The sequence below is a fragment of the Crinia signifera genome, chromosome 4, assembly GCF_055691185.1.
Source record: "Crinia signifera chromosome 4, ASM5569118v1, whole genome shotgun sequence".
Lineage (NCBI taxonomy): Eukaryota > Metazoa > Chordata > Amphibia > Anura > Myobatrachidae > Crinia > Crinia signifera.
The window spans coordinates 332645597-332775125 of NC_139220.1; the positions used below are offsets into that span (position 1 = coordinate 332645597).

At 47.7% G+C, this 129529-nt stretch overlaps 2 pseudogenes across 2 annotated transcripts; both read right to left on the minus strand.

The window, feature by feature from the left end:
* Positions 1–10300: 10300 nt before the first annotated feature.
* LOC146076007 (uncharacterized) lies at positions 10301–43179 on the minus strand (annotated as a pseudogene). The gene is made up of 3 exons (XR_014473677.1): positions 43037–43179; positions 31700–31816; positions 10301–17788 (listed from the first exon to the last, which is right to left on the minus strand). The product of XR_014473677.1 is annotated as an uncharacterized LOC146076007 (transcript).
* Positions 43180–62297: 19118 nt separating this feature from the next.
* LOC146076005 (uncharacterized) lies at positions 62298–121300 on the minus strand (annotated as a pseudogene). Its single transcript, XR_014473676.1, has 3 exons — positions 117171–121300; positions 85129–85244; positions 62298–69454 (listed from the first exon to the last, which is right to left on the minus strand). The product of XR_014473676.1 is annotated as an uncharacterized LOC146076005 (transcript).
* Positions 121301–129529: the final 8229 nt, after the last annotated feature.

Sequence of the window (129529 nt, forward strand, 5' to 3'; positions counted from 1 at the left end):
TTTCTATTCCTAGAGAGGTGTGTATACGGCGATGCTCCGGTGGCCATTTTAACTAAGGGCAAATCTAACCTGGTTATATATTTTTTTTCCCACAGTTCAGTCATACTACGGACGGAAATGACAGTATGCAGGTTAATATTTAACTCATTATGTACTACAAATAAACGCACAAAGGGCACATTACATAATATATTGCTAGGTCTTAGTTATATGCATTTATTTTACAGATTAATCAATTGTCCGCAGGCTAATATATTTATTTTTATTTTCTCCCACTATATCCTTGATAATAAAGGAATACATGTGTAATAAATTTCGTTTTCATATTGAGAAATGTGGGTTTAGATCTAATAAAAATATAGATCAGCTTTAGGCTGAAGGTATCACAGTGTTGCCTACTTTTGAAAAATCATTTCACTTCAGGGAGAAATATAAAAGCCAAGGGGCGAGCCTTGCATCACCAGGGGGCGGGCCTTGCATCACCAGGGGGCGGATCTTGCGTCGCCAGGGGGCCCCTACAGTATTTTGATAAGCATGGAGCAAGATTGGTAGTTGGGACAGTGCTGGGAAACCAGACAGAGGGGATGCAGTTAAAATCCCGGCGGCCGGAATCCAGACACTTTCTCCCTCCGTGGGTGTCCACGACACCCCTGGAGGGAGAATAAATTATCGTGCCGAGCGTAGCGAGGCACCGGGCCCGCTGCGTGGCGAGCGCAGCGAGCCCGCAAGGGGGGGGGGGCATCCACGCCCCCCCCCCCCCCTTGTCGGGATTTCGGCGGTCGGGATTCCGGCGTCGCGATTTTGAACGCCTGGATCCCGACCGCCGAGATTTCATACTGAATCCAGACAGAGGGGAGGGCAAGGAATGGGTAGTCTAGTGGGGACAATGCTGGGAGACCAGGGCAGAGGGGAGTCAGGGGAGAGGGAAAGGAAGAAGTAGTGCAGTGGGGACAGTGCTGGGAGAACAGATAGAGGGGGAGTCAGGTGGAATGCAAGAGATGAGTAGTGTAGAGGGGACAGTGCTGGGAGACCAGGCAGGGGGGAGTCAGGTGGCCGGATCCGCTATAAATAACATGAGGACAGATACAGGGTCACTGCATATGTACATACTGAGTGAGCAGTCTGATTGTCACACTCTGGACACCAGGGCATGTGGCATGTCAGATGGATGCTGAGCTGGCAGAATGTGCACTATCAGGTGACACAACAGGGAGGGCAAACACTGCAATGACTGGAGACTGACCATGGAGACCCTATTCCCTCCCTATACATACACACACATACCTGCACCGACACCGACTGCCAGCCATACTCAACATGCAGGCACCTACCTCCTCAGTGGCCGTGGGGCAGTAGTAGATGAGGATGAGGGTGGTGATCACGTTCATGACCAATCCCACCATGGTGAAAGTGTTGGGGCCATCCATTGTGGCACCTTCCTCACCAGCCAGTTCCAGTAGATCTCCATGTAGGGTTCCACCAGGGAGCAGCTGGACACGCTGTACTTGTGCTCGTCCAGCCGCCGCAGCTGCAGAGCCGTCAGGGGCTCTGGCAGACACAGGAGACCGGCCATCCTCTCCTCCTGCTGCCGCCACTGCTGCTCACCTCCCACCGCCGCCTGCGCTCAGCGCTGCTCCTATCCTGAGTCCTTATCCTTCCTGTTTGGGGACAGGCGCCGTAACGGCCCAGTCGGCAGCAGCAGGGACAGGGGGCTGGACCCAGAAAGCGTCTGTAGCAGCAGGATCCCGGAAGAGCTGGCCCAACTGCTGTTGCCGCCACAGTCATCTAGCGCATGGGCAGTTAATATCACGCAAGCGAGGAAGTTGCTGCGAGAGAAAGGGGCCCTCTTCCGTGAGTCCGCGAGATGTCCCATAAATTCGGGAGTCTCAACCCTGAATGTCCTAAAGAGGGACAGTGCGCTGGCCGATAATTTGGGAGCGTGGCCTAGCAGAAAAGGGGCGTGGCCTGTACTTGCAGTGCTGCTGTGAGGCCACACCCTGTTTTCGCCACTGTGGGGGCATGCTTGGCAGCTCCATGAGCTGCTGGCTATGCCCCCAGCCCCTCCGGCTGCAGGAATAGATGCGTCTATTCATGTGTGCCGGGGTGGAGGGGAGGGGGGGACTCAAATCTTAAGATCCCTGACATCCAAACTAGAGATGGGTTGCTCACTTATGAGCTTATCGAGCCATGTGAGCAGTGAGCCACTTGAGGTGAGCATAGTTGTCTACACTCCTGCATTCTGCAGGAGACTCCCTGACATAGCAGCAATCTCCCTCTCTCCCTCATTAGTCTAGCAATCTCCCTCATATCACCTAGCCCACATTACACTGTTACATCATAGTTACATCCCCTCCTGCATTCTGCAGGAGACTCCCTGACATAGCAGCAATCTCCCTCTCTCCCTCATTAGTCTAGCAATCTCCCTCATATCACCTAGCCCACATTACACTGTTACATCATAGTTACATCCCCTCCTGCATTCTACAAGAGACTCCCTGACATAGCAGCAATCTTCCTCTCTCCCTCATTAGTCTAGCAATCTCCCTCATGTCACCTAGCACACATTACACTGTTACATCATAGTTCCCTCCCCTCCTGCATTCTGCAGGAGACTCCCTGACATAGCAGCAATCTCCCTCTCTCAATCATTAGTCTAGCAATCTCCCTCATGTCACCTAGCCCACATTACACTGTTACACCATAGTTGCCTACACTCCTGCATTCTGTAGGAGACTCCCTGACATAGTAGCAATCTCCCTCTCCCCCCTTATTATTCTAGCAATCTCCCTCATGTCACCTAGCCCACATTACACTGTTACACCATAGTTGCCTAAACTCCTGCATTCTGCAGGAGACTCCCTGACATAGCAGTAATCTCCCTCTCTCCCTCATTAGTCTAGCAATCTCCCTCATTTCACCTAGCCCACATTACACTGTTACATTTTGGGTGGAAAAACGAAATGAGAGACAGATACAGTTACATTGAATCATCAGCACCATTCCCAGCACTTTACCAAGTATAGTATCTCCTTAATAACTGCTTTGGGGCTCATCTACATTTGGATATACAGTAAGTCATTTCAAAAAATTCCTCTCAGATGTAGCAGTACTCACCCAGGGGATTATTCTGGTTCACTCACAAAGTAAAATTCTCTAACACTCTCTACTGATGGACAAAACCATATGCACTGCAGGTGGGCAGATGTAACATGTGCAGAGAGAGTTACATTTAGGTGGGGTTTGTACATCATACTGATATCTATATTGCAGTGTAAAAATAAAGCAGCCATATTTACCCTGCAGTGCAAATGGTTTTGTCCATTAGAGAGTGAATTTGCCTTTGCATGTGAACCAGAATACCCCCCCCCCCCAACACACACACACACACACACACACACACCCCACACTTCTAGGTGCCATATTCACAATCTCTTTTTGCAGTGTCTCCATATATGGAACTAGACACGCCCTTTGGGTGGAGCATGACACACCCCCTCAATGGGGTGCTGTGCAAAATTCTGCTATCAACTATAATATCCCTGAAACTAGTTTTCAAAAGTAGGCATGTATGGGTGAGTGGAAGTTCTTCTCATAGACAAGTGTTGATGAGAACAACTGACTCACTCGCTCCAGGAACCGTCGCTGGTGTTCACTGACTCACTGGCTGACTCCTGGAGTGTGCCGATTCTCTGTTAGACCTGTCTGTAGGTGATTGGCTGCTCTGAACCACCATGTTGAGCCGCTAACTGTAGCAGCTCACTACACTCACACTGCTCACTGACCATACCTCCCAACTGTACCGCCTATCGCGGGAAGGTCCCAGTATTTTGGGACATTCCTGCGTCATTCCCGCGGTCAGCAGTGTCCCGCTGGGGGGGGGGGGCAGTTGGGAGTCTCCCTGTCGTCTGTGAATAGACGCTGTGTGCATGCCACGCCCATTTTCCTGGAACTGTGTATATATGGCACAGCGTTTATTCAGAGAGGCTGGGGGCATGGCCAGCAGCTCTCAGAATGCTGGCCATGCCCCATAGCAGAAAAAAATGGGGGATGTGGCCTCGCAGGAGTGCCCCAATAGTAGGTCCTGCCCCCTAATTTTGGCAAGCACAGCTGTCCCTTCTTCTCTGTTGGGTGGTATGTATGTGGCATATTGGGTCTGGGGCATTGCGGTATGTGGCATAATGTGTCAGGGGCATTACAGTGTGTGGCATAATGTGTCAGGGGCATTACAGTGTGTGGCATAATGTGTCTGGGGCATTGCTGTATGTGGCATAATGTGTCAGGGGCATTACAGTGTGTGGCATAATGTGTCTGGGGCATTGCGGTATGTGGCATAATGTGTCAGGGGCATTGCTGTATGTGGCATAATGTGTCAGGGGCATTACAGTGTGTGGCATAATGTGTCTGGGGCATTATAGTGTGTGGCATAATGTGCCAGGGGCATTACAGTGTGTGGCATAATGTGTCTGGGGCATTGCTGTATGTGGCATAATGTGTCAGGGGCATTACAGTGTGTGGCATAAACTGCAAGACCAAGTATATTATATACATCCTGACATGCGGATGCGGCCTACAATATGTGGGTCGCACCATTCGGAATCTGCATGTTCGCTACATGGAGCACAGACGAAACATTGTAAAACTGAGTAAAAATAACAGCTTATATAGACACATAGCTGGATGCCAAAGAGGCGACCTAAAAGGCATCAAGATGATCGCAATAGAACACATCCAGAGTACCCCTCGAGGTGGAGACAGATATGTCCAGTTGTGCAGACGCGAGGCATACTGGATATTCTGTTTAAGAACTCTCAGCCCTCTGGGCTTAAATGATAGTATTGAATTAAATAATATCTAAAATAAGACATCTTTAGCCTATATGTGTGTGTTCGATATGCCTGTGTTCAGTTTGGTCCCAGTAATGTGTTCTCATGATATATGGGAAGTTGCTTGGGATGGGTGAAGTGGTAGGGCCCACTGGCGCCCCACTTCTCCCATCCACAGCCACTTGGGTACCATTGTACTTTTGATTCGATATTGATGTGGGGGTGATTATATTATTGAATATTGCTACCCAATGTTTCTCGTTATAATCTGTGTAGTGTACAAATCCTATTTCCTCTCTTTCCTCTTCTTTCTCATTTCCCCTCTATGTATAAGTATAATAATAGAGATGCCTTATTTTATAGGCTACTATAAAAATATCTACATGGCAAGGGCCATATTCTCTCATATTCTCTTACTTGCTCATTATTATTATTATTATTATTGTCTTCTTTTTCCTTTTTTTATATATAAAAAATAAAATAAAAAATATAAAAAATAAAAAATTAATTAATCATATTATGTACGTAATATATAGAAAAAAAGGGAAAAATTATATATGTATATGCATAATTATGATTAAATATGAAGATTGAACTACACCTATATTAGATATGTAGAAAATCTCTCTATATGTATGAATTTTAGTTATTTGATGTATTGATATGTGTATTTTTAATTATCATTGTGTATATGTTGTTTGTCTGTCAATTGATGGCTGGAAGAGGTTAAATAATAGGAGAATAAATAAAAGAGGCTAGAATAAAAATCTAAATATGGCAGTATCAGCGAACATCTGGACTATATTATTATCATAATAATGGCTGTATTCAAAAAACGAGGCTTGGATTACAATATAAACATGGTTCTGTTCCGAAAATGAGGCTTGGTGTATCACACGCAAAAAGGAAGTAAAGAACTGTGCAAAATTCCGCGAAAACGAGGCTTGGAGTATACTATATCAATATGGCTGCCGCTATCCACATACTCCTGATGGAAAAATGAAAATGAGGCTTGGTTTATATCAATAAAGATGGCCGCGGCTCCCATAAAAATAAATAGAAACGAGGCTTGGAACACAAATCACAAAATGGCCGCTGCTGTCTATATATATCACTAGAGCCAAATCGAGGCTTGGAACTCAAACCCGGAAGTGCGGGGGCGCTAGACGCGCGAACTAACATACTATATAAAATGCCACTTGTGTATCTGACAGCTCAAACTGAGGAAGCCGCTGATAAGCACACGAGGCGGAGAAACGCGTTTTTGAGCTGATCTAGACACCAGATCCTTCAGACAAAGTACCAGCTGGGTTCTTATTGCAGTGGACACTATCATATCCAGGTACAATACTGGTAAAGGAGGAGGAAAAAGTGCCACCCACAGAGGTTCACCTATACAAGGAGGCACATCCACCTGCATCCACCTATAATCCATGTCGAAGGACTGGTAACTATAAAAAGGATTACAAAATGCCATTTGAGAATTCATAATAAGCCTGATAATTATCAAGCCTGCTTAAAAATCTGCCTCAAAACGATACAGCCAGCCATTCATGTTACATGTTGTTTGTCTTTACTTTGTGTTTGTATTTTTATACTCTGTATTTATATGGTGAAGTGCACTTCACTCATATAGTTTATGCATCACTTTGTATAATTAATAAATTTATCAAAGTATTTTACTATAAAATTGTGTCAAAATTTATTCAGGTCAGACTGCGCTTCTTAAGGTGACAGCATCTCATATATTTGGGATAAAATCACCTTCCCCCTTATTTTCTTGTGGCATAATGTGTCTGGGGCATTGCGGTACAGTATGTGGCATAATGTGTCAGGGGCATTGCTGTATGTGGCATAATGTGTCAGGGGCATTACAGTGTGTGGCATAATGTGTCTGGGGCATTATAGTGTGTGTCATAATGTGCCAGGGGCATTACAGTGTGTGGCATAATGTGTCAGGGACATTACAGTGTGTGGCATAATGTGTCTGGGGCATTGCGGTATGTGGCATAATGTGTCAGGGGCATTACAGTGTGTGGCATAATGTGTCTGGGGCATTTCTGTATGTGGCATAATGTGTCTGGGGCATTGCTGTGTGGCATAATGTGTCTGGGGCATTGCGGTATGTGGCATAATGTGTCAGGGGCATTACAGTGTGTGGCATAATGTGTCAGGGGCATTACAGTGTGTGGCATAATGTGTAAACAACATTTTTCGATTATTATGCAGATTTCTTTTTATTATTTTAGTAGCTCTTCAGGCGGTTTATTTTGTCTCGAATAGCTCACGCCCCAAAAAAGGTTGGAGACCATTGGTTCATGGCATTGATCCCCCACCTCCTCCACTGCTCCAGGGTTGGGATCATTTGGTCTACAGCATGATGGTCGACAGTCATTAGGTTGACACCATTAGGTTGACATGTGAATAAGTCGACATGGGACAAGGTCGACATGGTTATAGGTCTAAAGGTCATTAGTTCGACAGGTCATTAGTTTGACAATGTCTAGGTTGACAGTCAAAAGGTCGACTTGGAGTTTTCACCTTTTATACCTAAATGTCAACACAGTCAACATGGACACAGTTTCAAATGCAGCGCATCCCCTCGCATCGCTTGCTGCTCTCGCAATGCATCGGGCACACCAATTTATTCTCCCACCACGCCCTAGTGGTTGTTAGGGCATGAAATACCACCTGTCGGCACATGTCGGCTCAAGAAACCAGTAAAAAACACCATGTCAACCTTTTGACTGTCGACTTAGACATTGTCGAACTAATGACCTGTCGAACTAACAACCTTTCAACCTAGAACCATGTCTACCTTTACCCATGTCATCCTAGACCCATGTCGACCTTTTCCCATGTTGACCTAATGGTGTCGACCATCATGCTGTAGACCAAATTATCACAACCCCTGCTCCATGTGGTAGATGGGGAGTCCCTGGATGCCAGTACATCAGCATAGTGGCACATAACTGCCTATGTGCCACTATTGTTACAGTGAGCCGTGCGCCGTTCAAAAGACCTAGTTCTTTTCTGTGAACTGAACCGTTCAGAGCCACTCACAGGAAAGAGCCAAGTTACCCATCTAGTCCTAACTACCAGGCACCCCTTGTCAACCCCTCCTCCCATTAGTCTTGATTCAAGGGAGGCAAAGGGCGAGCGTTCTGAGGAGAATACTTGGGGAAAACGCCAGATAAGAGGTTTGCTTTGCCTAAAATGTTTGATAAGCTGTACCCCATGCTGGAGGATCACATTAAACCAGTGCTGGGCAACACCGGCCCTCTAGATGTTGATGAACTACACATCCCAGCATGCTTCGCATCAGTTTCAGCATGGCCACATAGCAAAACGAATGCAAAGCATCCTGGGATGTGTAGTTCATTAACATCTGGAGGGCCGGTGTTGCCCAGCCCTGCATTAAACTGTGGGAAAAGGTTCTCTTGGTGGATGCGCCTGTGGCCCGCCTATCAATGACCACAGCATTGCCGGTTCAAGGGGGTGCGGCATCTAAAGACCCTGTTGATAAAAAGATTGAAGGTTGCCTTAAAGCCGCCTTTGAAGGGGTGGGGTTTACATTGTGCCCAGTTATTGCGTCTGCTTGGGTCTCAAAGGCCATGATGGCACCTGTACTGCTCTCATGTTTCCTGGGCATTGATGATTCCATTATATGCATTGGGTCCTTGTATGGCTCGCCCCCTACAGTGTAACCTTCGTAGTGCGCCCACCATGGCCGCCTCATCTGGTGCACTTGTGGATGGGATGAAAAATACATGGACATGAGTATACATTGAACTTATACAACAGACTTAGCAGCACCCCTAGGCTAACATACCCGCCAACATCTGAAGGGCCAAAATCGGTACACACGCAGAAAGGGTGTGTGGCCACAAGTACAGTGGGCGTGGTCACCCACTTTCCGGGCATTTTAAATAAAAAGGGAGGGCTTATAATATAAAGATAAATATTACATCTCCACACTTCTCCATCTGCAGGCTGCAGCTCCTGCCCCTGGTGGTCTCTGACAGTGCTGGTAAGTGCAGCAGTGAGAGTGACGGACTCACTCCTGCCTGCCTGGCTGTGATTTATTTTCTTGCCCAGCGCCCTGCCCAGTGCCAGCCCAATGGCTTTTATTTAGATAAAAGCCACTGCTGGGCACGGCCCCTGCCCAGTGCCAGCCCAGCTCAGCAATGGCTTTTATTTAAAAAAAAAATGGCTGTAATCTTTCCCAGTGCCCTGCCCAGTGCCCTACAGGCCCTGTACTACAGGGCCTGTAGGGCTCTCGGAAAGATTACAGCATTTAAAAAAAAAAAAAAAAAGCCATTGCTGAGCTGGCCTGGCACGTGGGTCACCGCCCTAGTTTGCCATTTGGAAGGGGTAAGTGTCCTGATCAATCACAGGAGATGTTCTCCCCCCTTCACTGCAGATCTCATATCAGACTTGGCTTCCTGGCTGTTGCATTCCACTGTGTAAGGAGTTTGTACAAGTCACTTAAAAGCAGTGGACTCATCCTTCATGTAGATCAATTATTTAGGGACAGCCATTAGTGTCCAGCAGGGAAATGGTCAAAATCCCAAAGGTGGGGGGCGGAATCTGCAGGTATAATTACTTTGCTCTCCCTATAGCTTGTGTTCATTTTTGGGGACTTTGGCTATATGCTGGGAATGACCATACCTCCAACTCTGTGAAGGTCTCCCACAGACAGAAATACCTGAGTGTCTGCATAAGTGTATTAGGATTTCTGGATCTTTTCCAGTTTATTTTCTAGAAATTGTATTACACTGTGTGTACTTTTACAATCATTGTAATCATCTTCGTAACCATCTTTATAACTAAGCTCTGAAGTATTCTTGGAATAAATAATTCATATTTCCAGTTCTGACTTTGTGTTCTTAGGATTTCTGCTGAGGGCGGGTTTTTGCTACAAGCCTTTTATATAATGTATTGTGTATCTGGGCGTATGCAAGTGCTCTTTCCAAACTTGCAGCCCCTGGCTGCGGGAATAGACGCTGTGCGCATGTGCACAGCAGAAAGTCGGCTCCTGATTGGCCGCTAGGCGGCCAATAGAATCATCTGGCGGAAAGGCGCGGAAGATGAAACATCTCTGCGCCTCTCCAGTCCGTGAGCGGGTACCAGCCGGGAGCAGCGAGTCTGCCGGAGAAGATACCGGGGTCGTCGCCGGGGACCAGGTGAGTAGGATTTCCTTCCTCAGGTACCCCTTTTGGATTACTTCAGATCCTGGACCCCGGAGACATCAGCCCTGGAGCCCAGGACCCCGGACCAGCCCCGGAACCAGAACCAGGACTTTTCATCAGCCCGATGCCCACCGCCCAGGGGCATCGGGGACAGCCCCGGACTTTCAGCATGGGCTGGTAAATTCTGGAGGGGGGGACCACTTCATTGGGGGGGTCCCCACTTCCCCAGGACCCCTGCCCATGCTGACCAGCCACGGGGATAATGCTTTGGCCGCGGGACCTTATATAATAAGTGTCCCCCGCCTGTGGCATTACCCTGCTGGCTGGTTGGGTCTGGTGCTGGTTCTTAAAATACGGGGGACCCCTAGTCATTTTGTCCCCTGTATTTTGGGAACCAGCGCTGGACCTTGTGCCTGGTGCTGGTTTCATTAAATCAAGGGAACCCCTATTTGTTTGTCCCTCGGATTTCATGATACCAGCACTGGCTTTTTGAGCCCGGGGCTGGTTATGCTTAGGAGGGGGACCGCACGTTGTTTTTTTTCTTTTTTTTTGTTTCAACACACCGCACAGTACTGAAAATGTGCCGATTTTCATGACTGAAAATCGCACATTTTCAGGACTTAAAAATCACCCAAAATCGCACCATATAGCACTTTTTTGCCGCAAATTCGCATCTCATTACATATGCGAATTCGCGGCAATTTTTTTTTTTAAAGGTGCGATTTGGTGCGATTCTTTTCTTACGAAAAAAATCGCACCCTATTACATTTCGCCCCTATAATCCATTTTCTGAAGGATCATTAGTTTATTTAGGGTGTTATTATAGGTTACCAGATGGTCATCATTACAGGACCACCTAACTATCTGTAACATGTAGAAGAATGTACAAAGTATTATAGAGAAACAAAGTCTATAGTTATACAATCGGTAACAGAATCCCATTTATCCAGATCAGCTTTTATTCCCCTGTTCTGGGGACAGCTACTAGTAATATACATGGTTATTACAGATATTGTTAGAACTAGGGATGTGAACCTTCTGACCACAGGTGATGACCAGCCGAGGAGCAGTGGGTGATTGGTGCAGCAATGCAATAGCTGCAAAGGGGTTGAATCTTCTGACCACAGGTGATGACCAGCCGAGGAGAAGTGGGCAAAGTGTTACAGTATTTAGTTCATCTGTGAGGGTGCTGTGTGGTGTATCTGTTTTTATTAGTTTAATATCCAATAAGACCACTATCTGGCTTGATGGTGTTTACCACCAGCCAAGGAGCAGTGGGCGATTCGGCAGCCTTCTGCAGGCAGTGGCAGAAACGCTCCTGTCACCTAGGCCATCTTCCGACGGCGTCTGGTTGTGTGATGCAGTGTGAGAGTGGCAGCGGTGGACTCCCAGAATAATATAGGGAATATCATCATCTGCATTACAGAGTCTGTGAATGTGACAGTCATGTACGTGTTATCTGTGCTTAAGGTACAGTGCTTCCCAGAGACACCTCTAACACCCTATCTAAGGCAGTAGATGCACCAGCAGAGGGATATTATACTGTATGTACGGCAATAGAATGGAATGGAACCTACTGACCAGACATAACCAGGTGACGACCAGCCGAGGAGCAGTGGCCGATTCGTGCAGCACCAGAGAGATATTATATATATATGGCAGTAAATCAAATAGACCCCACCAGAGAGATATTATATATATGGCAGCAAATTAAATAGACCACACCAGGGAGATATTATATATATGGCAGTAAATTAATTATGCACCACCAGAGAGATATTATATATACGGCAGTAAATTAATTAGACCCCACCAGAGAGATATTATATATATGCCAGTAAATTAATATGCATCACAAGAGAGATATTATATATACGGCAGTAAATTAATTAGACCCCACCAGAGAGATATTATATATACGGCAGTAAATTAAATAGACCCCACCAGAGAGATATTATATATACGGCAGTAAATTAATTATGCCCTACCAGAGAGATATTATATATACGGCAGTAAATTAATTATGCCCCAACAGAGAGATATTATATATACGGCAGTAAATTAATTAGACCCCACCAGAGAGATATTATATATATGGCAGTAAATTAATATGCATCACCAGAGAGATATTATATATACGGCAGTAAATTAAATAGACCCCACCAGAGAGATATTATATATACGGCAGTGAATTAAATAGACCCCACCAGAGAGATATTATATATACGGCAGTGAATTAAATAGACCCCACCAGAGAGATATTATATATATGGCAGTAAATTAATATGCATCACCAGAGAGATATTATATATACGGCAGTAAATTAAATAGACCCCACCAGAGAGATATTATATATACGGCAGTGAATTAAATAGACCCCACCAGAGAGATATTATATATATGGCAGTAAATTAATTATGCCCCACCGGAGAGATATTATATATATGGCAGTAAATTAATTATGCCCCACCGGAGAGATATTATATATATGGCAGTAAATTAATTATGCCCCACCGGAGAGATATTATATATATGGCAGTAAATTAATTATGCACCACCAGGGAGATATTATATATACGGCAGTAAATTAATTATGCCCCAACAGAGAGATATTATATATACGGCAGTAAATTAATTAGGCCCCACCAGAGAGATATTATATATATGGCAGTAAATTAAATAGACCCCACCAGAGAGACATTATATATATGGCAGTAAATTAATTATGCACCACCAGAGAGATATTATATATACGGCAGTAAATTAATTATGCACCAACAGAGAGATATTATATATACGGCAGTAAATTAATTAGACCCCACCAGAGACATATTATATATACGGCAGTAAATTAATTAGACCCCACCAGAGACATATTATATATATGGCAGTAAATTAATATGCATCAGCAGAGAGATACTGTTACTGTGCTGCTATTTATTATGGAGGATGTTAGTATTCGCCTATTACACAATGTGCTCTCCATCAGACCTGGATAATATCATGTGAAAAGCAAGGATTTACTGTAACCCATAGCAACTAGAAATCCACTCTTAGCAGTCTAGCGTCATCAACTAATTATCAAAGTAATTCCACTGCACTCTGTAAAAATAAATACTTGTTAACATACACAGGGAGAGAGGGAGGCAGAGCCAAGCAGTACACATACACAGATAGAGGGAGGCAGAGCCAAGCAGTACACATACACAGATAGAGGGAGGCAGAGCCAAGCAGTACACATACACAGATAGAGGGAGGCAGAGCCAAGCAGTACACATACACAGATAGAGGGAGGCAGAGCCAAGCAGTACACATACACAGATAGAGGGAGGCAGAGCCAAGCAGTACACATACACAGATAGAGGGAGGCAGTGCCAAGAAGTACACATACACAGATAGAGGGAGGCAGAGCCAAACAGTACACATACACAGATAGAGGGAGGCAGAGCCAAGCAGTACACATACACAGATAGAGGGAGGCAGAGCCAAGCAGTACACATACACAGATAGAGGGAGGCAGAGCCAAGCAGTACACATACACAGATAGAGGGAGGCAGAGCCAAGCAGTACACATACACAGATAGAGGGAGGCAGAGCCCAAAAGAGCATGTACAACGGGAGGGAGGAAGGGCCCAGCAGTGTACGTACACAGGGAGAGAGGGAGGCAGAGCCCAGCAGTGCACATACAAAGGGAGGGCCGCAGGGCCCGGCAGTGTATGTACAGGGAGAGAGGCGGAGCCCAGCAGGGCACGCACACAGGGAGGGAGGCAAAGCCCAGCAGTGCACGTACACAGGGAGGGAGGCAGAGCCCAGCAGTGTATGCACACAGCGAGGGAGGTGGAGCCCAGCAGTGCATATACACAAGGAGGGAGGCGGAGCCCAGAAGTGCCCATACAAAGAGAGGGTGGGAGGAAGTTACCAGCAGTGTACACAGAGAGGGATTTAGGCAGAGCCCAGCAGTGTACTTACACAGGGAGGGAGGCAGACCCCAGCAGTGCATGTACACAAGGAGGGAGTCATAGCCAAGCAGTGTATGTACAGGGAGGGTGGCAGAGAACAGGAGTGCACATACAAAGAGAGAGAGGGAGGCAGAGCCCTGCAGAGCATGTACACAGGGAGGGAGGGAGGCAGAGCCCAAGCAGTGTATGCACACAGCGAGGAAGGTGGAGCCCAGCAGTGCATATACACTAGGAGGGAGGCAGAGCCCAGAAGTGCACATACAAAGAGAGTGTGGGAGAAAGTTACCAGCAGTGTACACAGAGAGGGAGGGAGGAAGAGCGCAGCAGTGTACATACACAGGGAGGGAACCAGAGCACAGCAGTGTACGTACACAGGGAGGTAGAAGGCAGAGCCCAGCAGTGCACCTACACAGAGAGGGAGGGAGGCAGAGCCCAGCAGTGCACATACACAGGGAGGGGGAGAGCCCAGCAGTGCACCTACATGGGGAGGGAAGCAGAACCCAGCAGTGCACATACAAAGGGAGGGAGGAAGGAAGAGCCCATCAGTGCACATACACAGAGAGGGATGGAGGCAGAGCCAAGCATGTACACAGCGAGTGTGGCAGAGCCCAGCAGTGCACATACACAGGGAGGTAGAGAGAGGTAGAGCCCAGTAGTGTACATACACAGGGAGAGTGGCAGAGCCCAGCAGTGCATATACACATATACACAGAGAGGGAGGGAGGCAGAGCCCAGCAGGGCATATATACAGAGAGGAAGGGAGGCAGAGCCTATCAGAGCACGTACACAGGGAGGTAAGCAAGTGCAAGTACTGAGGGAGGGAGGGAGGGAGGCAGGGCCCAGCATTGTATGTACAGGGAGGGAGGCAGAAACCAGCATTGTGCATACACAGGGAGGGAGGCAGAGCTCAGCAGTGTATGTACAGGGAGGGAGGCAGAAACCAGCATTGTGCATACACAGGGAGGGAGGCAGAGCTCAGCATTGTATGTACAGGGAGGGAGGCAGAAACCAGCATTGTGCATACACAGGGAGGGAGGCAGAACCCAGTAGTGCACATACATAGGGAGGGAGGCAGAGCCCAGCAGTGTATGTACACAGGGATGCAGGCATAGCCCAGCAGTGCATGTACACAGGGATGCAGGCATAGCCCAGCAGTGCATGTACAAAGAGAGGGAGGGAGGGAGGCAGAGACCAGCAGTGTATGTAGAGGGAGTGAGGCAGAGCCCAGCAGTGTAGGTACACAGGGAGAGAGGGAGGCAGAGCCAAGAATTGCACAAACACAGAGAGGAAGGGAAGCAGGGCCCAGAAGTGTATGTACAGGGAGCAGGAGCCCAGCAATGCACATACACAGGGGCGGAGGTGGAGCCCAGCAGTGCACGTATACAGGGAAGGAGGCAGAGCCCAGCAGTGAACATACACAGGGTGGGAGGCAGAGCACAGCAGTGCATGTACACAGGGAGAGAGGCAAAGCACAGCAGTGTATGTACAGGGAGGAAAGTAGAGCACAACAGTGCACGTACACAGAGAGGGAGGGAGGCAGAGCCAAGCAGTGCACGTACAAAGGGAGGGAGGGAGGGAGGAAGAGCCCAGCAGAGTATGTACATAGGGAGGGAGGCAGAGCCCAGCAGTGCACAAACACAGGGAGGGAGGCGGAGCCCAGCAGTGTATTAACACAGGGAGGGAGTCAGAGACCAGCAGTGTATGTACAGAGGGGGAGGCAAAGCCCAGCAGTGTATTTACACAGGGAGAGAGGCAGAGCCCAGCAGTGTATGTACAGGAAGAAAGCAGAGCACAGCAGTGTACATACACAGGGAGGGAGACAGAGCACAGCAGCTTACTTACACAGGGAAAGAGGGAGGCAGAGCTCAGCAGTGTATGTACACAGGGATGGAGGTAGAGCCTAGCAGTGTACGCACAGGGAGGGAGGCATAGCCCAGTAGTGTATGTACACAGGGAGGGAGGCAGAGCCCAGCAGTGTATGTACACAGGGTGGGAGGCAGAGCCCAGCAGTGTACGTGCACAGGGAGGGAGGCAGAGCCCAGCAGTGTACATGCACAGGAAGGGAGGCAGAGAACAGAGAATGTTTGTATGCCCTCTCCTGGCAAGCTATTCCCCCATATGGTGCTCTGTCTGTCCTAGTCACCTACTGTATCCATCCGTCAAAACCCCCTTATGGTATTCTATGCATACATTTGTCTGTGTATACCACCTCCAATCTGCTCTATATGGCGCTGTCTGTATATACCCCATATAGTGCTGTCTGTCCATCTGTTTATCAATACTGCCAACACACTCCTCTGATGTTGGACAAGATGTGACTCTTGGGTAAAACATTTGTTGCATTCGGAGCATTTCTATGGCTTCTCTCCTGTGTGACTCCTCTGATGTAGGACAAGATCTGACTTCTGGGAAAAGCATTTGCTGCATTCAGAACATTTATATGGTTTCTCTCCTGTGTGACTCCTCTGATGTTGGACAAGATGTGACTCTTGCTTAAAACATTTGTTGCATTCGGAGCATTTCTATGGCTTCTCTCCTGTGTGACTCCTCTGATGTAGGACAAGATCTGACTTCTGGGAAAAGCATTTGCTGCATTCAGAACATTTATATGGCTTCTCTCCTGTGTGACTCCTCTGATGTGTGACAAGATGTGACTTCTGAGTAAAACATTTGCTGCATTCAGAACATTTATATGGCTTCTCTCCTGTGTGACTCCTCTGATGTAGGACAAGATGTGACTTCTGGGAAAAACATTTGCTGCATTCAGAACATTTATATGGTTTCTCTCCTTTGTGACTCCTCTGATGTCGGACAAGAAGTGACTTCTGGGAAAAACATTTGCTGCATTCAGAACATTTATATGGCTTCTCTCCTGTGTGACTCCTCTGATGTAGGACAAGATCTGACTTCAGGGAAAAGCATTTGCTGCATTCAGAACATTTATATGGCTTCTCTCCTGTGTGACTCCTCTGATGTGTGACAAGATGTGACTTCTGAGTAAAACATTTGCTGCATTCAAAACATTTATATGGCTTCTCTCCTGTGTGACTCCTCTGATGTTTTACAAGATCTGCCTTCTGAGAAAAACATTTGCTGCATTCAGAACAATGATATGGTTTATCTCCTGTGTGAATCCTCTGATGTAGGACAAGATGTGACTTCTGAGTAAAACATTTGCTGCATTCAGAACATTTATTCGGTGTCTCTCCTGTGTGAATCATCTGATGTAGGACAAGATGTGTCTTCCGGGAAAAACATTTGCTGCATTCAGAACATTTATATGGCTTCTCTCCTGTGTGACTCCTCTGATGTATGACAAGCTTTGACTTCTGGGAAAAACATTTTCTGCATTCAGAACATTTATATGGCTTCTCTCCTGTGTGACTCCTCTGATGTATGACAAGCTTTGACTTCTGGGAAAAACATTTTCTGCATTCAGAACATTTATATGGCTTCTCTCCAGTGTGACTCCTCTGATGTATGAGAAGCCGTGATTTACATGTAAAGCCTTTTTCACACTCAGAACACACATGTGGTTTCTCTCCTGTGAGACTCATCTGATGTATGAGAAGCTGTGATATATATGTAAAGCCTTTGTCACACTCAGAACACACATGTGGTTTCTCTCCTGTGAGACTCATCATGTATGAGGTGAGAACAAATTAGTTGCTGAAGGTTTCTTCTATCCAGAAAATAAAATAGTGTTTGTTCCTCCTCCTGAGGTGTAAGGAGATATGATGTATTTAGTTGGCTTGATCGGAGAACAATTTCCCTTTCCACGTCCTCTTAATTTGAATCCTGTTCCTTATATGTCCTGTAAGAAAGTTAATATGTAAAAGTATAATGGTTACCAGGATAACGCTACTTATATTGTATAAGATGTATATTTATACACAATAGCAAATATCACAGACACTGACCATGATGTTATATTTGTGTACAGATGTGACCACATACATCCAGCCTCCTTGTGTGTTAAACAGTCCTTGTAGTTGCTCCATTCCATAGTGGGACTGTAGCACTGAGCATTTTTTCTATTAACAAACCTGGAAAAGCTCTTACATTTTCTAACCTTGGACGTCCAAAGCTTATTCTCCAATATTCCACATCACTTAGGAGTCCAAGCTATAGCCGAAAGGCTAGGTAAGGATAATGGCCTGAGAGTGGAACACCAACACCTTCTTCGGGATGCTATTCTTTTTATTTTACAACACAATTATTTTCTTTTTTTGGACAAGCACTATTTACAAGTCATGGATACCGCAATGGGAACCAGGTTTGCACCAAGCTACGCTAATTTATATATGGGGCAATTTGAGGACCAACTGATTTGGGGGAGAGAGTTTGGCGCAAGCCTGGTTTTCTATGGGCGGTACACCGATGACCTTTTTATTATTTGGGATGGGGGTGCACTTTCAGAACAATCTTTTGTAGACTATTTAAAATCACAATGATAATAATTTCAAGTTCACCCATTACTTTCACCCCACCAATATTTAATTTTTGGGTATCTCATTGGAGATCATGGGAAATCAGATAGCCACAAAGAACCATAACAAAGAAGTAGGGATAAATGCCTATTTACACTTTCAAAGTGAGCACGACCTCCCCTGGAAATGAGCAATACCTAAAGGTCAGTTTACATGTCTGAGAAGGAAATGCTCCAACACTCAAAATGTCATGTTCCAGTCCAAAAAAATGACTTCCGCCTTTTTACAAAGAGACTATCCTCCAGACCTAAGAGAGAAAGCATACATGGAATCACAAAACTGCGAAAGAGAACAACTCCTTAAAGGGAAGAATAGAAGATAGGATGAAGGCCCTCAGAGACCTCTGACTAGAAAACTGGCGTACATTGCCACTTATAACAGTGCAAGCAGTAAGATCAAAAATCATAAAAAAAGAACTACAACATCCTCAAAACTCAATACTGAACCAATCCCTTCTAGTTGAACCCCCATTCATCTTCAAGAAGAACACCACTCTCAAAAAACTGGCTCCCTGCTTTTTGAAAAATATAGATCAGATTCCGGATTCTATGAACACATGGCTTCCAACCAAACCAAAGGGCTGCTATAAATGAAACACGTGCACACATATGATGAACACAAAGACTTATCAAGTTTCACAAAAAGAAAAACTTTATGTCCTAACACAATTCATAAACTGTAACTCCACTTATATCATATATGTTCTGAGGTGTAACCGTAACCTTCACTATGTAGGTCGCATGACCAGATAACTAAAAATTAGGTTCCTTGAGCACCGACAAAATATTATGAAAGGGATTCTAACGCATAGTGTATCAAAACACTTCTTCCTTCACCATAGAATTGAAAATTGTCGGGATAGAACACATTGCCCCAACACCAAGATGGGGAGACCTCTTTAGAAGCCTTGCCCGTCAGGAGGTCTTCTGGATGCATCAACTAGGTTCAATTCATCCAGGAGGCCGAAAGGAGTCTGTTGAACTAAATATTCTATTATGAGTTTGCCTAACTAAGCTATCTGTTAATAATTAAACCTATTTTCGATATAGCCCCACTCCCCCCACTTTTTCTCCCTTCCTCCCCCCTCCCCTTCCCTGCTTTCTCAAAGGAGAAAATGACTTTGAGATAAAAAAAGTGAAAAAGGAACCTTTACAATAAATAAATAAATAATGCATAGAATTTATAATATAAATATTAATAAAAAATAAACAACTGATTAGGAAAATATTTTTTCTGTCATAAATCACTATTTACTAAGATTATGCAAAATAAATCCATATTGCAACAGTTTGAGCTGTTAGAATACTAATCATTCACCACCACCCCCCCCCCCTCTCTCTCTCTCTCTCTCTCCCCATTCTTTCCCTTCTGTATATTTTGATAGGAAATGTGTCAGTTAAAGGACTTGAATGTAAATAATTGTTCACCAATAACACAATCTCACATCAAAAATATTTCATACAAATATTGTATATTTGTATTATAAGAATCTGCCACTGTATACATAAAATTAAAATCTCTTCTTTTTCACTTTCAGCAATAATTCTTTGCAAAGACCCTTTTTTTGTACATGTATCCTTATATATCCAAAATGGGACGCATATATGCCCCACTTCTGTCATCCTATAGTCCCATTAAAGCCCCACTTCCAGCAGCCAAACCATAGTGTTATGCAGGGCACTATTCCTGGGATCACCCGCACTTCGAATGACGCACTTCCGTCCTTGGCGTGTGCGCTGTATACACTTCCGGTCACCGGGTGCATGCTCCTTCACGTCTCTGGAGGGAGAATGAAGTGCGGCATTCCTGCTAACACTTCCACCCCACTTGGTCAACTAACCTATAGAAAGAGTAAATAAACGCCACACTTTTTGGTGGCGTTTTTTTCGGGAATCCCCAGACGTGAATGTATAACAGCCAATACAGGCTAACAATACTAACAACACCTGTAAGAACACAGATTATTGCAAGACTAGCCGGGACACATGACCTCTGTCCACCAATGAATCACCACCATAATATTAGAAATATCCTTAAACAACTCCCATTCTAGAAAGTTTATAAAAAAAAAAAAAAAAAAACATTATGTATGTTGTTGATATGAATGTACTTTGCCTCCTTTTCATTCTTATGTACCATGTGATCAATTACTACTTCCTGAAGCAGTATAAATACCCCCCTGTGAACAAACACACCCTATCCTTTGGTAAAGCTGTGGAATACAGCGAAACGCGTCAGTTATGCCACCCAGACCCTATTGAAGGAGTACTACCCAGATTCCTGGCATTTGTTTTCCTGTCACTCTTGATTGGGACCTATCCGAACCAGCCCTTTATTGAAAACCTCCACTAGTTCCAGAACAGTAGCCGTATCTCCATTTACTGCCAGCGCCTTGCACCTTTCAAGTTAATTTGGACATCCACTTGGACAGCATAACATCTGCTGAGGAGGTTGCTGACAGCACAGGACGACTACCCACCAGTGGACGGTAATACACTCAATCATTTGGGTATGATGTAAAAAGGGCATAATATGAACAGACTGATCCCACAAATATTGCCACATATCCCCCCTACTACACCAGGAATCATGGGACATTAGTCTAGTGCACTAGCATTTTTTTTATAATTTTTATATATTTTTTTATTTTTTATTATCTTACAGCAATTGCTTAGTAATACAAATACTGCTCATTTCTTAATCATTTGACTACATTGTGTATAATAAATTGTATGCTTCTATTGTGAAACCATTCCAATTGATCACACATTTTTTTTTCCAACCAGCGCTGCTTAAACACCGGTCTTTTCCATTAAAATGCATCTTCTTCGCAGAGCGATGTGACAAGGACGCACAAGCAGCTTCTGATAATTAAACTATGTGGAATCCCTGCATTGTGTCTACATAAGAAATGCTACTTTAGTGTTTTCCAGTTTTTCATATGCAGATACAGCAGTGGTCACACACAATATATAGGAATGCCACATATTTTAATAAGCAGAAGCTGCTTGTGTGTCCTATCGCATCGATATGCGTATACATGATATGTGGTGAGATTCATACCAGCACACCACAACAAACACAATAACAGTTAACAGAACTGTTAAAAACTTATTGAAACATAATAAACATAATAAACATAAAGTCACTCAAGTGACAACATAAACAACAGGCAAGAACGTCACAACTATAATAGTGACAACCAGATGCAGAAGAAATCCGCACTGAGGCGGGCGCCCAGTATCCCATATGGACTATGAGAACAGGATTTACTGGTAGGTAATAAAATCCTATTTTCTCTATCATCCATATGGGGTCTCAATAAGAACGGACGGGAATGTGTGGAGACTGCTGTAACATCACCTGCCCAAACTGGCTATCCTCTCTGGCCAGAGTATCAAACTTTAAAAAATGTGTATGGTATGTTGACTTGACCACGTAGCAGCTTTGCTGAGCTGCAGGGCTGAAACCCCATGGGCAGCCACCCAGGATGATCCCACTGCCTTTATAGAATGAACCTTCAATGAGGTTGGTGTAGGCAATTTTGCTGCCCCATAAGCCTGTTGTATAGTAGAACAAATCCAACGGGCAATCATCTGCTTTAAAGCAGGACAACCTTTCTTGTGTGCACCATAAAACACAAAAAGCCATTCTGTCTTACGCACTCGAGCAGATCATTTAACATACGCCTTAAGCATTCGAACCACATCCAAGAATTCTGGAATTCCAGGATGATTGGAACTAAAAGGAACCACAATGGGTTGGTTTAGATGTAATGTCGAAACCACCTTAGGCCGGAACTGCGGACAAGTCCAAAGCTCTGCCCTATCTTCATGAAAGACAAGATACAGGCTCTTGCATAACAAGGCTCCCAATTCCAACACACATGGACAGGGGCATAACTAGAACTTTATGGGCCCCATAGCAACATTTTGAAATTGCCACTACAATGCACATTAGGGGGAGAGAACAAAGCATGAGGGAACTGAGTGGCAAAGGCCATGATGCATTAAAGTACAAATGCATTAAAAACCCTGCTCCGCTGCTGAGGGTAGTGCCAGCTGTAACTGACATTACCCATAGAAACCTATGGCTTCTCTCTGCAGTGCTGGGTGAGGAATCTGACATGGATCCCTCCTAACATGCCCTGCAGTCACAGGCGTCTCTGCCCATGTGCAGGCGGAGTCGTGTGTCACAAACCCTAAAGTCCAGACAGCTTCAGGGATCACAAAGGGCAGCTCTTACCAGGAGTGCTGCCCTTTGCATTTTTCATCGCAAAGGGGAAGAGAGAAGGGGAGAGAAAAAAAGGGGAGAGAGAAGGGGATGGGTAGAGAGTAAAAACGATGTGGGAGAAAAAGAGAGGGGAGATAGATGAGATAGAGAGGGTGAGTGAGACAGGGGAAAGAGGGAGAGAGAGGGTGTGAGACAGGGAAAGGGGGGAGGGGAAGGTAGTGAGATAGAGGAGCTGAGACAAGGCAAGAGGGTACGTGGAGACAAGGGAAGAAGAGGAGAGAGGAGGGGAGGGGCGAGGAGAGTAGAATGGGAAAAGAGGAGCAGAGGGGAAGGGGGGACAGAAGAGGAGGAAGAGCGGGATACATGGGGGGAGGGGATAGAGCAGACAGAGGGGTGTGCAATGATTTGAAACTTGGAACAGTGGCCAGGCATCACTTTAATTCCCCTCACCTCCCTCCCTCCAAGACTGGTCTATTTCTCACCTGCGTTGGAAGTAGTGGAGGAATCTCCTCTACTCAAGCAGGCTCCGGCAGTGGTGGTGTGGGCGGTACTGTGTCCAGGCGTCAGCGGGTCAAAGCCCCGGCTCCAGCACTTGCAGTAGTGTGTAACTGCGTCCCAATGCCGGCAGTTTGTACACCAGCTGCAGCAGTTGGGGTGACCGGTGCAGTGTCCTGTTCCCTGGTGCCAGCTCCAGCAATCATGGAGGTGGTGGGTTTGGTGTACTGTGCGCCGGTGGGTCTATTGTGCACCAGCTGTAGCAGTCCGGTGACGAGTGTCTTCCCCAGCGCCGGCTCCAGCAATTGCAGTGGTGGCGAGTGTGGTGTTCTGCACCCCGGCAGGTCTCCTGTGTGCTGGCTGCTTGTCATCTGCGCTAATAGCCACTGAAGGGGGGGGTGGGCACGGACGGCAATGCGGCAATATAGAAAATAATTAAAAGGGAGCAGGAGATAGCATGCTAGGTCCTTGGGCCCCCCAAGCCCTCGGGCCCCATAGCAATTGCATCCCCTGCACCCCTTGTAGTTACGTCACTGCACATGGAGCAGAAGCCAGTGCCAAAAGCACCACCATCTTCTACGTGACGTGCTTCATTTCTGATGTTTCCAAAGGCTTGAACCAGGATGACTTCAGGAATGATAACAGCGCATCCAACTCCCCCTTTGTGCCGCAGATGGCACAAAGGGGGGGTTGGATTTTCAGAACCCCTTGGAGAAAGGTCTGAATCTCAGGCAAGACCACCAACTTCTTTTGAAAGAAAATGGACATAGCCGAGATTTGAGCCTTTAAAGATTTCAAACGAAGGCCCAATTCCAAACCTGCCTGCAGAAACTGCAAGAAGCAGTCTAGTTTAAAGTCTGCCAATGGAAAGCTCTCTTTTTCCCACCAGGCAATATACAGTATTTTCTCCAAATATAATGGTAGTGGGATGCAGTTACCAGTTTTCTAGCCTGGGTCATGGTACAGATTACAGAGGCAGGAAGGCCCTTGTGGGCCAAAATCTGCTGCTCAACCTCCAGGCTGCCAAATAAAGCCGCCCTAAGTCCTGGTAGACAAACGGGCCTTGGAGGAATAGGTCATCTCTGAAAGGTAGATGCCAAGGATCTTCTACTAACATGGCCTGAAGATCCACGTACAAGGCCCTTCAAGGCCAGTCTGGTGCTCCAGTATTGCCTTTAATCTTAGACTTCGCATTCTCTTTAGGACCCTTGCGAGCAAGGGGATTGGAGGAAAGATATACACTACATCGTATGACCAACTTGTTGTCAGAGCATCGTCCACTTCACAGTTGTCCACTCCTAGAGCAAAGATTGCTGAGATAGCCCTCACATGATGTTCTGCACATGAATCGTGGTGCTTCTCTCTTGCACGCTACGCTCTGTGTACCTCCCTGGCAGTTGATATATGCAACCGTTGTTGCGTTTTCCGACTGGACATGTATTGCTTGGCCTCTCAGCAGAGAGCCAGCCTGCAGAAGAGTACACTGCTCTTAATTCCAAGTTGTTTACATGCAACTTGTATTCCCGCAGAGTCTACTTGCCCTAGAAGTATACCCCTTATGTCACTTCCCCCCAACCTAGCAGACTGGTGTCTGTCATGAGTAGAATCCAGTCCTGGAGACCAAAAATCGGTCCCACCAACAGGTTGGAGGACTGCAACCACCACTGCAGAGATAGCTTGGCTTGAGACGACAGACTTATCCTCTTGTGCATGTGGAGGTGTGAGCCGGACCACTTGCTCAGCACATCCAATTGGAAAATACTGGAGTGGAATCTCCCATATTGGATTGCCTAGAAGGATGCCACCATCTTGCCCAGTAACCTGATACACTGATGGACTGAAATGAGGTCCTGAGCAAGAGCTTCTGCTATCAGTTACTGAAGTGCTATCACCTTGTCCTCAAGGAGGCATACCTTCTGGTCCACTGTTTCCAAGATCATCCCCAGAAATTGGATACATTGGCTCGGGACCAAGGAGGAGTTTGGTAGATTCAAGAGCCACCTGTATGGTATGATTGATTGCGAGAATATATTCACCCTCCGACATTGCTTTTAGCAGTAGGTCATCCAGGTAGGGAATCACATTTATCCATTGTGACCTGAGCAGGAGCATCATTTCTGCCATCACCTTCGTGAAGATGCACCGAGCTGTTGACAGTACGAAAGTTGAGACTTGGAATTGATAATCCCGTAGGGCGAACCTTATGTATGCCTGGTTTGTTGGCCAAAGTGGAATATGAAGATATGCATCTAAGGAAGCAAGGAATTTTTCTTCTTCCTAACTGGCGATTACCACCCGCAATGACTCCATCCTGAGTTTGAACACCTTTAGATAGGGGTTCAAGGATTTCAGATTCAGGATTGGCCTGACCGAACCATCCAGCTTTGGTACCACAAAGAAGTTGGAGTAATGCCCCAGACCCCGTTCCTGCAATGGGACAGGTACTATGACCCAGGATTGCATCAGCTTTGTGATTGCTTGCTGCTGGATCACCTTGTCCTTCACAGCTGCTGGAAGTCCTGACCTGAAATATCTTCAGGGAGTCGATCTGTTGAACTCCAGTCTGTAGCCCTGTGAAATAAGATCCAGGAACCTAGGCACGAGGCATCCCACATGTGACTGAAGTGCAACAGCCAAGCTCCCACCATGAGCATTTCTCTGGGTGGGTGAACACCGTAATGCAGAGGGCTTAGACGCAGCTGCACTTGAGCTATGGTCTTGGGGCCCCAACATCAGAGCCTTTCTGAATTTTTCTCATGGAACTCTATTGGCATTGTTACATTGTTACATAGTAGGTGAGGCTTATAAAGGCTTGCGTCCATCTAGTTCAACCTATGTTTATAATAGTTTCTCCTTTGTTGTATAGTATGTTCCGATATTTTAAAGACAGATTATGTTACTTATTCGTACCCATGGAAGTTTTTAACCAATAAATGTTTATCCAACCTTATTTTAAATGTATTTATAGTGTCTGCTGACACCACTTCTCCAGGAAGAGAGTTCCAAAGTTTGACTGTTCTGACTGTAAATAATTTTTTTCTTCTAGACAAAAGTAAATCTTTTTTCTTCTAATCTAAACTCATGCCCTCGCGTCCTAGATTCCTGTCTAGCAGAAAAAAGGGTGTTTGACAGTTCCTTATATTGACCCCTAATGTATTTATACATATTGAGTATGTCTCCCCTAAACGTCTCTTCTCTAGTGTAAATAGTTCCAGATTGCTTAATCTTTACTCATAGTTTATATTCTCCATTCCCCTAATAAGCTTTGTGGCTCTTCTTTGGATTTTTTCTAATTCTATGATGTCCTTTTTATAGTGCGGGGCCCAGAATTGTACTCCGTATTCGAGGTGCGGTCTAACCAATGATTTGTACAGAGGTATAATTACTTTTGAGTCCCTAGTTTCCATGCCCCTTTTGATACATGCTAGAGTTTTGTTGGCCTTTTTTGTTGCTATATTACATTGAGCAATATATTACATTGAGCACTACACCCTAGTTTGTTGACATTGGAGGCACCTCTGACCTTTGGGCACAACCTGGAAGCCCAAAAGGACTGCTGGCTAGGTCCTGAGAAGGGACGGCAGACCTGCTTGGATGCCATAGGGAGAAATGTACATTTCCTGGCAGTAGCCTTAGAAATCCAGTCATCTAATTCGCTCCCAAACAACCTTTCCCCCATAAAGAGTAGACACTCCACACTGCATTTTGAGTCAGTATCCGTGACCCATTGACGTAATCACAAGGCCCTCCATGCCAGTGCTCAGTATGCACTTGTTTGGCAGAGTATGTGAGTGCTTGTATCAGTCTGAGTGTGGAAGATAGAAAGAAAAAGACCCTTTTTGTTGGTGCACTCTTGCCAGACAATATGATTGTTATAATAGCGTTCAGTCAATTAGAGGGTTGTACAAGTTCTAGGAATCTAAGTGGTAATTTAGTGTTTATTGGGGTGTAGTAGGGGGAATTCCCCTATGGATTTTTTTTTTCATAAAACTTCGCTTTTATTAATTCTTTATAAGATAAGTCTATACATCACACACACACATACATAAGGACACACAAAACATATAATATTTACACTTCTTAGAAGAACACCTTTCAGGTTATGAATTTATGTCCCCTTGCTTGGGTAGGATAAATTGTATAATCTTATTCGTCAGAATAGAGTTCAGTAGAAAAATCTACTGCAAATATTTGTGACACTTAGAGCAACAAAAAATATTGGTTAAATATTTGCCCCTCCACTCCTCTCCTGCACCTCACTCTCCAATCACACACACACACAGTTTAGTTTCACTTCAGGACTGTCTGACCTGGCTACACGACCTGCTCTATCACTTTCAGTTCAGGACTGCCTGGCTTGGCTACACAACCTGCTCTATCACTTTCAGTTCAGGACTGCCTGGCTTGGCTACACGACCTGCTCTATCACTTTCAGTTCAGGACTGCCTGGCTTGGATACACAATCTGCTCTATCACTTTCAGTTCAGGACTGCCTGGCTTGGCTACAGAACCTGCTCTGTTACTTTCAGTTCAGGACTGCCTGGCATGGCTACACAATCTGCTCTATCACTTTCAGTTCAGGACTGCCTGGCTTGGCTACCTGACCTGCTCAGTCACTTTCAGTTCAGGACTGCCTGACTTGGCTACACGATCTGCTCTGTCACTTTCAGTTCAGGACTGCCTGGCTTGGCTACCTGACCTGCTCAATCACTTTCAGTTCAGGACTGCCTGCCTTGGCTAGACGACCTGCTCTATCACTTTCAGTTCAGGACTGCCTGACTTGGCTACACAACCTGCTCTGTCACTTTCAGTTCAAGACTACCTGGCTTGGCTAGACGATCTGCTCTGTCACTTTCAGTTCAGGACTGCCTGACTTGGCTAGACGACCTGCTCTATCACTTTCAGTTCAGGACTGCCTGACTTGGCTACACAACCTGCTCTGTCACTTTCAGTTCACAACTGCCTGGCTTGGCTACAGAACCTGCTCTGTTACTTTCAGTTCAGGACTGCGTGGCTTGGCTACACGACCTGCTCTATCACGTTTAGTTCAGGACTGCCTGGCTTGGCTTCACAACCTGCTCTGTTACTTTCAGTTCAGGACTGCCTGGCTTGGCTACATGACCTGCTATGTCACTTTCAGTTCAGGACTGCCTGGCTTGGCTACACAATTTGCTCTATCAGTTCAGGACTGCCTGGCTTGGCTACCTGACCTGCTCAATCACTTTCAGTTCAGGACTGCCTGGCTTGGCTACACGACCTGCTCTGTCACTTTCAGTTCAGGACTGCCTGGCTTGGCTACACAACCTGCTCTGTCACTTTCAGTTCAGGACTGCCTGTCTTGGCTACACGACCTGCTCTTTCACTTTCAGTTCAGGACTGCCTGGCTTGGCTACACAACCTGCTCTGTCACTTTCAGTTCAGGACTGCCTGGCTTGGTTAGACAACCTGCTCTGTCACTTTCAGTTCAGGAGTGCCTGGCTTGGCTACACGACCTGCTCTGTCACTTTCAGTTCAGGTGTGCCTGGCTTGGCTATATGACCTGCTGTCACTTTCAGTTCAGGACTGCCTGGCTTGGCTACACAACCTGCTCTGTCACTTTCAGTTCAGGACTGCCTGGCTTGGCTACATGACCTGCTGTCACTTTCAGTTCAGGACTGCCTGGCTTGGCTACCTGACCTGCTCTGTCACTTTCAGTTCAGGACTGCCTGGCTTGGATACACAACCTGCTCTATCACTTTCAGTTCAGGACTGCCTGGCTTGGCTACACGGCCTGCTCTGTCACTTTCAGTTCAGGACTGCCTGGCTTGGCTACACAATCTGCTTTGTCACTTTCAGTTCAGGACTGCCTGTCTTGGCTACACGACCTGCTCTGTCACTTTCAGTTCAGGACTGCCTGGCTTGGCTACACGACCTGCTCTGTCACTTTCAGTTCAGGACTGCCTGGCTTGGCTACACGACCTGCTCTATCACTTTCCCTTCAGGACTGCCTGGCTTGGCTACACAACCTGCTCTGTCACTTTCAGTTCACAACTGCCTGGCTTGGCTACAGAACCTGCTCTGTCACTTTCAGTTCAGGACTGCCTGTCTTGGCTACACGACCTGCTCTGTCACTTTCAGTTCAGGACTGCCTGGCTTGGCTACACAACCTGCTCTATCACTTTCAGTTCAAGACTGCCTGTCTTGGCTACATGACCTGCTATATCACGTTTAGTTCAGGACTGCCTGGCTTGGCTACACAACCTGCTCTATCACTTTCAGTTCAGGACTGCCTGTCTTGGCTACACGACCTGCTCTATCACGTTTAGTTCAGGACTGCCTGGCTTGGCTACACAACCTGCTCTGTTACTTTCAGTTCAGGACTGCCTGGCTTGGCTACACGACCTGCTATGTCACTTTCAGTTCAGGACTGCCTGGCTTGGCTACACGACCTGCTCTGTCACTTTTAGTTCAGGACTGCCTGGCTTGGCTACACGACCTGCTCTGTCACTTTCAGTTCAGGACTGCCTGGCTTGGCTACACAACCTGCTCTGTCACTTTCAGTTCAGGACTGCCTGGCTTGGCTACACGACCTGCTCTATCACTTTCCCTTCAGGACTGCCTGGCTTGGCTACACGACCTGCTCTGTCACTTTCAGTTCAGGACTGCCTGGCTTGGCTACACAACCTGCTCTGTCACTTTCAGTTCAGGTGTGCCTGGCTTGGCTACACGACCTGCTCATTCACTTTCAGTTCAGGACTGCTTGGCTTGGCTACACGGCCTGCTCTGTCACTTTCAGTTCAGGACTGCCTGGCTTGGCTACACAACCTGCTCTGTCACTTTCAGTTCAGGACTGCCTGGCTTGGCTACACGACCTGCTGTCACTTTCAGTTCAGGACTGCCTGGCTTGGCTACACGACCTGCTCTGTCACTTTCAGTTCAGGACTGCCTGGCTTGGCTACACGGCCTGCTCTGTCACTTTCAGTTCAGGACTGCCTGGCATGGCTACAAGACCTGCTCTGTCACTTTCAGTTCAGGACTGCCTGTCTTGGCTACACGACCTGCTCTGTCACTTTCAGTTCAGGACTGCCTGGCTTGGCTACACGACCTGCTCTGTCACTTTCAGTTCAGGACTGCCTGGCTTGGCTACACGGCCTGCTCTGTCACTTTCAGTTCAGGACTGCCTGGCTTGGCTACACAACCTGCTCTGTCACTTTCAGTTCAGGACTGCCTGTCTTGGCTACACGACCTGCTCTGTCACTTTCAGTTCAGGACTGCCTGGCTTGGCTACACGACCTGCTCTGTCACTTTCAGTTCAGGACTGCCTGGCTTGGCTACACGACCTGCTCATTCACTTTCAGTTCAGGACTGCCTGGCTTGGCTACACAACCTGCTCTGTCACTTTCAGTTCAGGACTGCCTGACTTGGCTACACGACCTGCTCTGTCACTTTCAGTTCAGGACTGCCTGGCTTGGCTACCTGACCTGCTCAGTCACTTTCAGTTCAGGACTGCCTGGCTTGGCTACACAACCTGCTCTATCACTTTCAGTTCAGGACTGCCTGGCTTGGCTACCTGACCTGCTCAGTCACTTTCAGTTCAGGACTGCCTGGCTTGGCTACACAACCTGCTCTATCACTTTCAGTTCAGGACTGCCTGGCTTGGCTACACGGCCTGCTCTGTCACTTTCAGTTCAAGACTGCCTGGCTTGGCTACACAACCTGCTCTGTCACTTTCAGTTCAGGACTGCCTGTCTTGGCTACACGACCTGCTCTGTCACTTTCAGTTCAGGACTGCCTGGCTTGGCTACACGACCTGCTCTGTCACTTTCAGTTCAGGACTGCCTGGCTTGGCTACGCAACCTGCTCTGTCACTTTCAGTTCAGGACTGCCTGACTTGGTTACACGGCCTGCTCTGTCACTTTCAGTTCAGGACTGCCTGGCTTGGTTACACGGCCTGCTCTGTCACTTTCAGTTCAGGACTGCCTGGCTTGGCTACACAACCTGCTCTGTCACTTTCAGTTCAGGACTGCCTGGCTTGGCTACACAACCTGCTCTATCACTTTCAGTTCAGGACTGCCTGGCTTGGCTACACAACCTGCTCTATCACTTTCAGTTCAGGACTGCCTGGCTTGGCTACACGGCCTGCTCTGTCACTTTCAGTTCAAGACTGCCTGGCTTGGCTACGCAACCTGCTCTGTCACTTTCAGTTCAGGACTGCCTGGCTTGGTTACACGGCCTGCTCTGTCACTTTCAGTTCAGGACTGCCTGGCTTGGTTACACGACCTGCTCTGTCACTTTCAGTTCAGGACTGCCTGGCTTGGCTACACAACCTGCTCTATCACTTTCAGTTCAGGACTGCCTGGCTTGGCTACACAACCTGCTCTGTCACTTTCAGTTCAGGACTGCCTGGCTTGGCTACACAACCTGCTCTGTCACTTTCAGTTCAGGACTGCCTGGCTTGGCTACACAACCTGCTCTGTCACTTTCAGTTCAGGACTGCCTGGCTTGGCATAAAAAGCTGCTCTGCTCACCTTACTCTCCCGTATCGCAGTGTCCCACATACACCGGAGGGGAGAGGAGGATCCGGTTATGTTTCTGCCTCCAGTTACAGAGATCATACAGCAGTCACGGCAATACGGATTCTGCACCTGAGTATAAGGAGACAATGGTTATAGGAATAACTCACATATACTGGTGTAAATTGGCGGCACTCACAGACTGGTCTCAGTAAGTCACATAGTCCGTCACCTCATATAATGTTTCACTTTATTCCAACCGTCGTCAGACACAACGGTATAAATGTTACCTTCCGGTGTAGGTTCAAAGAGCGTGAATCTGCCCTGAATTTCCATTCTTCTCTTAATTAACAGAGTGTATCCATCACCATGGTAACTGTAAATAATAAATACTGATCTAAGAGCACATCGTTTAGCTTATATTATACGGGTAGAGATACAAAGCTCGGAGAAGTTTTACAGTGATTTGGGCCAATTTCATCCATCTCCGATGGATCGGGCTGAGAAATTGGCCCAAACTAGATGTGTACAGATGGGGCCACTCTCATTAGAGTTGCTCCCATCGTGCTGTCCGACAGAACGGGGTGCCCACACATCCTAACCCACCAGCTACTGAGATATGGTGAGCTGGTGGCACGGTGGAGAATGGCCCCATCTGTATGACATGCCATCGGATCCGATGCGATGCCCTGTGCATATCAGGCCTGAGTCGAAGGTCGGACCTGCATGCGGGGAACAGGGGTCACATGTGATACATCACTTGTGAAAGGGCTGCATACAATGTATCATATGTGTTCCTGCCACATAGGAAGCTCCCGGCTTTTCCTTACCCTCTTATCCTTTGAACTATGCTCTAGATATACTGATATACTGTAATATTTCTCAGCAACATTGAAATTGGCATTTTGAGTGTATTAATTTGACAATTAGAGGTCCTGAATAAACAGAACAGTACCTCCACATATAAATTACTTTGAATTCCTTCATATGTGATAAAAAAAGCTACTTTGCAGAAACAATTGTTTCAATTTGCCTTTATATTGGATACTGCTTAGATAGTTTAAAACAAACTGCTTAAAACTCCTGTTTGATACATTCCAAGTGGCTCTATACATAGATCTCGCATTTTGGGTGTATTCATTTGATAAATAGAGATTCTGAATAAACAGAAACAAGTACCTCTGCATATCAATTGTTTTAAATTGCTTCATGTGTGCTGAGAAAGCTACTTTTTATAAACGATTGTATCAAATTGCCTTCATGTGTAATACTGTTTAGATAGTTTAAACAAACTGCTTAAAAATCCGATCTGACGCATTCTAAGCGGCTCTATACATAGATCTCTATACTACAACGGTTCTCTCATTCTGACAGCTAGAAACGCTGCCAGAGAATCAGAAAATAGTGATTACAGCCAGTTCAGGACAGCAGAAACCGCTACCTGTCTCTATGGGCCTTATTCTGGTCGGTGCGGACGGAGCCGAATATGCGCCCAGGACCGTGCGTCCTAAACCCCGCCTTTCGTACGGATCGCTCACTCCGTCCGAATGCGGTAAGCTGCTGACCGCACGGTGCACGAGTGGATTTCTCATGAATACACCTCCTTCATCTCTGGGAACCTCCCCCATCATTCGATGGTCGCAGACCATCGAATGCAGGACCGAGTGGTCAGGCAGCTCCCGCAACCTCAGACCACACGGGCATTTTTCCATGCAAAAGCAGGGATCTGGGCGGCCAGCTGACATCCGGCAATGTCATATGTCCGCCCTCCACACGTGCGTCACGGCCGCATTACCATAGGTACGCCCAGCGTTTGCATGGGAACGCCCATGAAACGCGGGGTGTACACATATGGTAATGAGCCCAAACAGCCCTTCACGCCCCTCTCCTCCCCCTGTTCGTAGTGTACACATTTCATGCGGAATTTGGACGTGCGTCGCGGTCGCACATGCGCAGACACAAAACATCGGAGGACCGACCGCACGCGGACATTACCGCACCAACTAGAATAAGGGCCTATAATTTATATATCTGCTTATATAGCAGATGTCAGACAGCCGAACAGATACTGTCTAATTTCCCAGACTCTCTCTATCTATAGGGGACATATACAGTGATATAAATCCCTACCCTACATTTATCAGACAGCCGAGCGGACACTCTGCACTGCAATAAATGCAACAGAGATGCTCTGAGCAGTCATATGTGACAAGCAGAAGCTAATACTATCAGTGCCTTGGACATGGTGGAATCTCTCATCCAGTACTTGATGACTAGCATATGATACTGGAAAGCAGAAATACTAATGCTATTCATTTTCCACAACTTTCCACCTCCCTGCAACAACAGCTCTCTCTAATGTTTGTGCTGTAAATAATAATAATAATAATAATAATAATAATAATAATAATAATAATGTGTTATTTGCAGTATACAGCATTTTCTCCCAATAGGAATCAAAGGGGGAAATTTACGAAGATGTTTATTCTACTTCACATGTGATCTTGCTACGGGCAACCAATCAGATCCTGTCTACTATCTTCTAGAGGGTGCAAAATAAATAAGAAGTGGATTCTGATTGGTTGCCCCTAGCAACATCACATGTGAAGTAGAATACACATCTTAGTAAATTTCCCCCATTCAGTCTTTCTGCCCTCTAGCTTTGCATCTCTACCTGTATAGTATAAGCCAATCAATATGCTCTTAGTGTTGCTTAGTTACAGTCACCATGGTGATGGATACGCTCACCGGACACTGCTGTCTCTGCACACAGATGGGTCTAACCATTAAGAGAACAGTGGAAATCCGGAGTGGATTCACGCTCTGTGGGGGAAGGTCACTAAGATGGGAGTTTCTATTTCACATGAGATGTATTACTGGACTGCAGCCATTGTGAACCCTTTTAAGTTGGTCATACTAAGATCTAAACTTCATTTCATTTAGTTGTATCACCAAAAGTTCCTCTGGGGAGTTTGTTCGTAAAACCCGTAAAAATTGTGAAATCAGTAAATTTTACTTTAGTTGTACCAGATGCTGGCTGGTGGCTTGTAGCAAAGTGTCCCTATCAGTTGTTCACAATGGCTGCAGGCCAATAAACCTGGATGTGTGTGATAAAAAGGATGCACTACTTGTAGTGCAATGCTGATTGGAGGGACATTGGCACATCCACTAACTGGAAAGCGGATAAAGATCCGATATCGATTAACACGTACTTTGGCATTTGTTATATACATGCTGAGATGTCCCTGTGGGTCATATTATGTTGGGATGACTACAAGACCATTCCGAGATCGCATGGCCAACCACAGGTATACTATCAGACTGGCTTTAGAGACTGGTAAAATGGATAAAACCAGTGGCAAAACATTGTCTGGAATATGGACACCAAGAGGCCTGCATTAAATCAATGTTGAGTGACCATGTATCCAAACCAATTCATGGTGGTGACCAAACGAGAACTTTACGGCAACGCAAAGTGAAATCAATCTACACACTGGACACTGTAGCCCCGCAAGGCCTAAATGAAAATAGTCCATTAAATTGCTTCTGGTGATGGAGATGGACCTGGAACACATCCAGTTTCTATTTTCTATTTTTTGAATATGTTTGTTGGTACTAATGGTGTGGGGGACCAAATAGCACTAGACTAATAACATCCCTGTAAGAAAGTATATCTATATATACAAATAAAGATCCAAATCAACCGTCACTCTCTAGTAGCTCAAATGACAATAGGCCCCAATGCCCGAAGAAAAATTATGCAAATGTCCAAAAGAACAGCACTCAGGAGGCAGTTATTAAACAAAACAACAAGTCTGTAATAAAGAACGAGCCTTCGGGGTGTGACCCCCTTCATCAGGTACAGACCTGATGAAGGGGGTCACACCCCGAAAGCTTGTTCTTTAATACAGACTTGTTTTTTTGTTTAATTACTGCCTCCTGAGTGCTGTTCTTTTGGACATTTATATATACAAATATATATATTTTTTTGCATCTGGTGGGGCCAAGGATGGCCACACACATGCGAGCTCCCATCCACCGGAGCTTTCCTCCCCGGCCACCGGAGATGGGGAGCCTTGCAGAAGGGAGAGGACGAGCACGAGGGAGGCAGAGTGTTAGGTTTCGGGTGTGACCCCACAGCCGGGACTGCTGTTTAGGACAGCCACGGCAAAAACCCTACACTACCTCTGTTGTACCCCCCAGGCTGGGTGACCGACTCCTGCAGATATTCTAGGCTTCGCCTGTAGCCGCCACGTTTGAATGGGCGAGTTACGCCCGCCCAAGCTCCGGTGCAGCCAGGAGTTACGGAAGGACAAGGAGCCGGGGACCCCCCTAGGGTACGGCCAAGAGGAAAGCTGGCTAAGGGTCCTAACTAAAATTAACAAACGGCGACTTGCCGAACCCTGGCTAACGCAGCTAAGCGCCAGCGACCTGGTCGCCACAACCCGCGACAACAGTCGCCCAGGGAACAAAAAGAATACAAAGCAAAATACAAAAGCACAATAGAACTAGAGGGACTGAGATTCCCAGGTGGACTGGGAAGCAAGGGGAGGAAAAGGATGGGAGCTGAAATAGATGCCCCAACGAAAAGGACCTGCCAAACCGGCAGACAGAAAGAAGATATACAAGGCAAGGAACAATAATGAAAAAAGGCAAAAGGAAACTACCCCAAGTGGGGCAACTCACGACGCTGGGAGAACCCTGAAGATGGGATGTCCACGAGGATACCACTGGGAACAGCTGGGAAGCAGACCGGACAGGAGCTGGCAGATAGGACCAAACAGGAGCTATCACCGGCGAGGACTGCTGGGCTGGCTCCCTAGATAAAGAAGACAGGAGCCAATGGAACTGGGGCCTGAGCCCCGCCTGCCCTGATAAACACCCTCAGACACCTGTGGTCTGCTTTATTTTAACCTACAGTATTAGAGGCTATCCTGCCTCTCTGCCCGGCAGCGTCTGCCGTTGCTAGGCAACGGCGCTGCCGTGGGCAGGAAGTCCCCCCGGCGTCCTCCGGCGTCCCTGGTTGCTTAGCAACCGGACGTCAGAGCCGGAAGGACAGGCAGCTGAACGAACATGCCGCTCTGTCCTTCCTGGAGCGCTCCTGCGGCGCTTAACACAGAGACAGAGGAAGAGGTGGAAGGGAGGTGGAGAAGGAACAGAGGGCGCCAGAGTGTGGCAGCATCCACGGCCCCACCAGAGGAGTCCACCGCAGCCTCCAGCAGGATCCCCTGGCCCTTATTATTATTATTATTATTATTAATTTGATTTTTATATTTATTTTTATTTTACTTATTTTGTGGGGCATGCACATTAGCAATATTCACAACACAAGCGCTTGATTTTGTTACATAAAAGTATCCAGGATCCCCTGGCCGCTTCACCCGGCTGTGACGCGCAGGCATCAGCTCAGCCCCCCGCAATGAGGAAAGAGGAGGCTGGACCAGAAGGACCCCCCGGCCGTGGCACACATGGTCTTCTGGCCTGCAGGCACCCACCAGTCTGCAGGATCCTGTCTGCCCCCACCGAGGCTTCAGTTCCAGGCAAACCCTTTACCAGGAAGGCGTTTGGGTATCAAAATGACAGAGTATCAACAGTCTTATTATCCCAGTTATTTAGCCAATGAGAGGAAGTGATGTCATCCCCTAGCCCTATTTAACCCTCATCAGAGAATAGAGCAGTCTCATTCAGACAGAGCCTGTGACCAGAGCACACTCACTGAAGGGTAAGCAACCTAAATTGACTATTGCAGATAGTATGTAGAACTTTGCATAACTGATATATGCTTGTAATGAATTGATCTGTAGTTTGTTATGTATTCCTACCAGATGTTACATTTATGGGGATTTAATTATGTCAGATTCCATCCCAATAGTACTGAGAATAAGTCACCCAAATCTAATTCTCCCTGCACAAGTTGCATCTGCCCCCCTGCAGTGCACATGGGGCCTTATTCTGATCGGTGCGGCCCGATCAGAATATGCGGCCGCGACCGTGCAGGCGAATCCCCGCCTTCCATACGGATCACCACCTGCCGTCCGTACGCGGATATGTGGCGATCCGCATGAAATTGGACGGGGATACGCCTCCTCCGTCTTGGGAGCAGCCCCTGCATTCGATGGTCGCCGAACATCGAATGCAGGGCCGCATGCTCCACCAGGTCCTGCAACACAAGACCACACGGACACTTGTCCGTGTGAAATCATGTATGGGGGCAGGCAGCTGACATCCGGCGATGTCAGATGCCCGCCCCGTACCCACGCGTCACGGCCTCATTACCATGCATACGCCCCGCGTTTGCATGGGAACGCCCATGAAACGCGGGGTGTATGCATAGGGTAATGAGGCTAAGTAGCCCCTCACGCCCCTCTACGCCCCCTGTGCGGCGTATAAAGAATCCGTGCGGCGAAATCGCCTGCACATGCGCAGAGTGACCTCTGCACATGCGCAGACGATCAACATCGGCGGTCCGTCCGCATGCGGGAATATCCGCACTGATCAGAATAAGGACCAAGGTTTTGTCCATCTAAGAAGGAATTTGTCAGAAAGAGTGAACCAAAATAACCCTCTTAGTCCCAGTAAGTGGTTTCACACTAAATGGAACATTTGTACATAGGTACTGCCATTAAAGAGAGACCTTATCCACTAACGTAACATCAGACTGCAAATATATTAGCAGCATATCCAGGAGAAAGGTCTTCCGCCACCCAGCCGGTTGGTTTATCCACAGAAAACACACTAATTGGTACTTCTTTCATTTGTCTACTCAACCAATGGAGTGGGGCACTCCTCTCAAATTGTACAGATGGCTTAACAAATAATCTCCATTTGAATGGGAGAAACCTATTTCTGATAAGGAATAAACCTATTTATGATAAGGAATTCTCATTATCCCTTACTAGGTGTTATACTGTTTCAAGGACTCACTTACCACCTAATAGGAATTAATTCCTCTTGGGAAAGACTGCCTTATTAAATCCTTACGATCCGGTATGTAATTAACCACATTATCTTGTACCATAAATGGTATATCTGTTTTGCTGTTCCATGTCGGTTCACCTGTCTCCATTTTCTCCCTTGATGTTTTTATCCCTTTCATGTAAAGAAATCATGACATATGTAGCCAGAAAATGTACTGTACCAGTATGTAGTCCATTTTTGTTTTTTACAATTTTTAAACAAATTTACATTCTAAATGTTATCAATTAATTTTGTAGTTAACCCCTAATGAAGTCCCTTTAAGGGCGAAACGCGTTGGGTTTCTTCTGCTGTTATCAAGCGTTTGAATTGTCTCAATGAAAACCATTAAGATCTGGATGACTTGTTGCCACTGTGTGGATTAAGAGACGTTTTTAATACATTTTTTAATTATTTGGACTCATTCTATATACTAGAGTGAATTCTATTAAGGATGGACTGATGAAATTGTGAAGATCATCATTAGTGGCGCCAACTCACAACTGTGCTCCCATATTCCCCCTCCAACCGGGGATCTTGTGAGATAGGCAGCCCCAACATACAAAAAATGACATCAATTCTCTGGGCGCGACACAAGAGTCTGCTTTCCATATATAGGACTCATGACAAAGGTCCTAGAGGTGGATCGAAATGTTGACCGGACAATTGTCTGCCATGCTGCCTGATTAAAAACACTTATGTAACCTGCAAGACTGGTGAGTGACTATATATATATAATTAGTGGTTTCCTTATAGAGGGCAGTCAGTGTGGTTAGTGCGATCACTAGTACGGGATGCGGATGCGGTCATTTGGTCTACAGAATGATGGTCGACAGTCATTAGGTCGACATAGGTCTAGATCGACATGGGTAAAGGTGAACATGATTCTAGGTCAAAAGGTCATTAGTTCGACAGGTCATTCGTTCGACCGTGTCTAGGACGACATTCAAAAGGTCGACATGGGGTTTGACAGTTTTTTAACTGCCCTGTGCCGACAGGCGGTATTTCATACCCTACCATCCACTAGGGCACAGGTCTTCAACCTGTAGCCCTCCAGATGTTGTGGAACTACATTTCCCAGCATGCCCTGACAGTTTTGGCATGCTCTTATAGGAAAAAATGTGGCAATGCATGCTGGGACATGTAGTTTCACAACATCTGGAGGGCCACAGGTTGAAGACCCATGCTTAGGGCGTGGTGGGAGAATAAAATAGTGAGCCGAGTGTAGCGAGGGGATGTGGTGCACTTTAAACTGTGTCCATGTCGAATGTGTTGACATTCGGGTAAAAAAAACAGTGAAAAAACCCCATGTCAACCTTTTGAATGTTGCTCGAATCCCAGGAAGGGGGGTCCGCAAATTGCGGGAGGGGGGGTCGCGGGGGTCCGCAAATCGCAGAGGGGGGGGGGGTGCCGTGAATCGCGGGACGGGGGGTTGTGGGGGTCCGCAAATCGCGGGAGGGGGGCGGCACGGGGGGGACGTGAATCATGGGAAGGGGGGTCCGCAAATTGCGGGAAGGGGGGGCGCGAATTGCAGGAGGGGGTTGAGGGGGTCCGCGAATTGCGGGAGGGGGGGGCGCAGGGGGAGTGTCATGAATCACAGGGGCGTGAATCATGGGAGGGGGTAGTGGTGGTCTGCAAATTGCGGGAGGGGGGTTGTGGTGGTCCGTGAATTGCGGGAGTGGGGCCGCAAATCGCGAGAGTGTGGTCGACATGAATCGCGGGAAAGGGGGGGCGCGGGGGTCCTTGAAACGCAGGAGGGTGGCTGCGAATCGCGGTAGGGGGGTCATGGGGGTCCGCGAATTGTGGGAGGGGGGTCACAGGGGGTGCTGTGAATCGCAGGGGGCGTGAATCGCGGGAAGGGGGGGGTCACAGGGGTCAGCAAATCGCGAGGGGGGGTCGCGGGGGTGCGGGCAGACCTGCCGCTCACCTGGTGGCTGTGGAGTAATGGTGGATGGTGGCCGTGTACTGTAGCCCTGGCTGGGTGGGGGAAGGTGATGTGAAGGGGGTGGTGGTGTGTATAACACTGGTCTTTTCCCTGGGGGGCGGGTTTGTGTATAACGCTTGGTGGGAACTTTGTGTGTATAACGCTGTCAATCACTCTTCTAATACCACCCAGCATTATACACAGTGGGGATGAGTGACAGATAAATATAATGAATGGCTAAATATTTAAGCAGTACTATTTTTCTGGAAAAATAGGTCCAGGAACTCCAGGTCTGGAGGTGGATCAATTAAATAAAAAATAATATATATATAATAAAGAGAGGGAGAGTGAGATAGATGTATATATTGTATTTAGAAACAAAGGCAATCACAGGTGACTTTAAAATCAAACTTATGGAAAATCTTATGGAAAGTACATTTTTAGTTCCTGATGATGTCATATTTAATTAGAGGTTCAGGAACTGAGTTCCTGCTGGTTCCTGCTGAAAAATAGCACTGTATATGAGATATTCGGCATGGTCAGAATAATCACATACCTTGCTGGGTATTACAGACCCCTCAGGACCACAGTAATCTGTGTAAAGGTGCACACACTAGAACATTTTTTGGCCGATTAGCCGATTTCTGATAAATCAGCCGATATATCATCCGATGTTTACTGATAATCGGTCGAACATTGGCCAGACAAAAGATTTGAAGGCTAATTTATGCGCACATCTTATGATTGCAGATCTTACTAGAGTGCGGGCACCTTTAGTACAGGAGGAGTGCTGCTTCTGTCCCCAATCCTCCCCCTCCCTGCTGCACCTCTGATAAGTCTGTGTTCTCAGCCCGAGTACAGGGTGAGATTAGTGCAGCGTCCCCGTCCTCCCCTCCCTGCTGCTGCTGCACCTCTGATAAGTCTGTGTTCTCAGCCCGAGTACAGGGTGAGATTAGTGCAGCAGTCCCCGTCCTCCCCCTCCCTGCTGCTGCTGCACCTCTGATAAGTCTGTGTTCTCAGCCCGAGTACAGGGTGAGATTAGTGCAGCAGTCCCCGTCCTCCCCCTCCCTGCTGCTGCTGCACCTCTGATAAGTCTGTGTTCTCAGCCCGAGTACAGGGTGAGATTAGTGCAGCAGTCCCCGTCCTCCCCCTCCCTCTGCTGCACCTCTGATAAGTCTGTGTTCTCAGCCCGAGTACAGGGTGAGATTAGGGCAGCAGTCCCCGTCCTCCCCCTCCCTGCTGCTGCACCTCTGATAAGTCTGTGTTCTGAGCCCAAATACAGGGTGAGATTAGTGCAGCAGTCCCCGTCCTCCCCCTCCCTGCTGCTGCTGCACCTCTGATAAGTTTGTGTTCTCAGCCAGAGTACAGGGTGAGATTAGTGCAGCAGTCCCCGTCCTCCCCCTCCCTGCTGCTGCTGCACCTCTGATAAGTTTGTGTTCTCAGCCAGAGTACAGGGTGAGATTAGTGCAGCAGTCCCCCGTCCTCCACCTCCCTGCTGCTGCACCTCTGATAAGTCTGTGTTCTCAGCCTGAGTACAGGGTGAGATTAGTGCAGCGTCCCCGTCCTCCCCTCCCTGCTGCTGCTGCACCTCTGATAAGTCTGTGTTCTCAGCCCGAGTACAGGGTGAGATTAGTGCAGCAGTCCCCGTCCTCCCCCTCCCTGCTGCTGCTGCACCTCTGATAAGTCTGTGTTCTCAGCCCGAGTACAGGGTGAGATTAGTGCAGCAGTCCCCGTCCTCCCCCTCCCTGCTGCACCTCTGATAAGTCTGTGTTCTCAGCCCGAGTACAGGGTGAGATTAGTGCAGCAGTCCCCGTCCTCCCCCTCCCTGCTGCACCTCTGATAAGTCTGTGTTCTCAGCCCCAGTACAGGGTGAGATTAGTGCAGCAGTCCCCGTCCTCCCCTCCCTGCTGCACCTCTGATAAGTCTGTGTCCTCAGCCCGAGTACAGGGTGAGATTAGTGCAGCAGTCCCCGTCCTCCCTCCCTGCTGCTGCTGCTGCACCTCTGATAAGTCTGTGTTCTCAGCCCGAGTACAGGGTGAGATTAGTGCAGCAGTCCCCGTCCTCCCCTCCCTGCTGCACCTCTGATAAGTCTGTGTTCTCAGCCCGAGTACAGGGTAAGATTAGTGCAGCAGTCCCCTGTCCTCCCCCTCCCTGCTGCTGCTGCTGCACCTCTGATAAGTCTGTGTTCGCAGCCCGAGTACAGGGTGAGATTAGTGCAGCAGTCCCCCGTCCTCCCCCTCCCTGCTGCTGCTGCACCTCTGATAAGTCTGTGTTCTCAGCCCAGTACAGGGTGAGATTAGTGCAGCAGTCCCCGTCCTCCCCCTCCCTGCTGCTGAGGAATGTACAGCAGCACATAGAGCACGGCCAGAGCAGTCCCGGCTTCCGTGTGAGCTAAGTAACTATAAGGAAGCCCAGGGAATGTGGAGGCTGAGTGGCTGCTGATGTACAGGCTGCTGCAGCACACATACACATACCTGCTTCTATCCGTCACCTGGATCCTTGCAGATAACAGGCAGCACACCATACAGCAGCTACAGGAAGCCGTGATCACTACCCTGCTGCTTGCAGACCCGCCCACCTGATCCCTGCACAGCAAATCATGAGCCAGCTTTTTTCTGCAGTGTCCAATCCACGACTGGCCCTGAGAACAAGGCAACAACCTCACAAACAAGCTACCCACAACTAGCAGGAAAACAAGCTAATTGGGAAAAACAAGCAGAATTATAAGCGGAATTGGCCACACTGGTGCACTCTTATGCAGGTCCCAGCTATCATTGCACTTCCTGTTTGTGTCAGTCCCCACCCCCTTTTTATTCTAGAGAGGTGTATATATGGTGATGCTACAGTGGCCATTTTAACTAAGGGCAAATCCAAGATGGCTATATTTGGATTCAGTATTGAATCCCGGCGGTCGGGATCCCGGGGTTCAGAATCCCGACGCCGGAATCCCGACAGCCGAAATGCCGACAAGGGTGGACGTGGATCGCCCCCCCTTGCGGGCTCGCTGCGCTCGCCACGCAGCGGGCCCGGTGCCTCGCTGCGCTCGGCACACTAATTTATTGTCCCTCCAGGGGTGTCGTGGACACCCCAGGAGGGAGAAAGTATCGGCATTTCGGCGGTCAGGATTCCGGCGTCGGGATTCTGAACGCCGGGATCCCGACCGCCGGGATCGTAACTGCATCCCCTATATTTACAGTTCTTATATAGCACAGCATATTACGTTGCGCTTTACAATTGCAAACTACAGTGATTAAACAAACTGGGTAGATACATGGAGGTAGGAGGGCCCTGCTTGCAATCTTACAAGCTATAGGGATGATAGGAGGGATACATAAGGATAGAATTCCATAGCATGGCAGTCCCACCAGATTACTGGACAGTCCTGATGGGATGCAATTAGATATACTGTAAATCAATGTTCCCTCTAAGTTGACCAAGGCTGTGTGCGGCTAAAGATTTTGGCTGCGCAACTTTGGAAGGAAATTTAAATTTTTGTGCGTCACTTATATATAATTGGAAAATGACATTCAGCATTTGTGTTAACTTTACTTCAAAATGATATTAAACATTTAAACATTCAAAACACAGCACACAATGTAGCTAATGGGTGAAACACACATTAACCCCTTCCCGACATTTGACGTATATATACGTCATGGCCGGGATGTACTTCCCGACACATGACGTATATATACGTCATGACTTTAAACTGTCCCCGCGTCTATAGACGCGGTGACAGTTTAAACATGTCTGCTGTCCCTGACAGCAGACATGTCCCTGCATGCCCAGGGGGGGTGGCGATGCCTCCCCCCCATCGGCGATCGCTGTGATTGGCTGTTCAATGTGAACAGCCAGTCGCAGCGTTTTCCTGTGTTACCGGCGAATCAGACGCTCGGTAACACAGGTGTCAATCACCGCCGGGTGTGAGGGGGCATGAGGGGGTCACCGGTGATGACCACACCTCACCCCACCTCACCCCACCTGCCCCCAAGGCTGTGATTGGTCCGTCGGACGGACGGACCAATCACAGCCAAGGCGCGTCATTTAAACTAACGGTGACTGCGCTGCAGACGCCATTCCGGTCTGGAATTGCGTGCAGAGCGGTCACCGGCCACTCTGTCGTGATATACATACCTGAACCTTGCCTGATACTTACCTGATCACCGCTGATCACCGCTGGTAGCATGCTGCCAGCAGCTGGATACTTCCTGGATCTTGTGACTTCCTGTGTCCTGCTGCTACAGTGTCATAGAGTCACAGATCGTGAGAGATAGTGACAGAGAGTGACAGAGAGTGATAGAGAGTGATAGAGAGTGATAGAGAGTGCTATATTTTGTGTCTGCTGCACCCCTTTTGTGCTGATCAGTATATCTGTGCTGATCAGCAACTTTTTGGGGTTTTTTTTGGTACTTATGTAGTATCTGGGCTGCCGATTTCTAAATCGGGTACATCGCATCGCATCGCATCGCATGCGACCATCGGATGCGATGCGATGCGATGACCCGATTTTTCCATAGGAATCAATGTTAAAATGGACTGAGTCCATTTTAACATGGAATTCAATGGGAAAAAGGGGTCCTTTTCATACCCCTACTATCCAAGTGGGCATGGAGTTGGATATAAACCTGTGGCGAGCGTAGCGAGCCACCGAGCCCGAAGCGTGGCGAGCGTAGCGAGCCCCGCGAGGGGACACAGAATACCGTCCCCTCGCGGGGCTCGGTGGCTCGCTACGCTCGCCACAGGTTTATATCCAACTCCATGCCCACTTGGATAGTAGGGGTATGAAAAGGACCCCTTTTTCCCATTGAATTCCATGTTAAAATGGACTCAGTCCATTTTAACATTGATTCCTATGGAAAAATCGTGTCGTCGCATGCGATGCGATGCGATGCGATATCGCATCGCATCTGATTGTATGCCTTAACTTAAGGCATACAATCAAAAAATCGGCAGCCCAGATACTACATAAGTACCTTTTTTTTTTTATATATTTATACCTGTCAGTTGCACCAAAGGTTGTGCTGCCTGTGCAACTGACTGCTGCCCCCCCTTTTGTGCTGATCAGTTTAAATTAATTAACTGATCAGCAACTTTTTGGGGGTCCAGGGTTTTTTTTTTATATATACTCTGTCAGGTTGCACCCACAGTTGTCTGCCTGCTGCCCCTCACTGCTAATCAGTGTCGCATCACTGCATCACTGATCTGCAGGTTTTTTTTGGGGGGGGGGGGGATTGCAGTGGGGTTTTGTTTTTACACCCACGTTGCTTTTGTGGGTGCTTTTGTGGGTGTCCTGTGGCCGCTGATCAGTGACGTACATCACTGAACAGCATTTTTGGCACAGGGTTGATATCATTTTTTTTCTGCAGTTTTTTTAAATTGTTTTTTTTTTTGAAGAGTGCTGTGGTTTTTTTATTTTTTTTAATTGTTTTTACACCCACGTTGCTTTTGTGGGTGTCCTGTTGCCTTTGAGCGCTGTTCAGTGACGGATGTTACTGACCAACATCTGTGCTCAATTTTTGGCGCAGGACCTTTTTTTTTTTTTTTTAACCCCTTCAATTTTTTTTTTTTTTATTGGGATCAAATTCCTGTATAAAGTATTTTTTTTTCTGCACTACATACACACTACACACTACATACCCCCGTGTTGAAATAAAGTTTGTACCCCCCCTACACTATACACGTGTTGAAACATTACACTTACAGAAACACAAAAATAAAAATGGCATCCCAAATGTCATCCCAAATGTCATCCCAGTCATCCAGAAGAATGTATTCAGCGGAGGAGGCATATGCCATGCTTGCCTCTGACTCTGACACAGCCAGTGATGCAAGCGGGGAATTTGAAGGATTCGCCTTAAGCTCCTCTTCCTCCTCTGGTGATGAGGGACCCCCTCAAAGACGCCCCCGTAGAGCAGCTGAGACCCCCCCCCCAATAATTGATCTCGTATGGACCCCACCACCAGACAATTTTGAGCCCCAGGTTCCTGAGTTTTTGGCCATGCCAGGAATCCAATTTGATTCCACAGGTCTCAGAGAAATTGACTTTTTCAAATTATTTTTCTCTGATGATTTTATAAATTTAATGGTGGACCAAACTAATTTATATGCCCAGCAGTTTATTGCTCAAAACCCCACGTCATCATTTGCTAGGTGGACCCCTGTAGATGCAGTAGAGATGATGACGTTTTGGGGTCTGGTGTTTCATATGGGCATAGTAAAAAAGCCAGAAATTAGGCAATATTGGAGTACAGATGTTCTGTACAGTACTCCATTTTACCGTATGGCCATGCCCCGGACTCGATTTGAGACAATTCTTAAATTTATACATTACACCGATAATGCACAGTGCCCACCCAGAGATGATCCCACCTTTGACCGGCTATTCAAAGTCAGGCCGGTCATTGATCATTTCAGTGCCAAATTTGCAGAGATGTACATCCCTGAAAAATTTATTTGTATCGACGAGTCCCTTATACATTTTAAAGGAAGGGTTAAATTCCGCCAGTACCTTCCCAGTAAGAGGGCAAGGTATGGCATAAAAATGTATAAACTGTGTGAAAGCACCTCAGGGTACACCCACAGGTTTAGGGTATATGAAGGGAAGGATTCAAGAATTGAACCGCCAGAATGCCCCCCCTCCCTCGTAGGTGTTAGTGGAAAAATTGTCTGGGATTTAGTGCACCCCTTCCTGGATAAAGGTTATCACCTCTATGTGGATAACTTTTACACTAGCATCCCCCTGTTTAAGGCCCTTGGTTCAAGAGGTACAGCAGCTTGCGGTACTGTGCGCAAGAACCAAAGAGGCCTCCCAAAAACGCACATTGCCCAAGTACTGAGAAGGGGTGAAAGCAGGGCACAATCCACCGAAAATATGTTGTTGGTCAAATATAAGGACAAGAGGGATGTCCTTATACTGACAACAATTCATGGAGACAGTACCACCTCCATCCCTGTACGAGGTACCAGTGCCCACACCTCAAAACCTAATTGTATCCTAGATTACAATAAGTACATGGGCGGAGTGGATCTTTCAGATCAGGTACTGAAGCCGTACAGTCCCCTGCGGAAAACAAAAATCTGGTACAAGAAGCTGGCCGTGTATATCATCCAGATGGCACTGTATAACGCTTACGTGCTATTCCGTTCTACCAGCCAGAGGGGGACATTTATGCACTTTCAAGAGGAAGTCATAAAGGGCCTAATATTTGGGAACCAGCAGGCAGAGGGCCCCAGTACTTCTAGTACTGGCCCCCGTATTGTACCAGGGCAGCATTTTCCTAACGAAATCCCCTCCACTGCAAGAAAGGGCAGGACACAAAAAAGGTGCAAAGTTTGCTATAAAAAGGGAATAAGAAAGGATACTATTTTCCACTGTGAAACTTGCCCCGACAAACCCGGCCTATGTATAAAGGAGTGTTTTAAAATATACCACACATCTATGGATTATTAGGTTCATCATTTCACCGTGCTTCGGGGGTCTTGCTAATGCCACATAGCACCCACCATTCATTCCACCAGAATCTGAGCTGCAAAATCCAAAAATCACTCCTGCCATGCACCCAACTGGTATTTTTTGGTCACATATGAGGCATTGCCATACTCGGGAGAAATTGGGGCACAGATTTTGGGGTGCTTTGTCTCCTTCATTCCTTGTGAAAATGAAAAATTTTGAGCCAGAACTGCATTTTTGTGTAAAAAATGTAATTTTTCATTTGCACAGCTCAGTTGTATCAAAATTGGTGAAACCCCTGGGGGTTTGAAATGTACACTATACCCCTAGATGAATTCCCTGAGGGGTGTAGTTTGCAAAATGGGGTCACTTGTGGGGGGGTTCCACTGTATTGGTGCTTCGGGGGTCTTGCTAATGCGACATAGCACCCACCAACATTCCACCAGAATCTGTGCTGCAAAATCCAAATATCACTCCTTCCCTTCTGAGTCCTGCCATTTTTTGGTCACACATGAGGCATTGTCGTACTCGGGAGAAATTGGGGCACAGATTTTGGGGTGCTTTGTCTCCTTCATTCCTTGTGAAAATGAAAAATTTGGAGCCAGAACTGCATTTTTGTGTAAAAAATGTAATTTTTCATTTGCACAGCCCAGTTGTATCAAAATTGGTGAAACCCCTGGGGGTTTGAAATGTACACTATACCCCTAGATGAATTCCCTGAGGGGTGTAGTTTGCAAAATGGGGTCACTTGTGGGGGGGTTCCACTGTATTGGTGCTTCGGGGGTCTTGCTAATGCGACATAGCACCCACCAACATTCCACCAGAATCTGTGCTGCAAAATCCAAATATCACTCCTTCCCTTCTGAGTCCTGCCATTTTTTGGTCACACATGAGGCATTGTCGTACTCGGGAGAAATTGGGGCACAGATTTTGGGGTGCTTTGTCTCCTTCATTCCTTGTGAAAATGAAAAATTTTGAGCCAGAACTGCAATTTTGTGTAAAAAATGTAATTTTTCATTTGCACAGCCCAGTTGTATCAAAATTGGTGAAACCCCTGGGGGTTTGAAATGTACACTATACCCCTAGATGAATTCCCTGAGGGGTGTAGTTTGCAAAATGGGGTCACTTGTGGGGGGTTCCACTGTATTGGTGCTTCGGGGGTCTTGCTAATGCGACATAGCACCCACCAACATTCCACCAGAATCTGAGCTGCAAAATCCAAAAATCACTCCTTCCATTCTGAGTCCTGCCATGCACCCAAATGGTATTTTTTGGTCACATGTGAGGCATTGCCGTACTCGGGAGAAATTGGGGCACAGATTTTGGGGTGCTTTGTCTCCTTCATTCCTTGTGAAAATGAAAAATTTGGAGCCAGAACTGCATTTTTGTGTAAAAAATGTAATTTTTCATTTGCACAGCCCAGTTGTATCAAAATTGGTGAAACCCCTGGGGGTTTGAAATGTACACTATACCCCTAGATGAATTCCCTGAGGGGTGTAGTTTGCAAAATGGGGTCACTTGTGGGGGGGTTCCACTGTATTGGTGCTTCGGGGGTCTTGCTAATGCGACATAGCACCCACCAACATTCCACCAGAATCTGTGCTGCAAAATCCAAATATCACTCCTTCCCTTCTGAGTCCTGCCATTTTTTGGTCACACATGAGGCATTGTCGTACTCGGGAGAAATTGGGGCACAGATTTTGGGGTGCTTTGTCTCCTTCATTCCTTGTGAAAATGAAAAATTTTGAGCCAGAACTGCAATTTTGTGTAAAAAATGTAATTTTTCATTTGCACAGCCCAGTTGTATCAAAATTGGTGAAACCCCTGGGGGTTTGAAATGTACACTATACCCCTAGATGAATTCCCTGAGGGGTGTAGTTTGCAAAATGGGGTCACTTGTGGGGGGTTCCACTGTATTGGTGCTTCGGGGGTCTTGCTAATGCGACATAGCACCCACCAACATTCCACCAGAATCTGAGCTGCAAAATCCAAAAATCACTCCTTCCATTCTGAGTCCTGCCATGCACCCAAATGGTATTTTTTGGTCACATGTGAGGCATTGCCGTACTCGGGAGAAATTGGGGCACAGATTTTGGGGTGCTTTGTCTCCTTCATTCCTTGTGAAAATGAAAAATTTGGAGCCAGAACTGCATTTTTGTGTAAAAAATGTAATTTTTCATTTGCACAGCCCAGTTGTATCAAAATTGGTGAAACCCCTGGGGGTTTGAAATGTACACTATACCCCTAGATGAATTCCCTGAGGGGTGTAGTTTGCAAAATGGGGTCACTTGTGGGGGGGTTCCACTGTATTGGTGCTTCGGGGGTCTTGCTAATGCGACATAGCACCCACCAACATTCCACCAGAATCTGAGCTGCAAAATCCAAAAATCACTCCTTCCCTTCTGAGTCCTGCCATGCACCCAAATGGTATTTTTTGGTCACATGTGAGGCATTGCCGTACTCGGGAGAAATTGGGGCACAGATTTTGCGGTGCTTTGTCTCCTTCATTCCTTGTGAAAATGAAAAATTTGGAGCCAGAACTGCATTTTTGTGTAAAAAATGTAATTTTTCATTTGCACAGCCCAGTTGTATCAAAATTGGTGAAACCCCTGGGGGTTTGAAATGTACACTATACCCCTAGATGAATTCCCTGAGGGGTGTAGTTTGCAAAATGGGGTCACTTGTGGGGGGGTTCCACTGTATTGGTGCTTCGGGGGTCTTGCTAATGCGACATAGCACCCACCAACATTCCACCAGAATCTGAGCTGCAAAATCCAAAAATCACTCCTTCCCTTCTGAGTCCTGCCATGCACCCAAATGGTATTTTTTGGTCACATGTGAGGCATTGCCGTACTCAGGAGAAATTGGGGCACAGATTTTGGGGTGCTTTGTCTCCTTCATTCCTTGTGAAAATGAAAAATTTTGAGCCAGAACTGCATTTTTGTGTAAAAAAATGTAATTTTTCATTTGCACAGCCCAGTTGTATCAAAATTGGTGAAACCCCTGGGGGTTTGAAATGTACACTATACCCCTAGATGAATTCCCTGAGGGGTGTAGTTTGCAAAATGGGGTCACTTGTGGGGGGTTCCACTGTATTGGTGCTTCGGGGGTCTTGCTAATGCGACATAGCACCCACCAACATTCCACCAGAATCTGAGCTGCAAAATCCAAATATCACTCCTTCCATTCTGAGTCCTGCCATGCACCCAAATGGTATTTTTTGGTCACATGTGAGGCATTGCCGTACTCGGGAGAAATTGGGGCACAGATTTTGGGGTGCTTTGTCTCCTTCATTCCTTGTGAAAATGAAAAATTTGGAGCCAGAACTGCATTTTTGTGTAAAAAATGTAATTTTTCATTTGCACAGCCCAGTTGTATCAAAATTGGTGAAACCCCTGGGGGTTTGAAATGTACACTATACCCCTAGATGAATTCCCTGAGGGGTGTAGTTTGCAAAATGGGGTCACTTGTGGGGGGGTTCCACTGTATTGGTGCTTCGGGGGTCTTGCTAATGCGACATAGCACCCACCAACATTCCACCAGAATCTGAGCTGCAAAATCCAAAAATCACTCCTTCCCTTCTGAGTCCTGCCATGCACCCAAATGGTATTTTTTGGTCACTTGTGAGGCATTGCCATACTCGGGAGAAATTGTAGCACAGATTTTGGGGTGCTTTGTCTCCTTCATTCCTTGTGAAAATGAAAAATTTGGAGCCAGAACTGCATTTTTGTGTAAAAAATGTAATTTTTCATTTGCACAGCCCAGTTGTATCAAAATTGGTGAAACCCCTGGGGGTTTGAAATGTACACTATACCCCTAGATGAATTCCCTGAGGGGTGTAGTTTGCAAAATGGGGTCACTTGTGGGGGGGTTCCACTGTATTGGTGCTTCGGGGTCTTGCTAATGCGACATAGCACCCACCAACATTCCACCAGAATCTGAGCTGCAAAATCCAAAAATCACTCCTTCCCTTCTGAGTCCTGCCATGCACCCAAATGGTATTTTTTGGTCACATGTGAGGCATTGCCGTACTCGGGAGAAATTGGGGCACAGATTTTGGGGTGCTTTGTCTCCTTCATTCCTTGTGAAAATGAAAAATTTGGAGCCAGAACTGCATTTTTGTGTAAAAAAATTAATTTTTCATTTTCACTGCCCAGTTGTACCACAATTGGTGAAACCCCTGGGGGTTTGAAATGTACACTATACCCCTAGATGAATTCCCTGAGGGGTGTAGTTTGCAAAATGGGGTCACTTGTGGGGGGGTTCCTAACTTTTAGCATCTTATGGTGCCTAGAAACCTACATGGTGCCTAAAAAATAATCTCATAAAAAGGAGGCTCCAAGTAGGTGCTCCTTCTATTATGAAGCCTGTGGTTTGGTCAACGTGCACACTAGGGCCACATATAGGATATTTATGAAAACAAAAGAATTGGGGGAATCAATTTTTAGTCACATTTCTCTAGTAAAATCTACTGTGTTCCTTAGAAAAATGTATTAAAATTGCAAATCTGCAAAAAAAATGAAATTTTGAAATTTCACCTACACTTTGTTTTAATTCCTGTGAAACACCTAAAGGGTTAACAAACTTCCAAAATGCTGTTTTGAATACTGTGAGGGGTGCAGTTTTTGAAATGGCATCATTTATGGGGGTGTCTCACATACAAGTCCCTCAAAGTCACATCAGAACTGAACTGGTCCCTAAAAAAATCAGTGTTTGAAATTTTCTTGAAAATTTGAGAATTTGCTATTCATATTTTAAGCCTCCTAGTGTCCAAAAAAATTAAAAGGATGTTGAAATAATAGTGGAAACATAAAGTAGACATATGGTCTATGTTAGTTATTAACTATTTTGAGTGGTATGATTATTTGTCTCACAAGCAGAAAATTTAACATTTTGAAAATTGCTAAATTTTCCATTTTTTTACGACATTTTGGTATTTTTCACAAAAAAACACAGACTGTATCGACCCAAATTTACCACTAACTTGAAGTACAATGTGTCACGAGAAAACAATCTCAAAATCACTGGGATAAGTAAAAGCAAAAAAAAGTTATCCCCACTTAAGTGATCCCTGTCAGATTTGAAAAAAAGGGCTCTGTCAGGAAGGCAAAAACAGGCTGCGGCGGGAAGGGGTTAATTGAGTCCACAACTGCAAAAAGGGACCACTGCTGCTTTGTGCGCTCTATTGTAATGTCTGTGCGCATGCTCGTCGAGTGCGCTCTGTTGTAATGTCTTTCTAGAGTGTGGGCACCTTTAGTACAGGAGGAGTGCTGCTTCTGTCCCCCATCCTCCCCCACCCTCTGCTGCACCTCTGATAAGTCTGTGTTCTCAGCCCGAGTATAGGGTGAGATTAGTGCAGCAGTCCCCCGTCCTCCCCCTCCCTGCTGCTGCACCTCTGATAAGTCTGTGTTCTCAGCCTGAGTACAGGGTGAGATTAGTGCAGCAGTCCCCGTCCTCCCCCTCCCTGCTGCTGCTGCACCTCTGATAAATCTGTGTTCTCAGCACGAGTACAGGGTGAGATTAGTGCAGCAGTCCCCCGTCCTCCCCCTCCCTGCTGCTGCACCTCTGATAAGTCTGTGTTTTCAGCCCGAATACAGGGTGAGATTAGTGCAGCAGTACCCCGTCCTCCCCCTCCCTCTGCTGCACCTCTGATAAATATGTGTTCTCAGCCCGAGTACAGGGTGAGATTAGTGCAGCAGTCCCCGTGCTCCCCCTCCCTGCTGCTGCACCTCTGATAAGTCTGTGTTCTCAGCCCGAGTACATGGTGATATTAGTGCAGCAATCCCCCGTCCTCCCCCTCCCTGCTGCTGCACCTCTGATAAGTCTGTGTTCTCAGCCCGAGTACAGGGTGAGATTAGTGCAGCAGTCCCCGTCCTCCCTCCCTGCTGCTGCTGCACCTCTGATAAGTCTGTGTTCTCAGCCCGAGTACAGGGTGAGATTAGTGCAGCAGTCCCCCGTCCTCCCCCTCCCTGCTGCTGCTGCACCTCTGATAAGTCTCTGTTCTCAGCCCGAATACAGGGTGAGATTAGTGCAGCAGTCCCCCGTCCTCCCCCTCCCTGCTGCTGCTGCTGCACCTCTGATAAGTCTGTGTTCTCAGCCCGAGTACAGGGTGAGATTAGTGCAGCAGTCCCCCGTCCTCCCCCTCCCTGCTGCTGCTGCACCTCTGATAAGTCTGTGTTCTTAGCCCGAGTAGAGGGTGAGATTAGTGCAGCAATCCCCCGTCCTCCCCCTCCCTGCTGCACCTCTGATAAGTCTGTGTTCTCAGCCCGAGTAGAGGGTGAGATTAGTGCAGCAGTCCCCCGTCCTCCGCCTCCCTGCTGCTGCTGCACCTCTGAATGATTATATTGGCCGCCTAGCGGCCAATCAGGAGCCGACTTTCTCAGCTCCTGATTGGCCGCTAGGCAGCCAATATAATCATCTGGAGGAAAGGCGCAGAAGATGAAACATCTCTGCGCCTCTCCAGTCCATGAGCGGGTACCAGCCGGGAGCAGCGCGTCTGCCGGAGAAGATGCCGGGGTCGTCGCCGGGGACCAGGTGAGTAGGATTTCCTTCCTTAGGTACCCCTTTTGGATTACTTCGGATCCTGGACCCCGGAGACATCAGCCCTGGAGCCCAGGACCCCGGACCAGCCCCGGAACCAGGACCAAGGCCCCGGAACCGGACTCTTCAGCCCTGGAGCCCCGAACCAACCCCGGAACCAGGACCAAGGCCCCGGAACCGGACTCTTCAGCCCTGGAGCCCCGGACCCAGGATCCAGGGACCGACCTAGGGGCTCAAGGTAGGTAAGTATCAGTATTTGTGGGCTGTGGATGTATTAAACTTTTATTTTTCAGGGTGTCAGTGTGTTTTATTTAACTATTTTTTGTACTGTGGAACTACAAGTGCCAGCGGGCCCTTTAATGCCCCGCATGCTGGGACTTGTGGTTCTCCAAGTCCCAGCATGCGGGGTAGGATTGCTGGGACTCATAGTTCTACAGTATAAAACAATAGTTTTTATTCTTTTTTTTACACTTTTCATCAGCCCGATGCCCACCGCCAAGGGGCATCGGGGACAGCCCCGGACTTTCAGCATGGGCTGGTAAGTCCTGGAGGGGGGGACCCCTTCATTGGGGGGGTCCCCACTTCCCCAGGACCCCTGCCCATGCTGACCAGCCACGGGGATAATGCTTTGGCCGCGGGACCTTATATAATAAGTGTCCCCCGGCTGTGGCATTACCCTGCTGGCTGGTTGGGTCTGGTGCTGATTCTTAAAATACGGGGGACCCATAGTCATTTTGTCCCCCGTATTTTGGGAACCAGCGATGGACCTTGAGCCTGGTGCTGGTTTCATTAAATCAAGGGAACCCCTATTTGTTTGTCCCTCTGATTTTATTATACCAGCACCGGCTTTTTTTTTTTTTTTATCAACACACCGCACAGTACTGAAAATATGCCGATTTTCATAACTGAAAATCGCACATTTTTAGGACTTAAAAATCGCCCGAAATCGCACCATATCGCACATTTTTGCCGCAAATTCGCATCTCATTACATATGCGAATTCGCTGCAAAAAACACGATTTTTAAAGGTGAGAATTTTTTCTTACGAAAAAAATCGCACCCTATTACATTTCGCCCCTATAATCCATTTGCTGAAGGATCATTAGTTTATTTAGGTTGTTATTATAGGTTACCAGATGGTCATCATTACAGGACCACCTAACTATCTGTAACATGTAGAAGAATGTACAAAGTATTATAGAGAAACAAAGTCTATAGTTATACAATCGGTAACAGAATCCCATTTATCCAGATCAGCTTTTATTCCCCTGTTCTGGGGACAGCTACTAGTAATATACATGGTTATTACAGATATTGTTAGAACTAGGGATGTGCACCGACCACTTTTCATGTTTTGGGTTCTGATCACCCTCAGGTTTTGGGTTCGAATGGGTTTTGCCAAAACACCCCCTAAACGTTTTGGGTTCTGGGTTTTATACAAAAAAAGTTTTTTTTTGCTCCTATGCTATAAAAAAAAGCATTAAAAAAAGTTGTTTGTTTTTTTTTTGCTCCTATGCTATATTAACCTCAATAACACTCATTTCCAGTCTATTCTGAACACCTCACAATATTGTTTTTAGGGCAAAAGGTTGCGCCGAGGTAGCTGTATAACTATGCTAAGCCACACAAGTGTGCAGCACAAACACGTGGTGCATGTAAGAGTGTCACTGCAGCTGCAGACAGAATAACAGTTTGAAAAACTAGGCCCCAAAAAGACAATGCAATAGCTGCAAAGGGGTGGGACCTTCTCACCACAGGTGACGACCAGCCGAGGAGCAGTGGGTGATTGGTGCAGCAATGCAATAGCTGCAAAGGGGTGGAACCTTCTGACCACAGGCGATGACCAGCCGAGGAGCAGTGGGTGATTGGTGCAGCAATGCAATAGCTGCAAAGGGGTTGAATCTTCTGACCACAGGCGATGACCAGCCGAGGAGAAGTGGGCAAATTGTTACAGTATTTAGTTCATCTGTGAGGGTGCTGTGCTGTGTATCTGTTTTTATTAGTTTAATATCCAATAAGACCACTATCTGGCTTGATGGTGTTTACCACCAGCCAAGGAGCAGTGGGCGATTCAGCAGCCTTCTGCAGGCAGTGGCAGAAACGCTCCTGTCACCTAGGCCATCTTCCGACGGCGTCTGGTTGTGTGATGCAGTGTGAGAGTGGCAGCGGTGGACTCCCAGAATAATATAGGGAATATCATCATCTGCATTACAGAGTCTGTCAATGTGACAGTCATGTACGTGTTATCTGTGCTTAAGGTACAGTGCTTCCCAGAGACACCTCTAACACCCTATCTAAGGCAGTAGATGCACCAGCAGATGGATATTATACTGTATGTACGACAATAGAATGGAATGGAACCTACTGACCAGACATAACCAGGTGACGACCAGCTGAGGAGCAGTGGCCGATTCGTGCAGCAATCAATGACTCCCTGCAGTTGTATGTGATTAAAGACAAGTCCACTTATCTCACATATCAATGACTCTAAAGGCCCCCATACACTAGCCGATTTTGGTCAGATTTCAGCCAGATCAGTCGGATCTGGCCGAAATCGGACCAAAGTCGGCTAGTTTTGATGTCCCCTCAGATCTGATGCGCGGTCCCGTGCGCATCGGATCTGCGTCGGGTGGTCGGACCTGCTGCACGTCCGACCACCCGACTTGGGACCTAGTGGGGCGGTGGAGGGAGCAGGGGGGGCTGGGGACGCTGCGGGGGACACGTCTGTGTCCCCCGCTGCTGGGGACGCTGCGGGGGACAGCGTCTGTGCGGCGAGAAGGTAGAGGGAGCAGGGGGGGCTGGAGACGCTGCGGGGGACACAGGCTGCATAGAGCCGGGCAGGGGAAGCCGGCCGAGAGCTGTCAGTAATGAATAAAAAAAAAAGCCCATACAATGAATGGGCGGCCTGTGATTGGCTGAGCGCTCTCTCAGCCAGTCAGCAATTGGCTGAGAGAGCGCTCAGCAGCCAATCACAGGCTGCCCATTCATTGTATGGGCTTTTTTTTTTTATTCATTACTGACAGCTCCCGGCCGGCTCCCCCTGCCCGGCTCTATGTAGCCTGTGTCCCCCGCAGCGTCTCCAGCCCCCCCTGCTCCCTCTACCTTCTCGCCGCACAGACGCTGTCCCCCGCAGCGTCCCCAGCAGCGGGGGACACAGACGTGTCCCCCGCAGCGTCCCCAGCCCCCCTGCTCCAACCTCTTAGCCCCCCCCCTGCTCCCCGGGTTTTTTAACATGTGATAAATCGAGACGATTTATCACATGTAAAAAATGGCACATCAAGTGCCAATCTAATCAAGCTCCCCCGGGGAGCAGCCGGGGAAGCTCAGGGGGAAGTCGGCGGCGACTTGTCCTAAGGACAAGTCGCCCTAGTGTATGGGGGCCTTTAAGCTGCGTACCCACGGTAAGATATAGTGCACAATCTAGCACACTATCTAGCCAGTTTTGAATAGCATGCTAGATAGTGCACTATATCTTACCGTGTGTATGCACTATCCGACGTACGATGCGCGCTCCCGCAGGTCGTATGGGAGGGAGCTGATCGGGTGAACATGCAACCCAATTCTGTCTAGAAAGCATAAGATAGTATAGTGTAGTATAGCTGTGACGTCAGATCGTTTGCTATATCTTATGCACATCACACCTTATTTTAAGCACAAATCTTATGCTTTTTAACCACCAGGACTTTTCTGGGGAATTGTATATGATATCTTACGGAACATAAATCGTACCGTGGGTACGCACCTTCAGCATTGGGATTAATGAATGGTGATGCAAGATAGAATTGTCCTTGGGCCCTCCCACCCACCCTTATGTTGTGGAAATAGGACATGCACACTTTAACAAACCAAACATTTCAGCGACGGGGCCTACAAAACTGTGGCTGAAATTATTGGTTTGTTTGGGCCCCCACACATATCTCCCTGTATAAACTGGCTGTAAAGAGACAAGATTTAATAGTCACTTGTCATCTGTTATGAGTGTCACTGACAAACACTGGGGACAAATGGGGAACAAACAGACACACAGATAAAGTGAACCAGCAAGATGTAATGTGCTTTCACTTGGAGCAACAATACTCAGGAAGGAGTTAATAATAACAAAACCATGAACTTCCTTACCAGGAAGAATTCCCTCTGCGTTCAAGTGTAAAAGTGAGACGAAACTGACCCACTTGAACCACGGGCAGGCTGGAAGTAAATCACAGGATGGAGTCTGGATTGGAAGCACTTACTCTGCAGGAGGGAACAGCAGAGCCCAGTGCCCAAGACCAATCCAGACACCTGCTCTCAGATGGTATTTGAGCTAAACCACTGGATGTGGAATCCGAGCTGAAACACTGGCTCTGAAGATGAAGATAACAGAGTGCAGCGTCCAGAACCAGACCAGAAACCAATACACAGAAGTGACAGAGTTCAGTCTCTGGAGGAAGATGACAATCCTTTCCAAATCCTGCTCCACTCTCCTGTACTGGCCAGAACAAAATCAAGTGCCAATGAGCTCAGATGCATACCGTACTCACTGATATTTCAGGAGTCTTTAAGCAGTCTTTGGCACTTGATTTTGGTACATATTTCTAAATTCATCACTGTGGTGAACCTTTAAAAGAAACCGCTATACACCTGTCACACTTCACTGCAGAGTGAGTTGCGGTACAATTTCCTTCCCTGGGTTCATGTTACCCCCATAATTTAATATTAAATATTGTGTCACTGATACACATTTTTCTGTTTACTTTCACGTGAGAGAAAAATCACACTACGGAACATACAAGTCAAGCGCCTGCACTTTCTCATTTGTTCTGGAGAGTTGGCGAGTGAGGATTACTGGGTGGTCCTCCATTTGGAAGTGAGGCTGCAAGGATCTATTGCGCCTTGGGACTTTTCTATTCTTCTGTTTTGGGCTGTAGAACCTTGCACAACATGGAAATCAGCCTCCTCTGCACTTGAGTCATGTACAGCCCCGCTCCTCTGCTTATGTCATAGGTGGCCGTGTAGGCTTGACTTGCCTTTTGCTGCTCCTCCATTCTCTGCATCATATAGAGGGTGGAGTGGCATTGGCAGACTGCCGAGTGCCTGCAAATTTTGCGGGCCACAGCAAGCATCTCCTGCACGCTCCTGTCACTTCTGATGAAATGCTGCACCACCAAATGTATCGCGTGCCAAAACATGGCACTTTCTGGAAATTGCCCATGTGTAATGCCCGCATGTTGTCCGACACCACAAATACCCAGGAGAGTCTAAGGGGGGGGTAAGCCACTGGGAGATGATTCCCCTCAGTTTCTCTAAGAGGTTATCGGCGTTGTGCCTCTTCCTGAAAGCGTAGATACACAGCATAGACTGCCTTGGAAGGAGCTGGTGTGCAGGATATGTTGCTGCTGAGGAAGGCAATGCATCTACCCAGTGGGATGTCACAGTCATATAGTCCTTAGTTTGCCCTGATCCACATGTCCGTAGTTAAGTGGACAGTGGGTACAGCCATATTTTTCAGGGCACTGAGGACACTTTTTCTGACGTCCCTGTACATCCTGCGTATTGCCTGCCTAGTGAAGTGGAATCTAGATGGGATTTGGTACCGGGGACACAATACCTCCATCAACCTTCTAAATCCCACTCCACTGATGGCGGACACTGGATGCACATCTAAAACCAACATAGCTGTCAAGGCCGCAGCTATCCGCTTTGCCATAGGATGACTGCTGATGTATTTCGTCCTCATGGCAAATGCCTGTTGGATGGTCAATTGCTTAGTGAAAGACGTAGCGGTCTTACAGCATAGCGCTGCCGGATTCTCGCTGCAGCAATCGTGGATAGAAGAGGAGTCAGTCATGCTGGTGACATGGCCTGCAGGACTCCCCCCGATATGTGACTTAATGTATTACACTATTGTGTTTCGCTCTTCTTTTGTTTCTGGGTACCACTGATAAGAACAAAGAGAGTGTTTATTACCTGAGCCAAGGATTCTTCTGTAGGAGGTGGATTTATTGGTCCTCTGCCCATATGCCATACATATGGCAATACATTCCAGACCATAGAGGTGGATTTATTGGACAATGGGCTTTTTCATCCCATGGACATCAACTGTTTCCCCCTCTGGTGCCTCATTTAAGCAAACCACCTCAGCATCCTCCTCGTCAACTTCCTCCTCAGCACCAGCTACATCAATATCCTCCTCGGTCTAAAACATTGACACCTTCATTATCTAAATCAGGAACTGCACTATGTGTGATCCTTCCAGCATATGCAGAGGGAGTGCTGAAATGGTGGAAGGAGCCAGCTCTTCCTATACAGCGATGGTAAGGTCAAGCATCGCAACCACCAACACCCTTGGACTCTGCTTGGGGGTTTGTGACAACATGGCTTCTTTAGTAGGCAGAGATGTTTGCTGTGTTTTTTATGACAGCTGAAATCTCTTCAAATTTCTAAAGGGGGGAGTAGGAGGGCTTGCATGGTCATGTGTAGTTAAACCACCAGTCATGAATACAGGCCAGGGCCTTAACCGTTCCTTGCCACTCCGTGTCGTAAATGGCACATTGCCAATTTTACATTTCTCCTCCAATGATTTGAATTTATTTCTTTTGGTCCTCCTTTTTCTCAACTTTGGCTTTTTGGATTTTACATGCCCCGTACTTTGACACTGGACATCAGCCTTGGCAGATGACGTTGATGGCATATCATCATCTATGTCATCATTATTACTTGAATTTGCAGCAGATTCAGAAGAGGAAGCGGGCCATCATCTTTCCCAATTTGATTCTCCATATTTTGGATCTCCATTATTTTTGTGGCGTTGTGCAATATATTACACTACAGGACAGCACCACTGGAGTGCAAGTATATACGGCAGTAGATGCACCAATAGATAGATATTATATATACGGCAGTGATTTATTATGCCCCACCAGAGAGATATTATAAATACGGCAGTAAATTAATTAGGCCCCACCAGAGAGATATTATATATACGGCAGTAAATTAATTATGCCCCACCAGAGAGATATTATATATATGGCAGTAAATTAATTATGCACCACCAGAGAGATATTATATATACGGCAGTAAATTAAATAGACCCCACCAGAGAGATATTATATATATGGCAGTAAATTAATTAAACCCCACAAGAGAGATATTATAAATACGGCAGTAAATTAATTAGACCCCACAAGAGAGATATTATATATATATGGCAGTAAATTAATTATGCACCACCAGAGAGATATTATATATACACGGCAGTAAATTAAATAGACCCCACCAGGGAGATATTATATATATGGCAGTAAATTAAATAGACCCCACCAGAGAGATATTATATATATGGCAGTAAATTAATTATGCCCCACCAGAGAGATATTATATATACGGCAGTAAATTAATTATGCACCACCAGAGAGATATTATATATATATGGCAGTAAATTAATTAGGCACCACCAGAGAGATATTATATATATGGCAGTAAATTAATTATGCACCACCAGAGAGATATTATATATATGGCAGTAAATTAATTATGCACCACCAGAGAGATATTATATATATGGCAGTAAATTAATTAGGCCCCACCAGAGAGATATTATATATATGGCAGTAAATTAAATAGACCCCACCAGAGAGATATTATATATATGGCAGTAAATTAATTAGACCCCACCAGAGAGATATTATATATACGGCAGTAAATTAATTAGACCCCACAAAAGAGATATTATAAATACGGCAGTAATTTATTATGCCCCAACAGAGAGATATTATATATACGGCAGTAAATTAATTAGACCCCACAAAAGAGATATTATAAATACGGCAGTAAATTAATTATGCCCCACCAGAGAGATATTATATATGCGGCAGTAAATTAATTAGACCCCACAAGAGAGATATTATATATACGGCAGTAAATTAATTAGGCCCCACCAGAGAGATATTATATATATGGCAGTAAATTAATTATGCCCCACCAGAGAGATATTATATATATACGGCAGTAAATTAATTATGCACCACCAGGGAGATATTATATATATGGCAGTAAATTAATTATGCACCACCAGAGAGATATATTATATATACGGCAGTAAATTAATTAGACCCCACAAGAGAGATATTATATATATGGCAGTAAATTAATTAGGCCCCACCAGAGAGATATTATATATATGGCAGTACATTAATTATGCCCCACCAGAGAGATATTATATATATGGCAGTAAATTAATTATGCACCACCAGAGAGATATTATATATATGGCAGTATAATTAATTAGACCCCACCAGAGAGATATTATATATACACGGCAGTATAATTAATTAGACCCCACCAGAGAGATATTATATATACGGCAGTAAATTAATTATGCACCACCAGAGAGATATTATATATATGGCAGTAAATTAATTAGACCCCACCAGAGAGATATTATATATATGGCAGTAAATTAATTAGACCCCACCAGAGAGATATTATATATATGGCAGTAAATTAATTAGACCCCACCAGAGAGATATTATATATACGGCAGTAAATTAATTATGCACCACTAGGGAGATATTATATATATGGCAGTAAATTAATTATGCACCACCAGGGAGATATTATATATATGGCAGCAATTAATTAGGCATCACCAGAGAGATATTATATATACACGGCAGTATAATTAATATCAGCAGAGATATTATTTTATTTAGTAGATGCACCAGTACACTGTTAATTCATTAATATTTATTTATATGTCAGACTCAGTACAGTAGATGCACCAGCAGAGAATATCTTTACTAGTTATATAAGGCTGTAAAAAAATACACCAGCAGGTAGGTAAAAAATACACCAGCAGATGCACCAGTAGACTGGTATACAAGTGGTTAATAAGTTTAACAACAGTGTACACTGCACAGTCATATACACGTCTGATTGAAGTGGCCAGTTAGAGGTAATACTGACTGGGCTTGCAGCCACTCACTGGCAGTGCAGAGCACACAACAGCAGAGAGCAGAGCAGACAGTGACATTAGTAGGCACTGACTTTTGCCCCAGCAGCAAAAATAAAAACACAGCTCCAGTCCCTAACCTACCTAACCTAACAAAGCTCTGCACAGTACTAAGCACACTCCTATCCCTAACCCTCCTAACTCACGAGTGACAAATGGCGCCGGGCACTTGCTATTTACATAGCGGTCCGGATCTCGCGAGAATCCAGCATCGGGCAATGACATTTTGCCCACGTGCCTGGATCCGAGTCAGACGGGAAGCTCAGAGCGGTGCTCGGACCCGGGCTCAGATTGCTACTGTTTGTGCAGGGTCGGATCTGGGGAATCCGAGCCCACACATCTCTAGTTAGAACATCGTCCTTCATGCAGATTATATCGGTATATACTGTGTCATAGTAACGTGTATACTGTTACTGGGCTGCTATTTATTATGGAGGATGTTAGTATTCGCCTATTACACAATGTGCTCTCCATCAGACCTGGATAATATCATGTGAAAAGCAAGGATGTGCTGTAACCCATAGCAACTAGAAATCCACTATCAGCAGTCTAGTGTCATCAACTAACACATGTAATAATGATTGGTTACTATGTGATACAGGTCGTACATAGTATTCAGAGAGAGTGAGGTAAGGCAGCAACATAGAGGCATGAGGGAAAGAAGAGAGACCAGAGGAGACCTGTAGGGTGGTACAAGGCCGCATACAGGGTTCCTATAATCAGTGGTGTAACTATAGAGATTTCTATGGGGCCCGGCTGCTTGGAAGGATCTCCAAAGGTAATTCCACTGCACTCTGTAAAAATAAATACTTGTTAACATACACAGGGAGAGAGGGAGGCAGAGCCAAGAAGTACACATACACAGATAGAGGGAGGCAGAGCCAAGCAGTACACATACACAGATAGAGGGAGGCAGAGCCAAGCAGTACACATACACAGATAGAGGGAGGCAGAGCCAAGCAGTACACATACACAGATAGAGGGAGGCAGAGCCCAAAAGAGCATGTACAACGGGAGGGAGGAAGAGCCCAGCAGTGCACATACAAAGGGAGGGCCGCAGGGCCCGGCAGTGTATGTACAGGGAGAGAGGCGGAGCCCAGCAGGGCACGCACACAGGGAGGGAGGCAAAGCCCAGCAGTGCACGTACACAGGGAGGGAGGCAGAGCCCAGGAGTGTATGCACACAGCGAGGGAGGTGGAGCCCAGCAGTGCATATACACAAGGAGGGAGGCAGAGCCCAGAAGTGCCCATACAAAGAGAGGGTGGGAGGAAGTTACCAACAGTGTACACAGAGAGGGATGGAGGCAGAGCCCAGCAGTGTACATACACAGGGAGGGAGGCAGAGCCCAGCAGTGCATGTACACAAGGAGGGAGTCATAGCCAAGCAGTGTATGTACAGGGAGGGTGGCAGAGAACAGGAGTGCACATACACAGAGAGAGAGGGAGGCAGAGCCCTGCAGAGCATGTACACAGGGAGGGAGGGAGGGAGGCAGAGCCCAGCAGTGTACTGGTTAGGACTCTGCTGGGATTTCAGACAAAAGGTTACCGGGATGGACAGGCCACAATCCCAACCCTAACTCTATTAATACCTCCAGAGCTTATAGGCACCTGCAGAGCTAAGACTTCAACTATAAAAGGGGTAAATTAGGTTCACCACAACCCCAGTGCCACCAGGAGTTTGAAAGGAAAGAAGATGCACAACACCTCCAGCGGACAAGAGGGAAACTAACTAAAACCCACTGAAATGGGAAACAAAGCAAAATGTGGCCCGGCTTTACTCCACGGGAAGCGATCCTTCAGCAGACCAACGTACAATTATAAGTAACCCCTACTTAAGTCAGAAACACCAGGGAGTTAAGTGGAAGAATATGGGAGCAATCCCCCACTGAACTCCCAGGAATGCCACAATGCAACCAAATAAGTAATTCCTCACTACCACACTGACTACAAAAACACATAAGACAGTATGTCCTTGCTATTGGCATAAATGCAACAATGCATGAAGATGTTAATAATACACAATATAACCCGTGTGGGGCTGGATGGCAAACCCCATATCACTCCATACATATACACTCTAACAGGGATCAGCAGAAATACTGTAAATGGAAAAACCAGCACTTAATCCTCTGCAGAACAGAAAGCACTAGGAACACTGGACCAAGGAAGGGTCAGGAGGGCTGAGGAATATGGCTGATGACCAGAGAACAGATTCAGATAGACTGTACCAATCACAGGCCTCTGGGTGAAAGGCAGCATGGGAGATAAAGGGAACACTCCCAATCAGAATACCTAAGCTCCATTAACGAGGGGACTTACTACAGATGATCAGCCTGAGAAACAAGGTCCAGAGCTATTGGTCTAATTATACAACAGCTGCATTGCACCTTGAGGACACAGGAGTCAGGCTGCATTCACACAGCCCCAACAGGGGTAATTTGTGACAGTACATATACACAGGGAGGGAGGAAGAGCCCAGCAGTGTACATACACAGGGAGGGAACCAGAGCACAGCAGTGTACGTACACAGGGAGGTAGAAGGCAGAGCCCAGCAGTGCACCTACCAGAGAGGGAGGGAGGCAGAGCCCAGCAGTGTACGTACACAGGGAGGGAGGCAGAGCCCAGCAGTGTATGTACACAGGGAGGGAGGAAGAGCCCAGCAGTGTACATACACAGGGAGGGAGGAAGAAAGAGCCCATCAGTGCACATACACAGAGAGGGATGGAGGCAGAGCCAAGCATGTACACAGCGAGGGTGGCAGAGCCCAGCAGTGCACATACACAGGGAGGGAGAGAGGTAGAGCCCAGTAGTGTACATACACAGGGAGAGTGGCAGAGCCCAGCAGTGCATATATACAGAGAGGAAGGGAGGCAGAGCCTATCAGAGCTCGTACACAGGGAGGGAAGCAAGTGCAAGTACTGAGGGAGGGAGGGAGGCAGGGCCCAACATTGTATGTACAGGGAGGGAGGCAGAAACCAGCATTGTGCATACACAGGGAGGGAGGCAGAACCCAGTAGTGCACATACATAGGGAGGGAGGCAGAGCCCAGCAGTGTATGAACACAGGGAGGGAGGCAGATCCCAGCAGTGTATGTACACAGGGATGCAGGCATAGCCCAGCAGTGCATGTACAAAGAGAGGGAGGGAGGGAAAGCCCAGCAGAGCACGGACACAGCGAGGGAGGCAGAGACCAGCAGTGTATGTAGAGGGAGTGAGGCAGAGCCCAGCAGTGTAGGTACACAGGGAGAGAGGGAGGCAGATCCAAGAATTGCACAAACACAGAGAGGAAGGGAAGCAGGGCCCTGAAGTGTATGTACAGGGAGCAGGAGCCCAGCAATGCACATACACAGGGACGGAGGTGGAGCCCAGCAGTGCACGTATACAGGGAGGGAGGCAGAGCCCAGCAGTGAACATACACAGGGTGGGAGGCAGAGCACAGCAGTGTACATACACAGGGAGGGAGGTAGAGCACAGCAGTGCATGGACACAGGGAGGGAGGGAGGAAAAGCCCAGCAGTGTATGTACAGGGAGGAAAGTAGAGCACAACAGTGCACGTACACAGAGAGGGAGGGAGGCAGAGCCCAGCAGTGCACGTACAAAGGGAGGGAGGGAGGAAAAGCCCAGCAGAGTATGTACATAGGGAGGGAGGCAGAGTCCAGCAGAGTATGTACATAGGGAGGGAGGCAGAGCCCAGCAGAGTATGTACATAGGGAGGGAGGCAGAGCCCAGCAGTGCACAAACACAGGGAGGGAGGCGGAGCCCAGCAGTGTATGTACAGAGGGGGAGGCAAAGCCCAGCAGAGTATTTACACAGGGAGAGAGGCAGAGCCCAGCAGTGTATGTACAGGGAGAAAGCAGAGCACAGCAGTGTACATACACAGGGAGGGAGGCAGAGCACAGCAGCTTACTTACACAGGGAAAGAGGGAGGCAGAGCTCAGCAGTGTATGTACACAGGGATGGAGGTAGAGCCTAGCAGTGTACGCACAGGGAGGGAGGCATAGCCCAGTAGTGTATGTACACAGGGTGGGAGGCAAAGCACAGCAGTGTATTTATAGGGAGAGGCGCAGAGCCCAGCAGTGTATGTACACAGGGAGGGAGGCAGAGCCCAGCAGTGTACGTGCACAGGGAGGGAGGCAGAGCCCAGCAGTGTACATGCACAGGGAGGGAGGCAGAGAACAGAGAATGTCTGTATGCCCTCTCCTGGCAAGCTATTCCCCCATATGGTGCTCTGTCTGTCCTAGTCACCTACTGTATCCATCCGTCAAAACCCCCTTATGGTATTCTATGCATACATTTGTCTGTGTATACCACCTCCAATCTGCTCTATATGGCGCTGTCTGTATATACCCCATATAGTGCTGTCTGTCCATCTGTTTATCAATACTGCCAACACACTCCTCTGATGTTGGACAAGATGTGACTCTTGGGTAAAACATTTGTTGCATTCGGAGCATTTCTATGGCTTCTCTCCTGTGTGACTCCTCTGATGTAGGACAAGATCTGACTTCTGGGAAAAACATTTGCTGCATTCAGAACATTTATATGGCTTCTCTCCTGTGTGACTCCTCAGATGTAGGACAAGATCTGACTTCTGGGAAAAACATTTGCTGCATTCAGACATTTATATGGCTTCTCTCCTGTGTGACTCCTCTGATGTCGGACAAGATGTGACTTCTGAGTAAAACATTTGCTGCATTCAGAACATTTATATGGCTTCTCTCCTGTGTGACTCCTCTGATGTCGGACAAGATCTGACTTCAGAGAAAACCATTTGCTGCATTCAGAACATTTATATGGCCTCTCTCCTGTGTGACTCCTCTGATGTTTTACAAGATCTGCCTTCTGAGAAAAACATTTGCTGCATTCAGAACAATGATATGGTTTATCTCCTGTGTGAATCCTCTGATGTAGGACAAAATGTGACTTCCGGGAAAAACATTTGCTGCATTCAGAACATGTATATGGCTTCTCTCCTGTGTGACTCCTCTGATGTTGGACAAGATGTGACTTCCGGGAAAAATATTTGCTGCATTCAGAACATTTATATGGCTTCTCTCCTGTGTGACTCCTCTGATGTCGAAGAAGAGGTGACTTCCAGGTAAAACAATTGCTGCATTCAGAACATTTATATGGCTTCTCTCCTGTGTGACTCCTCTGATGTATGACAAGCTTTGACTTCTGGGAAAAACATTTTCTGCATTCAGAACATTTATATGGCTTCTCTCCAGTGTGACTCCTCTGATGTATGAGAAGCTGTGATTTATATATAAAGCCTTTGTCACACTCAGAGCACACATGTGGATTCTCTCCTGTATGACTCCTCTGATGTATGAGAAGCTGTGATTTACATGTAAAGCCTTTGTTACACTCAGAGCACACATGTGGTTTCTCTCCTGTGTGACTCCTCTGATGTATGAGAAGCTGTGATTTACATGTAAAGCCTTTGTTACACTCAGAGCACACATGTGGTTTCTCTCCTGTGTGACTCCTCTGATGTATGAGAAGCTGTGATTTACATGTAAAGCCTTTGTTACACTCAGAGCACACATGTGGTTTCTCTCCTGTGTGACTCCTCTGATGTATGAGAAGCTGTGATTTACATGTAAAGCCTTTGTCACACTCAGAACACACATGTGGTTTCTCTCCTGTGTGACTCCTCTGATGTATGAGAAGCTGTGATTTATATGTAAAGCCTCTGTCACACTCAGAGCACTCATGTGGTTTCTCTCCTGTGAGACTCATCATATATGAGGTGAGAACAAATTAGTTGCTGAAGGTTTCTTCTATCCAGAAAATAAAATAGTGTTTGTTCCTCCTCCTGAGGTGTAAGGAGATATGATGTATTTAGTTGGCTTGAGCGGAGAACAATTTCCCTTTCCACGTCCTCTTCATTTGAATCCTGCTCCTTATATGTCCTGTAAGAAAGTTAATATGTAAAAGCATAATGGTTACCAGGATAACGCTGCTTTTATTGTATAAGATGTATATTTATACACAATAGCAATCATCACAGACACTGATCACTGAGGTTATATTTGTGTACAGATGTGACCACATACATCCAGCCTCCTTGTGTGTTAAACAGTCCTTGTAGTTGCTCCATTCCATAGTGGGACTGTAGCACTGAGCATTTTTTCTATTAACAAACCTGGAAAAGCTCTTACATTTTCTAACCTTGGACGTCCAAAGCTTATTCTCCAATATTCCACATCACTTAGGAGTCCAAGCTATAGCCGAAAGGCTAGGTAAGGATAATGACCTGAGAGTGGAACACCAACACCTTCTTCGGGATGCTATTCTTTTTATTTTACAACACAATTATTTTCTTTTTTTGGACAAGCACTATTTACAAGTCATGGATACCGCAATGGGAACCAGGTTTGCACCAAGCTACGCTAATTTATATATGGGGCAATTTGAGGACCAACTGATTTGGGGGAGAGAGTTTGGCGCAAGCCTGGTTTTCTATGGGCGGCACACTGATGACCTTTTTATTATTTGGGATGGGGATGCACTTTCAGAACAATCTTTTGTAGACTATTTAAAATCACAATGATAATAATTTCAAGTTCACCCATCACTTTCACCCCACCAATATTTAATTTTGGGTATCTCATTGGAGATCATGGGAAATCAGATAGCCACAAAGAACCATAACAAAGAAGTAGGGATAAATGCCTATTTACACTTTCAAAGTGAGCACTACCTCCCCTGGAAATGAGCAATACCTAAAGGTCAGTTTACATGTCTGAGAAGGAAATGCTCCAACACTCAAAATTTCATGTTCCAGTCCAAAAAAATGACTTCCGCCTTTTTACAAAGAGACTATCCTCCAGACCTAAGAGAGAAAGCATACATGGAATCACAAAACTGCGAAAGAGAACAACTCCTTAAAGGGAAGAATAGAAGATAGGATGAAGGCCCTCAAAGACCTCTGACTAGAAAACTGGCGTACATTGCCACTTATAACAGTGCAAGCAGTAAGATCAAAAATCATAAAAAACTACAACATCCTCAAACAAGACCCAATACTGAACCAATCCCTTCTAGTTGAACCCCCATTCATCTTCAAGAAGAACACCACTCTCAAAAAACTGGCTCCCAGCTTTTTGAAAAATATAGATCAGATTCCGGATTCTATGAACACATGGCTTCCAACCAAACCAAAGGGCTGCTATAAATGAAACACGTGCACACATATGATGAACACAAAGACTTATCAAGTTTCACAAAAAGAAAAACCTTATGTCCTAACACAATTCATAAACTGTAACTCCACTTATATCATATATGTTCTGAGGTGTAACCATAACCTTCACTATGTAGGTCGCATGACCAGATAACTAAAAATTAGGTTCCTTGAGCACCGACAAAATATTATGAAAGGGATTCTAATGCATAGTGTATCAAAACACTTCTTCCTTCACCATAATATGGACCCCTCAGAATTGAAAATTGTCGGGATAGAACACATTGCCCCAACACCAAGATGGGGAGACCTCTTTAGAAGCCTTGCCCGTCAGGAGGTCTTCTGGATGCATCAACTAGGTTCAATTCATCCAGGAGGCCGAAAGGAGTCTGTTGAACTAAATATTCTATTATGAGTTTGCCTAACTAAGCTATCTGTTAATAATTAAACCTATTTTCGATATAGCCCCACTCCCCCCACTTTTTCTCCCTTCCTCCCCCTCCCCTTTTTTCTCTCCCCCCTCCCCTTCCCTGCTTTCTCAAAGGAGAAAATGACTGAGATAAAAAAAAGTGAAAAAGGAACCTTTACAATAAATAAATAAATGATGCATAGAATTTATAATATAAATATTAATAAAAAATAAACAACTGATTAGGAAAATATTTTTTCTGTCATAAATCACTATTTACTAAGATTATGCAAAATAAATCCATATTAAGACAGTTTGAGCTGTTAGAACACTAATCATTCACCACCACCCCCCCCCCCTCTCTCTCCCCATTTTTTCCCTTCTGTATATTTTGATAGGAAATGTGTCAGTTAAAGGACTTGAATGGAAATAATTGTTCACCGATAACACAATCTCACATCAAAAATATTTCATACAAATATTGTATATTTGTATTATAAGAATCTGCCACTGTATACATAAAATTAAAATCTCTTCTTTTTCACTTTCAACAATAATTCTTTGCAAAGACCCTTTTTTTGTACATGTATCCTTATATATCCAAAATGGGACGCATATATGCCCCACTTCTGTCATCCTATAGTCCCATTAAAGCCCCACTTCCGGCAGCCAAACCATAGTGTTATGCAGGGCACTATTCCTGGGAACTAGAGATGGATCGTTCACGAACGAACCGGATCTTTTGAACGGCTCCCATTCAAGAACGAATGAGCCGCCGACCCCAAAAAGGTGATCCGTTTCAGTTTACAATGCATTTTCCTGATCTCAGTGCTGCCACCTGTGGCAGCTGAGATGTACTACCTCTGTAGACTGAGTACAGTGCTGTGACTACAAGTGATAGAAAGATTAGTAGCATCTAATAATAAACACAAACTCAAATGCATACTGGCTAATGCAAGAAGCTTAGCAGGAAAAATTGGGGAACTAGAGGCAGTGGCCATTAGGGACGATTATGACATTATTGGTATAAGAGAAACCTGGTGTAATGAGTCACACGATTGGGCGTTAAGCATGGAGGGATATACACTTTACAGGAAAGACAGGGAAAATAGAAGGGGCGGGGGGGTGTGCCTTTATGTAAAAAAGGACTTAATATCTTGTGGGCAAATTATGATCTCAGATACAGAAGAAGATAACTCGGAGGCCGTGTGGGCAGAGATAACTGATAAAAATAAAAAACCCAATAATAAAATTTTATTAGGGGTATGCTACAGACCACCAAACGTGAACGATAGGGATGAGTCTCTACTCCTAAACCAAATAAAAAAATCATCAGATCAGGGGCAGGTAATAATAATGGGGGATTTTAATTTACCAGATATTGACTGGAAAAATGAGACATGTAAATCATCTAAAAGCAGTGGGTTCCTAAGCTTGCTCAAGGATCAGTTTATCACTCAAACGGTAGATGCTCCAACCCGTAATGGGGCACTATTGGACTTAGTATTAACTAATAACATAGATTTAGTTTCAAACACCAGAGTAATTGAACACCTAGGGAACAGTGACCACAACATGGTCTCACTGGAAATCAACTTCCGAAAACCTAAATATAATACAGGACTGGGTAAAGTACTAAACTTCAGAAAAGCTAATTTCATTTTATTCCGGGAAGCTCTAAAAGAAATTAACTGGGGAGAGTTATTCGAAGGAAAGAATACAGAGGAAATGTGGGATACATTTAAAAATGTACTAGAATCACTAACTACTAAATACATTCCAAAAGTCAACAAGGGTAAATTTAACAAAAAAAAGCCAACATGGTTGGACAAAAAAGTAAGGACAGCGATCAACAATAAAACAAAAGCGTTTAAGTTCTATAAAAATAACGTAAATGAGGAGACGTTCATCAAGTATAAAGAAACAAACAAAACTTGTAAAGAAGTAATCAAAGTAGCTAAAAGGGAAAACGAAGAGCGTATAGCCACAGAAAGCAAAACTAAACCCAAGAAGTTTTTCAAGTACATAAACAGCAAGCGAATAATTAAAGAGAACATAGGCCCACTAACAGATATCAACGGTAAAAAATTTGCAGAAGATAATGAAAAAGCGGAAGTGTTAAATAAGTTCTTCTCATCAGTATTTACTAGGGGAGAGCAGTTAGTGGAAAGCACAGATACCTCAACTGGGACAAACAAACCGGACCTCAATATGGATCTCTCGACCGAGGATATAATTTTGAGGCTCAGCAAAATAAAAACTAACAAATCACCAGGGCCAGATGGTATACATCCTAGGGTACTAATGGAGTTAAGGGAGGAACTTGCGACCCCTCTATATTGCATATTTGATAATTCACTATCAACAGGTATGGTACCAAAAGACTGGAGAATAGCAGAGGTAGTGCCAATATTTAAAAAAGGTAAAAGGGATGACCCTGCAAATTACAGGCCTGTGAGTTTAACATCAATAGTGGGTAAAATATTTGAGGGCATTTTAAGGGATGGTATCCTGGAATACTTAGACCTTCATAGTTTACTTAGTATTAACCAACATGGGTTTGTGAAAAATCGTTCCTGCCAGACAAATTTAATGGGCTTCTATGAGGATGTCAGCAAAAACCTTGATAATGGAAGCGCAGTAGATGTGGTCTTCCTTGATTTTGCAAAAGCTTTTGATACAGTACCACACAAGAGGTTGATAAATAAAATGGTGGACCTGGGACTAGGTGCAAATATCTGTAGATGGGTAGGGAACTGGCTGTGTAATAGAGAACAAAGAGTGGATGTGAACAGTGCAGTATCAACTATGATACCAGTACTAAGTGGAGTGCCACAGGGTTCGGTACTGGGGCCCATCTTGTTTAACATTTATATTAACGATATCGGGATGGGGATTCTCAGCGATGTATCCATCTTTGCTGATGACACAAAATTGAGTAGAGTTATTGAATCAACAGAGGATGTGAACATACTTCAAAATGATCTTAACAAACTAGATGAGTGGGCTAAAAAGTGGAAGATGAGGTTCAATGTGGATAAATGCAAGGTTATGCATCTTGGGAGACGTAACCAGTGTGCAAGTTACAACCTAAGCGGGGAGGCATTAGGTACTTCAGCACTTGAAAAGGATCTAGGAGTCCATATAGATAATAAGCTGGGGTGCAGTGTTCAATGTCACATTGCAACAAAAAAGGCCAACAGAATTCTAGCATGTATTAAAAGGGGCATAGAAACTAGGGACTCAAAAGTAATTATGCCACTGTACAAGGCATTGGTTAGACCGCATCTTGAATATGGAGTACAGTTCTGGGCTCCACACTATGAAAAGGACATCATAGAATTGGAAAAAACCCAAAGAAGAGCAACAAAACTAATCAGGGGAATGGAGAATTTAAGCTACGGGGAGAGATTAAGCAAGCTAGGACTATTTACACTTGAGAAGAGACGTTTAAGGGGGGACATGCTCAATATGTACAAATATATCAGGGGCCAATATAAGGAACTCTCAAGCACTCTTTTTACTGCAAGAAAGGAATCTAGGACGCGAGGGCACGAATTTAGATTAGAGGAAAGAAAATTTCGTTCCCTCAAAAGAAAAAATTTCTTTACGGTCAGAGCAGTCAAACTTTGGAACTCTCTTCCTGGAGAGGTGGTGTTGGCGGATACAATAAATACGTTCAAAATAAGGTTGGACAAGCATTTATTGGATAAAAATATCCAGGGGTACTAATAAGAACCATAATCTGTCTTTTACAAGGGATAAGCTATTAAAACGTAGGTTGAACTAGATGGACGCAAGTCTTTATTCAGCCTTATCTACTATGTAACTATGTAACTATGTAACTATGTAATTAGCTGCTGCTGCCAGGGATGGCCATCGGTGCAGACGCCATCGATGGTTGCCATCGATGGCGATTCTGCACCCAGCCATCGATCAGTGTTTTTACTCGGTCATGTATATTCCCCCTTTTTTTAAAAGCGAGTCGAGGATCCGTCTAAAAGATACGTATCTTTTCACTGAGAGCCCATCTCTACTGGGAACACCCGCACTTACACGGAAGTCGAATGACGCACTTCCGTCCTTGGCGTGTGCGCTGTATACACTTCTGGTCACCGGGTGCATGCTCCTTCACTTCTCTGGAGGGAGAATGAAGTGCGGCATTCCTGCTAACACTTCCACCCCACTTGGTCAACTAACCTATAGAAAGAGTAAATAAACGCCGCACTGTTTGGTGGCGTTTTTTTCGGGAATCCCCAGACGTGAATGTATAACAGCCAATACAGGCTAACAATACTAACAACACCTGTAAGAACACAGATTATTGCGAGACTAGCCGGGACACATGACCTCTGTCCACCAATGAATCACCACCATAATATTAGAAATATCCTTAAACAACTCCCATTCTAGAAAGTTTATAAAAAAAACATTATGTATGTTGTTGATATGAATGTACTTTGCCTCCTTTTCATTCTTATGTACCATGTGACCATGTATCATGTGATCAATTACTACTTCCTGAAGCAGTATAAATACCCCCCTGGGAACAAACACACCCTATCCTTTGGTAAAGCTGTGGAATACAGCGAAACGCGTCAGCCATGCCACCCAGACCCTATTGAAGGAGTACTACCCAGATTCCTGGCATTTGTTTTCCTGTCACTCTCGATTGGGACCTATCCGAACCAGCCCTTTATTGGAAACCTCCACTAGTTCCAGAACAGGAGCCGTATCTCCATTTACTGCCAGCGCCTTGCACCTTTCAAGTTAATTTGGACATCCACTTGGACAGCATAACACAGGACGACTACCCACCAGTGGACGGTAAAACAAACACCCCCTCACTCAATAATTTGGGTATGATGTAAAAAGGGCATAATATGAACAGACTGATCCCACAAATATTGCCACATATCCCCCCTACTACACCAGGAATCATGGGACATTAGTCTAGTGCACTAGCATTTTTTTTATAATTTTTATATATTTTTTTATTTTTATTTTTTCATTTTATTATCACCCCACTATCAACGCGAACCCGAAGCGTGGCGAGCGCAGCGACCTTTTCATACCCCCACTATCCACGTCGGCGTGGAGTTGAGAATAGAAAGTGTGGCGAGAGCAGCGAGCCACCGAGCCCGAAGCGTGGCGAGCGCAGCGAGCCCCGCGAGGGGACGCTGACACTTGTGAAGCCCGCGAGGGGACGTGGATACCTGTGAAGGTATTCGTGTCCACTCGCCACGCTACGGGCTCAGTGGCTCGCTGCGCTCGCCACACTTTCTATTCTCCACGCCAACGTGGATAGTGGGGGTATGAAAAGGTCGTAGGACGCGTACCGCTGCGCTCGCCACGCTTCGGGTTTGCGTTGATAGTGGGGGTGGTACAGCCTGAAAAATGACATTTGGGGGCCATTGAACATGTTTGATCCAAATTTCAATGCATTCTGTTAAAAATCGCATGCGATCAAATCGCATGCGCTGCGATCGCATGCGATCAAATCACATGCGCTGCGATCGCATGCGATGCAGGTTTTTTACTATGCGATGGACATCGTGGGAGCCATGATTGTACACAAGTACCGGATCTTCTACTAACATGGCCTGAAGATCCACGTACAAGGCCCTTCAAGGCCAGTCTGGTGCTCCAGTATTGCCTCTCATCTTAGACTTCGCACTCTCTTTAGGACCCTTGCGAGCAAGGGGATTGGAGGAAAGATATACACTACATTACGCTCTGTGTACCTCACTGGCAGTTGATATACGCAACCGTTGTTGCATTTTCCGACTGGACATGTATTGCTTGGCCTCTCAGCAGAGAGCCAGCCTGCAGAAGAGTACACTGCTCTTAATTCCAAGTTGTTTACATGCAACTTGTATTCCCGCAGAGTCTACTTGCCCTAGAAGTGTACCCTTATGTCACTTCCCCCCAACCTAGCAGACTGGTGTCTGTCATGAGTAGAATCCAGTCCTGGAGCCCAAAAATCGGTCCCACCAACAGGTTGGAAGACTGAAACCACCACTGCAGAGATAGCTTGGCTTGAGACGACAGACTTATCCTCTTGTGCATGTGGAGGTGTGAGCTGGACCACTTGCTCAGCACATCCAATTGGAAAATACTGGAGTGGAATCTCCCATATTGGATTGCCTAGAAGGATGCCACCATCTTGCCCAGTAACCTGATACACTGATGGACTGAAATGAGGTCCTGAGCAAGAGCTTCTGCTCTCAGTTACTGAAGTGCTATCACCTTGTCCTCAAGGAGGCATACCTTCTGGTCCACTGTTTCCAAGATCATCCCCAGAAATTGGATACATATGCTCAGGACCAAGGAGGAGTTTGGTAGATTCAAGAGCCACCTGCGCATTGACAGCACCTGTATGGTATGATTGATTGCGAGAATATATTCACCCTCCGACCTTGCTTTTAGCAGTAGGTCATCCTGGTAGGGACTCACATTTATCCCTTGTGACCTGAGCAGGAGCATCATTTCTGCCATCACCTTCGTGAAGATGCACCGAGCTGTTCACAGTATGAAAGTCGAGACTTGGAACTGATAATCCCGTAGGGCCCGCAATGACTCCATCCTGAGTTTGAACACCTTTAGATAGGGGTTAAAGGATTTCAGATTCAGGATTGGCCTGACCGAACCATCTGGCTTTGGTACCACAAAGAAGTAGGAGTAATGCCCCAGACCCCGTTCCTGCAATGGGACAGGTACTATGACCCAGGATTGCATCAGCTTTGTGATTGCTTGCTGCTGGATCACCTTGTCCTTCACAGTTGCTGGAAGTCCTGACCTGAAATATCTTCAGGGAGTCGATCTGTTGAACTCCAGTCTGTAGCCGTGTGAAATAAGATCCATGAAACCTAGGCACGAGGCATCCCACATGTGACTGAAGTGCAACAGTCAAGCTCCCACCATGAGCATTTCTCTGGGTGGGTGAACACCGTAATGCAGAGGGCTTAGACGCAGCTGCACTTGAGCTATGGTCTTGGGTCCCCAACATCAGAGCCTTTCTGAATTTTTCTCATGGAACTCTATTGGCATTGTTACATAGTTACATAGTAGGTGAGGCTTATAAAGGCTTGCGTCCATCTAGTTCAGCGGTGGCCAACCCGCGGCTCGCGAGCCGCATGCGGCTCGCCACGCTGAAATTTGTGGCTCCCATCAGGGTTTTGAATTTGGCACCAATTCGGCTGCCAATTCAAAACGCCGCATCGGCAGCCAATAGGAAACGGCCGCGGCGAGGCAATCAGCGCTTGCCGCACCGTTTCCACCCCGCCCCCGGCGTCTGACATCAGACGCCAGCGGGAGGGCGAGATGTCTCCATGCCGGCGGAGCGCAGGAGCGCTCCTGAAGAGGCGAGAAGCCGCCGGAGGACGGCGCAGAAGACGGCGGCGGGGAGAACAGTTCCGGCGCCGCTGAAGAGGCCAGAAGACGCCGGGATCAAGACAGAAGATCTCCGGCGCCTTCTGGAAGAACAAAGAAGATGGCTCCCGGAGAGGCCAGCGGGGGTGGGAAGCAAAAGAGCTAACGAAGCTCCCCCCAGCGGCCTATCCCAACACCAGGTAGGGGCCTTTGGTCTCCTACCCCCCATCCACCCTAGACCACCGGGTGTCAGGCACTAGGCCCGTGGGCACATTCAGGCCCTTCCGGCCTGTGGGCGCATTAGTCGGGCCTTCCTGGCCCGTGGCTCATTTGTTTGTTGGGCCCTCCTGGCCCTCTAGGTGGGGCTTTTAGTTAGGAAGCTGGGCCCTCCAGCATAGGTGTTGCACTGTGGGCAACACCTGTGCTGGAGGGCCCAGCTTCCTAACTGTGGGGGCATATGATGTTTGGCACTGTGGGGGGCATATGATGTTTGGCACTGTGGGGGGCATATGATGTTTGGCACTGTGGGGGGCATATGATGTTTGGCACTGTGGGGGGCATATGATGTTTGGCACTGTGGGGGGCATATAATGTTTGGCACTGTGGGGGCATATAATGTTTGGCACTGTGGGGGCATATAATGTTTGGCACTGTGGGGGGCATATAATGTTTGGCACTGTGGGGGCATATAATGTTTGGCACTGTGGGGGGCATATAATGTTTGGCACTGTGGGGGGCATATAATGTTTGGCACTGTGGGGGGCATATAATGTTTGGCACTGTGGGGGGCATATAATGTTTGGCACTGGGGGGCATATAATGTTTGGCACTGTGGGGGGCATATAATGTTTGGCACTGTGGGGGGCATATGATGTTTGGCACTGTGGGGGGCATATGATGTTTGGCACTGTGGGGGGCATATGATGTTTGGCACTGTGGGGGGCATATGATGTTTGGCACTGTGGGGGGCATATGATGTTTGGCACTGTGGGGGGCATATGATGTTTGGCACTGTGGGGGGCATATGATGTTTGGCATTGTGGGGGCATATGATGTTTGGCATTGTGGGGGGCATATGATGTTTGTTATTGTGGGGGCATATGATGTTTGGCACTGTGGGGGGCATATGACTGGCACTGTGGGGGGCATATGATGTTTGGCATTCTGGGGGGCATATGATTGGCACTGGGGGGAATATGATGTTTGGCATTGTGGGGGGCATATGATGTTTGGCACTGTGGGGGGCATATGATGTTTGGCACTGTGGGGGGCATATGATGTTTGGCACTGTGGGGGGCATATCTGGCACTAGGGGCATAAAGTTTTGTCATGTGGCCACTCCCCTTGTGTCATATGACCACGTCCCTGGCCACTCCCCTGATCACACCCCTTTTTGGCGCGCGCGCCTTCGGCGCGCGCATGATGTTGGCTCTTTGGCTTGACCACCGATATTTTTCGGCTCTTTGCCTCTGACCGGTTGGCCACCCCTGATCTAGTTCAACCTATGTTTATAATAGTTTCTCCCTTGTTGTATAGTATGTTCCGATATTTTAAAGACAGATTATGTTACTTATTCGTACCCGTGGTACCCGTGAAAGTTTTTAATCAATAAATGTTTATCCAACCTTATTTTAAATGTATTTATAGTGTCTGCTGACACCACTTCTCCAGGAAGAGAGTTCCAAAGTTTGACTGTTCTGACTGTAAATAATTTTTTTTCTTCTAGATGAAGTAAATCTTTTTTCTTCTAATGTAAACTCATTCCCTCGCATCCTAGATTCCTGTCTAGCAGAAAAAAGGGTGTTTGACAGTTCCTTATAGTGGCCCCTAATGTATTTATACATATTGAGTATGTCTCCCCTAAACGTCTCTTCTCTAGTGTAAATAGTCCCAGATTGCTTAATCTTTACTCGTAGCTTATATTCTCCATTCCCCTAATAAGCTTTGTGGCTTTTCTTTGGATTTTTTCTAATTCTATGACATCCTTTTTATAGTGCGGGGCCCAGAATTGTACTCCGTATTCGAGGTGCGGTCTAACCAATGATTTGTACAGAGGTATAATTACTTTTGAGTCCCTAGTTTCCATGCCCCTTTTGATACATGCTAGAGTTTTGTTGGCCTTTTTTGTTGCTATATTACATTGAGCACTACACCCTAGTTTGTTGACATTGGAGGCACCTCTGACCTTTGGGCACAACCTGGAAGCCCAAAAGGACTGCTGGCTAGGTCCTGAGAAGGGACGGCAGACCTGCTTGGATGCCGTAGGGAGAAATGTACATTTCCCGGCAGTAGCCTTAGAAATCCAGTCATCTAATTCGCTCCCAAACAACCTTTCCCCCATAAAGAGTAGACACTCCACACTGCATTTTGAGTCAGTATCCGTGACCCATTGACGTAATCACAAGGCCCTCCATGCCAGTGCTCAGTATGCACTTGTTTGGCAGAGTATGTGAGTGCTTGTATCAGTCTGAGTGTGGAAGATAGAAAGAAAAAGACCCTTTTTGTTGGGGCACTCTTGTCAGACAATATGATTGTTATGATGGCGTTCAGTCAATTAGAGGGTTGTATAAGTCCTAGGAATCTAAGTGGTAATTTAGTGTTTATTGGGGTGTAGTAGGGGGAATTCCCCTATGGATTTTTTTCGTAAAACTTCGCTTTTATTAATTCTTTATAAGATAAGTCTATACATCACACACACACACACACACATACATAAGGACACACAAAACATATAATATTTACACTTCTTAGAAGAACACCTTTCAGGTTATGAGTTTATGTCCCCTTGCTTGGGTAGGATAAATTGTATAATCTTATTCGTCAGAATAGAGTTCAGTAGAAAAATCTACTGCAAATATTTGTGACACTTAGAGCATCAAAAAAATATTGGTTAAATATTTGCCCCTCCACTCCTCTCCTGCACCTCACTCTCCAATCACACACACACACGCACACGCACAGCTTAGTTTCACTTCAGGACTGTCTGACCTGGCTACACGACCTGCTCTATCACTTTCAGTTCAGGACTGCCTGACCTGGCTACACAACCTGCTCTATCACTTTCAGTTCAGGACTGCCGGGCTTGGCTACACAATCTGCTCTATCACTTTCAGTTCAGGACTGCCTGGCTTGGTTACACGACCTGCTCTATCACTTTCAGTTCAGGACTGCCTGGCTTGGCTACACAATCTGCTCTATCACTTTCAGTTCAGGACTGCCTGGCTTGGCTACGCAACCTGCTCTGTCACTTTCAGTTCAGGACTGCCTGGCTTGATTACACTGCCTGCTCTGTCACTTTCAGTTCAGGACTGCCTGGCTTGGCTACACGACCTGCTCTATCACTTTCAGTTCAGGACTGTCTGGCTTGGCTACGCAACCTGCTCTGTCACTTTCAGTTCAGGCCTGCCTGGCTTGGCTACACGACCTGCTCTGTCACTTTCAATTCAGGACTGCCTGGCTTGGCTACATAACCTGCTGTCACTTTCAGTTCAGGACTGCCTGGCTTGGCTACACGGCCTGCTCTGTCACTTTCAGTTCAGGACTGCCTGGCTTGGCTACACAACCTGCTCTATCACGTTTAGTTCAGGACTGCCTGGCTTGGCTACATGACTTGCTCTGTCATTTTCAGTTCAGGACTGCCTGGCTTGGCTACACGACCTACTCTGTCACTTTCAGTTCAGGACTGCCTGGCTTGGCTACACAACCTGCTCTGTCACTTTCAGTTCAGGACTGCCTGGCCCGGCTACACGACCTGCTCTATCACTTTCAGTTCAGGACTGCCTGGCTTGGCTACACGACCTGCTCTATCACTTTCAGTTCAGGACTGCCTGGCTTGGTTACACGACCTGCTCTGTCACTTTCAGTTCAGGACTGCCTGGCTTGGCTACACGACCTGCTCTGTCACTTTCAGTTCAGGACTGCCTGGCTTGGCTACACAACCTGCTCTGTCACTTTCAGTTCAGGTGTGCCTGGCCTGGCTACACGACCTGCTCTATCACTTTCAGTTCAGGACTGCCTGGCTTTGCTACGCAACCTGCTCTGTCACTTTCAGTTCAGGACTGCCTGGCTTGGTTACACGACCTGCTCTATCACGTTTAGTTCAGGACTGCCTGGCTTGGCTACACAACCTGCTCTATCACTTTCAGTTCAGGACTGCCTGGCTTGGCTACACGACCTGCTCTGTCTCTTTCAGTTCAGGACTGCCTGGCTTGGCTACGCAACCTGCTCTGTCACTTTCAGTTCAGGACTGCCTGGCTTGGTTACACGGCCTGCTCTGTCACTTTCAGTTCAGGACTGCCTGGCTTGGCTACGCAACCTGCTCTGTCACTTTCAGTTCAGTACTGCCTGTCTTGGCTACACAACCTGCTCTGTCACTTTCAATTCAGGACTGCCTGGCTTGGCTACATGACCTGCTGTCACTTTCAGTTCAGGACTGCCTGGCTTGGCTACACGGCCTGCTCTGTCACTTTCAGTTCAGGACTGCCTGGCGTGGCTACACGACCTGCTCTGTCACTTTCAGTTCAGGACTGCCTGGCTTGGCTACATGACCTGCTCTATCACTTTCAGTTCAGGACTGCCTGGCATGGCTACACGACCTCCTCTATCACTTTCAGTTCAGGACTGCCTGGCTTGGTTACAAGACCTGCTCTGTCACTTTCAATTCAGGACTGCCTGGCTTGGCTACACGACCTGCTCTGTCACTTTCAGTTCAGGACTGCCTGGCTTGGCTACACAACCTGCTCTGTTACTTTCAGTTCAGGTGTGCCTGGCCTGGCTACACGACCTGCTCTATCACTTTCAGTTCAGGACTGCCTGGCTTGGCTACAGGACCTGCTCTATCACTTTCAGTTCAGGACTGCCTGGCTTGGCTACGCAACCTGCTCTGTCACTTTCAGTTCAGGACTGCCTGGCTTGGTTACACGGCCTGCTCTGTCACTTTCAGTTCAGGACTGCCTGGCTTGGCTACGCAACCTGCTCTGTCACTTTCAGTTCAGGACTGCCTGTCTTGGCTACACAATCTGCTCTGTCACTTTCAGTTCAGGTGTGCCTGGCCTGGCTACACGACCTGCTCTATCACTTTCAGTTCAGGACTGCCTGGCTTGGCTACACGACCTGCTCTATCACTTTCAGTTCAGGACTGCCTGGCTTGGTTAAACGACCTGCTCTATCACTTTAAGTTCAGGACTGCCGGGCTTGACTACGCAACCTGCTCTGTCACTTTCAGTTCAGGACTGCCTGGCTTGGTTACACGGCCTGCTCTGTCACTTTCAGTTCAGGACTGCCTGGCTTGGCTACGCAACCTGCTCTGAAACAGGACTGCCTGTCTTGGCTACACAACCTGCTCTGTCACTTTCAGTTCAGGTGTGCCTGGCCTGGCTACACGACCTGCTCTATCACTTTCAGTTCAGGACTGCCTGGCTTGGCTACGCAACCTGCTCTGTCACTTTCAGTTCAGGACTGCCTGGCTTGGTTACACGACCTGCTCTGTCACTTTCAGTTCAGGACTGCCTGGCTTGGCTACACAACCTGCTCTGTCACTTTTAGTTCAGGACTGCCTGGCTTGGCTACACGACCTGCTCTGTCACTTTCAGTTCAGGACTGCCTGGCTTGGCTGCACAACCTGCTCTGTCACTTTCAGTTCAGGACTGCCTGGCTTGGCTACACGACCTGCTCTGTCTCTTTCAGTTCAGGACTGCCTGGCTTGGCTACACGACCTGCTCTGTCACTTTCAGTTCAGGACTGCCTGGCTTGGCTACACGACCTGCTCTGTCACTTTCAGTTCAGGACTGCCTGGCTTGGCTGCACGACCTGCTCTGTCACTTTCAGTTCAGGACTGCCTGGCTTGGCTACACGACCTGCTCTGTCACTTTCAGTTCAGGACTGCCTGGCTTGGCTACACGACCTGCTCTGTCACTTTCAGTTTAGGACTGCCTGGCTTGGCTACACGACCTGCTCTGTCACTTTCAGTTCAGGACTGCCTGGCTTGGCTACACAACCTGCTCTGTCACTTTCAGTTCAGGACTGCCTGTCTTGGCTACACAACCTGCTCTGTCACTTTCAGTTCAGGCCTGCCTGGCTTGGCTACACAACCTGCTCTGTCACTATCAGTTCAGGACTACCTGTCTTGGCTACACGACCTGCTCTGTCACTTTCAGTTCAGGACTGCCTGGCTTGGCTGCACGACCTGCTCTGTCACTTTCAGTTCAGGCCTGCCTGGCTTGGCTACACAACCTGCTCTGTCACTTTCAGTTCAGGACTGCCTGTCTTGGCTACACAACCTGCTCTGTCACTTTCAGTTCAGGCCTGCCTGGCTTGGCTACACAACCTGCTCTGTCACTATCAGTTCAGGACTACCTGTCTTGGCTACACAACCTGCTCTATCACTTTCAGTTCAGGACTGCCTGGCTTGGCTACACAACCTGCTCTATCACTTTCAGTTCAGGACTGCCTGGCTTGGCTACACAACCTGCTCTGTCACTTTCAGTTCAGGACTGCCGGGCTTGGCTACAGAACCTGCTCTGTTACTTTCAGTTCAGGACTGCCTGGCTTGGCTACACGGCCTGCTCTATCACTTTCAGTTCAGGACTGCCTGGCTTGGCATAAAAAGCTGCTCTGCTCACCTTACTCTCCCGTATCGCAGTGTCCCACATACACCGGAGGGGAGAGGAGGATCCGGTTATGTTTCTGCCTCCAGTTACAGAGATCATACAGCAGTCACGGCAATACAGATCTGCACCTGAGTATAAGGAGACAATGGTTATAGGAATAACTCACATATACTGGTGTAAATTGGCAGCACTCACAGACTGGTCTCAGTAAGTCACATAGTCCGTCACCTCATATAACGTTTCCCTTTATTCCAACCGTCGTCAGACACAACGGTATAAATGTTACCTTCCGGTGTAGGTTCAAAGAGCGTGAATCTGCCCTGAATTTCCGTTCTTCTCTTAATTAACAGAGTGTATCCATCACCATGGTAACTGTAAATAATCAATACTGATCTAAGAGCACATCGTTTAGCTTATATTATACGGGTAGAGATACAAAGCTCGGAGAAGTTTTACAGCGATTTGGGCCAATTTCATCCATCTCCGATGGATCGGGCTGAGAAATTGGCCCAAACTAGATGTGTACAGATGGGGCCACTCTCATTAGAGTGGCTCCCATCGTGCTGTCCGACAGAACGGGGTGCCCACACATCCTAACCCACCAGCTACTGAGATATGGTGAGCTGGTGGCACGGTGGAGAATGGCCCCATCTGTATGACATGCCATCGGATCCGATGCGATGCCCTGTGCATATCAGGCCTAAGTCGAAGGTCGGACCTGCATGCGGGGAACAGGGGTCGCATGTGATACATCACTTGTGAAAGGGCTGCATACAATATATCATATGTGTTCCTGCCACATAGGAAGCTCCCGGCTTTTCCTTACCCTCTTATCCTTTGAACTATGCTATAGATATACTGATATACTGTAATATTTCTCAGTAACATTGAAATTGGCATTTTGAGTGTATTAATTTGGCAATTACAGGTCCTGAATAAACAGAACAGTACCTCCACATATCAATTGCTTTGAATTCCTTCATATGTGATAAAAAAGCTACTTTGCAGAAACAATTGTTTCAATTTGCCTTTATATTGGATACTGCTTAGATAGTTTAAAACAAACTGCTTAAAAATCCTGTTTGATACATTCCAAGTGGCTCTATACATAGATCTCGCATTTTGGGTGTATTCATTTGATAAATAGAGATTCTGAATAAACAGAAACAAGTACCTCTGTATATCAATTGTTTTAAATTGCTTCATGTGTGCTGAGAAAGCAACTTTTTATAAACGATTGTATCAAATTGCCTTCATGTGTAATACTGTTTAGATAGTTTAAACAAACTGTTTTAAAAATCCGATTTGACGCATTCTAAGTGGCTCTATACATAGATCTCTATACTACAACGGTTCTCTCATTCTGACAGCTAGAAACGCTGCCAGAGCATCAGAAAATAGGGATTACAGCCAGTTCAGAACAGCAGAAACCGCTACCTGTCTCTATGGGCCTTATTCTGGTCGGTGCGGACGGAGCCGAATATGCAGCCAGGACCGTGCGTACTAAACCCCGCCTTTCGTACGGATCGCTCACTCCATCCGAATACGGTAAGCTGCTGACCGCAAGGAGCACGAGTGTATTTCTCATGAATACACCTCCTTCATCTCTGGGAACCTCCCCCATCATTCGATGGTCGAATGCAGGACCGAGTGGCCAGGCAGCTCCCGCAACCTCAGACCACACGGGCATTTCTTCGTGCAAAAGCAGGGATCTGGGCGGGCAGCTGACATCCGGCAATGTCATATGTCCGCCCCCTACACATGCGTCACGACCGCATTACCATACGTACGCCCAGCGTTTTCATGGGAACGCCCATGAAACGCGGGGTGTAAACATATGGTAATGAGCCCAAACAGCCCTTCACGCCCCTCTCCACCCCCGGTTCGTAGTGTACACATTTCATGCGGAATGTGGCCGTGCGTCCCGTTCGCACATGCGCAGACACAAAACATCGGCGGCACGAACGCACGCGGATATTACCGCACCAACCAGAATAAGGGCCTATAATTTATATATCTGCTTATATAGCAGATGTCAAATTGCAGAACAGATACTCTCTAATTTCCCAGACTCTCTCTATCTATAGGGGACATATACAGTGATATAAATCCCTACCCTACATTTATCAGACAGCCGAGCGGACACTCTGCACTGCAATAATTGTACAGGAGGAGACAGGAAGACCTGAACAGTGCATTTACTGCTGCCGGCCACAAGGGGACATTATGGAGCCAAATGCAGAGACCAACCAATCAGATTCTGTCTACCATTCCTCTAATGCAGTGGTAGCCAACCCTAGCCCTCGAGAGCTACCAACAGTGCACATTTTCCAGACAACCTAGCTGCTGCACAGCTGCACTCATTAATCACTGACACATTTTAAAAGATCCACAGATGGAGCTAATTAGCTCACTTGTGATTCTGTGAGGAGACCTACAAAACATGCACTGTTGGTAGCTCTCGAGGACTAGGGTTGGCTACCCCAGTTCTAGAGGGTGCTAAATAAATAAGAAGTGGATTCTGATTGGTTGCCCATTAGGGTGACCAACTCATCCCTTTAATCTGGGACACATATTAATTACACAGGTTCTGTGGCTGGCTTTCACCTGGTTTTAAACTGCCACACCTCAAGACTCCATTTCACCTGGTTTTAAACTGCCACAAAACCTGTGTAATTAATATGTGTCCCGGATTAAAGGGATGAGTTGGTCACCCTATTGCCCATAGCAACATCACATGTAAAGTAGACTACACATCTTAGTAAATTCCCCCCATTCAGTCTCTCCTTGCGCTTTATCGCAAGGCTTTGCCGTCTAGGTTTGCATCTCTACCTGTATAGTATAAGCCAATCAATGTGCTCTTAAGATTAGTATTGCTTATTTACAGTTACCATGGTGATGGATACGCTCACCGGACACTGCTGTCTCTGCACACAGATGGGTCTAACCATTAAGAGAACAGTGGAAATCCGGAGTGGATTCACGCTCTGTGGGGGAAGGTCACTAAGATGGGAGTTTCTATTTCACATGAGCTGTATTACTGGACTGCGGCCATTGTGAACCCTTTGAAGTTGGTCATACTAAGATCTGCTGCAGGTTAGGACTCCTGCGGTATGCCATCATTGGTGGTGGATGTTTTTGCCATTTCAGACCTGGATCCCTCGTAATCGTGGGCCAATGTTTTTGATAAATGCCGTTGGCTGTCTGTGCTGTGTGATCAAAAGTATTCACATGTACCATTCTCTGATCTTTCGTATCTTGTGTCTTTGGTGTTGGTGAACGATACGGAGCTTTTGCTTTATGAAGACATTGTTCAATTGTTTTTGGTGCAAATCCTCTCTCTAGAAATCTAAACTTCATTTCATTTAGTAGTATCACTAAAAGTTCCTCTGGGGAGTTTGTTCGTAAAACCCGTAAAAATTGGGAAATCAGTAAATTTTACTTTAGTTGTACCAGATGCTGGCTGGTGGCTTGTAGCAAGGTGTCCCTATCAGTTGTTCACAATGGCTGCAGGCCAATAAACCTGGATGTGTGTGATACAAAGGATGCACTACTTGTAGTAGTGCAATGCTGATTGGAGGGACATTGGCACATCCACTAACTGGAAAGCGGATAAAGATCCGATATCGACTAACACGTACTTTGGCATTTGCTATATACATGCTGAGATGTCCCTGTGGGTCATATTATGTAGGGATGACTACAAGACCATTCCGAGATCGCATGGCCAACCACAGGTATACTATCAGACTGGCTTTAGAGACTGGTAAAATGGATAAACCAGTGGCAAAACATTGTCTGGAAAATGGACACCAAGAAGCCAGCATTAAATCAATGTTGAGTGACCATGTATCCAAACCAATTCATGGTGGGGACCGAACAAGAACTTTACGGCAACGCAAAGTGAAATCGATCTACACACTGGACACTGTAGCCCCGCAAGGCCTAAATGAAAATAGTCCATTAAATTGCTTCTGGTGATGGAGATGGACCTGGAACACATCCAGTTTTCTATTTTCTATTTTTTGAATATGTTTGTTGGTACTAATGGTGTGGGGGACCGAATAGCACTAGACTAATAACATCCCTGTAAGAAAGTATATCTATATATACAAATAAAGATCCAAATCAACCGGCACTCTCTAGTAGCTCAAATGACAATAGGCCCCAATGCCCGAAGAAAAATTATGCAAATGTCCAAAAGAACAGCACTCAGGAGGCAGTTATTAAACAAAACAACAAGTCTGTAATAAAGAACGAGCTTTCGGGGTGTGACCCCCTTCATCAGGTACAGACCTGATGAAGGGGGTCACACCCCGAAAGCTTGTTCTTTAATACAGACTTGTTTTTTTTGTTTAATTACTGCCTCCTGAGTGCTGTTCTTTTGGACATTTATATATACAAATATATATATTTTTTTGCATCTGGTGGGGCCAAGGATGGCCACACACATGCGAGCTCCCATCCACCGGAGCTTTCCTCCCCGGCCACCGGAGACGGGGAACCTTGCAGAAGGGAGAGGACGAGCACGAAGGAGGCAGAGAAAGAGGTGGAAGGGAGGTGGAGAAGGAACAGAGGGCGCCAGAGTGTGGCAGCATCCACGGCCCCACCAGAGGAGTCCACCGCGGCCTCCAGCAGGATCCCCTGGCCCTTATTATTATTATTATTATTATTATTAATTTGATTTTTATATTTATTTTTATTTTACTTATTTTGTGGGGCATGCACATTAGCAATATTCACAATACAAGCGCTTGATTTTGTTACATAAAAGTATCCAGGATCCCCTGGCCGCTTCACCCGGCTGTGACGCGCGGGAGTAAGCTCAGCCCCCCGCAATGAGGGAAGAGGAGTCCCCCGGCTGGACCAGAAGGACCCCCCGGCCGTGGCAAACATGGTCTTCTGGCCTGCAGGCACCCACCAGTCTGCAGGATCCTGTCTGCCCCCACCCGAGGCTTCAGTTCCAGGCAAACCCTTTACCAGGAAGGTGTTTGGGTATCAAAATGAGTATCAACAGTCTTATTATCCCAGTTATTTAGCCAATGAGAGGAAGTGATGTCATCCCCTAGCCCTATTTAACCCTCATCAGAGAATAGAGCAGTCTCATTCGGACAGAGCCTGTGACCAGAGCACACTCATTGAAGGGTAAGCAACCTAAATTGACTATTGCAGATAGTATGTAGAACTTTGCATAACTGATATATGCTTGTAATGAATTAATCTGTAGTTTGTTATGTATTCCTACCAGATGTTACATTTATGGGGATTTAATTATGTCAGATTCCATCCCAATAGTACTGAGAATAAGTCACCCAAATCTAATTCTCCCTGCACAAGTTACATCTGCCCCCCTGCAGTGCACATGGTTTTGTCCATCTAAGAAGGAATTTGTCAGAAAGAGTGAACCAAAATAACCCTCTTAGTCCCAGTAAGTGGTTTTACACTAATACCCCTTTTACACCAAGAAATAACCCAGGTCGGACCCAGGTCAGCGTTGGTGTAAAAGGGGTCAACCCAGGTCCAGTAACACTGGTCTCCTACCCAAGTCCTGACCAGGGTTGAACACTGGTTGGGCCTGGGTCGTGGGCGGTGTAAATGGTACCAACCCAGGTTGGGACATCTGGGTAGTGCTGAAAGGATACCAGAAGTGCTGGACGCTTTTCCACAGTGCGCTGCAGTGGCAAAAGACAGCAGCCAGGAAGGATACGGGCAGTGCGCACAGAAATCATAATTGGATAATTGGATGCAGTATAATTTATATTATTATTATTTTTTTTTTTTTTTTTTGGGGGGGGGGGGGCGGGGACACATGGGAGATTCGATCTGCTGCTGCAGTGGAAGGGGCTGGGGAGAGCACATGGGTGATGCTGCACTTTTATACCGCTATGTGCGCTTGAGCAGTGAATAAAACTTTTTGAAAAATATTTTACTAAATAAAAAAAAAAAAACATTTTTTAATGCTAACTAGTCATGTCTTTTAATTTTTATTTTAAATCATTGAGGGAAAGTTGGATGGCAGTTTATCCTAAAATGGACTTTTTGAATGTCATCCATAGGGAAAAGCAGTGCTGACCCAGGTTCAGTGTAAACGGTGCAGATCTGGGTCCGACCTGGGTCACAGTGCTGTGTAAATGGGGTATGAAGCTGGGTCCAACCCTGAAAACTCCCATGTTCAAAGACCAGGGTCCGACCAGGGATTTGGGTGTAAAAGGGGTATAAATGGGGTATGAAGCTGGGTCCAACCCTGCAAACTCCCATGTTCAAAGATCAGGGTCCGACCAGGGATTTTGGTGTAAAAGGGGTATAAATGAAAAATTTGTACATAGGTACTGCCATTAAAGGGAGACCTTATCCACTAACGTAACATCAGACTGCAAATATATTAGCAGCATATCCAGGAGAAAGGTCTTCCGCTACCCAGCCGGTTGGTTTATCCACAGAAAACACACTAATTGGTACTTCTTTCATTTGTCTACTCAACCAATGGAGTGGGGCACTCCTCTCAAATAGTACATATGGCTTAACAAATAATCTCCATTTGAATGGGAGAATTAACTCCACGTTAGAGTAGGTGAAACCTATTTATGATAAGGAATAAACCTATTTATGATAAGGAATTCTCATTATCCCTTACTAGGTGTTATACTGTTTCAAGGACTCACTTACCACCTAATAGGAATTAATTCCTCTTGGGAAAGACTGCCTTATTAAATCCTTATGATCCGGTATGTAATTAACCACATTATCTTGTACCATAAATGGTATATCTGTTTTGCTGTTCCATGTCTGTTCGCCTGTCTCCATTTTCTCCCTTGATGTTTTTATCCATTTCATGTAAATAAATCATGACATATGTAGCCAGAAAATGTACTGTACCAGTATGCCATTATGTAGTCCATTTTTGTTTTTTACAATTTTTAAACAAATTTACATTCTAAATGTTATCACTTAATTTTGTAGTTAACCCCTGATGAAGTCCCTTTAAGGGCGAAACGCGTTGGGTTTCTTCTGCTGTTATCAAGCGTTTGAATTGTCTCAATGAAAACCATTAAGATCTGGATGACTTGTTGCCACTGTGTGGATTAAGAGACATTTTTTATACATTTTTTAAGTATTTGGACTCATTCTATATACTAGAGTGAATTCTATTAAGGATGGACTGATGAAATTGTGAAGATCATCACTAGTGGCGCCAACTCACAACTGTGCTCCCATATTCCCCCTCCAACAGGGGATCTTGTGAGATAGGCAGCCCCAACATACAAAAAATGACATCAATTCTCTGGGCGCGACACAAGAGTCTGCTTTCCATATATAGGACTCATGACAAAGGTCCTAGAGGTGGATCGAAATGTTGACCGGACAATTGTCTGCCATGCTGCCTGATTAAAAACACTTATGTAAGCGGCAAGACTGGTGAGTGACATATATATATATATATATATATATATATAGTGGTTTCCTTATAGAGGGCAGTCAGTGTCGTTAGTGCTATCACTAGTACGGGATGCAGTCATTAGGTCGACATAGGTCTAGATCGACATGGGAAAAGATGAACATGATTCTAGGTCAAAAGGTCATTAGTTTGACAGGTCATTAGTTTGACCGTGTCTAGGATGACATTCAAAAGGTTGACATGGGGGTTTTTCCACAGTTTTTTAACTGCCCTGTGCCGACAGGCGGTATTTCATACCCTACCATCCACTAGGGCACAGGTCTTCAACCTGTGGCCCTCCAGATGTTGTGGAACTACATGTCCCAGCATGCCCTGACAGTTTTGGCATGCTCTTATAGGAAAAAATGTGGCAATGCATGCTGGGACATGTAGTTTCACAACATCTGGAGGGCCACAGGTTGAAGACCCATGCACTAGGGCGTGGTGGGAGAATAAAATAGTGAGCTGAGTGTAGCGAGCGGATGTGGTGCACTATAAACTGTGTCCATGTCGAATGTGTTGACATTCGGGTAAAAAAAACAGTGAAAAAAACCCATGTCGACCTTTTGAATGTTGCTCGGATCCCGAGAAGGGGGGTCCGCAAATTGCGGGAGGGGGGATTGTGAGGGTCCCTGAATTGCGGGAGGGGGGGTCGCGGGGGTCCGCAAATCGCAGGAGGGGGGGGGTGCCGTGAATCACGGGAAGGGGGCGGCACGGGGGGGACGTGAATCATGGGAAGGGGGGGCTCCGCAAATTGCGGGAAGGGGGGTTGTGGGGGTCCGCAAATCGCGGGAGGGGGGCGGCACGGGGGGGACGTGAATCATGGGAAGGGGGGGGTCCGCAAATTGCGGGAAGGGGGGGGGCGAATTGCAGGAGGGGGTTGAGGGGGTCCGCGAATTTCGGGAGGGGGAGCGCGGGGGGGGTGTCATGAATCGCGGGGGGAGTGAATCATGGGAGGGGGGTAGTGGTGGTCTGCAAATTGCAGGAGGGGGGTTGTGGTGGTCCGTGAATTGCGGGAGTGGGGCCGCAAATCGTGAGAGGGGGGGTCGGCGTGAATCGCGGGAAAGGGGTCCTTAAAACGCAGGAGGGGGGCTGTGAATCGTGGTAGGGGGGTCCGCGAATTGTGGGAGGGGGTCACAGGGGGTGGTGTGAATCGCGGGAAGGGGGGGGTCACAGGGGTCCGCAAGTCATGAGGGGGGCGCGGGGGCCCACGAATCATGGGAGGGTGGGTCGCGGGGGTGCGGGCAGACCTGCCGCTCTCCTGGTGGCTGTGGAGTAATGGTGGATGGTGGCCCGTGTACTGTAGCCCTGGCTGGGTGGGGGAAGGTGATGTCAAGGGGTTGGTGGTGTGTATAACACTGGTCTTTTCCCTGGGGGGCGGGTTTGTGTATAACGCTTGGTGGGAACTTTGTGTGTATAACGCTGTCAATCACTCTTCTAATACCACCCAGCATTATACACAGTGGAGATGAGTGACAGATAAATATAATGAATGGCTAAATATTTAAGCAATACTATTTTTCTGGAAAAATAGGTCCAGGAACTCCAGGTCTGGGGGTGGATCAATTAAATAAAGTACATTTTTAGTTCCTGATGATGTCATATTTAATTAGAGGTTCAGGAACTGAGTTCCTGCTGGTTCCTGCTGAAAAATAGCACTGTATATGAGATATTCAGCATGGTCAGACTAATCACATACCTTGCTGGGTATTACAGACCCCTCATGACCACAGAAATCTGTGTAAAGGTGCCCACACACTAGAACATTTTTTGGCCGATTGGCCGATTTCCGATTAAATTGGCCGATATATCATCTGATGTTTACTGATAATCTGTCGAACATCGGCCGGTTTCGGTCCGATGCGCGCTCCCGTGGATCTTTTGCTAAATCTTCTGATCTTTCGTGCTGCATGAAAGATCAGATGATTTGACAAAAGATCTATAGGAACGTGCATGGGATCTTAAGAAAAATCTTTGGTAAAGAGGTGCGCTTGCCTGAAATCTTTTGTCTAGGACAGACAAAAGATTTGAAGGCTAATTTATGTGCACATCTTATGATTGCAGATCTTTCTAGAGTCCGGGCACCTTTAGTACAGGAGGAGTGCTGCTTCTGTCCCCAATCCTCCCCCTCCCTCTGCTGCACCTCTGATAAGTCTGTGTTCTCAGCCCGAGTACAGGATGAGATTAGTGCAGCCCCCCCGTCCTCCCCCTCCCTGCTGCTGCTGCACCTCTGATAAGTCTGTGTTCTCAGCCCGAGTACAGGGTGAGATTAGTGCAGCAGTCCCCGTCCTCCCGCTCCCTGCTGCTGCTGCACCTCTGATAAGTCTGTGTTCTCAGCCCGAGTACAGGGTGAGATTAGTGCATCAGTCCCCGTCCTCCCCCTCCCTGCTGCTGCTGCACCTCTGATAAGTCTGTGTTCTCAGCCCGAGTACAGGGTGAGATTAGTGCAGCAGTCCCCGTCCTCCCCCTCCCTGCTGCTGCACCTCTGATAAGTCTGTGTTCTCAGTCTGAGTACAGGGTGAGATTAGTGCAGCAGTCCCCCATCCTCCCCCTCCCTGCTGCTGCTGCACCTCTGATAAGTCTGTGTTCTCAGCCCGAGTACAGGGTGAGATTAGTGCAGCAGCCCCCGTCCTCCCCCTCCCTGCTGCTGCTGCACCTCTGATAAGTCTGTGTTCTCAGCCTGAGTACAGGGTGAGATTAGTGCAGCAGTCCCCCGTACTCCCCCTCCCTGCTGCTGCTGCACCTCTGATAAGTCTGTGTTCTCAGCACGAGTATAGGGTGAGATTAGTGCAGCAGTCCCCCGTCCTCCCCCTCCCTCTGCTGCTGCACCTCTGATAAGTCTGTGTTCTCAGCCCGAGTACAGGGTGAGATTAGGGCAGCAGTCCCCCGTCCTCCCCCTCCCTGCTGCACCTCTGATAAGTCTGTGTTCTCAGCCCGAGTACAGGGTGAGATTAGTGCAGCAGTCCCCCGTCCCCCCCTCCCTGCTGCTGCTGCACCTCTGATAAGTCTGTGTTCTCAGCCCGAGTACAGGGTGAGATTAGTGCAGCAGTCCCCGTCCTCCCCCTCCCTGCTGCTGCACCTCTGATAAGTCTGTGTTCTCAGCCCGAGTACAGGGTGAGATTAGTGCAGCAGTCCCCCGTCCTCCCCTCCCTGCTGCTGCTGCACCTCTGATAAGTCTGTGTTCTCAGCCCGAGTACAGGGTGAGATTAGTGCAGCAGTCCCCCGTCCTCCCCCTCCCTGCTGCTGAGGAATGTACAGCAGCACACAGAGAACGGCCAGAGCAGCCCCGGCTTCCGTGTGAGCTAAGTAACTATAAGGAAGCCCAGGGAATGTGAGGGCTGAGTGGCTGCTGATGTACAGGCTGCTGCAGCACACATACACATACCTGCTTCTGACCGTCACCTGGATCCCTGCAGATATCAGGCAGCACACCATACAGCAGCTACAGGGAGCAGTAAGCACTACCCTGCTGCTTGCAGACCCGCCCACCTGATCCCTGCACAGCAAATCACGAGCCAGCTTTGTTCTGCAGCGTCCAATCCACGACTGGCCCTGAGAACAAGGCAACAACCTCAAAAACAAGCTACCCACAACTAGCAGGAAAAACAAGCGAATTGGGAAAAACCAAGCAGAATTATAAGCGGAATTGGCCACACTGGTGCACTCTTATGCAGGTCCCAGCTATCATTGCACTTCCTGTTTGTGTCAGTCCCCACCCCCTTTTTATTCTAGAGAGGTGTATATATGGTGATGCTACAGTGGCCATTTTAACTAAGGGCAAATCCAAGATGGCTATATTTACAGTTCTTATATAGCGCAGCATATTCTGTTGCGCTTTACAATTGCAAACTACAGTGATTAAACAAACTGGGTAGATACAAACTGACATGGAGGTAGGAGGGCCCTGCTCGCAATCTTACAATCTATAGGGATAATAGGAGGGATATATAAGGAAAGAATTCCATAGCATGGCAGTCCCACCAGTAGGGTTACCACCCGTCCGGGATTACTCCGGACAGTCCGGTAATTAAGACCGGCGTCCGGAGTCCGGACGGGTGGCTTTCCCGGACTATACATAGTCCGGGAATAACCCGCCCGCCGCCGCCGCCCCCTCGTCTCCCCGCTCCCCCGCTGCCCTGCTCCCGTCCCCTCACGTCTCCCCCGCTGTGTATGCGGGAGAGACGTGCTGCTGCGGTGCTGCATATGCTGCTGGACCGCTAGCCAATGGCCGCTCGCGGTCCAGCAGCCACCAGTTGATTGGCTGCTGGACCGCGAACGGCCATTGGCTAGCGGTCCAGCAGCGGGAGTTAGAAATAACAGCACAGCAGCACGTCTCTCCCGCGAATACAGCGGGGGAGACGTGAGGGGACGGGCAGGCAGGCACAGGCACACTGACAAGCCTGCCTGCCTGTCTGCCTCCCGCAGGCGGGGGAGGGGGTTTCTATCCCCCTTGGCAACGAGCACACTGGCACAGATCAATCCCCCTCGGCAACGAGCACACTGGCACAGATCAATCCCCCTCGGCAACGAGCACACTGGCACAGATCAATCCCCCTCGGCAACGAGCACACTGGCACAGATCTATCCCCCTTGGCAACGAGCACACTGGCACAGATCAATCCCCCTCGGCAACGAGCACACTGGCACAGATCAATCCCCCTCGGCAATGAGCACACTGGCACAGATCTATCCCCCTCGGCAACGAGCACACTGGCACAGATCTATCCCCCTCGGCAACGAGCAGAGGCACAGATCAATCCCCCTCGGCAACGAGCACACTGGCACAGATCAATCCCCCTCGGCAACGAGCACAGAGGCACAGATCTATCCCCCTCGGCAACGAGCACACTGGCACAGATCAATCTCCCTCGGCAACGAGCACACTGGCACAGATCTATCCCCCTCGGCAACGAGCAGAGGCACAGATCTATCCCCCTCGGCAACGAGCACAGAGGCACAGATCTATCCCCCTCGGCAACGAGCAAATTCAGTCCACCTTGGCATCGGCATGAAGCCCCTGGCATTGAGCATATAGGTAAGTGGCACTTATGTGTCAAATGTGTATGGTGTGTTATACAGTATGTCATGGGCATTGCGTAGTGTTATATAGTATGTCATGGGCATTGCGTAGTGTTATATAGTATGACATGGGCATTGCTTAGTGTTATATAGTATGACATGGGCATTGCTTAGTGTTATATAGTATGACATGGGCATTGCGGTGTTATATAGTATGACATGGGCATTACGGAGTATTTATTTGTAATGGGCATTGCGGTGTTATAGTATGTCATGGGCATTGCGGTGCTATATAGTATGTCAAGGGCATTGCGTAGTGTTATATAGTATGTAATGGGCATTGCAGTGTTATATAGTATGTAATGGGCATTGCGGTGTTATATAGTATATCATGGGCATTACGGTGTGTTATATAGTATGTAATGGGCATTGCAGTGTTATATAGTATGTAATGGGCATTACGGTGTGTTATATAGTATGTAATGGGCATTACGGTGTGTTATATAGTATGTCATGGGCATCATGTGTGGGCTTATGAGTAATCGGAATTACAAAGTTCATTAAAACGTGCAATGGGCATTACGGTGTGTGGCATAAAATGTAATGGCCATTATGGCATGTGGTATACTATATAATGGGTGTGCGGTGTGTCAGCATTATGACAAAAATTTTGCTGCGCGCCTTCGGCGCGCACTGTCCATGTTGTCCGTCCTGTGCAAAAATTTTGTTGAATCCTGGCATAATGTGTAATGGCCATTGCAGTACATGGAATAATACATCGTGATTGGCATCACGATGTGTGGCATAACTTGTAATGGCCATTATGGCATGTGGTATACTATATAATGGGTGTGCGGTGTGTCGGCATTATGTCAAAAATTTTGATGCGCGCCTTCGGCGCGCACTGTCCATGTTATCCGTCCTTTGCAAAAAAAATGTTGAATCCTGGCATAATGTGTAATGGCCATTGCAGTACATGCCATAACACGTAATTGGCATCACGATGTGTGGCATAACTTGTAATGGCCATTATGGCATGTGGTATACTATATGATGGGTTTGCGGTGTGTCGGCATTATGTCAAAAATTTGACGCGCGCCTTCGGCGCGCACTGTCCATGTTGTCCATCCTGTGCAAAAATTCTGTTGAGTCCTGGCATAATGTGTAATGGCCATTGCGGTATATGGCATAACACGGAATTAGCATCACGATGTGTGGCATAACTTGTAATGGCCATTAATGTATGTGATATAACATGTAACTGGAATTATGGTATGCAAAATCAAGAATGAAATGGAAGCAAAGGTTTAAAAAAAAATCAACATAAGGCGGGTCTGGGGGCGGGTCTGGGGGTGGGGCTGGGATGGGTCAGTGGGTGTGTCAAGGGGCGGGCCAATGTCCGGGAATCTCTCAACAAAAAGGTGGTAACCCTACCCACCAGATTACAAGTGTAACCACCTTTTAATTGCAGGTATGTGGCTACCACATAGACTATACTGATATTACACTTCTTTCCTTTTAGGGCTCTCAAATGAATAGAGGTACAGCGAGTTTATATAAAAAAGGGTAAGTTTACTTTCTTAATGTGATGAATATAACGTTACAATGCAAACGTTTGAATTCAATAAATAACTTTTTCATAACATACGGCTTCAAGCATACCTCCCAACTTGTGTCCGGATGAAATAGGGACACTCGCGCGGCGAAGCCGCGCGAGCGCCCGGAAAGGGGGCGGGGCGTATGCAAATGAGGGCGCAGCTTATGCTAATTAGCCGCGACCTCATTTTCATACGAGAATAGACGCTGTGCGCATGCACAGCGTCTATTCTACTAGATTGGGGGGTCTCCCAGCTGCCACCCCCCGCAGCGGGACAATGCCTGCCGCGGGTGGGACGTCGGGACAGGACCCGAAAATCGGGACTGTCCCGACGGAATCGTGACAGTTGGGAGGTATGCTTCAAGTAATGACTTTAACATGACACATCAATAACTTCATAGAACAAGCAGAATATAACTTCAGTAGGTAACTTTGCATGACATATATAACCTCAATGAACAACTATACTCTCTAAATTTCCTATACATATATTAATGCATGCATTTACACAAAAAGTTACCATGCGCTGGCCAGCATAAAAAACACTGCATATAAATATGTTTGTTGGCGCGCGTTGGGGCCGTTGGTATGCTGAAGGTGTGAATGGGTTAATAAGCAACCTGTCTAAATATAAGTCTCTCCGCTGGTCTTCACTAGGTGTTCCTAGCACTGTAGAAGTCTATGTCTCTGTCCCTATGATGTGTGATATTTATTTATTTATTTATTTATTAACAGTTTCTTATATAGCGCACACATATTCCGCAGCGCTTTACAGAGAATATTTGAACATTCACATCAGTCCCTGCCCCAGTGGAGCTTACAATCTATATTCCCTACCACATGTACACACACACACAGACATTCTAGGGTTAATTTTTTTGTTGGAAGCCAATTAACCTACCTGTATATATTTTTGGATTGTGGGAGGAAACCGGAGTACCCGGAGTAAACCCACGCAAGCACGGGGAGAATATACAAACTCCGCACAGTTGGGCCATGGTGGGGATCGAACCCATGACCTCAGCGCTGTGAGGCAGTAATGCTAACCATTACACCGTCCGTGCTGCCATCTTTGTGTGATATTAATCACACAAAGTATCTGTATAACTGAGTTTAAATACAATAGTCTGGCTTTCCCTTTGAGAATTGAAACTCTCTATCTTTCTCCTATAAATAGGAGCGAATGGCGATTAGCCCAAGAGAGAGCATAAACGATTAGGCTGGGATCCCAAGGCCAGGAGGTGTGCCCCTTTGTATTACGGGGGTTAGGTAAGGGGCAGTTATATAGTAAGGAAGGGATAGGGGGGAAGGTGAGAGAGGGCTATAGGGAACAGGGCCCTCCCCAGGGGCGTATACCCATACTTAAGGGCAAGGCAGGTATAGGGGGAGGATCAAAAATTGCAGCAGGTGAGGCAGAGAAGATTGTTCTACTACTCACAGTCAGCTTCAGCGAGAAATCAAGTTATGGACCGTCCAAAGAGAGCCAGGGAAGTGCCTGCCAAGTACCGTGGACCAGAACAGCAGCGGAAGAAAGGAAAGAAGGCTTCAGCAGCAGCGGAGAAAACAGCAGCGGGGGGACGGCAGGATCCTACCGAGGGAGATGCCCGGAGACAGGAGGAAGGTCAGCGAGGAGAGCAAGCCACAGCCGGGGCACAGATGCAGAATACGGTATGTACAGGGGCGCACTCACAGCTGCAGCGCAGCCTGTCCCCGCCGTACCCGACGCCTAGCAGCAGCAGGCAGGAGTCTGCATGCGGTCCCCTCCGCACCCAACCCGAGACTTTACCAGCAGCCGCACAGCTCCCCCCGTTAGCCCCGCAGTACCAGTCCGTCACAGCAGGGGGGGAGCAGCGGGAGTACATGGAGCCGGACCCCCGTCACCAGCCTCCGCCGCCGGACATCACAGAGGGCTCGGTGCTGAACCTCCGGGAGGAGGCAGCACAGTATAGCAGCGCCCCCCCTTTACGGCCAGCAACAACCGTCCCCAGCAGGATACGGCAAGCGCCCAGCTCCCAACGGCAACGCAGCCGCAGTGGGACAGGGCGAGCGGGCAGCAGGGTCAGTACCAGGCGCCGGACCCCCGTTACCAAGTCCCGCTGTCTGACAACAGCCAGCTCTCATCGGCGCCCACCGGTCACTATGGCCGATCTGCGCCCAACCCCTCCACTGCCCTCGCTCGGTCACCAGAGCTTTTTTCACCCTGGCCAGGAACACAGCACAGCCATCCCCCCTCTCAAAGCACCCAACATGGCGTCCAAGCCCCCGGGCATAATCAGGAGTGCCTGCCCCCCTCCTCCAATATCAGCCAATCAATAGCTCCATTGTATGCAAATATCCCCACAACACTGATAGCAGCTGCTCCCCCTAGCGGCCAGCCAGCGGCATTGCACAGCAATCACCAAATGCTGGGTAATGGTTATCAGACAGGGCAGCAGGGGTCTCTTCAGACACCTGGGATACATGGGTATTACCCAGGGCAGTCACAGCCGGGCAACCCACCCATGTTAGCAGCCACGCAGCAAGTCTTATACACAGGGCATCAGGGTGGGCCGCATACGACACATCAGCCCACACGCATACAGCACCACAACCCTGAGCACATCTCAGCAGCAGAGCCCGCTAATAGGGACACATCGCAGCCAGCGCCTTGCGCTCCATACCAATTCGGGGCGGCTGGGAATTTTCCCCAGCCAGGCTCCGCTCCCCTGCATCCATACATGCCATGGCAATATTACCAGCAACAGCAACTGGGCCACATGCCATATGGCCCAGCACGGAGCATTTGGCCCTTACCCGAGGCACCCGCGCAGGCAAGCGCAGAAGCACCCAGGGGCATGGCCGCAAACAACTGGAGACAGGCTAACCCCACGCAATTCATGCCGGTGCCCTTTCAGAACCCAAACGCATCAGCAGCATCTGGCCAATACCCAGGGCTTCAACCTCAAGGACAACACGGGTGGGGGCAGAGCGTCCGGCAAGCGGCCACTATCTCCGGCACTTACCCTTCAATGCCAATGCAGTGGCCCTACCCCCAATTGGAGCATACACGGCAAACAGCGACATCACCGGCACAGCAGCAAGGGGCACTGCAAACCAATGGATACTCAGGCCAAGGGGACACAACGAATTGCCTGCCCCAAGGTCATCCAGGCACGGCGACTGACAGCAACACCGCACCACCAAACGGAAGCCTGATACCTGCCTAGGAGCAAGGGGCTTTAAGCATCATCACGCCAGCAAGTGCGAACCTGATATCCGCTGGAGAACAGCAGACAGCAACAACAACCGCTTCAACTGAGAAGGGTCAGAACAGTTCGGGAGAGGACGAGAGCAGTGGTGAGTCAAATGCGGGGTCCTCAGACTCTGATTCCGATACGGGGGGCATTGATAGCGAGGCAGAGGCAGCCAACCCAGGACAGGCCAAACTCTTAAAAATGCTTAGTAAGATGAGAAAAAGGGAAAAGGGCAGTAAGAAGAAGAGTAAGAAAGCTAAGGCCAAAGAGTCAGAGAAGGAATCTCTTACATGTGCCTCCACAATTATTGACAGTGGGGTGCGTAGCGCAGCGGCAAAGGACATAAAAACTGGGAAGTACGTAGACATATTCACTATGACAAAGGAAACGAGGAAAGCATGTGAGCTGGCAGCTAACAAGGGGCCAGCAGCAGAAGCCGCGTACAAGACGTACAACAGATGGCTAAGCGGGATGTACAAATTTGCAGCATGTTACCTTAAGACCAGGCCGGGAGAGAACATGAATGTGCTGATATATATGAACATGATACACGACATGGTGGAGAACAGCAAGGCAAACACATGGAGGGCTTATGATGAAGCCTTCCGCAAGAAGCACAGTGGCCGGAAAGTGCTTACATTGGGAGAGAAGGATGTAGAGATCTGGCTGCATGTGACACAGCCCAAGGAAGAAGAGCAGGACAGCGAGCAAGGGAATTGGACAGGGAGGCCTAGTTTTCAAGGGAAATCAAAAGGAAAATGCTTCGCTTACAACAGCACCCAATGCGCAAGAGGCCAGCAGTGCAAGTTCAGGCACGTATGCTCACAATGTGGGAGCGGACACCCAGCGAAGTAATGCGGTAAAAGAGCAGGCGGTTTACCTGGAGGCAAGACAGACGGAGCTCGTCGGTTTAAGTAAGGCCACTACTCCAGTAAAATTGGACAGCATGCAGAAATGGCTGGGGTGGTACCACAAGAGGGAGGAAGCAGAGTTTCTAAAAATAGGGTTCAGGGATGGGTTTAAACTGCCCATTGAAGGGGAAGTCCTAGGTGCAGTAAAAGAAACAAATTTGAAATCTGCCAGTGAATTCCCATTCATAGTGGGGGAGAAGGTCCGCAAGGAGATGGAAGCAGGGCGCATAGCAGGACCCTTCCCAGAACCCCCTTTTCAGCATTTAATAGTGTCCCCAATAGGAGTGGTCCCAAAAAAGACACCCGGGAAATTCAGGCTCATCCAACACATGTCTTACCCAGCAGGAAGATCAGTGAATGACGCCTTGGACAAGCAGCAGTGCAGCGTGGATTACCAGTCGTTTGAAGACGCACTCAAAATAGTGCGCAGCTGTGGGGTGGGGGCCCAATTGGGGGAGATAGACATTGAATCCGCCTTTAGGCTCCTCCCCTTTCACCCGCATAGTCACAGATTCATGGGTCTAAAGTTTGAGGGCAATTATTATGTGGATCTTTGTTTACCCATGGGCTGCGCCATTTCATGCGCGTTCTTTGAAAAATTCAGCACGTTCCTGCACTGGTGCATTGAAGCGGGGACGGGTTGCAGGACAATTGCGCACTATCTGGATGACTTTCTTCTGGTAGGCCAGGCAAACACGGGCACATGCGAACGTCTGTTAAAATGCGCTCAGGCGCTGTTTCACACTTTTGGGGTTCCCATAGCAAAAGAAAAAACAGAGGGGCCTTCAAACAAACTGTCATATCTGGGAATTGAAATAGATACCACCGACAGGCTGTGTAGATTACCAGAGGACAAGGTTGCTGGCCTTATGAGGCAGATTGGAGAGCATGCAAGAGCAAAGAAGATTACCCAAAAACAGCTCCAATCGTTGCTAGGGTCACTTAATTTCGCATGCAGAGTGATCCCAATGGGCAGAATCTTCTGCCGGAAACTGGAAAGGGCCACAGCAGGGGTAAAAAAGCAGCATCATCTGGTTAAATTGACAGAAGAAATCAGAGAAGACATGTTTATGTGGGAAACATTTCTAAAGGAATTCAATGGTGTTCGCATCTGGCCAGCACCACCTGTGTCGAGCAAGAAACTGCAGCTGTACACCGATGCGGCAGGGTCTTGCGGTTTTGGGGCATATCTCGAGGGGGAATGGTGCGCATCCAAGTGGCCGCAGAGTTGGATCAAAGCAGGGCTGACCAGGAACATGCTGCTGCTAGAGCTGTTCCCGATCATAGTAGCGGTGGAGTTGTGGGGTAACAGGCTAGCCAGCAAGGAAATAACATTCTGGTGCGACAACCTAGGGGTGGTTCAGGCGGTCAACAAGCAGAGTATCTCCTCCCCGCCAGCGATCAATCTGATCAGGCATTTGGTATTGGTTTGCCTGCAGCACAATATTAACTTTTGTGCCAAGCACGTCCCAGGGGTAGACAACATCATAGCTGATGCCCTCTCTAGGGGAAAATGGGAAGCCTTTAGGGAAGCAGCCCCCCAAGCGCAGCTTCAAGGGTTAACATGTCCACCTCATTTATGGCAGGTCGTCAAGAGGGAGTGAACAAGCTGGTGAAGGACTCGTTGGCGCCTGCGACATGGAGAAGCTACAGGGCAGCTTGGGAAGAATGGGGGAGACATAAAGCAGCAGCAAGGGAGGGTAAGCGGGAAAGCGAGTCAATAAAAGAATTCTTGTGGGGAATGTACAAAGACGGGAAGTCCAAAGCCCAAGCAAGGGTAGCACTGGCAGCCATCGCTTTCTTTACAAAGGTAGCAGGGGAGGAGGACATTACAAAGAGCTTTATCATCAGCCGGATGATGAAAGGTTGGGGCAGGCGGAGCCCAACGGAGCCTGATACTAGGCGGCCCATTACTGAGCCGATGCTGGGGCAACTCATGGTGGCAGCTAAAGACGTGTGCAGGGGGGTCTTCGAAACAGCATTGCTCAGGGCGACATTCGCAATGGCATTCCATGGGGCATTTAGGGTTGGCGAGCTGGTGGCCGCGTCGAAAGCTTGCAAGGGGTCAGGCATGTGGCGGGCAATGTATCAGTGAGCGGAACGGTGGTGGCCTGCAAGAGACACAGGTCTAAGACAGACCAGCAGGGCAAAGGAAAATGGGTGGCATTGCGGGAAGGAAGCAACCCAGAGACATGCCCCGTTAGGTTGGTAAAAGAATACTTGGCGCTCAGAGCCAACGAGGTTAAAGGAGGGTCTGAGGCCTTTTTGGTGCACGCGGACGAGTCCCCACTCACGGTATACCAATTTAAAACCCTGTTTAAGCGATGTGTGAGGGCCAACGGGTGGCAGGAAAAGGAGTATGGTACGCACTCGTTTAGAATTGGGGCAGCCACCACAGCGTTCGAAGCAGGTTGTTCGGAGAAAGAGATAAAATGCATCGGGAGGTGGCGCTCAGCTAGCTACAAGAAATACATCAGGTCAGGGAGAAAGGAAGTGATGCATAGCTAAAACCCTGCCGGGGTGGAGGATCTCCTGTTGTTGCAAATGTGTGAATTTGTTATGAAGGTTTGAGTCATAGGGTGAGGGAAGGTCACGGTAAGGTGGCGGGCTGCGGTTCTGGGAACCTAGCGTTGGCGGAAGTACCTGCGGGCCAGCCAAAGTGTGGCGTCAGGAAGCGGAGGCACCCCAAAAAGGGGGGTGCAGATCTCCAAAGGCCTGGCGCCGGGGGGGGGGGGCAAGTTGGGGACCCAGGTCGGTTACCGGTTTCAGTTGCGAGAAAGGGTCCATGGGCAACCCCCCACGGTCGGCTTGATTCAGTTACGTTCGAGGGCTGGTGGACCGCAGTGCTTTCTTTGCCACATAAGCGAGTAAGATTATATTTGTAATCTGATTAATAAATGTGACCTTTAATTCGCCATAAATAAATGACTCTGTTTTGGTTATTCCAGGTGAAACGGGAGTAGGGGGAAAGGGAGGGGGGGGGGGGCTAGGGGGCGGGGTGTCGTAGTCTCTCTAAGGGTAGCATCAGACGCTCAGAAGTTTATTGCTTGGCTGTGAGCCTAGGGGCAATTGCTACAAAATCTCCTATTCAGTGCAGTAGGGAGCTTAAGCCATTCCTATACAGCTGCTGTCTTTAAATAGAGCTAACATAAATGTCTGAGATTCTTTGGTGTTATAGTGCATAAAGAAGGTTAGCTCACCCTTCTGGCAGCTGTGATTGTCTATATGGGCAACTGTCTCTCTTCCTATCTTCCTCCTTCTCTTCCTGCTTTAATGTCTTGGATCTGCCTGCCTTTATTCTTGCATACCCAGCCTAACGTGGCACCTGTCACCTTGTCCCCCACCTCCCATCTCCCGCAAGGTACTGCTGTTAACACAGGCAGACCCTGGGTGCGGAGGGGAATGACAGAGTGCTCCTGTAGGTGGTTCAGGAGCGCTACCTCTGGCTTGGTAGTTATTGACAGTGTCCAGTGTGGGTGACAGCGGGGCCCCCCCCTTTCTTTTGTCGGCGCCTCCTCCCGTCTCCCACTGGTGGCCGTCAGTGATATGAACGGCACCAGGGTGTAGAGGGGCGCGACAGGGGCGGCTCTATGCTGGGCTGGATGGTGGCTTTCAGCTGGGCTGGGCGGCGGCTTTCGGCAGGGCTGGGCGGCGGCTTTCGGCAGGGCTGGGCGGCGGCTTTATGCTGAGATGGGCGTCTCTCACTCTACCTTTCCCCGGCTTGTGAGGGGCTGGTGGTGGTAGGCGGCTCCTTCCCTCGCTGTTCACGCCTCCTCCCGTCTCCCGCTGGTGGCCGCCTATAGTGAGGGCGGCACCAGGGTGTAGAGGGGCGTGACAGCGGCAGCTTACTGTTTGTACTGACTTCTCCGGCAGTGAGGTGCTGTCTGCGCTTCTTGCTTCACAGTGAGTACCGCTGGTGGCCCCTCTGCTCCCCTCCCGTCTCCCGCTGGGTATCGCCAATTGCTGAAGCGATCCCAGGGTGTGGAGGGGTGCTGGTTCTTCTCTCTGCTGCAGTTGAAGTGTAGCGATGGGTGGTGGTAACAGCTGACGGGCAGCGGGGAGGCGCGGCACTTTTCTTCCGGCTTGAGCAGTGGTAAGAACCGGCTGGGCAGCTAGTGTGTGTGGTGCGCTGTCACTGTAGCAGCGTGATTTCTTCAGCGGGCGATGTGCTGTCGGTGTCCCTTCAGGTCACACGAAGTTCTAGCTGCCGGCGGTGAGATACTTGAGCTCCGGCTCAGCAGCGCTGGCACTCCTAAATGTTAGGTGCCGCTTGCCTGGGACTTCTTCCCCGACTCCTCTCCAAGGAGCTCAGCCAGCGCTAGTTACAGCTCAAGTGTTTACAGCCGCGCTGACTGACTCCGTTGGAGGGCTCTGGAAGGGAGCAATCAGCTGTGTCCGTTAGCTGTACTGACAGCTCTTTTATATTCCCTGCTGGGGGGTCAGCTGATGCGGCACGGGGACAGCTGTTCTCCCGCTCAGTCCACGAGAACAGCTGTTTTCCCGCACAAATAGTGTCCTCGAGGCCACTCTGGAGGCTTGCCTGAGTGACAGCTAACTGTATGTTCACTCAGAGGGCAGCACAAGTGCTAATGCTGCTTCACCAAAGTCTATGTGTTAATAATACATTTCACTGTCACCAATGTCTTTTGTAAAATAATTTAACCACAATACATATATATTGTAAAGTTTCCCATTAGCCATGTTGTTAACATATATAAGAGTCCATGCCACATTGTTTTGGACATTTTCTGGCAACTTGTACACTTCGGTTGCTCAGTGAATGTTACCACATTTGTGGAAAAGTTCATCACACAACATCAATTATGAGGCAAAACAGCTTATCACTTTTGTATGTACATTTCTTAACATATTTACAGGCATGTATATGTTACATTCTTCCCCTGATGATACAAGGCAATAGATGAACTTGGATCATCATAGAAATATTTATATCTTATTAATACACAGTTTGAGTATTTGCAAAGTAAGGCCATACTGCTAAGTTGGCAAGGGTAGGTCACTCTTGGAATATATGTGGGTACCCCTAACTGATCATAAGTGACAATGTTTGGGGGCCTACATGCTCTCTTGGGCCTAGTTGTGGTTACTTCCCCAAATGCTTCCCCATCCTCCAAAGTATAGTCACTGGGATAATTCTCTGTTACGTCCTCCTCTCCCACAACCCATTCTTCAGGGACAGGACAGTCAGAGTCATCTCTTATATATTTGGCTACATCTGTCACTCAAAGTGTGTCTGGAGCTGTAACGCTGGGTTGTGGACTTCCATCTTAATTTATGATTGTCATCACCTGTTTCAAACAGGGTAATTGATAAGAAAGGTGTTTAAGCACAGGTGATGGTAATCCATAAATTAAGAAGAAAGTCCAGAAACAGAGCAATGTGTCCCTCCTGGAGAGGGTCATGTTGGGAGGTATGCACCTCCCTCCCCCCCCCCCCATTTACGGCATCCCCACGATTAAATGGCACATGCAAAACACTGACATGGCAATGGTCGACAATGAAAAAGGTTGACAAGATTTATTTTTCACTTTTTCAATGTTTTCATATTAATTCTCATGTGTCGACATGGACACCAATGACGTGCCACACTTATGTCAACATTTACATGTGTTGACCGTTCTGTGTTGATTTTTTCTTGTGGTGATTCGCGGCATCCCCCGAGACCCCCCTCCCGCGATTTGCAGCACACCCCCCCGCAATTCGCGGCACCCCCGGTGACTCCCGTGATTCGCGGCCCCACCCCGTGACACACCCCCCCTCCTGCGATTCGCGGCAGCCCGCGACCCCCCCTCCCACGATTCGCACCAACCCCCCGGGCCCCCCCTCCTGCGGTTCACGGTGCCCCCCTACCGCGATTCCCCACCCCTGACCCCCCCTCCTGTCATTGCGGCAACCCCACGCCCCCGCCACCCACCCTCCCGCGATTCACTGCAACCCCCCGCGTACCCCCCCCTCCCACAATTCGCGGCACCCACACACCCCCACCCCCCCGCGACCCCCCCTCCCGCAATTCACAGCATCCACCCACGACCCCTCCTCCCGTGATTCGCGGACACCCCTCACCTCCTCCCTCCCCCCCCCACCCCCGCGCGCGATTCGCGGCAACCCCAGGATTAAATGGCACATGCAAAACACTGGCACGGCTTTGGTCGACAATGAAAAAGGTTGACATGAGTTTTTGAAGATTTCTTTTTCTTTTTTTGAATGTTTTCATATTCATTCTCATGTGTCGACATGGACACCGATGAAGTGCCACACTTATGTCAACATTTACATGTGTTGAACTTTCTGTGTTGATTTTTTCTTGTGGCGATTCGCGGCACCCCCGCGACCCCCCTCCCGCGATTTGCAGCACACCCCCCGCAATTCGCGGCACCCCCGGTGACTCCCCCGATTCGCGGCCCCACCCAGTGACACCCCCCCTCCTGTGATTCGCGGCACCCCGCGACCCCCTCCCATGATTCGCGCCAACCCCACGGGCCCCCTCTCCCGCGGTTCACGGTGCCCCCCACGACCCCCCCTACCGCGATTCCCCACCCCTGACCCCCCCTCCTGTCATTGCGGCAACCCCACGCCCCCGCCACCCACCCTCCCGCGATTCACTGCAACCCCCCGCGCGCCCCCCCTCCCACAATTCGCGGCACCCACCCCCCCCCCCGCAACCCCCCCCCTCCCGCAATTCACGGCATCCACCCACGTTCCCTCCTCCCGATTCGCGGACACCCCTCACCTCCTCCCTCCACCCCCCCCCACCCCCGCGCGCGATTCACGGCAACCCCAGGATTAAATGGCACATGCAAAACACTGGCACGGCTATGGTCGACAATGAAAAAGGTTGACATGAGTTTTTGAAGATTTATTTTTCTTTTTTTGAATGTTTTCATATTCATTCTCATGTGTCGACATGGACACCGATGAAGTGCCACATTTATGTCAACATTTACATGCGTTGAACTTTCTGTGTTGATTTTTTCTTGTAGCAATTTTTTCCCAGTGACAACTATGAACTATGTGCACGTCAACCTACACATCATCAACCAATTCTTTGTATAATATATAACACCTGTTCTGTTTTACTGTAGGTGTTTTAAGTCAGACCTTTTACTGCTACTATTACTGTTTATGTAAATGCATTCTGAATGACAGCAACATCCTACCATCCTTCTACAAGAATATATAACCAACTAGGTGATTCATCGCGCCCCGTGCCCCCCCCCTCCCGCAATTCACGGACCCCCCGTGCACCCCCCTCCCGCGATTCGCAACCCCCCCTCACGCAATTCACGCCCCCTCCCACGCTTTGCGGTCTCCCGCGATTTGCCGACACCTGCGCCCCCCCTCCCTTGATTCACGGCACCCCCGCGCCCCTCCCACAATTCACGGCACCCCTAAGCCCCTCTTTAGTCCCCCGTATACTCACACACCCCTATCACTACCCAGCTTCCTGCTCTCCTGAACCGTAACTTCCACCACTGGGGAGTTTGCTGACGCTGTTTTGCCCACATGCCCCTATCATGCCTCATAGCCCAGCCTCCTGCTCTCATGCACCCGAACTCCCACCCAGTAGGAGGAGACACTGACTAAGGGCCACCATCCTGTACTCCTGTACTGCCACGCTGGACCCTCACCCACTGGCAGAAGCTGCACAGTATCTCCCACCCTCCTCTTTAGTCCCCCTTATGTCCACACACCCCTATCACTACCCAGCCTCCTATTTTCCTGTGTCGTGACCTCCGCCAGTGGGGAGCTGCTGACTCAAAAACACCCTACTATACTTTATTGCACACACACACCTAAACAACATGCACACACAGCCCCCCCCCACACCCACAAATGTCACTGTACCATCCACACTATCAATGTACATCTTACTCTGTAACCGCTTTTTAATTAAACAAAACAATACACACCCCCTTCCACATCATATGCTCTCTATTTAACACATTTCACCTATAACTCAAGTTGCAATACAGGCATCTTACATACAATTCTAACCATCTTTCTCATATGCAAATGTTCACAAATTAAGGGGGCGCAGCCCCTTACGCCAGTGTGAAGAGCGCCCGTAGTGCGCGATGAATCACCTAGTCAATTGTAAAATCCCAATCTGCTACAGCAGGGCTTGGTGAAGGGGGTTCATCATCAATTTCACTCTCCTCAAGGCTTTTGGCAATGTCTCTTTTACAATCTTTGAAGTAACAGCCTTGGCCAATTTCGTCTCCATTCTCTTCTGGTTCTGTAGAATGATGTATCTGTGCAGTGTCATTTGTAGGCGTTTCTTTTCTTACAGGTTCTGTGTCTCTGTCTTTCAGGTCCTCCATTCGAGTATCCCGTCCAATGGGGAGAAGATTCTGTCGATGATGGGTCAACACAGCCCCTTCTCCATCCTCTCTCTGGATTTTGTATACAGGTAAGTTTTCAAACTTTTCTAACACCACAAATGGTTCTTCTCTCCAGCGGTAAGAGATTTTGAATTTTCTAGGGTGTCCCAGTCGTCGAAGTAGCACTCTATCTCCTGGGTGCAGGACATGATCACGTACTTTACAGTCGTAGTTGGTTTTGTTCTTTCTCCCAAGTTTGTCTGCTGTCCTTTCCGCCAGTTTATAGGCTTCCTGGAGTTCTTTCCGAAGGGTTTGCACATACTTTAAGTGTGAGGTATTTGATGGATCAGAGTTTAAAGTTCCAAAGCTGATGTCAATGGGGAGCTTCGCTTCACGTCCAAACATTAAATAGTATGGCGAATATCCAGTGGCATCACAACGGGAGCAGTTATATGCGTGCACCAGTCTGGATACATGTTGCTTCCATCGACGCTTGTCTAGTGGATTCAGGGTCCCCAACATATCTAATAGGGTTCTGTTGAATCTTTCAGGCTGGGGGTCACCCTGTGGATGGTATGGGGTGGTTCGTGACTTTTTAATTCCGCAGCTTTGACACAGTTCTTTGATGAGTCTACTTTCAAAGTCACGCCCCTGATCTGAGTGCAGTCTGTTAGGAAGTCCATAGTGAATGAAGAATTTCTCCCACAACACATTAGCGACTGTAACAGCCTTTTGGTTTGGGGTGACATATGCCTGGGCGTATCTGGTAAAGTGGTCAGTAATGACTAGAATGTTGCATTTGTTTCCTGACTCCACTTCCAGCGTTAAAAAGTCAATGCAGACTAGATCCATGGGCCCTTGGCTCTTTAGGTTTACCAGTGGGGCTGTTCTTCCCGGGAGAGTTTTCCTGGCGACGCAATTACCACAGTTTTTGCAATAGGCCTCCACATCTCTCCTCATGTCTGGCCAGTAGAACCGATCGGTTATTAATTTCAGAGTCTTTTCTATCCCGATGTGGCCATGATTGTCATGGAGAGCTCTCATTACTGTGACACGGTGCTTCTTTGGCAGCACAATCTGCCATTGGTTTCTCCCAGCTTCATGCCTTCGGTACATTACCCCTTTCTTGGTAATCAGGTTCTTCCTCTGTCTCTTTAATAGTTCAGCTTCTTTCCTAATTTCTGGGGAAGTGCTGGGACTGTGCTTGTGAGAGAAAGCGCACCTCATGCCTGGATCAGCTTGCTGGTCTTGCCTCAGTTGACTCTGTCTCACCTTCGGTAGCCCTTCCATTTCGACTTGGCTAATCCAACAGTAGGATAGTGGTAAGACTTGTGGTGGCAGTCCTAAGCAATCTGCATACCTCTTTTCGGGTGGTTGGTTCACTCCGATGCTGTGGCACATCCCCTTGATGTTACTTGCGGGTACTTCGATCCATTCATCTTCCCCTTTTTCTTCAGGTTGGCCCGGCATGCGGGAAAGAGAGTCAACATCCGTGTTGTTGACCCCTGGGCGATATTTCAGCGAGAAGTTGTAGAGAGCTAATGCAGCTAGCCATCTGTGTCCGGTAGCATCGAGCTTGGCTGTGCTTTGTACATAAGTAAGCGGGTTGTTGTCAGTGTGGACGGTAAATGATGCTCCATACAGGTAGTCATGGAATTTATCCACAATACACCATTTCAGGGCTAGAAATTCCAATTTGTGCGTCGGGTATTTTTTCTCGCTTTCGCTCAATCCACGGCTGGCGAATGACACCGGTTTTAACTCCTTCCCGTGTTCTTGGTACAGCACTCCTCCCAGTCCATCCAGCGATGCAGCAATGTGTAGGACATATGTCAATTCTGGGTCCACATAGCTGAGGACAGGTGCCTCTGTTAAGCATTGTTTCAAGGAGTTGAAAGCAGCCTTGCATGTAGCCGTCCACCGATCTCCAAAGGGTTCACTTGTCTTATAACAGTCTTTCTTTGACTTTACCCTCTTGTTAGTCGATGGGTATCCCTTGGTCAGATCGGTCAAGGTCACTCGTGATTGGCACAACCGGCACTTGTCAAGCGATAGTTTCAGCCCTCCTTCGATCAACCTCTCCAGCACTTTCAGCAGGCGTTGGTTATGCTCTTGAAGGGTTGTCCCAAACACGATGATATTGTCCAGGTACACGATGACTTCTCGATACACCATGTCACCCACGATCCTTTCCATTGTCCGTTGGAAGGTGGCTGGGGCTCCCTTGACTCCTTGGGGCATGTTCAGAAACTCGAAGAATCCCAATGGGCAGATAAAGGCTGTCTTTTCTCTATCTTCAGGTTTCATGGGAATCTGATAGAAGCCGTTCCTTAGGTCAAGCACCGAGAACCAAGCGCTCCCTTGTAAGCAGTCTAAGGCTTCGTCTATTTTTGGCACTGTATATTGGTCAGTTACTGTTCTCTGGTTTAAAGTGCGGTAATCGACGCACATCCTGATCTTCCCGCTTTTCTTGCGAGCTACCACAATAGGGGAGGCATAAGGGCTCCGGGACTCTATGATAACTTGGTTTTCTAATAGTCCTTTTAAGTGCTGCCTCACATCCTCGAAGTCAGCTGGCGCAATCCTCCTAGAACGCTCCCGGAAAGGGGTCTCATCTGTGAGCCTTATATTGTGTTCCACTCCCTTAGCCATGCCGAGATCCCACTCTCCTTCAGAGAAGGCTTGCTTATGCTTTTCAAGTTCTTCGATTAACATGGCTCTATCATTTGGTGTAATGTCGCTCCCCTCAAAACAGTCCTGAAACTTATCTTCCTTTGTCCCCACATAGAAAGAACTTGCATTTGCCTGCTCTTCTTCTCCCTCTTGCCACTTCTGTAACACCTGGTATATGTGGGTGTTTGTCCCTATTATGACAGGTGTTTCTCCCCTTTCTTTCGACAGGTCTGGGCACACCAAAGCGATTAAAGGTGTTTCTAAAGTGTCAGTCTCTTTTGATGACATCTTGTGCAAACTGAGGTTCACTTGTACATAGCCCAGATAGGGGTACTTTTCAGCACTAAGGCCCCATATTACAAGTCCGCTGAGTGGCTGAATAGGTACTTCTGACAAGTTCTTCTCATACCACTCCTCAAATATTATGGACACTTGGGACCCGCTATCCACTAAGATTCTACACGGCTTGTTGTTAATGGACGCATCCATGTGGAAAGTGGGCCCTACTAATCCCTCAGGTAATTCCCCATTCCACCAGGAGTTTCCCATGGCGCAGCAAGTAATCTCTAGGGGGCCTATGCGGGGTTCACAGACCTCCCTCTCCCGTTTCCCTGTTCTTGACTCTCTTGGCTCAGGCTGCTATTGTCTGTTCTCCTGCCAGGGTTTCTGTATGTGCCCCGGTTACATTCGAAAGCTCTATGCCCAAACCTTCCACAGTTAAAACACCCCCTGCCACTCCCCCTTCCTAATCCTCTTATCGGGGTGTTGACGTTTGGAGTGGGGGCCTTGGCATTCTGCTTTACAATAAAATCCTCTAATTTTTTATTTTGTTCTTCTAACATTTTAAGGATTTTGGCCTCAAACTCGCTACTTTCAGTGGCGGATTGCACCACCTTTACTTTTTTCACAGTTTTTTCCCTCATTTCAATTAGGACTTCGTCCTGCTTCACTTCCTTAAGTAAGTCATTAAAAGTAGGGGGAGGCTCTCGTATCCCTGAGCATCTTAACTTCTGCGCAACAGGGTCACTAGTTAATGCTCCTCTGAGAAGCTGCTTCATCCTGTGTTTGTCTACCTCCGTTTTCTCTATTCCTCCCTTATCCACTATTTTATACAATAACTTGTCTAGGCGGATCAGGAAGGTGCTTAGCTTCTCCCCAGGGTCTTGGAATGTATGGTATAGTCGGGACGTAAGGTCCCCTACGTCCTCCAGGGTCCCAAATGCATAATCCAGGGCCTCTAAATACGTTTCCAGGGTGGCATTGGGGCTACTGTGCCTGGCTGCCTGGATAATTCCCATGGCGGGGCCCCTCAAACTTTCTACCACCCTTTGCCTTTTAATTTTATCTGGGCACTGCCACTCTTCAGCTTGCTGTATGGCTGCCTCCTTCCATGCCTCATAGGCTTCCTCTCCCGTGGGTATTGGGATAATCCCAGAAAATATACGCAGCCTACGATAACTTCCCTCATAATGCCATCTTTCAAGTTATGTTACCACCCTGTCTACTATAACCTCAAATTGTCCGCCACTTACATTGGTGGTTTGGCTTTGGGTATCATTATCCTCTACATCCCTTTCCTCTTTCCCTTTGGTATTTGCATTAGTGGTGGGGTTTTTTGTACTGGCAGGCCCTTCTGGTTTTACTGGCCCTATTATATGCCATTTCCTCCCTGTTTCTTCGCTAGCTAAAACCATTGCCGGGAGTAAGCTGGGGTCTAACTCTCTCAGATTCTCTATGAGAAATGCCGTTACCTTCCCCAAGGCTCCCTTCCATTTGTCCACTATTTTTGGTTTAAGCATACCATACAGTTTGTCTGCTTGTTCTAGTACCTCTTCATCTGAGAACTCCGAAAAGTTTCCTGCTATTCCTAGGCATTTCCTAGGGTCCCTATCTTTTTGTATACACCACTCGTGTATATCCATTCCTGTTAAAGTCTCCATTTTATATATGTTTGGTAAACAGGAGATCCTACCAAATCTCAGCTCCAGTGCCTCCAAGTGTAACCACCTTTTAATTGCAGGTATGTGGCTACCACATAGACTATACTGATATTATACTTATTTCCTTTTAGGGCTCTCAAATGAACAGAGGTACAGCGAGTTTATATATAAAAGGTAAGTTTACTTTCTTAAAATGATGAATATGATTTTACAATGTGTAACATTTGAATTCAATAAACAACTTTTACATAACATAAGGCTTCAATTAATGACTTTAACATGACACATCAATAACTTTATAGAACAAGCAGAATATAACTTTACACAGTATGACGATTCAGTATATAACTTTGCATGACATATGTATAACCTCAATAAACAACTATACTCTCTACATTTCCTATACATATATTAATGCATGCATTTACACAAAAATTTACCATGCGCTGGCCAGCATAAAAAAATACTGCATATAAATATGTTTGTTGGCGCGCGTTGGGGCCCTTGATATGCTGAAGGTGTGAATGGGTTAATAAACAACCTGTCTAAATATGAGTCTCTCCGCTGGTCTTCACTAGGCAAACCTAGCACTGTAGAAGTCTATGTCTCTGTCCCTTTGATATGTGATATATATCACCCAAAGTATTTGAGTCACTGAATTAGATACAATAGTCTAGCTTTCCCTAAGAGGATAGAAACTTTCTATCTTTTATCCTATAATTGCTTGGTTGTGAGCCCAAGAGCAGTTATTGCAAAAGCTCTAAGCTGATGCTCTCTTTCCTGTCTTGTGTAGCATAGGATATATATGTTCGCACTAAAACAGCTGTCTCTAGATGCTACTGACTTAATGATCTAGTATTCCTTGTGGTGTAAAGTGCGTAAAAAGGGGGTCATTCAAGCTCACCCAAATCTGGCAGCTGTTCCCAGTCTAGCAGTCTGTCTCTCTCCTTCTCTCTATCCTCTTCTTATCCTGTGCTTTACTTGGCTGCTGTGATAATTCTGGCTCCTGATTCTGTCACTGCATTTTCTTCCTGAGTGTGGCTGCTTTATGGTGTGTCAGTCTCTTACTTACAAACTTTAAGGTAGTTCCCTGTCACACCACTTCCCGTCCCCCGCTGGTGACTGCCTAATACACAAGCAGCACCAGGGTGTAGAAAGGTGTGACAGGGGCAGCTTTCTATGTGCCTTGCTGGGATGGTTCTGGCTGCCTTTCCCCCGCCTCCTCCCGTCTCCCTCAGGCAGCTCTGCTAGACAGGCAGGCGGAGCCCAGGTGTAGAGGGGCGTGAATGGGGCGTCCCTCAGGAGTCTGTGCTAACTTGTGGGCGGGCGGCAGCTGAGAGACAGTTCTTTTTCCTGGTAGACAGAGCAGCTATCAGTGACAGGTGGGGAGCAGCAGTGGTGAGCGGGCAGCGCTTCTCTTGCTGTGCCCCGGCAGAAACATCTCTCTATGACAGGGGTGATACTGTTCTGTCGGCTGGATGGCTGAGTGAGAGTGTTTTGCTGTGCGGCTCTTTCCCCTTCCTCTCCCTCTTCAGTGGATATGTTCTGGGTGACTCCTTCCCCTACTGTATGCGCCGCCTCCCGTCTCCCGCTGGTGACCGCCTATAAGGTGGGCGGCACCAGGGTGTAGAGGGGCGCAACAGAGAGTGACTTCTGGCCAGTGCTGGGCGGCTCCGTGCCTGGATGGGCTGTCAGGCAGCGCCGTGCCCCTGCTTCCTCACTCCGCCCCCTCCCGTCTCCCGCAGGGCTCCCCCGTATGTGAGGGAGTCCCTGGGTGTAGAGGGGCGGTCTTGTAGCAGAGGGCGGCGGTTCTCCTCTTCGGGCTGCGCCTCTCAGTTTCTGGCCGCAGATGCCGGCATCAGCTGGGCGGCTCTAACCTCCGTCATCTTTGGTGGGCGGGGAAGAGGCGGCTCCTTCACCTGGCTTGGTGCAGCGCGGCTTCACAGGCGGGACTCTCCGGCTTCTTCCGGAACAGACGCGGCGTGACTTTCTCCCCGCCGGCAGCAAGGTACTTGGCTTTTCTTAGCTGCAGCGTCTTCGGCACTCTCCTTCCCCCACCGCCTCCCGTCTCCCGCAGGGCGCTGTCATAGCTTCTGACAGGCTCTGGGTGTGGAGGGGTGTTCGTGGCTGTCCCTCTGCGGCTGTGTTTCTAGCACTGGGCGGCTTGCGGTGGGCAGGAGGGAGGCAGTTTTAAGTGTGCAGCGGCAGCGTCCTAGATAGGCTTTCTATAAGCAAGCTGCTTGTGGCTCTGGCATTGTCTCTTGTTCAGTTCGGTAATGCTGGCACATATAGAGATTTTGTCCAGCCTGCCTGGGACCCCTTCCCCGACTCCTCTCCAAGGAGCTCAGCCAGCGCTGATTACAGCTCAATGTTTACAGCTGCGCCGACTGACTCCGTTGGAGGGCTCTAGAAGGGAGCGATCAGCTGTGTGTCCGTTAGCTGTACTGACAGCTCTTTTATACTCCTCGCTGGGGGTCAGCTGATGTGCCTCGAGAACAGCTGTTCTCCCGCCCAGGGCTCGAGAACAGCTGCTTTCCCGCATTTTTTAGTGTCCTCGAGATCACCCTCCTAGCCTATCTGATTGGCAGTCAGCTGTAAGTTCACTGAGGGGGCAGCACAAGTGCTAATGCTGTCTAACCAGTGTCCATATCATAAGCAATACATTTCACTGTCGCCAATGTTCCTTATCAAATAAATCAATAACAGTACACGTATATGATAAAGTCTTTCATCAGCCATAGTGGCTTTAGGGGTACAAGTCCAGGCCCGATAGTTTTAAGCAACTTGTAAACACTAAGTGCATTTGGGTTGCTCAGTCAGTGTTGCCATATCTTGATGAAAGTCCATCACACAATACCAATTTTTTTTAGGCAAACAGCTTATAATTTTGATATATACATTTCTAACATATGCAAGCAGGTATATGTTACAATATGGTGATGCTACAGTGGCCATTTTAACTAAGGGCAAATCCAAGATGGCTATATTTGGATTCAGTATTGAATCCCGGCGGTCGGGATCCCGGCGTTCAGAATCCCGATGCTGGAATCCCGACAGCCGAAATGCCGACAAGGGGGGACGTGGATCGCCCCCCCTTGTGGGCTCGCTGCGCTCGCTACGCTCGGCACACTAATTTATTCTCCCTCCAGGGGTGTCGTGGACACCCCAGGAGGGAGAAAGTGTCGGCATTTCGGCGGTCGGGATTCCGGCATCGGGATTCTGAATGCCGGGATCCCGACCGCCGGGATCGTAACTGCATCCCCTATATTTACAGTTCTTATATAGCGCAGCATATTCCGTTGCGCTTTACAATTGCAAACTACAGTGATTAAACAAACTGGGTAGATACATGGAGGTAGGAGGGCCCTGCTCGCAATCTTACAATCTATAGGGATAATAGGAGGGATACATAAGGATAGAATTCCATAGCATGGCAGTCCCATCAGATTACAGGACAGTCCTGCTGGGATGCAATTAGATATACTGTAAATCAATGTTCCCTCTAAGTTTACGAAGGCTGTGTGCGGCTAAAGAATTTGGCTGCGCAACTTTGGAAGGAAATTTAAATTTTTGTGCGTCACTTATATATAACTGGAAAATGACATTCAGCATTTGTGTTAACTTTACTTCAAAATGATATTAAACATTTAAACATTCAAAACACAGCACACAATGTAGCTAATGGGTGAAACACACATTAATTGAGTCCACAACTGCAAAAAGGGACCACTGCTGCTTTGTGCGCTCTATTGTAATGTCTGTGCGCACGCTCGTCGAGTGCGCTCTGTTGTAATGTCTTTCTAGAGTGTGGGCACCTTTAGAACAGGAGGAGTGCTGCTTCTGTCCCCCATCCTCCCCCTCCCTCTGCTGCACCTCTGATAAGTCTGTGTTCTCAGCCCGAGTACAGGGTGAGATTAGTGCAGCAGTCCCCGTCCTCCCCCTCCCTGCTGCTGCTGCACCTCTGATAAGTCTGTGTTCTCAGCCCGAGTACAGGGTGAGATTAGTGCAGCAGTCCCTGTCCTCCCCCTCCCTGCTGCACCTCTGATAAGTCTGTGTTCTCAGCCCGAGTACAGGGTGAGATTAGTGCAGCAGTCCCCCGTCCTCCCCCTCCCTGCTGCTGCTGCACCTCTGATAAGTCTGTGTTCTCAGCCCGAGTACAGGGTGAGATTAGTGCAGCAGTCCCCGTCCTCCCCCTCCCTCTGCTGCACCTCTGATAAGTCTGTGTTCTCAGCCCGTGTACAGGGTGAGATTAGTGCAGCAGTCCCCGTCCTCCCCCTCCCTGCTGCTGCACCTCTGATAAGTCTGTGTTCTTAGCCTGAGTACAGGGTGAGATTAGTGCAGCAGTCCCCTGTCCTCCCCCTCCCTGCTGCTGCTGCAGGGGCTGGCTGGCAACTTTTAGCCTGGGGGGCAAGTCTGGAGCACTGGCCCATAAGTAACAGCGCTTCGTTAAATGAAGGTTTTTCGTTTAAAAATATGTATTAATAAGATTAGGCCTGGAGTTGATTATTATTATTATAATTTTATTTATAAGGCGCCACAAGTGTTTTGCACCGCCGTATAAAGTAACAGTATAGGGAGACAAAACTTGTCGATTATACCATAGACACTTTACTATTATAACTTTACCAGGACACAATAGGCTGCTCCTCTGCATAATAATACCAGGACACCACAGGCTACTCCCCCTGCATAATACCAGGACACTGCAGGCTGCTCACCTGTATAATAAGAACAGGATACCACAGGCTGCTATCACAGGCTGCTCCCCCTGTATAATTATACCAGGACACCACAGGCTGCTCCCCCTGTAAAATTATACCAGGACACCACAGGCTGCTTCTCCCCACCCTCACATAATAACAAGAGGAAATTGAACAGGCACCACAGACTGCCCCCCCCCCCCCCTGTATTAAAAGAACAGGACACCACAGGTTGCTCCCCCTGTATTATTATACTAGGACACGATGGGCTGCTCCATCCCACATATTATACCAGGACACCACAGGCTGCTCCCCCCGCATAATTATACCAGGACACCACAGACTACTCCCCCCCCCCCCCCGCATCATTATGCCAGAACACCACAGGCTGCCACCCGCCCACCCCCCCCCCCCCCATAACACCACAGGCTGCTCCACTGCATAAAATTAACAGACACTACTGATTGCCCCCCTGTATTAAAAGAACAGGACACAACAGGCTGCTCCCCCTGTATCATTATTACCAGGACACCACATGCTGCTCCTCCTTTATCATTATTATAAAGACACCACAGGCTGCTCCCCCTGCATAATAACAAGAGGACACCACAGGCTGCTCCCCTGCATAATATGAGCAGACACAACAGGCTGCCCCCTGTATCATTATACCAGGACACCACAGGCTGCTCCCCTTGTATCATTATTACCAGGGCACCATAGGCTGCTCCCCCTGTATAATAATTACCAGGACACCATTGGCTGCTCCCCCTGTATAATAATTACCAGGACACCATAGGCTGCTCCCCCTGTATAATTAATACCAAAACATCACACTCTGCTCCCCCCGCATAACATAGCACCCTATAAATGTCACCTGGCTGTCACAGGCACTGCCAGTGCCTTTCAAGTTTCGCCAAACTCCTGTCAGTGCTGCTCTGCTGCGGCTCCCTCCGTCCTCCGAGTATCTGTCCTCCGACCCACCCTACCCCCAAGACGCACGTGTGGGCGGCATCAGTGTCTGTCACACTGCAATTGTCACACTCAGCCGCGGCAGTGCGCGACGGGCTTACTACTCACCCGTTCGCGTCCGCCGTCGACTAGCGTGTAGTGGTCTCCAGTTCAGCGGCAGCAGGCAGCGGCAGTCTGGTGGGCAGCAGGCAGCGTGGGACGCCGGCAAGTGTAGCGGTATGTGCTGTAGGGGCGCCAGGATGCCGGTGCCGCCATCTTGGTTAAGGGCAAATAGCAGATTGGTCCTTGTCTGAGGTTTCCGCCCATACTGACCTGACAGCCAATGGCAGCCGCCCTCTAGGGATATAGGGGATCTGCCTAGGCCTGTTCAGTGTCAGTACAAAGAGTCTCCAGAGGCGTTCACAGCTCCCAGCTGACTCCGGCTCTCTGACTCACCTCTCCTGACTTGGTGCCTTGCTTCAGTGCTCTGTGTTGGTCTCGGTTCAGCTTAACCCCATCGCTGCCAGTTCTCTCCACAGTCTGGTCTCTGCCTGCATCCCTGAGCTTCCTGGCCTAAGCTCTTCAAGCCGTCTGCTTCCAAGCAACTTCCCATTTCTTCTGTCATCATCCATCTTCTTTCAGTCTTCAAGGATCCCTCATCACCATCAAGTACATTCTCATTCCGGATTTCTTCATTTCTCAAGACCCCAGCCTGCCGTCCGCAGTGCTTGAACTGTCATTGTTTAAATTAACTTTTTCTTCTTTCAAAGTTACCACTAACTGCCACTTAAAGAAAGTATTCAAGTGTGTATTGTTCCATTTATGAATTCTATTATTAAACCTGCACGATTTAATCCTTCCTCCTCTGGTCCGTCTCCGGTTGCTACACACCACACGACTTCATCCAGCCCTTCAGTTGTGACAGTTTGTACTGACCCGATGGAGTCGAGTGAAGAACAGGCTTCCATGGCGGATGCACTTCACAGCATCATGGCTCGTCTGGAGCAAGTAGAGGCTACCCAACGTCAAGTGGCTCAATTTCTTCAGGCCTTGGCTCCGCCCCAGGCGGCCCCCTCAGTTCCTGTGGCTTCAGCACCAGAGGTTCCAGTCCCTGCTCCTACACCTGGACCCGTGGTTCCTCATCATATGCAATTACCAACCCCCAGCAAATATGATGGTTCACCGAGAGGATGCCGTGGGTTTCTGAACCAATGCGATGTTCATTTCACCTTGCAATCTTCTCACTTCCCTACCTCCAAGGCAAAGGTGGCATATATTGTGTCTCTCCTGGCAGGGTCAGCTTTGGACTGGGTGTCCCCTCTCTGGGAACGCGCTGATCCCCTGCTCAATGACTATGAAGCTTTCATTACCTCTTTCCGTCGCATCTTCAATGAACCTGGCAGAGTGTCTTCTGCCGCTACTGAGATCCTGAGGATTCGCCAGGGCAGTCGTTCAGTGGGACAATATGTTGTGCAATTCCAGACTCTGGCTTCGGAATTAAAATGGAACGAAGAGGCTCTCGTCTCCGCCTTCTGGAATGGGCTGGCAGGTCGTATTAAGGACGAATTAACTACCCGTGACTCTCCTGCTACCTTGGTTGAACTCATCTCCTTGTGCACCAAAGTAGATCTACGGATGCAGGAGCGTCAACTAGAGAGAAATCGCTCCGATCGTCTCCGTCCTCGTCTCACCACCAACGCTGTTCCTGTTCCTAGACCAAGTCCCTCCACAACTACACCACCAGACGAACCCATGCAGATCAACCGCTCTCGGCTTTCCTTTGAAGAAAAGTCCCGTAGACGTCGAGAGAATCTTTGCATGTACTGCGGTTCTTCCGCTCATCTGCTGTCTTCCTGTCCACTGCGTCCGGGAAACGACCGCTCCTAACCTCCCCGAGGGAGGCCAGGTTAGGAGTCCTGCTTTCATCTCCCTCTTCAATGGTGTCCACCATTCCTGTTATCCTTGTGTGCCCTCAGGGAAAAATCAAGATCCAGGCTCTACTAGATTCCGGAGCGGCCGGGAACTTCCTTTCTTCTTCTTTCGTCTTTCAACATTCCTTGACGGTGCAACCTTTGGCCCATCCGTTGGTTCTCACTGCAGTAGATGGGAGTCGCATCAGCAGTGGGCAAATAACCCTTCAAACCAATCCAGTGACAGTTCTCGTGGGTGCTTTACATCAAGAGACTCTAGAATTTTTTGTCCTTCCTCAGTCCTCACACCAGGTAGTCCTGGGCCTACCATGGCTTACTAAGCACAATCCTCATATTGATTGGACCAGTATGGAGATCAAAGCCTGGGGTACGAACTGCCTAACTACTTGCATGCCTCGTGTTGTTCCACTCCATCAAACTAATCCTCAAGAAGTGGGAGGTTCCAGTCTTTCGTCTTCACCAGCTTCACCCTTGTCGTTACCCACACCATATGTTTCTTTTTCTGACGGCTTCAGCAAGGGAGGTGCCGATACCCTGCCGCCTCATCGTCCCCGGGACTGTCCGATAGAGTTGATACCTGGGAAGTTCCCACCGCGGGGCAGCATCTACCCCTTGTCTCTGCCTGAGACCAAGGTCATGTCTGACTACATCCGTGAAAACTTGGATAAAGGGTTCATTCGCCCATCTACTTCGCCAGCCGGAGCGGGGTTTTTCTTTGTAAAGAAAAAAGATGGAACCCTCCGGCCGTGTATCGACTACAGGGGCCTGAACGATATCACGATCAAGAACCGCTATCCTTTACCCCTTATCACTGAATTATTTGACAAAATCCGAGGGGCTTCCATCTTTACTAAATTGGATCTAAGAGGGGCGTACAACTTGATCCAAATCCGATCTGGAGATGAGTGGAAGACGGCTTTCAACACCCGAGACGGCCACTATGAATACCTGGTGATGCCCTTTGGTCTTTGCAACGCTCCAGCCGTCTTCCAACAATTTGTAAATGACATATTTCGAGATCTACTGTATCATTCCATTGTGGTGTATCTCGATGACATCCTCATCTTCTCGTCTAACCTCCATCTCCATCGGCAAACAGTAGCTGAAGTCTTGCGGCGCCTTCGCCAAAATAAATTGTTCTGCAAGCTAGACAAGTGTGTCTTTGAGGTCACTTCCATTCCATTCCTTGGCCACATCCTCTCCAGCACTGGAATAGAGATGGATCCAGAAAAAGTAAAAGCCATCTTAGACTGGACAGCGCCCACCACGCTCAAAGGCATCCAGAGGTTCCTGGGCTTTTCAAACTATTATCGTCGTTTCATCCGGAACTTCTCCACCCTTGCTGCACCCCTTACTGCTCTCACCCGTAAGGGATCCGATCCAAGTCAGTGGTCCCCTGAAGCCTCCCAAGCCTTCCAACAACTTAAAGATTCTTTTGTCTCCGCCCCAATTCTTCTCCAGCTAAACCTCTTGAGGTGGACGCATCCTCAGAGGGGGGTAGGGGCTATCTTGTCGCAGAGAGGGGAGGACCAGGTGCTTCACCCCTGTGCCTTCTTCTCCAAGAAGTTTCTTCCAGCAGAGAAGAATTACCCCATTGGGGAGCAAGAGTTACTGGCAGTCAAATCAGCATTGGAGGAGTGGCGGTACCTCCTGGAGGGGGCACGACATAAAATTACTGTGTATTCCGATCATAAAAATCTCTCTTTCCTCAAGCATGCCCAATGTCTTACAGCTCGTCAAGCCCGCTGGGCCATGTTCTTCGAACGCTTCGATTTTCAAATCAGATTCAGACCCGGGACGATGAATGCCAAGGCCGATGCTCTTTCACGCTCTTTTGAAACTTCAGCTGACCTAGCGACTCCTCCTCGACCCATCCTCGACCCTCTGGTCTTTGCTCAAGTAACAGTCCAGCCTTCACCTCCACCAGGCAAGACCTTCGTTCCCCTCAGTCTCCGAAAAAGAGTACTGTCCTGGGCACACGCTTCCCGCTTCGCAGGGCATACCGGGGCACAGAAGACCTTAATGTTCCTGTTGCGTTCACACTGGTGGCCTACCATTCGTCGCGATGTAACCAGCTTTGTCGCCTCCTGTGTAAAGTGCGCTCAGCATAAGTCCTCCAGAACGTCTCCTGCCGGTCCTCTCCTACCTCTAGCCATACCAACAGAACCCTGGTCCCACCTCTCTATGGACTTTATCTGCAAACTTCCTCCCTCCAAAGGGCATACGGTAATTTGGGTGGTGGTTGACCGGTTTTCAAAGATGGTGCACTTCTTCCCATTAAAAGGCCTTCCATCTGCTCCAGTGTTGGCCCAGCTCTTCATTTCCACCATCTTCAAACTCCATGGGTTGCCGAAAGAGATTATATCTGACCGTGGCGTGCAGTTCGTCGCAAAGTTTTGGAGGGCCCTCTGTTCCGCTGTACAAGTCAAGCTCAAGTTCTCCACTGCTTTCCACCCACAAACCAATGGACAGACAGAACGTGTCTACCAGGACTTGGAGGCCTTCATTCGCTTGTTCATCTCTTCCTCTCAAGACGACTGGGCAGACCTTCTGCCTTGGGCGGAATTTGCGCACAACAATTCCTATCATTCATCCTCCGGCACCACTCCCTTTTTTACTGTCTTTGGCAAACATCCCCGATCTCCAGAGTTCTCAGATCTATCATTGCCCGATGTCCCTGCAGCTGCTTCTTCCCTACAACGGTTTGCAAAGATCTGGGCAGACGTTCATACCGCTCTCCTTAAAGCATCCGCTCGATACAAAAGGATGGCGGACAGGAAAAGAAGAGCGGCTCCCAAGTTGAAGGTTGGAGATCGAGTAGGGCTGTCTACCCGCCATATACGCCTTCGGTTACCATCCATGAAGCTGGCTCCTCGATTCATCGGGCCGTACCCAATCACTCAGGTAATTAATCCGGTGGCCTACAGACTACAGCTCCCTTCTTCCTTAAAGATATCAAACTCTTTTCATGTGTCTCTTTTGAAACCTTTACGATTGAACTTATATCAGAAAAAGGTGCCTAAACCGCCCAAGATTGGCTCAGAGAGAGAGACAGAGTTCGAGGTGAAGCGCATTATCGACTCACATTGCCGCAATACCCATCTTCAGTATCTGGTAGAGTGGCTTGGATTCGGTCCTGAGGAGAATTCCTGGGTTGATGCTGCAGATCTCCATGCTCCCCGTCTGGTGAGACAATTCCTTCAAAGGAATCCACACAAGGTGCGTAGGTGCCCTGGGGTCACCCAGAAAGGGGGGGTACTGTCACACTCAGCCGCGGCAGTGCGCGACGGGCTTACTACTCACCCGTTCGCGTCCGCCGTCGACTAGCGTGTAGTGGTCTCCAGTTCAGCGGCAGCAGGCAGCGGCAGTCTGGTGGGCAGCAGGCAGCGTGGGACGCCGGCAAGTGTAGCGGTATGTGCTGTAGGGGCGCCAGGATGCCGGTGCCGCCATCTTGGTTAAGGGCAAATAGCAGATTGGTCCTTGTCTGAGGTTTCCGCCCATACTGACCTGACAGCCAATGGCAGCCGCCCTCTAGGGATATAGGGGATCTGCCTAGGCCTGTTCAGTGTCAGTACAAAGAGTCTCCAGAGGCGTTCACAGCTCCCAGCTGACTCCGGCTCTCTGACTCACCTCTCCTGACTTGGTGCCTTGCTTCAGTGCTCTGTGTTGGTCTCGGTTCAGCTTTACCCCATCGCTGCCAGTTCTCTCCACAGTCTGGTCTCTGCCTGCATCCCTGAGCTTCCTGGCCTAAGCTCTTCAAGCCGTCTGCTTCCAAGCAACTTCCCATTTCTTCTGTCATCATCCATCTTCTTTCAGTCTTCAAGGATCCCTCATCACCATCAAGTACATTCTCATTCCGGATTTCTTCATTTCTCAAGACCCCAGCCTGCCGTCCGCAGTGCTTGAACTGTCATTGTTTAAATTAACTTTTTCTTCTTTCAAAGTTACCACTAACTGCCACTTAAAGAAAGTATTCAAGTGTGTATTGTTCCATTTATGAATTCTATTATTAAACCTGCACGATTTAATCCTTCCTCCTCTGGTCCGTCTCCGGTTGCTACACACCACACGACTTCATCCAGCCCTTCAGTTGTGACAGCAATCACAGGGACCGCAGGAATGAAGAGGAAAAGAATGTAATACAGGCGGCCGGGCCCTGCACATATTTATTCCTGGAGGATGCTGGACACATGTCACATGTCCTCATGCAGGAGCCCGGCGGCCATTTTCGCGGCGCCGTCTACGGCAGTAAATTAATTATGCACCACCAGAGAGATATTATATATATACGGCAGTAAATTAATTATGCACCACCAGAGAGATATAATATATATGGCAGTAAATTAATTAGACGCCACCAGAGAGATATATTATATATACGGCAGTAAATTAATTATGCCCCACCAGAGATATATTATATATACGGCAGTAAATTAATTATGCCCCAACAGAGAGATATTATATATATGGCAGTAAATTAATTAGGCATCACCAGAGAGATATTATATATACGGCAGTAAATTAATTATGCACCACCAGGGAGATATTATATATAAGGCAGTAAATTAATTAGACCCCACCAGAGAGATATTATATATACACGGCAGTAAATTAATTATGCCCCACCAGAGAGATATTATATATACGGCAGTAAATTAATTAGACCCCACCAGAGAGATATTATATATACGGCAGTAAATTAATTATGCACCACCAGAGAGATATTATATATACGGCAGTAAATTAATTATGCACCACCAGAGAGATATTATATATACGGCAGTAATTTATTATGCACCACCAGAGAGATATTATATATATGGCAGTAATTTATTATGCACCACCAGAGAGATATTATATAAATGGCAGTAAATTAATTATGCACCACCAGGGAGATATTATATATACGGCAGTAAATTAATTAGCCGCCAACAGAGAGATATTATATATACGGCAGTAAATTAATTAGACCCCACCAGAGAGATATTATATATACGGCAGTAAATTAATTATGCCCCACCAGAGAGATATTATATATATGGCAGTAAATTAATTATGCACCACCAGAGAGATATTATATATATATATATATATATATATATAGAGGACAGGGGTTTGGCACTCCTTGTAACAGCAAAAACAGCAGCGCCGGTGCCTACACAGAGGATTGGTAGGAGATTTGTGGTGAGGCACTCGTGGCAATTGTAATCCAGAACAAAGCTAGCCAACAGGAGATAGCAGCAACGTTTCAATTTATTACTTCAAATTTTCGTCAGGTTACGAAAAGGTAACCTGACGAAAATTTGAAGTAATAAATTGAAACGTTGCTGCTATCTCCTGTTGGCTAGCTTTGTTCTGGATTACAATTGCCACGAGTGCCTCACCATATATATATATATATATATATATATATAGGCGGGGGGTATAGCGCGGCACTCAGGGCGGAATGAAATCAAACAACAGGAGCCATACCTTGCGGTTGACGTTTCAGCCTTTCGGCTTTTATCAAAACAGCTAACATAACAAATAATGTGTACTCACCTCTATAAGAAGAGCAGAATCACCTGTTTGTGCATGCACGGCGGCCATCTTCTTCCGCCCACAATAGGGCAGTTCCGGATGACATCACTGTGGGGGAGACTGTTGTCGTAGCAACGAGACAACAGTTTGTGTCCTGGTTGGAC